Source organism: Haematobia irritans, chromosome 4 (assembly GCF_050003625.1).
Source record: "Haematobia irritans isolate KBUSLIRL chromosome 4, ASM5000362v1, whole genome shotgun sequence".
NCBI lineage: Eukaryota > Metazoa > Arthropoda > Insecta > Diptera > Muscidae > Haematobia > Haematobia irritans.
In genome coordinates, this window is record NC_134400.1 from 214,119,893 (window position 1) to 214,264,071 (window position 144,179).

At 31.0% G+C, this 144,179-nt stretch overlaps 6 protein-coding genes, 2 long non-coding RNA genes and 1 other non-coding gene across 13 annotated transcripts in view; 8 read left to right on the plus strand and 1 right to left on the minus strand.

The window, feature by feature from the left end:
* The window catches only part of Eip74EF (Ecdysone-induced protein E74), a 303,766-nt gene extending 268,262 nt beyond the window's left edge, over positions 1-35,504 (plus strand). For 2 of the 4 annotated variants that reach the window (XM_075304889.1, XM_075304890.1), the window contains exons 6-9: positions 19,055-19,510; positions 19,646-19,852; positions 27,882-28,895; positions 34,506-35,502. In XM_075304889.1, the coding sequence (XP_075161004.1) occupies positions 19,055-19,510; positions 19,646-19,852; positions 27,882-28,645 (1,427 nt within the window). In that variant the 3' untranslated portion in view covers positions 28,646-28,895; positions 34,506-35,502. Of the gene's footprint in view, positions 1-19,054; positions 19,511-19,645; positions 19,853-27,881; positions 28,896-34,505 lie in introns of all 4 variants that reach the window. The other 2 variants (XM_075304888.1, XM_075304887.1) reach the window with 2 other exon arrangements.
* A 10,819-nt stretch (positions 35,505-46,323) lies between these two features.
* Positions 46,324-46,821, plus strand: LOC142236446 (uncharacterized). The gene is made up of 2 exons (XR_012722037.1): positions 46,324-46,550; positions 46,608-46,821. It is a non-coding gene; the product is annotated as an uncharacterized LOC142236446 (long non-coding RNA).
* An 8,202-nt stretch (positions 46,822-55,023) lies between these two features.
* Positions 55,024-55,522, plus strand: LOC142236803 (uncharacterized). The gene is made up of 2 exons (XR_012722205.1): positions 55,024-55,252; positions 55,320-55,522. It is a non-coding gene; the product is annotated as an uncharacterized LOC142236803 (long non-coding RNA).
* A 1,702-nt stretch (positions 55,523-57,224) lies between these two features.
* On the plus strand, positions 57,225-72,135 carry CycT (Cyclin T). Of its 2 annotated transcripts, none has more exons than XM_075308235.1 (6): positions 57,225-58,268; positions 58,363-58,691; positions 60,060-60,196; positions 60,280-60,820; positions 60,885-63,400; positions 71,222-72,135. In XM_075308235.1, exons 1-6 carry the CDS (start codon positions 58,075-58,077, stop codon positions 71,225-71,227), a joined length of 3,723 nt encoding a protein of 1,240 aa, XP_075164350.1. In that variant the 5' UTR covers positions 57,225-58,074; the 3' UTR covers positions 71,228-72,135. The 2 variants fall into 2 exon arrangements, with proteins under 2 accessions (XP_075164350.1, XP_075164349.1); XM_075308234.1 differs by lacking the exon at positions 71,222-72,135 and adding an exon at positions 64,500-65,874.
* Positions 72,136-93,026: 20,891 nt separating this feature from the next.
* LOC142233887 (organic cation transporter protein-like) lies at positions 93,027-118,320 on the plus strand. Its single transcript, XM_075304948.1, has 4 exons — positions 93,027-93,734; positions 113,216-113,661; positions 116,050-116,242; positions 116,360-118,320. The coding sequence occupies exons 1-4, from the start codon at positions 93,346-93,348 to the stop codon at positions 117,294-117,296; spliced, it is 1,965 nt and encodes a 654-aa protein (XP_075161063.1). The 5' UTR covers positions 93,027-93,345; the 3' UTR covers positions 117,297-118,320.
* A 6,333-nt stretch (positions 118,321-124,653) lies between these two features.
* Positions 124,654-132,830, plus strand: QC (Glutaminyl cyclase). Its single transcript, XM_075308515.1, has 6 exons — positions 124,654-124,943; positions 125,046-125,152; positions 130,356-130,641; positions 130,791-130,922; positions 132,115-132,322; positions 132,419-132,830. Exons 1-6 carry the CDS (start codon positions 124,857-124,859, stop codon positions 132,592-132,594), a joined length of 996 nt encoding a protein of 331 aa, XP_075164630.1. The 5' UTR covers positions 124,654-124,856; the 3' UTR covers positions 132,595-132,830.
* A 1,941-nt stretch (positions 132,831-134,771) lies between these two features.
* On the minus strand, positions 134,772-136,207 carry LOC142237156 (ribosome biogenesis regulatory protein homolog). The gene is made up of 4 exons (XM_075308514.1): positions 135,979-136,207; positions 135,658-135,910; positions 135,099-135,592; positions 134,772-135,024 (listed from the first exon to the last, which is right to left on the minus strand). Exons 1-4 carry the CDS (start codon positions 136,125-136,127, stop codon positions 134,880-134,882), a joined length of 1,041 nt encoding a protein of 346 aa, XP_075164629.1. The 5' UTR covers positions 136,128-136,207; the 3' UTR covers positions 134,772-134,879.
* A 3,070-nt stretch (positions 136,208-139,277) lies between these two features.
* Positions 139,278-140,723, plus strand: RpL28 (ribosomal protein L28). The gene is made up of 4 exons (XM_075308516.1): positions 139,278-139,410; positions 139,808-139,907; positions 140,136-140,378; positions 140,583-140,723. Exons 2-4 carry the CDS (start codon positions 139,815-139,817, stop codon positions 140,658-140,660), a joined length of 414 nt encoding a protein of 137 aa, XP_075164631.1. The 5' UTR covers positions 139,278-139,410; positions 139,808-139,814; the 3' UTR covers positions 140,661-140,723.
* Positions 139,650-139,724, plus strand: LOC142237336 (small nucleolar RNA CD11). Its single transcript, XR_012722470.1, has one exon. It is a non-coding gene; the product is annotated as a small nucleolar RNA CD11 (small nucleolar RNA).
* Positions 140,724-144,179: the final 3,456 nt, after the last annotated feature.

The window sequence follows — 144,179 nt, forward strand, 5'->3', positions numbered from 1 at the left end:
AAGAACAATTAGTACTATAGTCAAGGTGCCAAATTTTATTGAAATCGGTTCAGATTTAGATATAGCTCCCATATATATCTTTCGCCCGATATGGACTAATACGGTCCCAGAAGCCAGAGTTTTACCCCAATTTGGTTGAAATTTTGCACTAGGAGTTCAAGTAGTAGTGTAGTCAAGTGTGCCAAATTTTTCTGAAATCGGTTCAGATTTAGATATATCTCCCATATATATCGTTCGCCCGATTTACACTCATATGACCACAGTGGCCAATCTTTTACTCCGATTTAGTTGAAATTTTGCACAGGGAGTAGAATCAGCATTGTAGCTATGCGTGCCAAATTTGGTTGAAGTCGGTTCAGATTTAGATATAGCTCCCATATATAGCTTTCGCCCGATTTACACTCATATGACCACAGAGGCCAATTTTTTGCTCCGATTTAGTTGAAATTTTGCACAGGGAATAGAATTAGCAGTGTAGCTATGCGTGCCAAATTTGGTTGAAATCGGTTCAGATTTAGATATATCTCCCATATATATCTTTCGCCCGATTTACACTCATATGACCACAGAGGCCAATTTTTAACTCCGATTTAGTTGAAATTTTGCACAGAGAATAGAATTAGTATTGTAGCTATGCGTGCCAAATTTGGTTGAAATCGGCTCAGATTTAGAAATAGCTCCCATATATATGTTTTTCTGATTTCGACAAAAATGGTCAAAATACCAACATTTTCCTTGTAAAATCGCCACTGCTTAGTCGAAAAGTTATAAAAATGACTCTAATTTTCCTAAACTTCTAATATATATATATATATATATATATATATATATATATATATATATATATATATATATATATATATATATATATATATATATATATATATATATATATATATATATATATATATATATATATATATATATATATATATATCGAGCGATAAATCATAAATAAACTTTTGCGAAGTTTCCTTAAAATTGCTTCAGATTTAAATGTTTCCCAAATTTTTTTACTAACATTGTGTTCCACCCTAGTGCATTAGCCGACTTACATTTTGAGTCTATAGATTTTGTAGAAGTCTATCAAATTCTGTCCAGATCGAGTGATATTTAAATGTATGTATTTGGGACAAACCTTTATATATAGCTCCCAACATATTTGACGGATGTGATATGATATCGAAAATTTAGATCTACAAAGTGGTGCAGGGTATAATATAGTCGGCCCCGCCCGACTTTAGACTTTCCTTACTTGTTTTTTAATAGTAGTTGTGTGCGCATTAGACTAAGGCTATGGTTACAAACATTTTTCCAGAACCATTTTCCAAATATCTGAATACCATTTTTGGAAAATAATCCTACCATGATGTTATATATCCAATATGAGATTAAAATGTTAGCTGGTTTGGCTGTGGCAACGGATTCTTTTTTGATTTCTGTCAAATATTTGCCCAGTGTGACCATAACATAAGTCTTTATGTACAAATAAACAATTTGATTTTAGTAGAGAATAGGGATATTTTTACATTACACGGTTTTTGATTGAAATCATTAGGAATAAAAACAGTGTTGCCATGTCTTTCATATAATATCAAAAAAAAAACGTCCAATTATCTTTTTATTCAACGATTTAATATCTCAGCTAATTAATTTTAATAATTAATAATTTTTTTGTTTGATATTTGATCTCATGCCAACCATTTAACCCACTGTGCACCAGTTACCTCGTAGATCACTTTAGATTTATGGTATGGTCTACTACTTACCAATCATGTATTGCCATATAATTGCATAATCGTCATACTATGGCCAATTTCAGGTAAACAATAACAAACTAACAGATGGATGGGTCAGACAAACAATAAGACATAGTCATCAAAAGGTTTGCAAAAACTCAAAAAGAAACAAACAGAATCCCAGCCACAGTAATATAATAAAAGTCATCTCAAAGAAGAAGAAGAAAAGACAACGGATTTTGAAGAAGTGCGATGATTTAAAAGAGCTGTTGATTTACACACACATAATTTCTTTTCTCATATCATAACTTGTCTTTTACTAAAGCATAATCAGGCATACGCAAACAAACGCAATGATATACTCATTGAGCGATAAACACAATGGCCCCAAGCAAGCCCCAAATATGTGGCCACTGAACTATAAAACATTTTACGCATTCGCAATGTGCTAACACATTCACACACACACACACACACACCTTGCCATACAAAACCCATAGCTTGTAGGCTAGAGTAGTTTTTGATTGCATTTTGGGTAGACAGTTAAATTTACTCTCTTAAATCTCTGTTTTTATTTTAGAACAGGAGGTTAGGGGGGGATAGGAGGAGATTTGGTCTCTCATAAATTTGTTTTTAATTTATTGTTTTATTATCATTAAACACCATGGAAAACCTGATACCCTAGCATGAATCTCTCTACAACCCTCCCCTCCATCATATTTCTTTAGATCATGCTGCGATCTTTCTCCATTGGCTTTATTTAGTTTAGTTTGTCTGAGAGAGTATAGTTAACCCGTTAAAATTGCGCCATTGACGTCAAAAACTTTTGCGCATACTCTCTTACTCTTATAAACCCTAAATAGCCAACAACAACAACAACAACAACCAATTGGTCACAAAAACAACAACCATCCACCAAAAATATGAAAAAGACACATGGGCAAGTAGTTTATTCATTGACCTACTATCCAAAAAAAAAAGAAACAAACGAAAAAACTTGGTATATGGGGATAGATGGATGAATGGTGGATATGATGTAACCGGCTTAACCGCAAAAGTATACATAACCGTTTGTTTTTTTATTACTATTTTTTATTTTATTCGAGCCGTGTTTTTACAAATTTCAAGTCCAAGCAAAAATTCATTTTATTCCGTTCGTTTTTATTATTTATTTGTTTTTGTTTTTGTTTTTTTTTTTTTTGTTGTACTGTCGAGTGAGTATTTTTGTTGTTTTAGGGGGGCTATGGAGGAGTTAGCAAGTAGTGATAGTGTTGGTGGTATTGATGTTGCGGATATCTGCAATAAATAATAAAACACCGTTGTTTTCTGAAGGGTGCATGATAATGACAACTGCTATGGTGAGATGATGACCCATCTTAGTGATGTTGTTTGTTTTTTTTTTGTTTTTGTTTCTTTTAAGATACACTCGAATTTTATTAGTCCGTCATTTATGCATTCGGACATCCGTTTCGAATTAGGGTAAAATAAAATCTACATAAATGCACCATAAAATTCTGAGGCCAAGAAAATTTATTTTGTTTTACTTTAGTTTTATAAATATTAAAATTAAAAACTATGTTTATTGTTTATATTTTGAAATTTGTTTCCAAAAAGATTGATGGGCTTGTTGAAATGTTAAGAGGTTTCTTAATCATAAAGGAAATTAATCAAAATTCATATGTTGATGACCCAAAAATTAATTATAAATTCAAATCAAAAGCCTCAAATTTCAAATCTCAAAAAATATAAATTTACATAAACTATATTTTCTTTAGAGTAGAATTTTCCGAAATAAAACACGAGAATTACCAACTTAAATACTATAAAAATTAGATAAATATAAATAATTGAATACAATTTTTTAACCTGTGTGAACATACTTTTTTCGAGATTCGTAAAACAGGCCTCCGTGTACAGATATAAAGACGAACAGTTTTTTTTTATTAAAAAAAAAAAAAAACAAAAATTAAAAATATCAATAAAAAGTCCACTTGGGCTTTTTTAATCTTCAAGTGACAGTTGATATTTCTTTGAAGTTGAGTCAAATTTACTTTAAACCATTGATAAAAATCGCATTTTAATAATCAAAGTCCAACGAAAAAATAGAAAAACAAAATTCTTTATAGGCAAATAAACTCGAATTTATGACTTTCTATATTTCCCGGACCAAACTCGTATCATTTCGCTAAACCTATTATCGTGCTTAACGATTATAGGGTTTAGGTTTATGAGAATTAAATAAATAGTAAATCAACTTTTCGGCTATTTTAAATTTTAAAAAAGTTGGCTTTTCGTTTTTCGCTAGAGCCGATTTTTTTTTTTTAATTTCCGAAATGAGTTGATTTTTACTCTTTCGACTTTTAAAAAGTCAACTTATGGAAACCCGATATTCCTCTTTATATAAATTTTCAGCATAAAAACAATTTCGATTTTTTTAATTAATTTTTAATCGATTACTCGATTTTTCATAAAATTCAAAAACAAATTAAGTAATAGGTTTTGATGATTATAAAAAGGGACTTGCATTTGGTTTACCAAAGATTCGAGAAAAAATCACCACCGATGATATTACCATGAACTTTATAGCCAGAATGTGTGTATAAGTGCAGGAGCCCTAGAGAGAAATTCACCACCTACGATATCACCATGAACTTGACAGCCAGACTGTTTTTTAAGAGCAAGTAGTCACCATACCTAATGTAATATTCACTGTATAGTGAGAGAACTTGGATAAGTTCCTTAGTCAAATTAAGCTTTCTTCTTCCAAAAGTAGACGCTCAAACTTTTTTAAATCGATTTCTTTAATTTGAAGATTTTTTGTTTCAAATTTAATATTCCAAAGAGGTGTGATGGAGAAAGCGCCCTTCATGGAGAATATCTGGCACGTACTCGCTCTCTCATTCTTTTCCTCTCTCTGGTAATTTTAACAGTGACTATTGGCATTTTTTTTGACGAAAAGTCGAACAGTTTATTTTTTAATTTTGAATCCCTAAAAAATAGTTCACCACCTACGATATCACAAGCCACCATACGTTTGTAAAAGTAGTTAGTCATAGAGAGATATTCACCACCTGTGATAACCAGTGCTGCCAACTGTTTTGGACTAAAAATCGTAAATTTTTAAAATATTTTTCATCAAAATCGTCAATGTCCCAAAAACTTCGTCAAAAAATCGTCACCCATAAAACAGCTGAAAAAAGGTTTAGGAGCAAATTAAAAGTTTTATTCAAACAAAATCATAAGAAAAGGCTTTAATTCATTTTAGTTACATGAATAATGCCGTTTATCTCTCTAATTAAGTCATCTAGTGTCGCGTTTTTTTTTAACGAAGATTAATTAAATTAAATTTTTAATTAATTAACCCCCATTTTCATGAAGCTCCGTTAATGCTACGTTAGCTAACGAACTTTTAAACCGCTCTATGAACATATCTGTCATCTTCCCTGTATATTCCATATGCCACATAGGAACTTAAGTGTTGACAATTTTTCAGTTAAAGTTTCCCGGAAAGAAGATATTTGCAATTTACTTTCTGTTAACTGGCAGTTAAAGCCTAACGGAGCTACCTGAAAATGGCCGTAAAAGTAATATTTCCGATTGTGACTACATGAACTACATTGTTTAATAAAATTTTCTTGACAGAAAAATTTCCTATTCTCCAAGCGAATTTAAATCCTTTTTACTGGGTCGTGTATAATTTTTATTCTAATTTTTATTATCGGTAATGAATAAAGTGAATTTAACTAAACCAAAACAAAAGAATACCTTGCAATGTTTAAGTTTCATAGAAATTCCGCATTTTAGGTTTATTTATATTGATTGCTTTGAAATTTCTTTCTACATTGGACACGGTTGGGAGCAAGCTACATATAAATTGTCATATTTTGAGATTAAAAAGGCTTGTGTACATTACACCTTTTGAAAATCATCAACTTACTTGACTTTGAAAAATCGTCATAAAAAACGTTAAAAAGAAACACTTGTGTCGAGCATTTAAAAAAATCGTCAACTCATAAATACATTGTTTAAAATCGTCGTCAAATCGTCAGAGGCCAATTTTACCATAAAAAATCGTCAAAATGACGAAAAATCGTCCGAGTTGGCACCGCTGGTGATAACACCATGAACTTAACCCCCAGAGTGTGTGTTTCCTCTTCTCTCTTGGAATAACACTATCACTCTTCTCTTTAGAGTGACACTATCGTTTGGGTGAAAATACAATGAGGGCAAAAATAGCGTAACACCAAGGCAAGATATTTTTGGTCAAACGAAATCGCCCTAAAACAAATTAAAGTCATATTTGTAGTTCCCTATTTTCAAAAGTAAACGTTCAAAAGTGTTTTAAATAGATTTTTTAATTGGGAAATTTAAATTTAATGTTACAAAATGCCTTTATTGTAGAATATCGGCGAAACTCAGCAAACATTCTCTCTCTCTCTCTCTCTGGTCAACTAACTGTAACTGTTAGTTAGCATAAGTACTACATAAACATTGACTGTGAAACACTAGTAATGAAGACAAAGAGAGCCCAACGTAGCCTTAAGCTGTTACAACATTACATTACAAATATTTTTATTTTAAAAACATTGTGATGATTATAATTATCTTCTTCTCGGAATTATTTCCTCAGTCGATCTAGCCATAACTGAAAGAAATACTAAACTTAATAAGAAAGATATATAAACTAAATTTTGTGATACAAAATGTACTCAATATTTAATATAAATTTCTTTGATATATGCATATGTTAAAGTTAATAATCTTTGTTTTAGTTAAATTTCATTAAATGTTGGAAGTGACTTTTCTGAGTGTTAAAATTCCAGAGGATTCACTGTACTCCACTCCAGCCGAATTTAACTCTATCTGAGTTATTAACAACAAAACAACTATTTAACACCTATTAAATATCCCTCTATGTTGTTTGGCAACATTCTCTATGGCCGATTAATGCTAAATATGTAGTTTACGTATGCTGCACACGTTTTGCATTTGTTTATAACAGAGGTGATTATTGTGCTGTTGTTGTTGTTTCAATTAAATTTCATAATAAAACTAAAAAGCGTATGAACCTACGACAATTTTACCACAATTGCCATTTATGTGTGTGCGTGTGTTTGCCTAGATGTAAGATAACACAATAGTTTGGATTTTTTTGCAAAATTTATTATTATTTTTTCTACTATGGTTTGCATATACAAATAACAACAACAATAATATAAATACTGTCACGTGTTAGTCATGATTTCTTAGAAATTATATTGAATTCGAATGTCTTTTTTAATACCCTTGAAATTGTTTGTAAACAATTAACCTTAAAGATATACCATCGACAAATTACAGTAACGGCCATAATAAAAATGGTTAACAATATTGCAAAAAAACTAAAAAAAAAAATATTTTAAAAAATTTTTACTAGCAAAAATGGAGTTACACCGTTATAGACTTCGATCCACTAGAGTACACCCAGAGAAAAATCTATCAAAATATTGATAATTTTTTTCATATACCTTAGAGGGCATCCCTAATGTTATTTATATCTCAATGATAGTGGGGAATATTCTTACAACAGAATCTGTCCTCACTAACAAATTATAATCTCAAGAAAATTCTGGTATCCCGATTCCATTTTTATCTCAATGATTGCAGAAAACCGATTTTATAATGAGATTGAAACAGCCGAGTTTTCGTCTTTTCAAAATTTGGAAATGTAGACTTTCAGCTTTGGATTTTTCAAAATTGGATGTAAAAAAATGGTGACTTTTTCATAATTTGGAAACGTGGACTTTTCGACCATTTCAAAAAATTTAAAAGTAAGACGATCCCCATACTTTTTTAATTTGAGTCGATTCTTTGACTTTTCAACCTTTTCAAAATATTTTCCCTTTTTTTAAAAATAAGTCGACTTTTACGATTATGAAAAAATTCGAATTTCAGAATAAAAAGCTACCTCACATAACCCTTTTAATATAAATTCGACTCTTCGGCTATTTCGTTCGATTAGTTGATTTCGATCAGTGTAAAAAATCGATCAGTCGATTTTCATCCATATCGATTAGTCGTTGTAAAACGATTTAAAAAAAAATAATAGTCGATTGACGGATTTTTAACATACCAAAAATATGAAAAATCGAAAAACGATTCTTCATTTCTTGGACTTTTTTGTTAAAGATCAATTAGTGAATTTTATTCACAGTAAAATATCGTTATCGTCGATTTAACCCTCATCAAAAGTCGGTTAGTCGCATTAACTCGATTTTCAAAAAAAATCGGTTAGAGGATATTTGAAGGTTGCGAATTTTGTGGACAACAAGTCGCTTAGTCGAAAATTTAACCACATCAAAAGTCGGTTAGTCGCAATAACTCGATTTTCAAAAAACAAAATTCGGTTAGCGGATATTTGAAGGTTGCGAATTTTTTGGACAACAAGTCGTTTAGTCGAAAAATCGATCTTCAAGGTATACTAAGGCCTTATCCGACGAATTTCCAAATTAGACCAACATCAAATATTAGATAGTTATATTGAAAATAATAAAATACCGATTAGACGAATTTTAGTTGACCTAGATTCGAAGTTCATCTCGAGGACGATGTGCTAGAACGTCCTAGGTATACTAATCATTGTACCGCTTTATCCTGTTTGTGCATAAATATCAATTTTTTGTTTTGTTAATTTCAGTCGATCGATTATTCGAATTTTAGTTGACCCCGATTTTAAGTTCTTCTGTGGGACTACTCTATGAGTAAGGCAAACATTTATATCATTGCAAAAGTCGATTACTTAGTTACTTTCCAAAGGACTTGCATCATACCTTCAACAAATTCGTATGTCTGCCAGTAAAGACTTACCACTGCCACTATAGTGAAAATTTTGCCACTTTTTAGATGTGTCATAAACAGGTTTGGCCTGTCGCAAACTGTAACTTTTGCTACATACGTTTACGACGGTATAATACGTATGTCGCAAAAGTCGTAAACCTAGTGTAGAAAACCTAATTTGGAATAAAAGAAATTGTGAATATTTTTTAATTTAATTTAGTTAAGCTCCCCGATAAAAGGTATGCAAAAAAGTTTTATATTGTATTTATTCAAAACTCTACTAGATTTACATCTCTCATTCACAACTTCAAACTATTCTTGGTTTTCGTGGTCCAAGCTTTAGCTGCATCAACGAATGACTAGCTACAATTTTGAAAATTTTTAATTTGTATGGAAATTGACTCTAGTAAGCCAAAAAGTGATTTTATAAAATTTTCCCTAAACAGCAATTCACTTATATAAGACTTAAGTAGTTTTCCTTCCTTCCAGTTTCTGCAGTAATTTGTGAAAGGTTAACTTTGAGCGAGTACCGACCGTCACGTTTACTGCACCATCGAGTAGTTTATAGTAATTTTGGCTTCGAGTTTCCAATTGAAATAACTATATTCTCATGTTTTTTTTTTTTTAAATTCGTTAATAATTTTATGAACATTCCTGAGAATTGAAACTTCTTCGCATATATCATCATCTTGGATATCATTCGCTGCCTATCTGAAGGGTCTGAAGTATTTGGAGTTTGCGACGTTTGCTACTTTTTCTACATTTACAACGTGTATATGACGTTTACAACTTTGCGACAGTCGCAAACCTTAAAATGTTTGATACAGACCATCTCTGGTCATAAAATGTACTTACCTTTTTGTCCTACTGTAATATTTATTTTTTGTACATTTCCCCTGATTTATCATATTGTTTTCAGTGGACAACGCCTAAAAGTATGCAAATAAAATTGTCTGTATTCACAATAGATAAACCTAGTTGATCTCGGATAGTGTGCCATCTTTTATGATACTTTTTGCGACACTTTTTAGAAATTCACAACGGTAACACTGGTAGTTCCCTTATAGCAATTCTTGTATTTTATATTTTTGTACCGATTAATCTAAAACATATAGACAATTCAGGTGGGAAATGTAGTATTTATATCCATTGTGTCAATTATTTCGCCCAATGTATTCATGGATGATTAACAAGTTCCGTTTTTTTTTTACTGAAAGTCTGACTGTCACTTGCTTTGATGAGATTCGATTCGATAAAAAACGGAACAAATGCCAAATGAGGTAAAGTGAGAGGTTGTAGGTGGTTGTATTTGTTGTTGTTAGTTATGTTTGAAGTTTGGTAATTTCCATTACAAACTGGTTAGTAATTCATGTTTCCCTTTGGACCATAACATTTTCGTTTTCATTTCGAAAATCACCGGAAAGAAATTTCAAATGTAATTCCCTTAACATAAGCTAACAAGAGTAATTCTATACGTCTGTATATGTGTGTGTGTGTGTGAGTGTGTTTGTTGGTATAGCTGCATCTCAAAAGTTAATTTGCATTAGATGAGGTACATATTGTATATGTTGTTGCTTTTGATGTTTTCTAAGCAAATTCTTTTTTTTTTTTGTGATTGTCTCGGCCCCTAGAAAACACATAGTGGTCTATAGAGCAATTGGTGAATATATGCAATGAACTAAGTAGCACAGACACTGCCACCAACTCCCCCGCCCAGACAAAACACCCAATTCAAATAGGCAAAGCTTTGGCTCTCAACAACAAACCCAGTGACAGCAATAGAAAAACAACAACGCGAAGAACACCATAGCCACAGTATAACGAACGACATGCAATAATGCAACCAACGAACAAAGCATAAATTGTAAACGACTTTACACTGTACAATAACAGGCAGCAACAGCAACAACAAACGGCAACGACGACAACGACATCACTACCACACTATGCCGACAACGAGCCTTGACCTGATTTCTCTTCCTCTCTCGCGGCCAATCGTTTGTTGTTGTTGTTGTTTTTTTATAAGCACACAAATTATACACAGTGTGGTTGCTGCTGTTGTTGTTATTATTCGGAAAAATGGGGATCGTTAGTGCTCGCAGTGCCAGGGAGGCTCGTTATAAACAGTCACTTACATAGCGCCCCCCTCTTTACACCATCCACATTACCACCTTTATAAAATCACTTACATTCATATACAATCACATAAACGTGAGACTGTCAGCCTGCATTGAATTGTTTTGTTTTCGTATGGGATATTAGTTGCTTGGTTGATGCCTTTTTGTAAAGGGTGATTCTTTTGAGGTTAGGATTTTCATGCATTAGTATTTGACAGATCACGTGGGATTTCAGACATGGTGTCAAAGAGAAAGATGCTCAGTATACTTTGACATTTCATCATGAATAGACTTACTAACGAGCAACGCTTGCAAATCATTGAATTTTATTACCAAAATCAGTGTTCGGTTCGAAATGTGTTTATCGACAAATTTTGTTCAGCGATGAGGCTCATTTCTGGTTGAATGGCTACGTAAATAAGCAAAATTGCCGCATTTGGAGTGAAGAGCAACCAGAAGCCGTTCAAGAACTGCCCATGCATCCCGAAAAATGCACTGTTTGGTGTGGTTTGTACGCTGGTGGAATCATTGGACCGTATTTTTTCAAAGATGCTGTTGGACGCAACGTTACGGTGAATGGCGATCGCTATCGTTCGATGCTAACAAACTTTTTGTTGCCAAAAATGGAAGAACTGAACTTGGTTGACATGTGGTTTCAACAAGATGGCGCTACATGCCACACAGCTCGCGATTCTATGGCCATTTTGAGGGAAAACTTCGGAGAACAATTCATCTCAAGAAATGGACCGGTAAGTTGGCCACCAAGATCATGCGATTTGACGCCTTTAGACTATTTTTTGTGGGGCTACGTCAAGTCTAAAGTCTACAGAAATAAGCCAGCAACTATTCCAGCTTTGGAAGACAACATTTCCGAAGAAATTCGGGCTATTCCGGCCGAAATGCTCGAAAAAGTTGCCCAAAATTGGACTTTCCGAATGGACCACCTAAGACGCAGCCGCGGTCAACATTTAAATGAAATTATCTTCAAAAAGTAAATGTCATGGACCAATCTAACGTTTCAAATAAAGAACCGATGAGATTTTGCAAATTTTATGCGTTTTTTTTTAAAAAAAGTTATCAAGCTCTTAACAAATCACCCTTTATTATCGCTGCAATCGTAAGCATCCGCTATATGCCCCTACGAACACGCATACATACACACATGTAAATTCATACATATATTTTCGCAATTTATTGCTTTATAGGTTATTGATAGGAAGAAGTTAGTGAAGGGTTGAAGTACATGCAGATGAGGAATATGATTGCCTCCTAGAGCAAAATGTTAGTTTTGAATGGGGAACATAGAACATTATTGGCGCACAAATGTTGTTTACTCTCTAAACATAAAATGATTATCTAAATCAAATATACATGTTATTTACAGAATATAAAATTGGAATAGAATTAAACAGAATAAAATGAAGAAAGCCGTAAAGATAGGCCACTCCTAATAATTGGGGCCTTCTTGTTTAAAAGGCTTTCAAAATCCATCAAGAAATCATAGGCCCAAATGATAAATATCCATAAAATGTACCCATCATGAAAGAAAATGTAGGATTACATTTAATTAAAATATTTTTCTAATTGCAACATGATACAAATAAGTTAAGACTTTATTTTGAATATTTTTTTTAATATTTAATTTAAATAATCGATCTCAAGCTCGACAAAAATAGATTTTTTTTTTTCAAAATAAAGATAAAAAAAACACCAAAAAACATAGAACTATTTATTTTGTTTTTATTTTGTCTACTTGTTTTAGAATAAAATAAAATTTACTTATTTTAGATAGGTATGATGTTTTTTGTACCAATATCAAATTAAAACAAGTAAGGAAAGTCTAAAGTCGGACGAGCCCGACCATATTATACCCTGCACCACTTTGTAGATCTAAATTTTCGATACCATATCACATCCGTCAAATGTGTTGGGTGCTATATATAAATGTTTGTCCCAAATACATACATTTAAATATCACTCGATCTGGACAGAATTTGATAGACTTCTACAAAATTTATAGACTCAAAATTTAAGTCTGCTAATGCACTAGGATGGAACACAATGTTAGTAAAAAAAAATATGGGAAACATATAAATCTGAAGCAATTTTAAGGAAACTTCGCAAAAATTTATTTATGATTTATCACTCGATATATATGTATTAGAAGTTTAGGAAAATTAGAGTCATTTTTACAACTTTTCGACTAAGAAGTGGCGATTTTACAAGGAAAATATTGGTATTTTGACCATTTTTGTCGAAATCAGAAAAACATATATATGGGAGCTATATCTAAATCTGAACCGATTTCAACCAAATTTGGCACGCATAGCAACAATGCTAATTCTACTCCCTGTGCAAAATTTCAAACAAAATCGGAGTTAAAAATTGGCCTCTGTGGTCATATGAGTGTAAATCGGGCGAAAGCTATATATGGGAGCTATATCTAAATCTGAACCGATTTCAACCAAATATGGCACGCATAGCAACAATCCTAATTCTACTCCCTGTGCAAAATTTCAACTAAATCGGAGTTAAAAATTGGCCTCTGTGGTCATATGAGTGTAAATCGGGCGAAAACTATATATGGGAGCTATATCTAAATCTGAACCGATTTCAACCAAATTTGGCACGCATAACTACAATGCTAATTCTACTCCCTGTGCAAAATGTCAACTAAATCGGAGCAAAAAATTGGCCTCTGTGGTCATATGAGTGTAAATCGGGCGAAAGCTATATATGGGAGCTATATCTAAATCTTAACCGATTTCAACCAAATTTGGCACGCATAGTAACAATGCTAATTCTACTCCCTGTGCAAAATTTCAACCAAATTGGAGTAAAACTCTGGCTTCTGGGACCGTATTAGTCCATATCGGGCGAAAGATATATATGGGAGCTATATCTAAATCTGAACCGATTTCAATAAAATTTTGCACATTTGACTATACTACCAATTGTACTACTAGTGCAAAATGTCAACCAAATTGGGGTAATACTCAGGCTTCTAGGGCCGTATAAGTGCATATCGGGCGAAAGATATATATGGGAGCTATATCTAAATCTCAACCGATTTCTTCCAAAATCAATAGGGGTCTACGTTGACCCAAAACACATACTTGTGCCAAATTCGAAGTCGATTGGGCTTAAATTACTACCTAATCCCTTGGTTACAAAAATGTGTTCACGGACAGACGGACATGGCTATATCGACTCAGGAGCCCACCCTAAGCATTTTTGTCAAAGACACGATGTGTCTATCTCGTCTCCTTCTGGGTGTTGCAAACATATGCACTAACTTATAATACCCTGTTCCACAGTGTGGCGCAGGGTATAACAAGTAAGGAAAGTCTAAAGTCGGGCGGTGCCGACTATATTATACCCTGCACCACTTTGTAGATCTAAATTTTCGATACCATATCACATCCGTCAAATGTGTTGGGTGCTATATATAAATGTTTGTCCCAAATACATACATTTAAATATCACTCGATCTGGACAGAATTTGATAGACTTCTACAAAATTTATAGACTCAAAATTTAAGTCTGCTAATGCACTAGGATGGAACACAATGTTATTAAAAAAAATATGGGAAACATATAAATCTGAAGCAATTTTAAGGAAACTTCGCAAAAATTTATTTATGATTTATCACTCGATATATATGTATTATAAGTTTAGGAAAATTAGAGTCATTTTTATAACTTTTCGACTAAGAAGTGGCAATTTTACAAGGAAAATATTGGTATTTTGACCATTTTTGTCGAAATCAGAAAAACATATATATGGGAGCTATATCTAAATCTGAACCGATTTCAACCAAATTTGGCACGCATAGCAACAATGCTAATTCTACTCCCTGTGCAAAATTTCAAACAAAATCGGAGTTAAAAATTGGCCTCTGTGGTCATATGAGTGTAAATCGGGCGAAAGCTATATATGGGAGCTATATCTAAATCTGAACCGATTTCAACCAAATATGGCACGCATAGCAACAATCCTAATTCTACTCCCTGTGCAAAATTTCAACTAAATCGGAGTTAAAAATTGGCCTCTGTGGTCATATGAGTGTAAATCGGGCGAAAACTATATATGGGAGCTATATCTAAATCTGAACCGATTTCAACCAAATTTGGCACGCATAACTACAATGCTAATTCTACTCCCTGTGCAAAATGTCAACTAAATCGGAGCAAAAAATTGGCCTCTGTGGTCATATGAGTGTAAATCGGGCGAAAGCTATATATGGGAGCTATATCTAAATCTTAACCGATTTCAACCAAATTTGGCACGCATAGTAACAATGCTAATTCTACTCCCTGTGCAAAATTTCAACCAAATTGGAGTAAAACTCTGGCTTCTGGGACCGTATTAGTCCATATCGGGCGAAAGATATATATGGGAGCTATATCTAAATCTGAACCGATTTCAATAAAATTTTGCACATTTGACTATACTACCAATTGTACTCCTAGTGCAAAATGTCAACCAAATTGGGGTAATACTCAGGCTTCTAGGGCCGTATAAGTGCATATCGGGCGAAAGATATATATGGGAGCTATATCTAAATCTCAACCGATTTCTTCCAAAATCAATAGGGGTCTACGTTGACCCAAAACACATACTTGTGCCAAATTCGAAGTCGATTGGGCTTAAATTACTACCTAATCCCTTGGTTACAAAAATGTGTTCACGGACAGACGGACATGGCTATATCGACTCAGGAGCCCACCCTAAGCATTTTTGTCAAAGACACGATGTGTCTATCTCGTCTCCTTCTGGGTGTTGCAAACATATGCACTAACTTATAATACCCTGTTCCACAGTGTGGCGCAGGGTATAACAAGTAAGGAAAGTCTAAAGTCGGGCGGTGCCGACTATATTATACCCTGCACCACTTTGTAGATCTAAATTTTCGATACCATATCACATCCGTCAAATGTGTTGGGTGCTATATATAAATGTTTGTCCCAAATACATACATTTAAATATCACTCGATCTGGACAGAATTTGATAGACTTCTACAAAATTTATAGACTCAAAATTTAAGTCTGCTAATGCACTAGGATGGAACACAATGTTATTAAAAAAAATATGGGAAACATATAAATCTGAAGCAATTTTAAGGAAACTTCGCAAAAATTTATTTATGATTTATCACTCGATATATATGTATTATAAGTTTAGGAAAATTAGAGTCATTTTTATAACTTTTCGACTAAGAAGTGGCAATTTTACAAGGAAAATATTGGTATTTTGACCATTTTTGTCGAAATCATAAAAACATATATATGGGAGCTATATCTAAATCTGAACCGATTTCAACCAAATTTGGCACGCATAGCTACAATGCTAATTCTACTCCCTGTGCAAAATTTTAACTAAATCGGAGCAAAAAATTGGCCTCTGTGGTCATATGAGTGTAAATCGGAAGCTATATATTGGAGCTATATCTAAATCTGAACTGATTTCAACCAAATTTGGCACGCATAGCTACAATGCTAATTCTACTCCCTGTGTAAAATTTCAACCAAATTGGGGTAAAACTCTGGCTTCTGGGACCGTATTAGTCCATATCGGGCGAAAGATATATATGGGAGCTATATCTAAATCTGAACCGATTTCAATAAAATTTGGCACACTTGACTATAGTACTAATTGTTCTTCTTGTGCAAAATTTTAAGCAAATTAGGGTAAAACTCTGGCTCCTGGGGCCATATAAGTCCATATCGGGCGAAATATATATATATGGGAGCTATATCTAAATCTGAACCGATTTTTTCCAAAATCAATAGGGATCTATTCTGAGCCAAAACACATACTTGTGCCAAATTTGAAGTCGATTGGACTAAAACTGCGACCTCGATTGGACTAAAACTGCGACCAAACTACTACTGTCCGACGATTAAGAATAAACGAGAAAAATAAGAACACGCTTAGAATCTCTTTCGTTTTCCTTTTTGTAGTTTGCCAATTTTACACAAAACAGAGGATTTATAAATAAATTAATATATTAAAAGTTCATATTTGAACAAAAATTGTGACCAAAACCGCGAAAATACGAAATTTAATTTTGAGCAGCATTGCTCTTTACGAACAACACAAAAGCAAATGCGCGAAAATTAATGTTTGGGACTGATTCTTTACGAAAAAATCAAAACGAAATGTCAGAAAATTAATTTTTGGAACGACACATTTTTTTTTAAGAGAATAGTGGATCATTTATGTATTATAAGGTTTATGACTGAGCCTGTTCGAGTTCTTAAAGAGATCGAACTCTATAGATATACAGTGAAACCTCTCAAACTTAAACACTCTTAAAACCGGATAACTCCCCAATGTGGACAGTTATCTGGAGACGTTTGCTATATTAATACATTAAAATTTACCTCTCATAACAAATATTCACAGAAAAAAAATTCACAAAAATATTTCCAATTAAAGATTTAGTTGAATTTTCAAATATGTTCAATTAAACATTTAAATGATTCAACAAACTTTTTAATTAAAAAAAAATAAATCACAAAAATGAACAGTATCAATTAATTGGATCAATTAATTTTTCAATTGACTTCGGTGATTGATACTATCATTTCTGTAATTGAATTAAATTAATTGGATCAATTAATTTCGTGATTGAATCCAAAAATTATTTTTTTTGTGTATTACTATTATTATTTGTGCGAATTTCGAATTTATTATAATTGTATAAAACACTTGTTCTCATATTTATTTCATGTCATTGGAATAACCAAAAAATAATTAAAATAAGACAATTTCCTCACATTTGGCTAAATTGAACTATAATCAACTAATTTTCATGAACTAAAATAACGTTAAATCGGTTATCTAATTTTTCATTACCCTTTTCTGAGGGTATAATGGTTTATATGTGAATACAAATGAATTATCATTCATCTCATTGAGAGAAAGAGAGGACTGAGAATTTTCGAATGGAGATATACTATTACCCTTACTAATAGAAATCTTTGCTCTATATAGGGACCTTCTCAATTTTAATACACATAAAATCTTCCCTATTATTTATTAATTTTTTAGAAATTCTTTAAATGTTTCACTCTCTCATAATATGTATTAAGATATCCTTACTTATTTGAAATGACAGTAGATGTTAATTACTTTTATTTTCCATCAAATGTTATAGTATGACATTTTATACATACATATCTGCTATTCTATGTGAGTGTGTATGTACACTCATCCAGAAACATGAGCTTGTGGATGGGCCAACGTCATCAACGAAAACTTTAAGATTTATGTGTAAAAGTATTGCACAAATGCCTATAAATGTGAATGTGCAACCTGGCTGACAGTTTTTGATGAGTTGTTTGGCTGGTTGCATTGCCTATAATCATCATTCGAGCCTGTGTGTCTGTCCAACCATCTCTTATTCATCTGCCAAAGAAATCAGTGAAAATGCACTTTTACTTTTTATATTAACGCTCGCTCGCTTGCTTGAGCCCAACAATTTTCCCTCGTCTTATAATTTTGCACTTCGCCACGCCAGCCGTGCATGTTGCATGCGGTGAAAAGCAAAAGTAAAATCCTAACGTTGGTTTTTCTGTTGTTGTTATTTTTCTAACAAAAAACAAAAATACACACACAGAATTCGCAACATAAAATAAAAGAAACAAAAAAGAAATTCTCCAAGTGAAATGAAAACGAAATCGAAATTAGTCATGTCGAGTTAGCTTGAAAACGTTTTATGTTTCTCAATTGCATTGTAACCAGCAACAAATGCTGCTGTTGTTGTCGTTGTGTTTGTTGGTTGGGCCATAAAGGAAAACCACAAAAATAAATTACAATGTGGTGCGAGCTATGGTCATGTTAAACATGCAAAATAAAACAAGAAATTTGTTAAGCCAATTTTTTTTTCTTTCTCAAGATTGCAACAAAGAAATCTCAAAAAAAAAAAACAGTAAATGCTTTCATCTTTCCTTTCAACCATATGAGATGTAGGTGGATTTTCAAAGAAATGAAAATAGAGGATCCATTAAAATATGAAGAAAATGCCAACATTTTTGGTTGTGGGAATTTGTTGCTTTACTAAAGTATGCTTGTGTTACATTCAATTGAAGGACTTAGTCTAACACCTACAATTTTTTTCAGCTTCGTAATATTTATGAAATTGTGATCCATAGTGGGATCTAGAACCAATATGGGTAACTTGGTACAATGAGCAGCTTCTTACTAAAGAGATTTACTCGACGTCTCATAAATATGTATCATATAAAAAAGCGTGTAGTTAAGCTTGCTTTGTATTTTATTTATTTCATATTTTTTATTATTATTATTATGTTTTTTTTTCTTCAATTTTATGACTACTTTCACTTATATCTCCATATTCTTTGTTTGTTTTCAGATACTGAAATTCCTATTATCAAACAATCAACAAGTCCGGGACCTCATCTACACAATCACCTGCCACCACATCATCATGCGCAACAAACCGCTCATCAACAACACCAACAGCAGTCACATCAGCAACAACAACAGCAGCAGCAACAGTCACCATTAACGCCACAACATTCGAATGGAAATCAATCAACGTTTACAGGATCACCCACTATCATCAATATTAAGACAGAACAAAATGTTTTAACATCACCCACACAACATCAACAACAACAACAGCACCAGCTTGGTGGAGGTGGCGGTGGTAATGTTAATTTACAACAACATGGCGGCAATCTAACAGGACCTACCAGCAATAATTTACAGTCATTGAATATACCACACCGGCCACTGTTACACAATCTGTTAAGTGGTGGTTCACTGCATAATACACATCACAGAAGTTATGGTGCAGGAACAACAGGTAATATGATGGGACATTTTAATGCGATAAGGATAAACGTTTACTAGGATAATGATCATGGGTTTTTGCTATTCATTAATGAAAATATTTTGTTTTCGGGTTTCTTTTTTTCTTAATATTTTTATTATATACTAGGGTCATTTCCTCCAAGTCCGGCCGATAGTGGAGTCTCCGATGTGGATAGTTCAAGCTCCGGTGGTCAACCGTGTAGTGATGAACTTAAGGCCCGCCTTGGTTTACCTCCCCATTGTTCGACACATCCATCACATTTGGCTAATGGTACATTTCTGCATCCGAATCTATATCAGAATTCTCAAATACGAAATATTTGGAATCGTGGAAGTAAGTACATACATGCATACATATGTATATTTTAATTCAAATAAGATTTGGTTAAATGTTCATTTGATCGCACGCAGAGAAGAAACATGATTGCCACAATCATATTCGAAGAGCAAAATAATATGATAGCAGCTATTTTTGCGGCGACCATGTAACATTTTAACCTGCAACCATGTTGGCTCAGTGAACATGGTTCTAAGAAAAATACAATTGTCCTCATCTAAAATGTTATTATATTGATAAAAAGAATTTTGTTTCCATTAAAAGACAATGGTCACGATCTAAAATGTTATGTTATTCGTCAAAAATGTTTTTCTTCTAGTTAAAAGAACATGGTCACAACCTAAAATGTTTTGATTTTTATGAAAAAACTTTTTTTCGTCGTCGAAAAAAGGACGCCACTTGAGAAAAGAAAACACAAAATCAACTTTATTTATTTGTTTTTATTTATTTATAAACTAATTCATTGTTTATTTGTATTTATAATGTCGTGCAAGCAAACTTCACATATTTTTACACACTCTAGTTTGGTTCTATTTCAACAATAAGTAATCATTCCATATTTACTTCGTGACCATCAAATGTACAAACGCAGACATCATGTAACTGCAAATAAAAATAAATTATACCATATATCAAAATGCAGAACAAAAACCAGGTATATTTTTTTCAATTACACTTTCCTTGTTTGTATTCACATAAAACCACGTTCCATTTCTGAATAAATAAATTAACACAAAACACAATAATTCCGTATTCTCCGTCCATTCCAAGAAACAATCAACACACGACTGACGCGCAAAATGAAAATCGTGTGTACCTGCTCAATGTTTTTATAAAATTCTTGTCGCTGCAAAAAAATTAAAAAATTAAATGGTCACGAAAACAATGTACATGGTCTTTATGGCCATGTAATGGTTGTAGACATGTCTATACGTAAACTATAAAAATATTTTTTCTCTGCAAAAAAGTAAAAAAATTGAATGGTCAGATACATGATTTTCCTGACCATATAATGGTCTCAAATTCTATCATTTAAATAATAGAACATGTTTGCGGCATTTGAGAACCATTTAAATGCTTATTGCTAACATATATTTTTCTCCGCTCGAAAATTATTTTTACAAAGACAAAATACATGGTTTTCGCGATAATTACATACTCTAAATAAGCATTAAATGGATGCGGCAACCATGTCCAAACATGTTTTTTCTGTGCGTGCGGGATCATGAAAATTTACAATTAACTATAAAAATAAAATGTAAATTAAATCGAATAGAAAGAAGAGAAAATGTAAATGAAATCAAGTAAAGAGAAGAGATCAAGAGAAATCAAATCGACTCAATGTTATCTCTCAACAGCTTCATTTATTGCGAAATTTTCTAAACAAGAATCAGAGAGTAAATAGTTTTTACAAGAAATATCTCCACAAAATGTATTAAAGTTATGATAACGGAAAGAGAAAATGTAAATGTCATTGAGTAAAAAGAAAGAGAAAATTTAAATGAAATCGGAGGGAAAGAAGGGAAAGTGCAAATAACATTTAGCAAATGTTTGCTCTCAACAGCTTTATCTAGAGAGAGAGAGACTTTTTGTGAAGTTATGATATTAAATAAACCAACATTGTTTCTGTGCTAAATTTAAAAAGTGGTGAGATTTTGTATAATGTATAGAGATATTCATTAAACCTAATATTAAAGAGATAATGTTAAATGTATATTGCTTATTATAGGATCTTTTAAGGAAAACAGAGTGCTTAGAGAAGTAGAGATGAATGGAGATATTCATTTATACCCAATATTAAAGTGATAATGTCCAATTTTTGTTGATGTATTTATTATAGGAACTCTTAGGGGAAAATGAGTGCTTAAAGAAATAAGGACTTACTTAGAAATTTTACCAGTTTTAGTTGAGTTGACCGGCCGCGAAATCACAACCAAATGTGTTGTTGAGAAAAATTAATTCACTCACCACTATTTTGCTCATTTTAATATGTGGTAGAATTTTTTGATTTTATATAGACATTACAACTCAACATGGATAATGGTAAATTAGGTTAGATTAAGTGACAGCCCTATGATTTACAGATCAGAGGATCCCGAAAACTGGAAAACTAAATTGTTATTTAACAGAGATATGGATCGAGTCCATGGTAACATTTAGCCTTCTTCCCTGGGATCTAATAAGAATTGTTTTGGATTTTATATTTTATTAAACAATTTAATTTACTTCCATTTAATATGCATATATATATATCAATGAATCTCAGAATCCCAAGTCATCATGAGACAGAATCAAGTAAGCCAGCCAGTCAGTCAATCAATCACTCATGTACATACCTTAAACTCTGTCAAACAAAACCAACAACAAGCAATTCTAAACATTATTAATGTCTCAACAAAACTAATGCGATTATAATAAGAAAGCAAATTACTAATGAACGAGAAGACGACCTAAACAGACTGACCATACAACTCAAACCTATCAGTACATGGATTTTTTTTGCATATGCAAAACTAACAAAAGGCAAGCAAGAAAAAACTAAAACAAGAATTGAATGCAGAAAATTTATTTGCTTTTCTTTTCCTTTTTTTCTTGGCTATTTGTTGGTGTTGTTGTTGTTCGTATTGCTGTTCATAATCGCAGAACATTTGTACAGAATTCTAAAGATACACCATAAGTCAGTGAGTCCATTTGTGTGTGAGTGTCTACTCTTCTAGCAAATGACTTTACTTGCTACTGCACTCAATCTCATCGAAGCATTCGTCCATTTGCCTGCTTGTTGTGGGGTTGGTGCTGCCTCTGCTACTGCTATTGCTGCACTGCTGTTGTTTGCGTTTGGTTTTCTTTTTTTTCATTTCGATTTTATTTTCTTTCAAAGAAACATATGTACGTTGAGTTGTTGTTGTATGTACGTCGTTTATTTATATGTATAAATGTATGAATCTGTGGTCATCGACACATTGCCTTTGCACAAATTCTGAAGGTCACAACCACATGCAACTCTCTTCAATTTCATACACAGCCAACAGGCAAAGCGAAACGATAGTCAGTAGCTGGTTGTGCCTTCATTCCCGCATTTTTTTTTTTTGTTTTTTGCTATGGAGCATTTCAACACCGCAGTTGGTTATTGAGTATTCCCCCCAACAATCCACAAACACACTCGCTTACTCATTCACATGTACACAAACGCATTAGGTGAGAGTCTGAGAGAGTATCGAATGGGGAGAATGCAAGGCAAATAATGAAAATGCATTTGTATTGTGGTGCTTAGGAACTGGTAAGGTGATAAAGGGGGGCTTGATTCCCCTATAAATACTCCCAAATTAAATTGTTGTCAAACGAAATGCCAACATTATCTTTAAAATAAACCCGTACTTGTGACAAACGTATCAATGATTGTCTGTTATTCATTTCATTTGTTGTTATGCTAAAAAAAATAAATTCAATTAATTTTAAAATAAAGTAATTTGGTTTTCTTTCAATGGAAATAAGTTTATGCAGTAAACATCATAATTAGGCGATTTACCTATCTTAAAATATGTTGTATGGCAAACAAAATACATTTTCCCATGTTGTTGAAAATATTTGTCATTTCGAGAGATCGCAAATATTCACACATACTAACATACATAATTTGTGCTCACTACTTCTTTGTGTGAAACTCTTTAGCTCTTATGACTTCAAGCCCCATAGACCTCCAATCTTTTGAATCTCTCTCCTTCTCATACTCAACCCATATTACACTGCCCCCCACCCACAGACCACCACAAACATTAAATTTCTCTCCTCATGATTTTCGTTCGGAGTGCAATACTATACTCTGGTATTAAATTGAATCCGTGAGTAGTGCATTCTGGTTTTGGTTTAAGAGCGAGAGTGTAGATAACAACAAAAACAACATTCTGTTGATGTGACCGAAGAGTAGGATTATTATTGCTGTTGTTGTTGTTGTTTTTGTTGCTGTTCGAATGCGCGAGAATTGCAAAAACACTTTTATTTTTATTGCAGTATATTTTGTAACATTCCTCGTTAATTTTGACGCCGGATGTAAACCAACAAAACGAGAAATCCACATATGTACATTTGTATTCATAAACATCTATACAAATAGACATATGTATGTATGTATGTTTGCACTAGCATGTTATAATGACTATATATGTATATAAACGTACATATATAAATATAATGTTCCTACAAATGTATAAAGCAAACAAAATATCGTCAACAACAACAACAAAACAGTAATCTTTATTATTATAAACCACACCACATACCGATATATGCATCGTTGCAGTCGACAATATTGCTTATTGCTTGTATTCCTTCTACATAGTATATGAAATTTTATAAGCAGAATTTTTGTGCACGATGTCTTCGTATTCGCATACATGACATATTGCTGTTATTTTACATTTGATATGTACGTCATGTGCGGGAGGGTAGGGGATGGGGTGCAAGTGAGGTGTATTTTGACGAAAGAAATATATATGACTATGATGGACAACAAGGGAAGTTCTTGTCATACAAATTGTATTACAAACAAAGAACCACTTGATTTCGTTTCCTGTAGATTGTTGGTGAGAAGTGATTTTGGCAAAGTGAAGTTATCCATGCCTTATGGTATTGACAGGGTGGTGGATAATATTTGCTATATAAACTAATAGGATGATATCTATTACATAAATGTAGAAACGATTATGTAGATATAATAGGCATGTTTTGTTTTAGAAATCAATAAAGTATAACGAATAAACACATATTTATTTAGTTCAAGCATACAAATACCAAATCTAGAAATTATTTTGTTGCAACAACATCACGATGAGCAAATGAAATATATATTTTTTTTACCCTAAAGAAAATTGGGGTCAGTGTATAATATTAATGACCTTTATGAACATATGTTTACCGAAAATACTAATTCTATAAACTATTGGTTTTAATATTAAAAAACAAAATGTGCAATTTTGTCATTTTCATCAAGAGTAATATAATTTTTTATTTTAATATTAATTGCAAAAAATTCTATTGTACACAGAAAAAATATGTTCAGTCTTCAAATGCGAAATATTGATCCAATTAATATTTAATTAAAATGTCTTCACTCACCAAAATGATAGTATCAACCACCAAAATCATTTAAAAAAAATTAATTGATATAATTAATTATTGTTATTGATTTTTGTTTCACAAAAAAAAAATTGGAACCAATTAAATTTTTAATTGAATATTTTTTTTTTCTTCAATATTCACATTTTTTCAACAACAATTAATAACAATAATTGTTTGTAACAAAATAAAAAATAATAATTCAAATTAAACTCGACCAAAATTCTAAAATTGAAAATTATGGAATTAATTAATATTTAATTAAAATGTCTTCAATGACCAAAATGATAATATCAACCACCAAAATCAACTAAAAAATTAATTGATTTAATTAATTGTTGTTATTGATTTTTGTTTCAATTGAAAACATTTTTTGAAGCAATTAAATTTTTTATTTAATATTTTTTAATTTAATATTTACATTTCTTCAACAACAATTAATAAAAATAATTTTAAAACAGAATAAAAAATTATAATTCAAAATTAAATTCGACCAAAATTCTAGCTTCCTGTACAATTGAAAATTATGGAATTGTACAAAGAGTACCATGACGTATGATGAATATTAATAAGTAAATACCCCCTATTAACGCAGTACTCATACGTCAAGCGAGATGTTATCAATCAATAATACGGAAAATAACTTAAGATTTTAACGTTTTAAGTTCGATTTTGAAAATCACGATTTATCGAAATGCCTTCGGATACCGATTTTATTATGTTTTAAAATTACAAGAAAAATAAAATGTTCAATTCTGTAACATTTTTTAAAACTGATTAAAAATTAATTTTATATACCCGATATTATAAAAAAAAGTTCACTAAAAACTTAATACAATAATATATGCAAAAAAGAACAAAGAATATTTTTTTCTTAAACAAAAAAAAAATATTTAAAAAAATGTTAAACACGACCAAAATTTTACCTTCTATAAACTGACAGAGTATTATGGAAGTGTACAAAGAGCCCCGGGGCGTATGACGAACATTAATAAATCCATACCCTCTATTTATACAATACTCATACGTCAGTGGAGATATAATTAATAAATAATTTAGAAAAAAAAACTGCAGAATTTAACTCATATAGTTATATTCATACAAAATATTACATTTCCTAATTATGTATGTAAATGCCTGTCAAGAATATCGTTTTTTTTGTTGGTTCTACAATGACACAACAAAAATAATTTTGGAACTTTTATTGAAAATAATTTAATTTTCCATTTTTATATTAATTGTAACAAATCTTTTTGTAACAAGTATTAATTTCATACACATAATTTCATATTACAAAATCAAAGCCCAAAAACTAAATTCATAATATTTAAAAAATATTAAAAAATTAATTCATAATATTTAATTTTTTTCAACAAAAATAATTAAAAATATATTTTTTAAATAAATTTGACCAAAATTCTATCTTGATGAATTCGAAGTCGTATTTGTACAATATTTTAAAATTAAAAAAAAAAAACGTTAACTCAAAAATTAATTTATTAATATTTAAATTTTTTAAACAGAAATAAATACAAAAAAAAATAATCAAACTAAAAAATAATAATTAAAAAATTAATTTAAACAAAAATCTACTTTATTATAAAATTGAGAGAAAATCATGGAATTATACCAAGAATATAATGACGTATGATTAATATTAATAACTACATCCCCCCTATTAACGCAATACTCATACGTCAACGGCGATATCATCAATCAATTATTTAGAAAAATAAAAAAAAAACTATAACATAAAATTTAACTAATTAAGTTCTGTTATGAAAAGTATCGATTTATCAATATATATCTTCCATAAACTGTCTAAATAAATCATCAACCAATAATTTAGAAAAAATTATAGAATTTAACTTATTAAATTCTATTTAAAAAAACATCGTTTTTTCTCATTCATATATAGAAATACCTTCGACAAAAAAAATTAAAATGATCAATTTTGGAATTTTCCTTACAACTAATTCAATTTGCATTTTAATATTAATTGCGCTGTAACAAATTTTAATTTTATATACTTAATATTGTAAGAAAATTTTAAATAAAAAATAAAAAAAAATTATAATTAAAAAATAAAAAATAAAATCGAACAAAATTCTAGCTTCCCATAAAATTGAGAGAAAATGATGTGATTGTACCAAGAGTTAACATACATGACGTATGACGAATATTAATAACTACATACCCCTTATTAACGCAATACTCATACGTCCAGGGAGATATCGTCAATCAATTTCAGGAAAAAACGATCAAATATAACTTATTAAATTCTGTTGTGAAAAGCATCGATTTATCGATATTTCTTCGATACACTGTCCAGATATATAATCAACCAATAATTTAGAAAAAATTATAAAATCTTGTATAAAAATGATTTCGATAAACTGTCCAGATACATATATAATCAACCAATAATTTAGAAAAAATTATAAAATCTTGTATAAAAATGATTTCGACAAAAAAAAAATAAAATGTTCAATTTTGGAATTTTCTTTAAAAATAATTTTACTTGCAAAAAGTTCCACTGTATCAAATATTAATTTTATATATTTGATATTAAAAAAGCAAAGTGAGAAAAAATATTTTAACTCAAAAATTACTTCATTAATATTGAAAAATTGTTTAAACAAAAATAAATTAAATTATTTGCGTTTTTTAACTAAATAAAAAAGTACTTTTTAAAAATTGAACTCGACAAAAATTCTATCACCTGACTGACAGAAAATTATGAAATTGCACAAAGAGTCCCAGGGCGTATGACGAATATTAATAAATACAGAGCCCCCATTAGCACAGTACTCATACGTTAAGGGAATCAGTAATTTAGAAAAAAATAAATATTTATAGAATTTCACTTATCTAGATCAATTCATAAAAAACATCGTTTGTTTTCTCTTTATAGTGGCCGAAAACTATTATTTGCCCTTGACAACTAATGGCGGTGGGGGCGGCGGCGGTAATCCATCCAACAATGGTCCAATTGGTAATAGCAATGTCTCCTGCAGCTCAACGGCGCCCAATGGTTCTTACGGTGGTGCGCCATACTTTACAACGCCCTCTCCGCCTCGTGCCACAGTTGGTGGTTTGGCTTCACATCATTCCCTACATCCACATCAGCAGCATGCTTTGCATACGCATCAGCAGCATTCCTCCGTGTCAAATCCCACTGTTGGCTCAACCAGCAATGGCGTCCTCTCGTCCAATGGCGTATTAACGCATCAGCAGAGCGTCATACAACCGGCCACCTCAAGTGTGAATTATGATCTCTCCTATATGCTAGAATTGGGTGGTTTCCAGCAACGCAAAGTGAAAAAGCCCCGCAAGCCTAAAATTGAAATGGGTGTGAAGCGTCGCAGTCGCGAAGGATCCACCACATATCTCTGGGAATTCCTATTGAAGCTATTGCAAGATCGCGAATACTGTCCACGTTTCATTAAATGGACGAATCGTGAGAAGGGTGTCTTTAAATTGGTCGATTCCAAGGCTGTCTCACGTCTCTGGGGCATGCATAAGAACAAGCCGGACATGAACTATGAGACCATGGGTCGAGCATTGCGTTACTACTATCAAAGAGGCATACTGGCTAAGGTCGATGGTCAGCGTTTGGTTTATCAATTTGTTGATGTGCCCAAGGATATTGTAGAGATCGATTGCAATGGTGTTTAGAGAGACCAAACGATGGTGTTGCATCATACGGGGGCGCACACCCAAAGATCCATGTCAAATGTCACCATCCCAAACCATAGTCAAAAGGAGAAATCAAGCGTGATTAAAATTAAGCGGAAAAGAATAAATCAAAAAAGCAAACAAAACAAAACACTGTTCCAATTGGTTTCCAGTCATCTTTAGACAATATTAAATTTTTATTTTCTTTGGAAAATATTTTTTGGCCGCTATTTCAACGATCCCAAAATTGGTAAGTGCAGGGAATTTTAACATGGAATTATTTTGGTGTATCACAAAATACTTTTTGCTGAGGTTTACAAACTTTTATCTATAGTAGTAAAATTCAGCTTGGATTACTAAAAACAATTGTTCAAAAATATGTTCAATTTGGTTGTCTAAAATACTTAAACTATTTTTGGCTGGCTGTTTGGTGGCCTTTAAAGAGAATACTTTATAGCCATGGACAATTTAGTTTGTCTAATAAAACTTCGTTCCGGAGAAAGGAATTTTTTTGTGTGAATCTATTAACGAAAACTTTAAATTTTTAGTTTGAAAACTAAATTCAGCTTGGCTGAATAAGAAATTATTACAAAAATAATAATTTTTTATTAAAAAAATAAATTAGTAAAAAAAACAAATTTCTATTAAAAAACTAAATTTTTTCTATTAAAAACAAAGAACTTAAACTCATTTTGACTGGCTGTTTATTTTATAACGAAGAACTTCGTTTTTCTAAATGTTCGTTCTTGCGGAAATCCTTTTTTGGTATAGGTTCTATAAACGAAAAGTTTTTAGTAGTCAATTTAAATTCAGCTAGGCTGAATAAGAAGTTCTTCCAAAATGTTTTCAATTTCTTTGTCTCAATATTGTGTTTAATAAAAAGAACTTAAGCTCTTCTTGGCTGAATTCAAGCTTCTGTAAGGTATCCGAAATTCTTTAAAGTTAACGAAATCTCAATTCAGGACTCTTAAGTTCAGCTGACTTTATTTTTTCTTTAGTTCACCTCGTAAAATAATTTTTATAGAAGCTTTTTTTTTGGTTTAGGTTCTATAATGAAATTTTTTGTAGGAGCATAAAATTAGGCATGGCTGAAAAAGAAATTATTAAAAAATAGATATTTTTTCTATAAAAAAATTTAACTCTTCTTAGCTGTTTATTTTATTTTAAAGGCAGGCTACGTTTGTCTAAATTTTCGTATGTATTTTTTTGTAGGTTCTATAAATGAAAACTTTAAATTTTTAGTAGTCAATTCATTAAGTTCAGCTTTGCTGAATAAGAAATATTTCAAAAATGTGGAAATCATTTTTTGGTATAGGTTCTTATAAACGAAAAGTTGTTAATCAATCAATTTAAATTCAGCTTGGCTGAGTAAGAAGTTCTTCCAAAATGTTTTCAATATCATTGTCTCAATATTGTGTTTAATAAAAATAACTAAAACTCTTCTTGGCTTAATTCAGGCTTCTGTAAGGTATCTGAAATTCTTTGAAGTAAACGACATCTCAATTAAGCTGTTCACCTCGCAAAATAATTTTAAATTTTTATGGAAGGTATAGGTTGTGTATATTCTAAACCGAAATTTTGTGTAGGTTCTAAACCGAAATTTTAATTATGAGTATTAAATTCAGCATGGCTGAATAAGAAATTATTTAAAAACAAGTATATACGGCCGTAAGTTCGGCCAGACCGAAGCTTATGTACCCTCCACCATGGATTGCGTAGAAACTTCTTCTAAACACTGCCATCCACAATCGAATTACTTAAGTTGCGGTAACGCTTGCCGATGGCAAGGTATCTTAAAACCTCCTAACACCGTCTTCTAAATTGTATGTAAGTCCATACGTGGTATATATTAAATCAAAAAGATCGATCAAATACGTATATAATTCAGTTTGACAAAATTTTCTATAGAAATAAAATTTTCAAAAAATGTTTTATAGAAATAAAATTTTGACAACATTTTCTTTAGAAATAAAAATTTGACAGCATTTTCTACAGAAATAAAATTTTAACAAAATTTTCTATATAAATAAAATTTTGACAAAATTTTCTATATAAATAAAATTTTGACAAAATTTTCTACAGAAATAAAATTTTGACAAAATTTTCTACAGAAATAAAATTTTGACAAAATTTTCTATAGAAATAAAATTTTGACAAAATTTTCTATACAAATAAAATTGAGGCAAAAATTTTCTATTCTATCTGATCGTATCACTTTTAATGAAATTGTGAGCATAATTTCTGGCCTTAAAGCGTCTAAATCTCCTGAATTTGATGACATATCAAATGTATTGATAAAGCAGTTGCCTGAAAAAGCACTAAAACTTTTGGTATTGCTCTTCAACAGTTGTCTTTCGCTAAATTATTTTCCTGCGTGTTTTAAAAAAGCTAAGGTTATTGCCATTCATAAGCCAAATAAATCGAAAACTGACCCGAGAAATTATAGGCCCATCAGCTTACTGAGTAATCTTTCCAAAGTATACGAAAAAACTATCCATTCACGGCTTTTCAGTTTTGCGGAGGACAATTCGATATTATGTAATGAGCAGTTTGGGTTCAGAAGCGGTCATAGTTGTGTGCATCAAATCACTAGAATTGGAAATATTATTGGTAACAACAGACGCAATAGACAATCTACAGGACTTGTCCTCCTTGATATAGAAAAAGCTTTTGACACTGTATTGCATAAGGGTCTTATTTATAAATTAATTCGAGGAAACGTGCCAAATTATCTCAGCAGAACTATCTCTGATTTTCTTGATGGGAGATCTTTTATCGTCGCTGTCAACAACATCAACTCGGACGAAAAAGTTCTTTCTACTGGTTTGCCACAAGGTTCCGTTCTCTCGCCTTTGCTTTACTCAATATACACATCGGATTTCTCTCCTCCATCGTACATGCAAGTTGCTTATTATGCAGATAATACTGCGCTTATTACTACTAGTAAGGTAACTAAAGCGCTTTTGAAGAAAATGGAAAAAGGACTGGCGTCTTGCAATAGGTATTTTTCGAAATGGAAGATTAAAATAAATCCCAGTAAAACGCAGGCGATTATTTTTCCTTATAATAAATCCCCTAAAAGGAAGCCGAATCGAAGGCTTATGTTTGGAGATGAAACGATTGCGGTTGCTGATAGTATCAAGTATCTGGGGGTCACGTTAGATAAAAAATTAACTTATGGGAAACATTTAGAAGAGATCCGTAACAAATCGTTAAAATCGTTAAGGGCGTTGTGGCCGCTTTTGTGTAGAAAGTCTCTGCTGAATCATAAAAATAAGAATCTTCTGTTCAAAGGTATCATAAGACCTATTTTAACATATGCATGTCCAGTTTGGTACAAAGCTGCAAAGACCCATTTGGAGAAGTTACAGATTGTACAAAATAAATGTTTAAAAATTATCAATGGAAAGAATTGGAGATACTCTACTTCATTACTTCATAATGAAACTGGATATGAGAAAATTTGTGATTTCATCAAAAGGCTAAATTTAAATTATTTTTCCAAAATTGAAACTTCCCCTTATTGTTTGATAAGGTCTTGTGTAGAGCAAGTATATTAAAATATTTATTTTTTTACTATTAAATTATCAAATTGAAAATATATGTTTGTTTTAGGTTACTGAATTAGATAATCTTCTGCATGGTTTCTGAATTAGATAATCTTCTGTATGTTAATTTTCAACAATATTTGACTTTTGTTTAATTTCATATAAAGGTCTTTAGCCTGTTTTTGCCTTTAATAATATGTATCTTAAATGACATAGCTTATATTGCCAGCCAGAGTCTCATTTGTTGTAATATCTACTGTGATAAAATCTCATTAAATGAATTGTATTAAAAAATAAAATTAATAAAGAAGAATTTGAAAAATGAAAAATTTTCTATACAAATAAAATTTTGACAAAATTTTCTATACAAATAAAATTTTGGTAGATTATTTTTGGCTCGAGTGGCAACGATGATTATGAACTGAATAAAATTTTAACAAACTTTTCAATAGAAATAAAATTTTCACAAAATTTTCTATAGAAATAAAATTTTGGTAGATTATTTTTGGTTCGAGTGGCAACCATGATTATGAACCGATATGAACTACTTTTTGTGTGATTGGAGATCGTCTATATATGACTATAGACCGATACGGACCAATTTTTGCATAGTTATTAGAGACCATATACCAACATCATGTACCAAATTTCAACCGGATCGGATGAAATTTGCGTCTTTTTGAGGCTCCGCAAGCCAAATCTGGGGATCGGTTTATATGGGGGCTATATATAATTATGGTTCGATGTGAACCAATTTTTGCATGGTTATTAGAGACCATATGCCAACATCATGTACCAAATTTCAGCCGGATCGGATGAAATTTGCTTCTTTTTGACGCTCCGCAAGCCAAATCTGGGGATCGGTTTATATGGGCTATATATAATTATGGACCGATGTGGACAAATTTTTGCATGGTTGTTAGAGACCATATACCAACACCATGTACTAAATTTCAGCCGGATCAGATGAAATATGCTTCTGTTAGAGGCTCCACAAACCAAATGTGAGGGTCCCTTTATATGGGGGCTATACGTAAAAGTGGACCGATATGGCCCATTTGCAATACCATCCGACCTACATCAATAACAACTACTTGTGCCAAGTTTCAAGTCGATAGCTTGTTTCGTTCAGAAGTTAGCGTAATTTCAACAGACGGACGGACGGACGGACATGCTTAGATCGACTCAAAATTTCACCACGACCCAGAATATATGTACTTTATGGGGTCTTAGAGCAATATTTCGATGTGTTACAAACGAAATGACAAAGTTAATATACCCCCCATCCTATGGTGGAGGGTATAAAAAATAATTTTGGTTGTCTAAATATGTTTTTTATTAAAAAATTAAACTCTTCTTGGCTGGCTGTTTGTTTTATAACCAAGAACTTCGTTTGTAAAATTTTCGGATTTATTTATTTATTTATTTTTTTTTTTTTTTTTTGGTAGGTTCTATACATGAAAAGTTTCTATTAGTCAATTTAAATTCAGCTTTGCGGAATAAGAAATACTTCGTTGTCTTAATATTTTTTTATTATGAAAGCACTTTAACTCTTCTTGGCTGAATTCGAGGTTCTATAAGGCATTTGAAATTCTTTCTTTGAACTAAATCTCAATTCAGGGCTTAAGTTCAAAGTAACTTAGATTTTTTTTAGTCTACCTCACAAGGTTATCTATAATTCAGCTTAGCTAACTTAGCTTAACCAACCCAAATTTATAACAGATCCTGTTTTAATATACACAGAAAAAGATATCACCACAATTTTTTCAATTTAAAATTTTAATTGAATTTAAAATTAAAAATATGTTTAATTAAAAATTTTTTAAATAAAATAATAAAAATTTAATTGAGCCAATTATTTTTTTCAAACTTAACAAATACCAGTCACACAAGTTAAATGTGTCAATTTCACTAAGATAATTTGTCAATATATTTGGATTTTTTTTAATTAGATAAATTAATTGTTTATTAAAAAAATAATTTTTTAATTGAAATTGGTGATTGATCGATTGATTGATCATTTCCGTGAAGCAACTTGAATTAATTTCGTGACTGAAGACAAAAAATATTTTTTCTTCTGTATAGCTTTAATATTTCTTATATTTAATCTTATTATTATTTTTTATTTCTATATGTTTAATAAATAAAAATAAAAATCATGCAAGTTATCCAAAATTGATGATAACCATGAATTAAATCAGATTAAATTATATATAAATAATATTATATACATACATATATTCATAGGTATTTTTTTATGTTTTGTTTTTATTAACTTAAAATAATTATTTTTCCCCTCTCTCTTTTTACAGCAGATTTCCTCCATTTGGATATACATATTCTTGCACCTGGAAGATGATGCACAGCTCTAAGGGAAATATATGTGCTTTTGTGACCCCAAAGGCATATTGGTGAAATTATTTCCCAACCAAAAATTCCTCTCGAATCCCAAGTGCAACATGTCCTTTGCTATATGAAATGGACTTGTATTGAGATTATAATTGGATCACATTAGCTAAGGAATCTTTAAGACTTATGTCCAAAAAAAAGGGGTGGAAATTAGAAAAGGAAAATGCAGCAGGAAGTCAATATATGTTTTGCCTAGATTGGTAATTGGCTAGGCAAACACAAAGAGCATGAGTAGCTTAGAAATAAATGCTTGTAAACCCAGCAAACATTTTGCCGTGTTTGTATATTGTTTCTTGGTTGTCTTGAAAAGTTGAAGCCAAGCTTTAAATTTTTTCATTTTTCAACTTAGAAATGGTATGATAAGTAAAGGTAAGAGATTCTTGTTTATGGGTCTTTAAACGGAAAGGAGTAGCTAATGATAGAGAACAAATACAACAATCAAACAACAACAACAGTAACAACAAAATGTGTTAACTTTATAAAAGTAAAATGTAAACAAATACACATAGCTCTAATTTTTATTGTAAATTTCTTGTTTTTTTTTTTAATTTTGTTATTTCCCTTTTTTTATTTCTCACAAGCTGTGCTATGTAAAAAAAACTAAATTTAACAAAAAAAATATTATTAAACAAAAATATTTGTTTTAGTTTTTTTATGAAAAGAAAACCAATAAATTGTTCTGTCTTCATTATCAACCAGAAAACCCCAGGACCAGAAAGTCTTGAAAAACAAATTGTTTTTGGATACGTATGTAAATTAATTGTTTTATAAATATCATTAAACACAAAACAGAAAAAAACAATAATAATATAATTATTAAATAAATTTATATAGATAAAAGAAAAACAAAAAAAAAAATATCTAAGATATGCTTAGTAGTTTCATAAGGGATATGTTGGATATGTTAGTGTTGTAATTAAAAAAAAAATAAAGTTTTCTATTATCATTATTATGGATTAATTATATTGATTAATTAATATATATATATATACACATATACATACTTGTTAATAATGTTTAAGATTTATTCTATTACCACTATTATTATTATTACCATTATCATAGAATTATTATTAATAGTATAAATATTTGTAGTTGTTTAGCATAATTTTCTTCAATCTACTTTGTATTTTATTTCTCATAAAACAACGTTCAATTTTTTTTTATTTTTTGTTTTACTGAGTGTAAAGATAACAATTAATTTTAATTATTAAGAAACAATTAAAATTGTATCATATTTTTTGTTTTTGTTGCTTATTTTTTAATTTGAGAAGAATTTTAAAATGTTGATTTTTTTTTTTTAAATAATTTTTTAATAATACATATAATGTTAAACTAAATAATTGAAATATTTTCATTGTTTTCTTTTAAAAAGAAAATACAAAATAATCTAAAATTTTTCAAATTGGCAATATTATTATTAATTACAAAACACTAAAACTTTTTTTCTTTTATCAATTTCACATATTGTCTTCGAAATATTGAGTGAGTGTTTGAGTATTTTTTTTTTTTGTTTTTTATTACTAAGATAATTGTATAAAAAAATATAACCAGACCCAGAAAAGTCTTCCAAAAATATCTAAGTATCTTCATTTACAAATCAAATCTAAATTTATTGAATATTAAATTATGTTGTAACGATTTTTTATTGTTGTAATATATATATTTTTTTAATTTTACCTGATCTCTTATAAAAATTTAGACACAATATTGTCATGCAAAAAAAAACTTTCTAAAAATTGGTAAAACAAATCCCTTGACACAAAAACAAAAGAAATACATGCAAATTAAGGACTATTTACTCAGATTTCAAGCTACTAAATATACGAAAAATCCAGCTTCAGATTCCCCAAACACACAAATTTTAAAATACGGTTTTTGACCTGAAAAAAAATGAAATGCATGCAAAAAAGCAAATTTCTTTGACTTGAAGGTACTTCGTATAGAAAAGTCAAACTTCAGTTTTAGATTCCAAATTCTAAAAGATTCTTCATACTAAATGGACTGAAAAAAAATTAAAAATGGATTGGAAATATTAAAAAAAACATATATTATTATTATTTTTTTTTTAATTTAAATTTAGAGACAGTCTGAAAAAATTGTCAATGCAGAAAAATACAAACTGTCCTTGACTTCAAGGTACTTCATATAGAACAAACAAACTTCAGTTTTAAATTCCAAATTCTAAAGGTTCTTCATACTAAATGGGCTAAAAAAATTAAATGGGCTAAAACAAATTGGTTTAAAATTATAAAAAAAAATATCTTATTATTGTTTTAATTAAAATTTAGAAAAATCTGATTTAAAAAAATCAATTTAAGGAATTTTTTTCACATACAAAATTGAAATGCATGCAAAAAAAGGCAAATTTCATTGACTTCAAGGTACTACGTCAAACTTCAGATTCTAAATTCTAAAAAAAATTTTCATACTAGATGCACTGAAAAAAATATTAAATATTAAAAATATATTTAAAAATATATATATATATATATATTATTATTATTTTTTTTTAATTTAAATTTAGAAAAAATCTGATGTTTTTAGAAGTTTTTTAAAGTTGAGAATATTTTTTTTTTTGCACATACTGAAATGCATGCAAAATATACAAAATGTCTTTGATAAACAAACTTCAGTTTGAAATGGACTGAAAAATGTTAAAAAGAAATTAATTTTTTTATTGAAATTTAGAAAAACTTGTTTAAAAAAAATCTACTTAAAAATTTATTATTTATTTCATATAATTTTTTTTTTTACTTAAAAAATTTGAAAAGACAAATTTCTTTGATGTCCATGTACTTCGAATAGAAAGACAAACTTCAGTTTTACATTCCAAATTCTAAAAGAGTCGTCTTTAGAAATCGGTTTCAAAATTTTACAAAAACATTTTAATATTTTTTTTTGGCAAATTCCAAATTTAGAAAAAAAACTGATTTTTCAAAAAAAATTTCAATTGGAAGAAGTTTAATTTTTTTATTCATACAAAATTTTAAAAACCCCGTAGACTTGAAAAAAATGAAATGCATGCAAAGCAAAGACAATTTTTTTTCAGTACAGACAAACTTCCATTTTAGATTCTAAATTCTAAAAAACTCTTCATTATAAATAGGTTTCAAAATATAACAAAAAAAAACTTTGCTCTTTTAAAAAAATTTAAATTTACAAAAATTTGATAGTTTTTTTTTAATAAAAAAAAATTTTAATTTTTATAAATTTAAGGAAATTAAATTTTTTACATTTACAAAAATTTAGAAATTCCGATTTCAATTTGGAAAAATAATTAAATGCATATCAAAAGTAATGATGAGAAGATAGCTATTTCCAATCCCATCATTGTTAGACAAACTACTGACTCCCAGTTTTTTTTTTTAATTTTTAATTTCTGAAAATTTAGCCCTATAAAGTAATGACATTATTTACAAAAACCATCGATTTTCCTGGTCTACACCCCAGGAACGAATTTTTAAGCAAACGAAATTTTACTTTCTTATAAAGTATTTCTTTCAAGAAAAACTAAAAAAATAAACCCTTATTTAACACAAACGATGAAATGATTGTCTCAAACCTTTTTTATTTGTTTTTAAAGTATTTTTTGTTTATGTTTTTTTAAAGCATTTTAAATTCTGTAATAAAAATTTTTCAGTCTATACGAAACGAAGTTTCATTGAGGCATTTTCTTTAAAAGAAAAAAAAACTCATTGTATAAAATATTGATAGTAGTTACTATAAATTTTGGTTTATTGGATCCTTAGAAAAATTCCCTTCGTAAAAAGTTTTTTTCCTCTATAGAAGGCACCATGTCTATAATGTTATTGGGATAAATAATTGTTTTTTTTTTCTATGAAAATACCTCAAACACTAGCTCATTTTTTTTTCAATTTAAATTATCTATCACCGAAGGCAATAAAAATATATTCGATATACAATAAATCTAAATACCCTCAATTATTCTCTGTTATTTAATGTTTACAAATCACAAAGTTAAGTTAGTTCCACTACGAAAAGGAAATGGCAACAAAAAATCAAAACTGTGCAACAAAAAAAATTTAATTTTTTCTATCAATATCCTATATTTTATGTTTCCTACAAACAAAAAAACTATTTACATCTACTATAGTTATTCAATACATACATTCTCTGTTTTTTTTTTTTAATAATAATTAATAAAATATAATACAATAGACTTTTGGGAATTCTCTTTTTGGAAATTCTAATCAACTGTAACACTGCCCTAATCTAACTGAAAATAGTTTCAATAGTTTTTGTTTATTTGTCCAAGCTTTTATCAATATTGAAAATTTAAAAAAAAATATTTTTTCGAATATTAAACTTAAAAAAAATAGAGTTTTTTGTTTTTCCTTTTTTTTTGTTCTTCGCGTGTGTATGTTATGCCGTAAATTTATTTAATTTCTTTTCTACATTTATTTAATAGTAAATTGTTTTTTTTTTTAACATATAATTAATATACAATAATAATAATAATAATAATAATAATAATAGTAGCATACATTTGTACATTTTGCCCTTATGTCCTTAATACTGGTCTCATGCCTCAAATAATCATGATGCCGAGAAATTAAGGTACATCAAGGATATGAGAGAAACAACTGCCCTACACTGCCTGTAATTTACACTCGATTCAATACAAAATAAACAAAAACACAAGAAAACAATGTTAAAAGTTAAAGTAATAATAATTTAGAGAAGAGTTAACAAAAAAAAAACATAAAAAATACAAAAATAACAACAACCATGTAAAGTGCAATCTGTTAAGAATCTTAAGTCTTGTTTTAATTTAATTTTCTTTTTTGTAATGTATTATGTTCAAAATTGAAACACTTCTTTTTTCTTTGTTTGTTTATCTAGTACATAGTACTCGTATAATACATACATATATATCTATATACATATAGTTTTGTGATTCCATGTGTTTTGGTTTAATATACATATATATATATATATTTAGTTGTATTTTTTTTTTTTTGTTTTTATTATTATTATTATCATTTGTGTAATATTTAACAAAGCCTACAAAATGAGAAAAATGTTTATATATTTTTAATTGTGTAATAAAAGAAAAGTACTTTATATTATTTAAAAATAAATTTATTTTTATTTTACCAACTTTTTTTAGTGTTTTTTTATTTTATTTGCCAATTTTTTCAACATAGTCTACATTGAACGCTACACCGTTTGGTGTGTGAACACAACCGACTGTCGGGTAATCTTTTCAGCAAAAATGTCCTCAGAGAGTAGGAAATACAAGAGAGATAAAAAATGGCTCTTCTGCAAAGAGAACAAATGTCAACCCTATAGATGTCGCACAATGGACTCAGCGTTTTGGTATCACCGCATTGCGGTCGAAGCGCTGCTTTGATAAATTGGTTATAGAAGCATCGGTAATTAAAATTGTCTGCTAAAACGTTAATAGAATGACAACATTTATAAAAAAAGAACATTGGTTATTAAAAAGGTGATTCTAAATCCTATTTTCTCATGCGCTTTACAGACTATCAGTTATTCCGGACGACAGTGCTCGTGTCGAACATATCCCATATATTGTGCACATGTGCATATAAGTTAAGTCCGAAGGCATAATCGATACTGCTGAATGTTTATGGGGTCTATAACACATTTACCGATTATTTAGTCATCGCCGACAAGTCGTATCGATCCGACACACTGTAAGATTCTTTACAAACACCGACATTCCGTCCGGAATAACTGATAGACTGTAAAGCGCATTAAGTTTGCGTAAAGCCGGCAGAGAACAAAATTGGGTGACGCCGACGCAAACTGCATGACATTCTTTCCTCATTACTGCCACCTACTGACGCAGTTTAACTTCACAGTTTCGTTCTCTTGTATTTCCTAATCTCTGGTGTCCTCTTTTAAATGTTGCCGGATATTTTTGATTTCGATATTGTCTTGCCATGTATCTTATTATTTGTTGATTTATTTAAACATACTCTAATTTCCACGGGGACAGGCAGCAACAAAAATTTGCCAAACTACGCCCTTTACCGCCCCGAACAGAGAAGGAGGCCGACCCCTTTTTGTCGGCGGCGGCTGAGACTAAATTTTTGCCTACAGCGGTGGCGGCTTGACGGCTAAGCCGGTATAAAATTGCTATTCGGCAGCGCACAATTATTAGTTGTACAACCAATCTTGCAATCAAATTTACATTTCATTCAAATTTTCTGACCTAAATTTTTGTTTTCTCAAATTAATTGTATTCCAACCGCTGTTAGAGTAATTGTACAACCAATTTTGCAATCAAAAATTTCATTTTATTTATCACTAAGTTGTTATGGAAACGAAGTATTGAATTAGTTTGAGAAAAAACTTCAGTTTTATGTTAGAAAATTCAGTTATACTGCGCGAACGATTTTTATATGGAGTATAACAATTTTTCGTGGCTACGTCAATGTCATTAATTAAAGATATTTTTAAAATATTACCAAAACTGACAATCAAAATTCTGCCAGCAAAAAAAAATGCAATCAGGTCTATAAATTTGAATATTCTCAGATATTTGGTGTCGTCTAACCTCAAGTGAAAAGCGTTCACATTTATGACGTTTAAATGACTTTTCATGAAACACATCGCATCGTTCGTCTCGAGGCGAACGAAAATTCCACGAACTGGCAGTAAAACACGCAAAACTGGATGCATTTAGATTTACACCGGCCAGCCAAAAAATAATGAAATTCAAGATAAAATTTTCTACTCTTTTATGGAGAGGCAATTGTCCATTTTATATTTTAGGTAATTTTTTTGCATAAGGCTGGTATGCACCTCTAGCGAAAAATTTCATTCCCATAAGAAATGCATTGTTATTTATGCTAACGAAATTTTCGGTAGCGTTCAATTTCGTAAGCTGGTACGCACCTCTAATGAAAATAACAGGGTTGTCAAAAGCCTATTTTGGCAGCAAACATGTAATTTATTACAATCATTGTGTGCGTAAAAGTTTTAAAAGGTCTGTAAATAATAAACAATTTATTTGAGGAATATTTGGAACATATATTAACAATTTTTAAAAGCGATTAGCTGGTTTAAAATTTGTGTACACAGCCCTGTTTTTTTGTTGTAGACTTAAATAAATGTTTGCTACCGAAAATTTCGCTAGAGGTGCATACCGGCCTATAGTCTTTATACTCAACCGGGCAGTTTAGGTAAACACTTATCACATGAGAATTATTTTATTTTATTTTTTTATTATTTTCATATTATAAGTTTTTCTTAAATAAGTTCTTGTTATAGTAGCACAGTATTACTATGTTAACTACTAAAAGCTAAATAAATTCTTTAGAAAATAATATGTACATTTGGAAAGTGGAAAAATAAAATGGAAACAATACTGTTTCATGACGTCTCAGAGAGAGGTTTCGGTTAGTTAAATTAACAAAGTTCTTATTCTATAAAAATAAAATAAAAGGCCGGTTATAAAATCGTTCCACTGGAATAAATTTCACAAATACAATTATTTCATAAATTTAAATTTTGTCAAATAAATCAACACTTACAAATCCCAGATATTGGCCACATTATAAGTTATGTTCGAAGACATAATCGATATTGCAGCTTGTTAATGTGATCGATATCGATTTTTTTCTTATCGCCGACAATTCTTAACGTTTAGCGGCACTGTCGGATTCTTTAGAAAGTCAGACATTTTGCCCGGATAAACTTATATACATATATCAGCACATTAGCCGATTTTGGGCAAAAGCTAAGAAAAGTCTAATGGTGTTTTCTTTTCTAGTAAAAAAATGCGCACTTTTTTGTATTTTGGACGGAAAAATAACTTTATAGGTTCTTTTCTAAAAAAAACAGGCAAAAGTGCAAAAAGGCTTCGAATTGTGTAGTGAAAATTGTGCAACTCATAGAGGCAGATTGCGGGCATTTTCAGCACTGCCAATAAAAAAGAGTGCTGTGATTGCCCTGTTTGCTCCTTTGAATTCTTTTCTGCCCGTTGAAATGGTAGCATATTTTTAGGTTGCTGGCAACATTTAAAAAATGCGCATTCTGCACAGACAAAATTAAGGCAAAGCACTTATTTCAGAAAAGAAAACACCATAATAATAAACCTCAAAGTCGGCTTTAAAAATTTTACGGTTCTAAAACATGATGAGTGGAATTGTAAATTTCGGTCAGCACGAAAAGTTGCTTATGCACCGTTCATACGTTTATCCGTACGATAATGTTCGTGTCCAACTTTAATGCACCGTCCAGAGTATAAGTTTATCCGGACGGAATGTCTGTGTTTGTAAAAAATCGCCAATCGCTAGGAATTATCGGCAATGGCTAAATAATCGATATGTCTTCGAACATAACTTATAGATTGACCAATATTTGGGATATATGCGACACGAACACTGTCGTCCGGATAAACTTATAGTCTGGACGGCGCATTAGAGACATATCCCAGGTGTTGGCCACACCATAAGTTATGATCGACGTATTAATGTGATCGATAACACATTTATAGATTTTTTAATTATCGCCGACAACTCTTATCGTTTTGCCACACTGTAAAGGTATGGTCAAACTAGGCAAATATTTGCCCAAAATGAGTGTCAAACTTTTTTTCTGGAGTACTTTCGAAATATCTGGATACTGTTCTTGTAAAATACTCATATTTTGATGAAATATTTCCAATATAAGCTAAAAGTGTTTGCTGGTTTGACTGTGGCGACCAATACTTTTCTGATTTGTGTCAAATATTTCCCTGTGTGACCATACCGTAAGACTCGTTACAAACACAGACATTTCGTCCGGATCATGTGATTTCAATTGTTGATACCCTAGGAATTCCGTCGTTTGCTACAACTCTCCCAAAAAAACTCAATATTTGTACCAAAAGTCGTTTTTCGATTTTTCTATCGCAATAATTTGTTTTTACATGATTTACATTGCTAATAACAAAGCAGTTGTTTTATATTAATTTTACAACTTTTCCATTAGTTGATTGTGGCCAAAAAAGAAAATCTATTAGAAAAAAACTTAAAAGCCGATAAATCAATTGTGAAAAATACAAATAATTGAATTTTCCATATATTAACCAAAGATTCAAACAAAATCGTTTCGGCCATTTTACATTAAATACCTAAAAATGTGTTTAATAAATTAAGTTATGTATTTTCATGTGATTTTAATTTCACGTACATAAGAGAAGCCAACGTTTGATAATAACCCCTCCAAAAGGTGTAAAACTGTAGTTAATATTTATTTATCAATAAACTTTTAGTGCATCAAGTGCATCAAAAATCCATCGATTTCCGATTTAGGTACCGGCCTTAATATAACATAAACACACGCAAACAATTGTCTACATTAAAAAATCTTATATTTATATTCATATAAACCAAGAGTCATATGGAATTCCACCATTGCATAAACTCCTCACTTCCCTAACAAATGACAAAAATATGAAAACTTTAAAATGAAAATATATGTACAACCTTGGAAATTTAGCTAAGTAAAAAACACAAATTTAAGTACAACGAAAATATTATCCCAAATATAATTATAAAGATAATTTATATATACATAACTAAAAAAAAACAAAAACAATATATTAATATAAGGTTTACATTCGAAGAAGAAGATGACGAAAAACAAAATTCATATTATTTATTTATATGTCACAAGAGACGATATAATCGATATACATGCGTACATTAAATAAAATCAAACCTTATGACTTTAACCTTAAATAAAAATAAAGAATAAATATTAAAGAAAACAAAACATTCTCTTACATACAAAATAAAATCTTTAAATCTTTATTTCGATAAATATACTTCATATTTCCGTCAATTATTTGTAAGAATGCACATGAAAATAACAATGAAATTTATAAGAAAACCATACATATGGATAAAATTATTACTAAATAAATACAAAAACAAAACAACCGTATATATATACCACAACATTTGGACCTCATACTTTTAAAGCGGAAAATATAAAATTATTAAAAAAAGGAAATATTATGAAAATTTAAAATTGTCATAAAACCAAAAAAATCATTTGTATTATATTAAAATTTTTCTAAGAAAACCTTTAAAAATTGTCACAATACCTTAAAACAACAACTCTAGAATAATTCAACTTCCATCTATCTGGTCAATATTAAAATTCGACCAACCCATCCTCTCCCTCATATGGCGATAACTTTATGTTCAAATATTTGTTTGATTATAAAATAAACAATTAATAAAAAAATATATTGTATGTACATATTTTTACATGTACATTTTTTATATAATATATACAATACATAAATGCGTCGGATTACTGTCATTTTCTATGGTAGCATGAATTTGTTTATTCCTCTGATAGTTTTTACATGGTTTCAAAATGGAATGAAGAACAATGATGTATGACCCCAATAACCTCATTAGTCTAAAATCTCAATATATATATTTAGTAAAGGCGAGTATGTACTATTTCGAAAGTAACCCAATAAAAGAGACATATTGAAAAGCATTGCATTAGGTTAATAAATATTCTAATATTATTATTATTATTATTTAATAAGAGTTTAGTAAATTATATTAATAAGTTTTGTTATATGTCTATAATAATAAGCATCAAATTAACCAAATGAAAAAAACAACAACATAACAAATATAATTTGAATAAAATAAAACATATGTATATTAAAATTAAAACAGACAAAAAAACATTGTTTTCATTTAATACATGGGTTTTCTTGAAGATGGTAAGTACCATCTTCAAGAAAAGTGAGTTTACTGGTAGAGATAACGAACGTCAATTTGTCAAACATATTTCGGTAATGCGATTTACAGACTATCAGTTATTCCGGACGGAATGTCGGTGTTTGTAAAGAATCTTACAGTGTGTCCAGTCGATAAGAATTGTCGGCGATGACTAAATAATCGGTAAATGTGTTATCGATCCCATAAACATGCAGCAGTATCGATTATGCCTTCGGACTTAACTTAATAATGTGGCCAATATATGAGATATGTCGTCCGGATAAACTTATAATCTACACGGCGCATAAGGGTTGCCCACAGTGGCATTTTAATAGACAAATTTATCACAACCCAATCTTTACAGATATGATATTTGCGAGTACTTTGAACAGCTGATTGCTGAAATTCGCGTCAAACCACGGCATCCCTATTGAAATCATTAGTGAATTTATAAAGGAAAAACAGCTGTTTTTGGCATTTCAGTCGAACGAAAACGTTCGTTTCGGATATGAGAAATTGACTGTAAGTACTCTGTATACAAACAAGCAAACTAAGCAATAAAGGTGGAATTACATACCATGCGGTCATGCGTGCGTACGTTATATGCTATTGTCAAGAAAAGTTAAAATGTGGGAACTACTATTGTTTCGAGTTACAAGACAAATGTAAAGTATGCATATGACGCATAAAGTTGACGAACTTTTAACTTTTCAATGCGTCGGGTGCGTTGACAACATTAATCAACATGTAAACAAATCAAGAAACTGGAAAACAATCTAAAATATAGACGAGGAATTATTGATTGAAGTTAAAATACATAAAGTCCTACCCCAATATTCGTAAAAGTTTTAGTGAACTTTAAACCTACTATTACCATACACATTCCTACAATAAACCGTAAGCAAATTATTATGAATATAGGCACTACACTTTAAAAAGTGCGTGGAATACAAAAACATAAAAAAAGCGGAGAGGCAAGGACCCTGCCAGCATTTCAAAGTTCCATTTCAACCTCATCGTTACCACAGACTCGTAAATGTCACTTCAACCATCATGAAAAGGTACATCAAAAAGTACATGCAAGTAATTTGCCATCCCTACTGTTAAAAAAGCCATTTTTTGTGAAACGCCAAGCGCAACCAGCTTGTTATATTTTAATTAAATAAAAATGAAAATAAAGTTCTGAAAACATAGATTATACGCTTAAAATTGTGAAAGGTATATTGGTGAACAATTTGGTGATTTTCCAAATGGAATAAAGTGATTGTTTTTCAGATATTTTACAGACACGCTGCCTCCATGGAATAAAAACACTGGTTGATAGACGCAGCAACATGTAACTCGCTACTTGTAACTCAACATCATCATTAATGCCAAAAATTATGTTAAATGTAATGTGATAGTGGTATAAATGTTATATTTTTAAGAATTTGTAAATGTTTAATCAAATTAATAAATATCTAAACAAACGTGTTTTACTCGACCACAATGATTCTTTTACAACTATCTTAAAATGCACTTTTTCTGATTGTTTGGAGGGTCCCTTATTGGCGTCGTTCTAAATTGATCTATAAAGGCACCTAATAATTGCACTCATGCGAAACATTTTTGTAGTAACTTGGCGTGGTACAACTTCTCAATAGTGACGGCGCTTTTCCGACGAGTTTTTGATGTCGTATATGATTGTTTTCGACGTAGTGGGGATTCTCAAAAGAGTCCCCAAATTCAAAAAATGTTGGCAGGGGAGTGTAATCAGCAAATTCATTGGTGTTCCGACGCATGCTGTGTATCTTAATTGGAGAATCGTATTCATCAACGCATTCGAATACAACGTACGCTCGCATGAGCGCATGGTATGTAATTCCATCTTAAAGGTGAGTACTATGTTCGGGTTTTCACCAAAACACTAAACTAAAAGTACAAAAATATGTATGAAGACGATTATATTTTGATCAAGTCTTACCAAATAATGGAAGGAAAAGATCCAAGGAATTGATTGCAAATAATTTTATATTTCTATATTAACTAATTAAAAAAGTAACCGTGAAAACAAGCTGGTTTTCAGCTTGAAAACTGAACATAGTACTCAGCTTAAGGCCGGTACTATGTTCATTCTTGCGAAAAAATTTTATAGAAACCATTATTTTGCACATAGAAAGCGGTGTTTATTTAGGTAACAGGGAGCGCTATATAACAGGGAATGATATTGAATTAAGTTGGTGCTTGCTATTTCAAAATTAACATTTTATTTTTCCTTGGGCAATTGATCTGCTACTCCTTTGATCCTTTGTATATTTTCGGAACAAAAATATGATCCGTGTTTGCGTTATAAACCCACACAAATAGTTTTAATAAATAAATTATTTCTTAATTCACATTGCAAATGTCGTCATGTTATAAACGTCAGTTTTTCAACAAAGTCCCTGCCAGCATTTCAAAGTTCCATTTCATCCTCATCGCTACCACAGACTCGAAAATGTCACCACAACCATCGCGAACTGTGATGGGGGAAGCATATCAAAAAGTACAAAATGTACATGAAAGTATTTTGCCATCATACTGTTTGAAGAGCCATTTTATTTTTTGCGAAACGCCAAGCGCAACCAGCTTGTTATATTTTATTTAAATAAAAACGAAAATAATGTTCTGAAAACATAGATATTACGCTTAAAATCGTGAAAGGTATATGGTGAACAATTTTCGACTTTCCAAATAGAATAAAGTGATCGTTTTTCAAATATTTTTCCAGGCACGCGTCTCCGTCGAAAATAAACAAACTGGCTGATAGACGCTGCAATATGTAACTTGCTACTTAAAACTGAACATCATTCTTTTATTAATGCAAAATATTATGTTAAATGTGATGAGATAAACCGAAAAATGTTATATTTATAAGAAATTATAAATGTTTAATCAAATCAATAAACATCTACACAATCGTGTTTTACTTGACCACAATGATTCTTCTACAATTACCTTAAAATGCACTTTTTCTGATAGTTTGCAGGGGTTCTTATTGGCGTCCTTCGAAATTGATCTAAATAGGCACCTAATAATTGCACTGATGAAAAACTTTTTCGTAGTAACTTGGCGTGGTACAACTTCTCAATAGTGACGGCGCTTTTCCGACGAGTTTTTGATGTCGTATATGATTGTTTTCGACGTAGTGGGGATTCTCAGAAGCGCCCCCAAATTCAAAAAATGTTGGCAGGGGTACTACAAATGGAAAAAAATCGCTAGTTTTTCGCATTTTTTGGTTTTGTAAGGAGTTTCAAGGCGAAAACCGAACAGAGTACAGGCCTTTAAAAGCATGGTAAAATAATTCCCATGTAGTTGCAGTATTACAAGAAAACAAAAAAATAATTCGTTAAATTGGCCCTGTAAAGGCTTTGAATTGCTTAAATAAATGGAAATAAATAAATAAAATTCAAAATGTAACCAATGGTAACAAAACATGTTTTTGACTAAATTTGAGAGGTAGAAGAGAAAATTGTTTTCTGTATTATTTCTACCATAAGGTGAGTATTAAGGTGAGTATTAAGTTCGAGTTTAGCCGCTAAAATCGCTAAAGTGAAAACTAAATCAGTAAGAAAAATGCATGAAATGATACATATTTGTTGCAAATTTTGTTATAACTTGATGGGGAAAAGCCCAAAGCAAATGTTCACAGAGTTTGTATTCCTTAAAATGGATTATTACAGAAAAGTAATCGTGAAAAAATGACGTTTTTAGCGGCTAAACTCGAACTTAATACCCACCTTTAAGTTCGAGTTTAAGGTGAGTACTATGTTTGTTTTTTTCACCAAAGCACTAAATTAAAAGTACAAAAATCTGTGTGAAGACGATTATATTTTTATAAGGTCTTGTGAAATAATGAATGGAGAAGATCTAAGGAATTGATTGTGAACCTTTTTATATATATAATTTAATTAATTTAAAAAAGTAACCGTGAAAACAAGCTGGTTTTCAGCTTGAAAACTGAACATAGTACTCAGCTTTAAGGTGGGTACTATGTTTGTTGGCACGAAAAAAACTTCACTTAACCATTCTTTCGCGTTGAAAAATGAGAGTGTTGACAATACATTTCGAACGAAGAAAACAGCTATTTTGGAGCTATTCCACGTTTATTTATCCGCAATTTAATTGACAACATCGCCAAATGTCATACTATTTTTACTTATACATACGCAGCAGCTGATTGTTTACATACACGCATTCATGATAATTGTTTTGAAAAGTGTTTTTCTACCAGTTTTTGGATTGTTTTGCAAAAAAATCCCATACAGCACTGGACACTAATAATTGTTAAGAATAAAGCTCCAGCCGCTCTACCCCTGGTGTTTTACCACATTCTGCAACAGCTTTTACAACATGTGGTACATTGTCTTCTTCAGCTTTTCCAAATGGATACCGTCAATTTGTAACGCACATCAAAAAAACATATAATTCCGGTGTTATGCTAACTTTTTCATCATGAGCAGCAATGGACTCATTCATCAACAAACTTAATTCGTTGGTGTCCACAATATCTACACAATCGCATTGCAGTACCATGCTGTTGCCGCCTCACTAGCAATTTCAAATCCAGTGGTCACCACCACGGTTCCCACAAAGGATAATAACGCCATTTCATTTGCCAATGTTGTTACATCGGGGGGAACAACCAACTTAAGCCCATAACTCAAGTTCAAGGGTAGTTCCTAAGCCAAAGTCACTGTTCCCGACTTATATTTCGTCACAAAGGGATGTTAGTGTTCTATACCAGACTCTTCGTTGACTGAAATTAATACATTGAGAAGCAATTGGCTGGTTTACAGAAGGATGTTATACTCTCCCAATGTATAAGTTCCAATAACTATTTCAGTCACGTTATGAAATTCAACCAGTGTTTTGAATTGATAAAATGCAAGAATGCCGCTAACTGAAATTTAAAAGCCACAACGAAATTAAATCGTTTCATTCCAGCCTATCGCAATCATTTTGGACAAATGATGAATACAAGAAAATTATTTTGCTATTTAAATAAAAATTATTTAATTATTTGCTATAAACATTTATTTTGGATATAACTTTATTCAGAAAAATTTACTAATTTTATATTAAAAATTATAAAACGTATAAGACCAACCAATTACTTATACCCCGGTATATACAAATAAAACAAGTTCGATTATAATTTTATTATGATTTTTTATTAATTTGTACATTTATACACTAATTAATGACCCTAGAACACAATGTTTTCTTTTCTGGATTATCAGCTTTCTTTCATTAATATTGTTATATTTAAAAATTTTTAATTATCATTTCTCATATTTAGCTTTCATGTTGTTTCCATTAAAAATTAAAATTGCATTAACATTTCTTTTGTTCAGTTCTCATTGATTTACGCCTCTTACACACAAAAAACGAGCTCGCTTAACAAATAGAAAAGGGAGCAATTACGAGGAGCGGTAAAATAATAAAAAAAATACAATTCATTTCTTTGTAAAAAAATGGGTGTTGAATGTAGAAGCACTGGGTTTACAGAGATAAGGTGGGTACTATGTTTGTTGGCACGAAAAAAACTTCACTTAACCATTCTTTCGCGTTGAAAAATGAGAGTGTTGACAATACATTTCGAACGAAGAAAACAGCTATTTTGGAGCTATTCCGCGTTTATTTCTCCGCAATTTAATTGACAACATCGCAAAATGTCATACTATTTTTACTTATACTACGCAGCAGCTGATTGTTTACATACACGCATTCATGATAATTGTTTTGAAAAGTGTTTTTCTACCAGTTTTTGGATTGTTTTGCAAAAAAATCGCATACAGCACTGGACACTAATAATTGTTAAGAATAAAGCTCCAGCCGCTCTACTCCTGGTGTCTTACCACATTCTGCAACAGCTTTTACAACATGTGGTACATTGTCGTCTTCAGCTTTTCCAAATGGATACCGTCAATTTGTAACGCACATCAAAAAAACATATAATTCCGGTGTTATGCAATCTTTTACATCATCCGCAGCAATGGGTTCATAATTCGTTCAGCAACAAACTTAATTCGTTGGTGTCCACAATATCTACATAATCGCATTGCATTAACAGTGGCCAAGAGTGTACTTATGCACATGCTGTTGCCGCCTCACTAGCAATTTCAACTCCAGTGGTCACCACCACAGTTCCCACAAAGGATAATAACGCCATTTCATTTGCCAATGTTGTTACATCGGGGGGAACAACCAACTTAAGCCCATAACTCAAGTTCAAGGGTAGTTCCTAAGCCAAAGTCACTGTTCCCGACTTATATTTCGTCACAAAGGGATGTTAGTGTTCTATACCACACTCTTCGTTGACTGAAATTAATACATTGAGAAGCAATTGGCTGGTTTACTGAAGGATGTTATACTCTCCCAATGTATAAGTTCCAATAACTATTTCAGTCACGTTATGAAATTCAACCAGTGTTTTGAATTGATAAAATGCAAGAATGCCGCTAACTGAAATTTAAAAGCCACAACGAAATTAAATCGTTTCATTCCAGCCTATCGCAATCATTTTGAACAAATGATGAATACAAGAAAATTATTTTGCTACTAAAATAAAAATTATTTAATTATTTGCTATAAACATTTATTTTGGATATAACTTTGTTCAGAAAAATTTACTAATTTTAATTTAAAAAGTATAAAACGTATAAGTCCACCCAATTACTTATACCCCGGTATATAAAAATAAGACAAGTTCGATTATAATTTTATTATGATTTTTTTATTAATTTGTACATTTATACACTAATTAAAGACCCTAGAACACAATGTTTTCTTTTCTGGATTATCAGCTTTCTTTCATTAATATTGTTATATTTAAAAATTTTTAATTATCATTTCTCATATTTAGCTTTCATGTTGTTTCCATTAAAAATTAAAATTGCATTAACATTTCTTTTGTTCAGTTCTCATTCATTTACGCCTCTTACACACAAAAAACGAGCTCGCTTAACAAGCAATTAGGGAGCAATTACGAGGAGCGGTAAAATAATAAAAAAAAATACAATTCATTTCTTTGTAAAAAATGGGTGTTGAATGTAGAAGCACTGGGTTTACAGAGATAAGACGAAATCGTTTTTAAGCATATTTTAAAAAAGAAATCTTCATCGATTACATCTGCAGTATTATGACAATTAGCTTCTTCTACTTCTTCGTGTTCTGTGCAAACATTATGTTGCATAACATTAGTCAATTCTAAATTATCAGGGGATGATGATAAATGGTGGCCTGGTTTTATCTCTACAATATGACGCTGATGGAATGCTATTGTTGCTGATGGCTGAAGCGATGATGGTACTGTTGTAATAGGCGGAGTTTCCAACGGGCACCGGTCGCCGATTGGAAACTCCTAGAAGACATTCCTTAGGGGTAAAATTTCACCCAACCACTTCTTCGCCAGCAAAATCCAATTTAACAACATCACCTGGTAAACATTCCTCCACATCAACTTCATTCTCTGCCGTATTTATACGGTTCAATGTCATTGTAATATCTGGACCAGACTTAAGTCCCACGGTAGCTCCTGCTAAAGCCATTGTAGTGGTGGGAACAACAACATTCGATCCAGCTGCTGGTGATACTATTGTGGATGATTGTGAAACCACCATTGCATTAGTATTGCATTTGTATTACTAACGGCAGCAACAGTCGATATTGCATTTGAAGAATTAGTAATAGTGGCTAATGTTGGAGTATTTGCTGCCACCCCAGTGGGACCACTCACTACTTGGGCGGCCGTTGTATTTGGTTGTTGCAATACAATATTTGCGGTCACAGCCACTGTGGTCGTGGCAGGTGTTGAGGATGCTATGTTGGAGTTGTTCACTGTAGCTGATGTAGTGGCTGCAATTGTGGGTGTCAGGGATGTGAGGGCAGATGCTACTGTGGCAGAAACGGCTACAGAACCAGATGCTGTTATATATGTTATATACATATAGCACTCCGTTATTTTTATTTCGTCAATCGAATTGCATTTTTAAATAACAACGCGAACCACTTTTGTATTCTAATTTAACACAAATCATTTGAATAAATCAATTATTTCTTAATTCACATTACAAATGGCGCCATGTTTTGAAACTAACTAATCTCAACATATGGAAGGATTTAAAGCCGACCTAATTAGGGACTATGCACTTTATGTCAGTTTTTCAACTCGAAACAAACAAAGTACCACAAATGAAAAAATATTTCGGTAGTTTTTCGCATTTTTGGTTTTGTATGGGATTTCGCTTCGGAAACCGAACATAGTACCTACCTATAAGACGAAATCGTTTTTAAGCATATTTTAAAAAAGAAATCTTCATCGATTACATCTGCAGTATTATGACAATTAGCTTCTTCTACTTCTTCGTGTTCTGTGCAAACATTATGTTATGTAAACATTCCTCCACATCAACTTCATTCTCTGCCGTATTTATTTGGTTGTTGCAATACAATATTTGCGGTCACAGCCACTGTGGTCGTGGCAGGTGTTGAGGGTGCTATGTTGGAGTTGTTCACTGTAGCTGATGTAGTGGCTGCAATTGTGGTTGTCAGGGATGTGAGGGCAGATGCTACTGTGGCAGAAACGGCTACAGAACCAGATGCTGTTATATATGTTATATACATATAGCACTCCGTTATTTTTATTTCGTCAATCTAATTGCATTTTTAAATAACAACGCGAACCACTTTTGTATTCTAATTTAACACAAATCATTTGAATAAATCAATTATTTCTTAATTCACATTACAAATGGCGCCATGTTTTGAAACTAACTAATCTCAACATATGGAAGGATTTAAAGCCGACCTAATTAGGGACTATGCACTTTATGTCAGTTTTTCAACTCGAAAAAAACAAAGTACCACAAATGAAAAAATATTTCGGTAGTTTTTCGCATTTTTGGTTTTGTATGGGATTTTGCTTCGGAAACCGAACATAGTACCTACCTTTAGCCGCTAAAATTGCCATTTTTTCACGATTACTTTTCTTTAATAATACTTTTTAAGGAATACAAAGAGCAATGCTGCTCAAAATTAAATTTCGTATTTTCTCGGTTTTGGTCACAATTTTTTTCTTCAAATATGAACTTTTAATATATTAATTTATTTATAAATCCTCTGGTGCATCATAAACGGTCTAATTTTGTGTAAAATTGGCAAACTACAAAAAGGAAAACGAAAGAGAATGTAAGCGTGCTCTTATTTTTCTCGTTTATTCTTAATCTTTGGAACTGTCAAACATAGTTTGACACCCATGGCTTATCTATGTATTATAAGGTCTATGATTTCTACCTTATAAATGTACCCTGATGTCAACTTATTACTTACTGGCAAAATAGAGAAATGTAGAAAAATAAACACAAGACACGTTTATTACGTTGGCCACACTATAAGTTAAGTCCGACGGCATAATCGATACAGCTGCTTGTTAATGTTATCGATAACACATTTATCGAATATTTAGTCATCACCGATTGGCCACACTGTAAGATTATTTTCAAACACAGACATTCCGTCCAGATAAACTTATAACCTGGACGGCGCATTAGTTGCATAGATCAATAAAAACGTATCATTTATTGACTATCGTATTCTCGATGGCCTTAAGGCCTGGTTATGTATCTAAAAATGAACCCTGCCAGCATTTCAAAGTTCCATTTCATCTTCATCGCTACCACAGACTCGTAAATGTCACTACAACCATCCTACTGTGATGGGGGGCAGCATATCATAAAGTACAAAATGTACTTCATACATGTATTTTGCCATCACTACTTTTACAAAAGCCATTTTATTTTTTGTTAAACGCCAAGCGCAACCAGCTTGTTATATTTTATTTAAATAAAAACGAAAATAAAGTTCTGAAAACATAGATTTTACGATTAAAATTGTGAAAGGTATATTGGTGAACAATTTTTGATTTTCCAAATGGAATAAAGTGTTTGTTTTTCAAATATTTTACAGACACGCTGCCTCCATCGAATAAAAACACTGGCTGATAGACGCTGTAACATGTAACTCGCTACTTGTAACTCTACATCATCATTAATGCAAAAAATTATGTTAAATGTGATGTGATAGTGGTATAAATGTTATATTTTTAAGAATTTGTAAATGATTAATCAAATTAATAAATATCTAAACAAACGTGTTTTACTCGACCACAATGATTCTTTTACCACTATCTTAAAATGTGCTTTTTCTGATTGTTTGGAGGGTCTCTTATTGGCGTCGTTCTAAATTGATCTATAAAGGCACCTAATAATTGCACTCATGCGAAACCTTTTTGTAGTAACTTGGCGTGGTACAACTTCTCAATAGTGACGGCGCTTTTCCGACGAGTTTTTGATATCGTATATGATTGTTTTCGACGTACTGGGAAATCTCAGAAGCGCCCCCAAATTCAAAAAATGTTGGCAGGGAAATGGCGATTAGCCTAATTGAAAAAACGTACCAACAAACTATCAAGAACATGCAGAAAGAGGTTGATTTTTACACTTGAATTTAACGAATAATATTAATTTCTCATTGTCCATTTTAACCGTAAACAACGCAATAGTACAATTTTAATGAAATATATTTGGACGCTAATCGCAGTTGCATGTTTTTTGATCAGCCGATACGAAAACGGGACGTAAATTTTTATTTTGTTTTTCTGAATCTTACGAATCATTTACGTTTTGTTAACGTTAAATAATCCAGGAAATTCGAAAAATTAGTCACAATAAATAGCTATTGTGAATCGAAAAACGTCATATTTCCAAAATACAATCCGGCAACACTCGAATTTCACTGTTGAGATGTCCTGGATAGAACACCAGTGCAACGATGTTCTGGACAGCTCATGCAAATGTACATTTAGCATTTTGTTAAAGAAATGAGTACAGAAATTTAGCAATTTTTTATCACAATAGTAAATTGATATCTCATCAGTAAAAGTTTCGGTTTCAAATAAGTCCTGAGAAAAAAATGGGTCCTTAAGACTGTACAAAGTTACGTGGATACAATGGCACTAATCGAACTTTTACGTTACGTCAACATATTACATCGTTTTATTTAATATATCACTAATTAGACCAAAACACACTTTTAATTAGTGTTGTAAATTTTGATTACTTTTGACTACTCGTTACTATTTGTTACTTTTGAATTGAGTACTCGTTACTTTTATAAAAAAAATTAAAAAAATACATTGTGGGCAATTTTTAATATTTTCTTCTTTTTGAAATTTAAAAACAGTATTGAAAATCAGATTACATTATCCAGTTTTATTCCAGTGTTATAAAATGTGGTGGTATATGGGTCTCGGTAAAAAAAGATTTTCACCAATCATTAAAATTTTTAGAGCCAACTTCGTATTCACTATTCGGTATTTTTTCGTCAGGGTATATCTAGATGGCATTGTGTATTACTGATGCTTGCAATTTGCAAACTTTTTAAATCCACCATTGACAGTGGATGCAAATATTTAGCGATCATTTTTATCGTGAGACCCAATGTTGAAATCTTCCATGGGTTTTTTAATAAGCGTGGGCCCTTCTCTGAAAACAATTGGATTGAACCAGCTGAAGTCAACGACGACCTACACCTAATGCAATTTTTTTCAAATGCAAACGTTTTTAAGAAATCAGAAAATTTTTCACTTTCTTCAAAGATGAAGCCATATATCCTTTTCGTGTCATTTTAACTGATAAACGATTTTCGAAAACTTCAATTAATATTTTCCAAGAAGTCGAGAAAAAACTGGCATTGAAGATATTGAGTACTCATTTACTAGTAACGAGTATTCAAAAAATTAGTCAGTAACGAGTACTTGTAATCAAATACTCATTACTTTCCCAACACTACTTTTAACGCCGTTTCAAAGTTTCGGTGGGCTTCATTGTCTGCGTCGGTCTGATACATTTTTTCTGGTGTTAATTTCTATAAATTTTTTGGAAAAATATTGCATTTGTGCATTAATTTGCACATTAAAATCACAATAAATGTGTAACCAAACTTTTGAGAGCAACAACGCCAATTTTTGAACCTCCGATTGCATAATTTCGAGGAGTTTTCGTGGCGATAGTGAAAAGTGATTTTTTTACGAATAAAGAAATATTCCTACATTTTTCGTTGAATCGACGACGTACAAAGTGAGCGTGTGTTTGTGTGCGTGTGTACGTTTCGAAATACCATACTCGTGGTTCTCACATGAAAAAATAAAAAAATCAGGATTTTCCCACTTTTAAAACACCAATATAGCACTAATTTGTGTCGAAAAACTCCGTCAAATTGGTTAAAAGTAATTTGTCATCTATTTTGACAAAGAAAACAAAAACCACATTTCGACTGGCTTTGGACATAATAAAAGTGTATTGAACAAGCAGCGAAGCGTCGACGCCATTCCGATCATTAGCAGAGGCTGAGAGCGACAACAACAACAAACATTAATACCATTGCCATACACCATCATTGACGCCGTCGTCAACGTTTTAGAAAACGACGACCGCCAGCATATCTGTACTTTTCTCCTCTCCCTCCAAACAAAATATTATTACAGAAAAAAGCAACACAAACAAATAAGCTGTAGTGAGAAAAAAAATTGGAAAGTGATGCTCAGTGTTTTAATGCTGACTTTGATTTGTCCCGTGTTTTGTTTGTAGTTCCCCTTCAACACTACTTCATTATTCTCCACACCCACAATACCCCTCTCGCAATAGCTTGGTTGTGATAAATCATGAGTGGAATGCCAAGTCCATCGCCAGTACGTAGCAATCATGGTGACAGGGACAAAGATTCTATGTGGTATTTTACAACGGAGGAGTTGCAGAATTCACCAAGCAGGCGTAATGGCATATCTCCAGATCTGGAATTGTCCTATCGCCAGATGACGGCATATCTCATACAGGAAATGGGCCAAAGGTTGCAAGTGTAAGTTGTCTGCTTCACTTTTTTTTGTTTTCCTTTGTTAACTTCTATTTACTCCCTCACTCTCTACGCCATTTCTTTGTCTAATGGGTCACAGGTCTCAACTTTGCATTAACACTGCCATTGTTTATATGCATCGATTTTATGCATTTCATTCATTCACACATTTTCATCGTAATGGCATAGCTACCGCTAGTCTGTTTCTTGCAGCAAAGGTTGAGGAACAACCACGGAAGTTGGAACATGTCATTAAAGCGGCCAATAAGTGCCTAAATCAGCCGAATACCTCTACGACGGACGCCTATTACATCGAACAAGCTCAAGATTTGGTTTTCAACGAAAATGTTCTCCTCCAGACATTGGGTTTCGATGTGGCCATCGATCATCCACATACACATGTTGTAAAAACTTGTCATTTAGTTAAGGGTAAGTAAATGCATTTACACGAGTAATACAAATGCATGCGTTTGTTGTGTGATTAGCTGAGGCAACATCATGGCTGTGAATTAAATATTCTACAGATGGGAATGTTTTACTGTTTTTTTAATTGGAATTTAAATTGTGATATATCAAAGCAGTTTTGCAAATATTTTCATTTTGCGTTGAAAATATTTGCTATACTTCGGCATCTGATGCTAAAACATCCAAGGGGAATTGCTTCGAGGACATATACTTATAGTGTCGCGCTATAGAGATCTTCTTAACAGCTCTGAAGATGACATTGTGATATCTACAGTGAAGTACTCAAAAGAATAATACGAACGCAGATCCATTGTAATTAACATATGACATTTATAGTACTGTTTCCTCATGTATCCTGGTCATTACTTTCGCATACGGTACCCTATCTATATATTATCTCTTCCTAAATCGATTTGGATATCTAATGAAAACTCATTCAAAGAATATTGCTTTAAAGGCATAGTCACAATTCTGAAGATCTACATATTCAGTGAAATACGCAGTAAAATAATGAGTGCGAACTAATATTCTATAAGAATATATCAAACTCCCCTCGAAATCAATGCTACTATAATGGCCGCTTGAGCCAAAATGTTATGAGCATGCACACCACATTAGGGACATTTTGAATTTGTATGTATATCAATTTATAAAAATTGTGGAGTCTGCTCAAGTTTGAGCTCCAATACCGTTGAGTGCAAATTAAGTCAGATCATGATGTCTAGGAGCTTCAGGTGTGAGTCAATGAATAGCTCCTTGCAGTGAAGTGCAGAAACCTTATTCACGTCATAGACTAACGATTTCAACCTGGCGCTTGACACCTACATTCGCAGCCCAAGACACCGGAACAGCGACTGTAGCTTCGGTGATCTCGTTGAAGTAGCTATAGACGCTGGGCCTTCGGAGGGGCCAAAATAATGAGTTCCTACTTTAAAAGTGGCTACGAATTGCAGTGCATCATTGTACTAGAAGATGAGACACAACTGCTTCGAGTAAAGACATGTTTACTATCACAGCCTCAGAGTTTTTAAATACCTGAATAGTACGATTCCTCTTCTCACGATTATACGATTCCTCTTCTCACTCGATCTGTTGGCGGACCTGGCACAATGTTCAGAGTCACCACACAATGTTTAATATATCCTTAATATGTCTTTCTTTTCAATGATGATACATCCAAGGAACTACGGCAACATATTCGCATTGGAAAAGCGTTCACAACTTTCAATACCCACACTAAGCAAACACCACCAAATTATACTCTTTTTGCAACTTTAAAAAATACTTTACTCTTTTCATACTAATGTTTCTCATGGTATATAATATTTTCAGCTTGCAAGGATTTGGCCCAAACTTCCTATTTTTTGGCATCAAACAGCTTACATTTGACTTCGATGTGCCTGCAATACAAACCGACAGTGGTAGCCTGCTTTTGCATTTATTTGGCTTGCAAATGGTCTCGATGGGAGGTAAATATCAATAAAAAACAACAAAAACCTGGGGACAATTACTAGTAATTGGTCTATGTCCCATTCATCTCTTTATAAACTAGATACCTCAATCAACAGAGGGAAAGCATTGGTTCCATTATGTTGATGAGACGGTGACGATGGATTTGCTGAAAAAACTAACCGATGAGTTTATAGCCATCTACGAGAAAAGTCCTGCTCGTCTTAAGGCCAAATTGAATTCAATTAAAGCTTTGGCTCAAGGAGCTACCAATCGTCAAGGGCAAGTTAAGGAGAAGAAAGCTGATCAGGATTGGCAAGTGGCTGATATGATGAAAATGTATCAGCCAGCAGATTCGTCTGGTTCAGTAACTGGTGGAAGTGGTGGTGGCGGTGGTAGCAGTTCGCAGTCTTCGTCTTCCCAATATGGAGGTCAAGGACCATCTGCAAACGACCAGCAGCAACAAAATGTACCGCCTACAATGTTGCCTCCACCATCGCATCAGCCACCGCAACAAGTGCGAAAATCCGAGATGCACTCATCCTCAAGTCAACATCGCTCCCATCATAGTTCATCATCATCGTCCACGTCATCGTCGTCACACCATCCTCCCAAAATCGGATATTCTTCAGGAGAAGTTTCTGGTAATAATTCAAATCTTTTTATTTTTATCTTGAACAGATTTTAATGTTGCTTCTGCACTTAAAGACCACAAGCTTGGCGGAAATCATAAACAACAACAGCAGCCTCCTTACGGTACTAATATGGTAAATCGGCAGAGGGAACATTCGTCCTCATCCAGCCATAGCCAGTCGATGATGGCTCCATCCTCAAAATCTTCAAGTTCGAGTTCATCATCAAGATCATCAATGGCCAATAATATGCCCAGCCAATCACTGTCGCGGCCCTCTTCACAGGGCCACTCCATGGATGTTAACTATCATAAGTCCAGAGATCGTAGCCTACAAGGCCCTCCCGGTTCCCATAATATGCCTCCACATGGTATGCCCCACAAATTGCCTCAAAAGCAGCAGGATTCTGGACGATCTTTATCTAAAGACCACTCGGGTCGCATGTATTCCGAACAACAAAATAAGCAAAGTAGTAGCAGTGGCAATAAGGCATTTTCTGCTTCATCTTCGTCGTCCTCATCTTCAACACAGTATGGTGGCAATAATCCGCAATTGCCGCCAGTTAGTGGATCCAATCAATCTTCAAATAAGGCAGATGCCATTCATGAAATTCCACGGAATATGATGCATTCATCCAGAGGTTACAATCAACCTCCACCAACGGCACCAACAAACGGTCCTCCAAACAATTTACTCAATTTCCATCAACAACAACAGCAGCAGGGATCACGTCATAGCAGTAGCACTAACACTAACCTTAGCAATAATGGCAGTCTTAAGCATGAACAATCTAAACAGCAACAACAAATTTCCGTCCATATGCAACAACCCAGTCAACCTTCAACTCACAATCACAAACCATTGATGGCACAAGCAGACGCTGGATATCCTGGTTTGACAGCTTCACAGCACGACTTACAACAACAACAGCAGCAGCAGCAGCAGCAATCGCATGCGGCATCCTTGCTAGGCAACAACTATTGTAAAATTGAACCTCTACAGCATTCCGACGACAACTCTTTGTCTCAATTCAATTCAGCTCATAATCAAAATACAGTTACTAAAACGGTTAGTTCTATGTTCAGTCCTGACTGGAATGACAAACTCATGGGTCACCATGAACCGCAACCTTCACAGGCACAACAACAAACATCGAAGCAGCAACATCAATTGCCTTCAAATCTTAATTATAGCAACAATGGTGGTATGACGAATAGCATAAACACCTCGGAAGCCTATAGTGGCTTTAAGTTAACGGGCCTTAAAGAGAGTCCACCTAAAATTAAAACTGAAAGAGACACCCCCTCAAAGAAGGATAAAAGCAGGACACAACAGGATCCTTCCCTTATCACTGGGCGCAGCGGATCTTCTTCATCGACATCGAATCCAAATCAGCCATTGCTTAAGACTTCGCTATCAAATAAACTTGATGGTCATGTGGCGGGCTTTAATGAACTTGCTGGTACAAGTAATGTTGGTAATGCGGCAGGAGGTGGTGGTGTTAAGAGACCCAACGATCAAGTGACAATCAAGTCGGAGGATGATCTAATTTCACGTGATAGTAAAATTCGAAAATTAGATAGTATAGGTGACACAGGCAAACATAATCAGGTGGTTAATGGTATCGAAACCAATCCAGATTTGGTTCGAAATCTCCTAAAGGAAAGTCTTTGTCCACCAAGTGCTTTGCTTAAATCTGAGAGCTCTATTATTACACCAAGTTTACAACCGCCGGCAGAACTATTTGAACCATCCGCCACTACCTCAACTCAAAATCCTTTACATAATACCTCCGCCATTTCAGCCTCGGCCACGAATACTCTCTCGGGTAATTCTGATGTAAGTGCCATGGAAACCGAAGAGCAAGGCACTTCAACAAGTGGAAGCAAATCCGAGAAGAAGAAAAAGAAAGACAAACATAAGCATAAGGAAAAGGACAAAGATAAGTCCAAAGACCGGGAAGAACGAAAGAAGCACAAAAAGGATAAAGATCGCCATAGGGACAAGGACAGGGAACGTGAATCCGAAACGGCGGAGCATGTTAAGATTAAAATATCGAAAGAAAAACTCGAATCCTCCGGAGAACCGATTGGCTTCAAAATTAAAATACCCAAAGACCGAATTATGGGCGATATTAGTGGCCCAGCAGCCACTAGCCATTCATCGATGGAGACAACACATGCCCCACCGGTTCTTAAGATCAAGATATCGAAAGATAAACTTGAAAGCTATAGCAGCGGTTCGGCATCAGATATTTTGGCTGGTCCACCAACACAGGGATACGGTCACAGCAGTAGCCAATCTTCGTATGCACCTTATGTCTCGTCCCACTCAAGTTCAGCGACAACGCACTCCAGTAGTAGTAGTAGTAGCAGTAAGAAAAAAGATCGCGACAAGGATAGGGAACGTGATAAGGATAAAAAACGGCAGCATGAATCATCCTCAAAATCGAATGGAGGTGGCGGAAGCAGTAGTCTGAGTATGACAGCGGTAGGGGTTACCACAAATGGTTCCATTACTGGGGGTACTCATAGCTCGAGTAATAGTGCTGCTGGTGGAACTACAACACAGAAAAGTCATTATCCCAGCAAGGTACAGTAAAATCTGATTATTTTGAATGTTGTTGTCGATGTTCATAATTCGCATCCATACACACACACACGCAATTCTCACACATGTACACACTGGGAATGGTGGGTTGGTGGCAAGGGATCGGTTATTTTTTTATCAATCCTTGACTTCAACAAGAAACATAAAGGTTTTCCCCCCAGTGTGCTGGTGTGTAAAGACGTTTTATTATTATGGCTAAATCAAATACATATGAAATCATTGTTATATTCCATAATTCATATTCATATGCACATCCATACGGCTCATGCAACATACACACACATACAGACCTTATGTACTCCTAATAACAACTATACGCAATTTAGTTTATTTAATTATCATTTATTGTTAGAAAATAATTTCTCCTAAGTTAGAAATGCTATAAACACACACACACACACAACGCATATATTATATAACGAAAATATTTTAAATGTTTCAAACACACACACATATACATATATGCCCAATCCATATACTCATAACTTTAATCAATCATATTTGTTAAGACACGAACATAAGGAAAAAATCAACATGAAATGCAAGCATATTCAAACAAGTTAATCATGAAAATTGAAAAAAAAAAATGAAAATCATAACAATGCATAATCATTTTCATTATCTTTAATTTTAGTTATTCTTGTTTTTTTTTTTTTATTTTTTACATAATAAAGGTGTATATAGTACCCATACTCTTATTACAATATATTGAAAACAAAAAAAAAAAATAACTATGTTATACATTTTGGTGGTTATGGTCTCGGTCTCGGGGTTTCCTGGTTTTGGTCTCTTTAAAAAAACAAAAAAAGCAAAACAAAAATTAATTTTTTGTATAATTAAATGTGCCAGTATCGCATAGTCCTATTTAGCAAAATATCTACCACACAGGACAAATTGTACATAACTCTTCTCTACTTTTTCTTGTTATTAGTAAGCCTATTATCTCTTTAACTTCATATTAGTTATCGTTGTGGTAACATTACAAAAACAAACACTAAAACAATCAATCGAACCTAGTTTCTCATAGATTTTCTGGTATTTTCTCTCCATTCTACGTTGCCCTCAACATATTTTTTTGCAGATGCATCATCAAAGTAGTATGAGCCTTCTATTTGGGGAATCCAATGATGACGATGATGATGACTATTGATGAGATAATTGTTAAGAAACTATTACTTCCTGTTTTAGCTGTTACGTTTACATATATATCCAGAAACATTTTTGTACGCATACATCCTTTATATACAAAAAAAAAAACAATCGTTTCATTTGTTTTTACCTACATACATATAAAGAAAAAAAAATTATCACATAAATTCTGAAGGTGACCATAAACAAAACTACACTTTATTTTGTTCAATGTATGTTTTTTTTTTAATTTTCGAATGGAATATCGATCGAAAAACCTATCATCTTTTTTTACTTTCATATTTTTTTTTTAATTTGAAAAGGCGTTATGTTTGTTTTTATTAAATTAAGACACACAATATTTTACGTCTTGTAATTTAGTGAAATTTGTTTTTTTAATTGCAGCAGATATATATTTTATTAATATTTATTTAGTAATTGAATGAAAAACAAAAATAAAAAATTGATTTGTTTTCTCCGGAACATTTTAAATGTTAATGAAACAAACATATTAAACTAAAACCTATTTGCGTAATTTATTATCTTTGTTTAAGTAGGAAAAATAAAACCGTTTATTGGAAAAATAGAGTGATCAAAACCGGTAGATCGGTGGTTTATCTTTTTACACAAATTGTGTGAATTTTGTCCACTTTTTCGGTGGCCCGGTGTTTTAAGGCCTCGAAAGCCTAGTTTCGAGTTTTGAGATTTCAAAATAAAATTGTCAATTTAATACCAAATGTTATAAAAAGACACTTCCAAATAAATTGAACGTACATATGAATTAATAAACTCGGTTTCTATATTTTCATAAATTATTACATTATTGCTTTTTAGGCTGATTTTTATTACGATATATTCACTTTGTTTCCCCAATTAAACGTTTTTATGATTTTGGGGAAAACGCAGAAAACACTAGCCAACCATAACGTGCGGGTTTTTAAAACGGCGAAAAAACTGACTTTCAAAAAATATGTTTTTGATTACTCTAGTCGCCATTATAAGTGGTCCCTTAACCCTTAAATGCGAACTGTATCTTTTAAGATACAACTAGAAAAAAAATCTTATGATTTTGACCGAATTCTATTAAATCAAGTTTGTTGCACTAACATCATAATGATATTTAAAAAAAAGTTTTTCGGAAACATTTTTTAGTATTTCTGTGTAATCTACAGTCAAAATTGAAAATCAAATGTTGACCAAAAATTAAAAAAAAAAAAACTACAAATTGGAAGTTAAATAATATTTATCAGAGATGAAAGTAATGTAAAAAATTTGTAAAAAAAGCTATATTTGTTTGTAAATAAAAACTTAGTTAAATGTGCACTGTATTTTTTTAAGATTCAACCATTATTTTTTCAAAAAAATAAGTTATTTATTTTTTTTTTTTTTGAAAAAATATGTGATATGCAAATTTTCTTTTTTTACCATTTTGCATATTATATATATATTTTTTGAGAAATCGATGATCCTGTGCATTTAAGGGTTAAACTAATACACAAATTATGTAATGTCCACATTATCAATTAGGGCTTAAGACTTATGACGTACATAAATTGTTGATGATTGAGTTGAAGTTGAAGCGATTAAAAAATAATCCTCTTATTTCGTAACAGTCAACTTAGCCACCTTTTAAAATGTTTTGAAAAATCGATTTTTCCACTTTTGCGATTTCTGAAAATTGGACATAACTTGGTGATGAGTTAGGCCTTCAAGTTGAAATAAATAAAAGATAATCCTCTCCATATTTCACAGAATAAACTTATTTTTGTTTTCAATCACAAAACAATTGATCCAATCAATTTTTCATTGAAATGTCTTCAAACACAGAAATTATAGTATCAATAATCAACGTCCAATTAAAAGCTTAATTGATAAAAATAATTTTTGTTTTGATTGAAAAAATTTTTGGATCATTTAAATTTTTTTCCCAATTCAATTAAATTTTTTATTGGAAACATTTTGATCATATTATTTCTGTGTTCGTAGCTTTGAGTTCATAAACGGGGAATAATCCAATTCCATTTTAGGCTATTTTCAGAAATATCAAAAGTAGAGTAGTTAAAATTCGAAGATTACAACACTACAAGACGTCAACAATTCCAATCGATGAAAAGTCAATTTTCGATTTTGTTTTTTCCCTAACCTCTTCTTGCCCAAGGACTGCAACATCCTCTTTGGAATATGTCTTTTTTTTATACACGGAGTTTAACTCATTGTGAAATAAACCAGAAATTGTGAAACAGTCGAAAAGTCTTATTTGTCTTTGAATTTGTGTACATGTATGTATCGTACTATGGGAGTCATCGTGGTGCAATGGTTAGTAAGCCCGCATTGAAGACAAAGGGTCCTGTGTTCAATCCCAGTTTCGATCGAATACCAAAAAATTCTTCATCTCTCAGTATGCTGGGTGGTGCAATGGTTAGCATGCCCGGGCAGCACTCAGTGATAAGAGAGAAGTTCACCAATGTGGTATCACAATGGACTGAATAGTCTAAGTGAGCCTGATACATCAGGCTACCACTTAACCTAATGTTGGGGGCTAATCACGGCATTCGATATCGAGAACTTTTGATCGAAATCTAAATTTTTCGGATCACGGGAGTCGATATCGAGTTTTTTGATCGACAATTTTTTCGATTGGTAAATTGTAATCGTAAAACATTTTTCATTTGTTTTTTACATTGTTTTCGCCATATAAATATACTAGTTTTAGTTCGAAATGTTGCTAATTTGTAGTAAATTTACATATAATGAACATATTTTGAATATTTAGGACTAATGCAACTCCAATAACAGTTAAACAAAAATTGGTCCTAGCTTGGCAAAGAACCATATATAAAGTGCACATGCTAGATCGATATCCAAGACCGTACCATTCCGTGGCAACATAACGCTTCTGGACCACATTGTAAGAATAGTGGATGAAGGCTTCCACTGGCAAAAAGTTTTAAGACGGCAGACAATTGTAAAGCGATAGAATTGACGTTGACATACCATCAAAAATTATTTTCCATTTGAACGCCTCCTTCGTCAACCGAAATCGTCCATTGAGCTTGCACAAAGGTGACTTTCTAACAGTGCACACCATTTCAAACCCACACTCATAGAAAAAAGTCTGCAAATAACAGCAGTCGATGTCTGCTTTTATATTTTTGTACTTCAGGGCCTAAAGAACAACAAATTATAAAATTTTTAGGTTATAAATTTTTCCCCAAAGCATATTTAAGAACCAAAAGTAATTTTTGGTATATTTTTGCACTGCAATAAACTAACAAGCTCATAAATACGATCAGCAAACATTTTGTTTGCTGTTATGCCTCAATTCGATAAATATTAAGATTTTTAATCAATTGCTATAGAAGTTCATAAAATATTGTTTTAATTATGTTAGGATAGCTCGTAAGTTGATATTTTTATTTGTTTCAGCCAAAATAAAACATGATTTATTGTAGTCGAGCTTAAAAAATACCAGGAAATGTTTGGTATTTCAGCAAACAGTAACTGCTGTCCCTTTTTCAGCAGACTTTCTGCTGTTTTAGCAGACTTTTCTGCTGTCCCTACTAACAAATTTCTTTGGGTGCATGTACTTACACCAATAACAATGTGCACTTTTATTCCTTATTTGTCGCCGAATTATTTTATATTCATCTCATCCTCCAATTAGGAAGGAATTCGGAGAAATGTAAAAAGAGATATAGGTCCATAAGATATAGTGCAATACAATTTACTTTTTACTTTGAAATCTTCAAAAACATAAATATGTATTTCTATATTCTATTTTGTGCCGCTAACTTAATTTTGTTATTTCATTTTGTTCTGCTTCGTTTCTTTTTGCTGTTGGCAATGCTAGAGAAATTGCATAAAATTTCGATTGAATGCCGTGATCCAAACTTTTAATCGTATCTACAATTTCTCCGATACAATTATGAATTCGATATCGAATACCGTGATTAGCCCCCTGGTAGCATTTCAGAGTGATTTCACGGTAATGTGAACTGTTGGAACATGGCTATAAAAAGCTGGTCCCTCGCGGTTCTTTTGTGATAAGAGAGAAGTTCACCACAATGGTGGTTTGAATAGCCTAAGTGAGTGTGAAATAACGGATTGCCACTATGCCACGCTTTTTATAGAAAACTATACAAAAAAAAAACTATTGTATCCGTCCACCATACCAGATTTGAATTTTATATTAAAGACTCGGAACATATGGGATAATAACTAATATATTCTTCCTATCAACACATCTTCATGTTGTACACATTATGTTCAGATGGTTTATATGTCCTTAATGTCTTTGCGGCTATTGGAACCAACACCTGAAGTATGTAATGTAGATCCATCCTTGCCTTGCTAACTCATCCGCTTTGCCGTTCCCTGACATGTTCCTGGGAACGGGCGGCCATATTAAGTGAATAGTAAACTATTCACTCATCTCCTTTTATGATGTCGTGGCAATAGTGTATTTTAATTCGTAGAATAGGAGAACTTTTCGAATTAAGTACATATTCTCAGCTTAAAAGTCGACTAGTACATTTTTGTCATCATCAACAAACGTAAATCGTTTAGGTTTAAATTTTTTCTATATTCCACCCCTCTAATAAAATTTGCCAATATTTAGATTTGCTGTTAATTTGAGAAAATGTGAAATTTATTAAACTCATAAAAAAAAGTCTGCTAAAAACAGCAGTCGATGTCTGCTGTAATATTTTTGTACTTCAGGGCCTAGTGAACAACAATTTATAAAATTTTTTGGTTATAAATTTTTCCCCAAAGCATATTTAAGAACCAAAAATAGTTTTTGGTATGTTTTTGCACTGTAATATACCTACAAGCTCCTAAATACGATCAGCAAACATTTTATTTGCTGTTATGTCTCAATTCGATAAATATTCAGATTTTTGGTCAAATACTATAGATATTCATAAAATATTGTTTTAATTATGTTAGAATAGCTCCTAAGTTGACATGTTTATTTGTTTTAGCCAAAATAAAACATATTAAAAATGCTTAAAAAATAGCAGGAAATGTTTGCTATTTCAGCAAACAGTGACTGCTGTCCCTTTTTCAGCAGACTTTCTGCTGTTTTAGCAGACTTTTCTGCTGTCCCTACTAACAAATTTCTTTGGGTGTAGAAAAGGGAATCAATCACAGTCTGCTAATTTTCCATCTCGATTACACAAAAACATGTTTTAGTTTGGCAGCAAACTAACTGAACTACACCCAAAGAAATTTGTTAGTAGAAAGAGCAGAAAAGTCTGATAAAACAGCAAAAAGTCTGCCGAAAGCGAAAAGGGAAAGCAGTCACTATTTGCTGGAATAGCAAATATTGTCTGCTATTTCTTTAAGCTCGATTACACTTACCAAACTAAAAGTTTGGCTGAAATAAAAATGTCAACTTAGGGCCTATCATGACACAATTAAAACAATATTTTATGAATATCTAAAGTATTTGCCCAAAACATCTGAATATTTATCAAATTGAGGCATAACAGCAAACAAAATGTTTGCTAATCGCATTTAGGAGCTTGTAAGTATTATTGCAGTGCAAAAATATATCAAAAAATACTTTTGGTTTTTAAATATGCTTTGGGGCGAAATTTCTAACCTACAAATTTTATAATTTGTTGTTCGTTAGACCCTGAAGTACAAAAATATAACAGCAGACATCGACTAATGTTTTTAGCAGACATTTTTCTATGAGTGTAGGACTTATTGTAACACAATTTTACATAAAAACAGGATGTGATGAATGTCTTAACACTTCTTAAATTAAAGCATATTATCTTAAAATGTTTGCTGAAAGAAAATTAAAAAAAAAAACCTTTTGTGTTTTTGATTATTTAAAATGCTTTGGGTAACAATTTAAAACCTAAAAATTTTAGGAATTGTTTTTCGCTAGGCTAGAAGCACAAAAATATCATATCAGACACCCGCTGCGGACTTTTTTGCTAATCGCATTTAGGAGCTTGTAAGTATATTACAATGCAAAAATATACCAAAAACTACTTTTGGTTCTTAAATATGCTTTGGGGGGAAAATTTCTAACCTAAAAATTTTATAATTTGTTGTTCGTTAGACCCTGAAGTACAAAAATATAACAGCAGACATCGACTGCTGTTTTAGCAGACATTTTTCTATGAGTGTAGGAGCTATTGTAACAAAATTTTACATAAAAACAGGATGTGATGAATGTCTTAACATTTCTTAAATTAAAGCATATTATCTTAAAATGTTTGCTGAAAGAAAATTAAAAAAACCTTTTGTTTTCTTTTTTTTTGATTATTTAAAATGCTTTGGGTAACAATTTGAAACCTAAAAATTTTAGGAATTGTTTTTCGCTAGGCTAGAAGCACAAAAATATCATAGCAGACACCCGCTGCGGAACTTGTTCAATCGAGTTTACAAACAAATTCTGCCATTTTAGCAAACAGTTTTACTGATTTTTCTTCTGCGGATCGTTTAGTATTATTTTCGAATTTTAATAATTATCAAGAGCACGCAATGTGCTGTGGCCCCTTTTATACTATTTTGTTATACAATTTGTTTTTATTGTATTTATAAAAATCCATGTGCTATACTGTAATTTTTATGAAGTCCAAGTTCAGTAAATTTATTAAAACCAAGCCACTACTTTTTTTATATCTAACTGTTTTTTCTCACTTAATGTATTTGCAGTTTTGAAAGGATTTAAACTTTAGAGTACTTTCGAAACACTAAAGCACCGATGAACCAAATAAATTGCCAGAGATATGCATAAGCGACGATTTATATTTTGTATTTCTATAAGCTACAAAATCGTGTTGAAAACAAAACTAAAATGAAAAACAAAAGCTACACAACAACCGTATTTTAAATAAATTTCTACATGCTACTACTACTAAATTGTTAAACATTAAAAATTACAATAACAAACATATATGCTTACACATTAATAAGAAATTGAAGAAAAAAAAAGAACAAAATTCTAAAGACAACAAAAAATAAAAACAAAACAATGTTGATGAATGTATTCTATTTGTTGAAAAAAGCAAAAACAGTTAATGTTATTACAAAAAAAAGATTTTTTTTTATTCAAACAAACACACTTAATCTAATGATTATAAAACATATACAACGTATAAATATAGAATTGAATATGATGCAAATATTTCTCCAATGTCACATTGCAAAATGTAATTACTAAGAAAAGGAAACAAAATAAAATTCCATTCTCAAAGAAAGTAAAAACAAACAAAAAAACAAAAACAGAAATCATAATTTTAATGCTTAGTATGCATATGCAAAATTAAAAGAAACCCCAACAATTTTGTAATATTCTTCAATATAAATCATCAAGCAAGCAAATAAGAGCTGTCCTAAATGACAGTCTAAATTCAAGAGTTGGTATAACTTAATCCAATCCAAGGAAATCCTCCCATATAAACAGATCCTTCAGATCTTTATTATCCATGAACAAAAATGGATAAACTAAATAGAAAAGGAAAACTATAGAAGGTCTCACCTTCATTTTCATAATGAATAAAGCCAACAACATTGAAATAAAATGTTTAAACATTTAATAAATCATAAAAAGTATGTAATGCATTAAATCTTAAGTTAAATTTAATTTAAACAACACTATTGAATTAGAACAAAAATTTTCATAAACCACATCTGTGGTCTTGTAATTATAGGGCAATACCAAAATTTATATAAAAACAAAAAAAAAAAAACAATTTTATATTTAAACCTAAAGAATGTGGGAATATAAATACATACATTTTTATTTACCATTGAATTTTTTTTGGTTTGTGATGGAATTTTATTTCCAGATCCAGCGTGAGCGACATTAAAATTCTGTCTTACCATTCGCACAAACACTAAAGATTAATTTATTTCTGCAATGTATAAGCGTCTGTTAAAGGACATCTAAGCAGAAGCAATTTTACAAATCTGCAGTAGGTAAGATGTCTCTTTTTCAGGTAAGATGTCCTGATTTATTGCGTTCTTACATTATTCAGATTTACCAAACAAGAAACAGCCTATCCAACTGATGATCTTGGGCAAAGGCACAACTTCAAAAGCACTTCCAGAAGATGCACTCCCAATGATGTTCCTTATTTTAACTTCCCAGGACGTTCTTTTAATTCAATTTTTTTTAACATGTTTTTTTTTCATACTTTTAATGTGTAATTTGTACTTTTTTGTTTCAAATAGGTTGCAAACTGAGCAAGAATTCATAAAATGGTACAAATCATTTAAATTTTGTCGAAAAAATGCTAAATCCAATCTGAAAAATTGTGAATTTTTGACAATATTTGAGGTCAAACGTTTCCGAGAAGCGTTAGATTCCATTAAAAATTATAAAAAATTACAAAAATTATTTATTTGACAAAATATCACAGAATTTTTTAATTATCCAAATTTTTTTTAACAATATAAACATCCAAAACATTGAATTCGGATCACAACTAAAGAAGCGATGCAAATTCAGTGCAACGGCTGTTGAAACGGAGGACTTCCGTCCTATGACAAACCCATGTTAAATTCATCGCTTCTGGGCCAATTTTGCACCACTTCCGGATCCAAAAAGAACATTTTCACTACTTCTTTGGCAACGCTTTTTTTTTTTGCTGGGCTAGTAACAAAAAAATGTAGGCTCTCGTTTAATGGTAGATTTTTTACTGTTTGGTAGATTGGTAGAATTCTTGATGTTTTGGTAGATTTTGCAAAATATTCCTCCCCAACTAAGAGGAACTTCAATTTTCCATAGAAATAAAATTTTGACAAAATTTTCTATAGAAATAAAATTTTCTATGGAAAAATTTTGACTTTTTTATTGTAATAAAATTTTGACAACATTTTCTATAGAAATAATATTTTTACAATTTTTTTATAGAAATAAAATGTTGACGAAATTTTCTATAGGAATAACATTTTGACTAAATTTTCTATAGGAATAAAATTTTGATAAAAATTTCTATAGAAATAAAATCTGGACAAAATTTTCTATAGAAATAAAATGTTGACAAAATTTTCTATAGAAATAAAATTTTGACAAAAATGTCAATAGAAATAAAATGTTGACAAAATTTTCTATAGAAAGAAAATTTTGACAAAATTTTCTATGGAAATAAAATTTTGACAAAATTTTCTTTCTATAGAAAATTTTGTGAAAATTTTCTATGGAAATAAAATTTTGAGTAAGAATTCATAAAATGGTACAAATCAATTAAATTTTGTCGAAAAAATGCGTTTCCGAGAATCGTTAGATTCCATTAAAAATTATAAAAAATTACAAAAATTATTTATTTTACAAAATATCACAGAATTTTTTAATTATCCAAATTTTTTAACAATATAAACATCCAAAATATTGAATTCGGATCACAACTAAAGAAGCGATGCAAATTCAGTGCAACGGCTGTTGAAATGGAGGACTTCCGTCCTATGACAAACCCATGTTAAATTCATTCACTTCCGGATCCAAAAAAACATTTTCACTACTTTTTTGGCAACGCTTCTTTTGCTGGGCTAGTAACAAAAAAATTTAGGCTCTCGTTTAATGGTAGATTTTTTACTGTTTGGTGAGGAATATTTTGTAAAATTTTCCTAAACATCAAGAATTCTACCAATCTACCAACACTGAAAAAAATATTATCGTGAGGTCAAAGATTTCATGTCTTTAAAATACGAATTTTGCTTAGCATAGAAGACGCATTTCTCTAATATAAAGTTTTTTTTCCTTGTCCAAAAACCGATAAACTTTTCAATGAAGTCGTATTGTCCTTATAATTAAGTGATTTGACTTAAAAATGCGTATCATAGTATGAAAGAAAAAATGTTTGGAACAAGGTCAACTTGACTTTAATAATTCAGAAAAATTCTTTAAATTGGTAGAATTCTTGATGTTTTGGTAGATTTTGCAAAATATTCCTCCCCAACTAAGAGGAACTTCAATATTCCATAGAAATAAAATTTTGGCATAATTTTCTATAGAAATAAAATTTTCTATGGAAAAAAATTTGACTTTTTTATTGTAATACAATTTTGACAACATTTTCTATAGAAATAATATTTTTACAATTTTTTTTATAGAAATAAAATGTTGACGAAATTTTCTATAGGAATAAAATATTGACTAAATTTTCTATAGGAATAAAATTTTGACAAAAAATTCTATAGAAATAAAATCTGGACAAAATTTTCTATAGAAATAAAATATGGACAAAAATTTCTAAAGAAATAAAATTTTGATAAAATTTTTGTTTTTGTGATAAAATTGACAAAAATGTCTATAAAAATAAAATGTTGACAAAATTTTCTATGGAAAAAAATCTGGACAACATTTTTTTTGGGTGTAAAATTTTGGCAAAATGTTCTATAGAAATAAAATTTTGACAAAATTTTATATGGAAAAAAAATTTGACAAAATTTTCTATAGTAAAAAAATTTTGACAAAATTTTCTATAGAAGTAAAATTTTGACAAAAATTTCAACAGAAATTCTGACAAAATTTTCTATGGAAATAAAATTTTGACAAAATTTTCTATAGAAATAAAATTTTGACAAAATTTTCTATAGAAATAAAATTTTGACAAAATTTTCTATAGAAATAAAATGTTGACAAAATTTTCTATAGAAATAAAATTTTGACAAAATTTTCTATAGAAATAAAATTTTGACAAAATTTTTTTATAGAAATAAAATTTTGACGAAATTTTCTATAGGAATAAAATGTTGACTAAAGTTTCTATAGGAATAAAATTTTGACAAACTTTTCTATGGAAAAAAATTTTACATTTTTTTGTGTCAAAATTTTGACAAAATTTTCTATAGAAATAAAATGTTGACAAAATTTTCTATAGAAAAAAATTTTGACAAAATTTTCTACAGAAATAAAATTTTGACAAAATTTTCTATGGAAAAAAAATTTTACAAAATTTTCTATAGAAATAAAATTTTGACAAAATTTTCTATGAAAAAAAATTTTAACAACAGTTTTGTTTTTGTGATAAAATTTTGACAAAATTTTCTATAGAAAGAAAACTTTGACAAAATTTTCTATGGAAATAAAATTTTGACAAAATTTTCTATAGAAATAAAATTTTGACAAAAATTTCAATAGAAATAAAATGTTGACAAAATTTTCTATAGAATGAAAGTTTTGAAAAAATTTTCTATGGAAATAAAATTTTGAAAACATTTGTTAAGCTACACTTGTAGTTTAGTCAATGCATGGCTTTAAGCTGAGATCAAAAACAACAATAACGATTGAAGAGAAGCCAACAATAACAAACAAAACGAAATAAAATTTTGACAAAATTTTCTATAGAAATAAAATTTTGACAAAATTTTCTATAGAAATAAAATTTTGACAAAATTTTCTATGGAAAAAAAATTTTGAAAAAATTTTCTATAGAAATAAAATTTTGACAAAATTTTCTATAGAAAAAAAATTTTGACAAAAATTTCTATAGAAATAAAATTTTGACGAAATTTTCTATAGGAATAAAATTTTGACTAAATTTTCTATAGGAATAAAATTTTGACAAAATTTTCTATAGAAATATGATGTTGACAAAATTTTCTATGGAAATAAAATTTTAACAAAAATTCCTATAGGAATAAAATTTTGACAAAAATTTCAATAGAAATAGAATGTTGACAAAAATTTCAATAGAAAGAAAATTTTGACATTTTCTATGGAAATAAAATTTTGACAAAATTTTCTTTAGAAATAAAATTTTGACAAAAATTTCAATATAAATAAAATGTTGACAAAATGTTCTATAGAAAAAAAAATTGACAAAATTTTCTACAGAAATAAAATTTTGACAAAATTTTCTATAGAAATAAAATTTTGACAAAATTTTCTATAGAAATAAAATTTAGACAAAATTTTCTTCAGAAATAAAATTTTGACAAAATTTTCTATGAAAATAAAATTTTGACAAAATTTTCTATAGAAATAAAATTTTGACAAAATTTTCTATAGAAATAAAATTTTGACAAAATTTTCTATAGAAATAAAATTTTGACACAATTTTCTATAGAAATAAAATGTTGACAAAATTTTCTATAGAATTTAAATTTTGACAAAATTTTCTATAGAAATAAAATTTTGACAAAATTTTCTATGGAAATAAAATTTTGACAAAATTTTCTATAGAAATAAAATGTTAACAAAATTTTCTATAGAATTTAAATTTTGACAAAATTTTCTATAGAAAATAAAATTGTGAGGAATAATAAAATCTTTATATTTGTTATATTTAGTATTAAACCAGTATCCTCTGTGTGCACTTTGGGCTTAGAAGACTATACTATTTTTTTTTTAGATTAAATTCAATATTTTTATATTCCCACATTCTTATGGTACGTTCACACTGGACAAATATTTGATAGAAATAAAACAAATAATCAATATCACAGTCACAGTCAAGCCAACCAAATTGTATTAATTCATAATAAATATATATGATCTTAAAAATTAGAATATTTTCCAAAAGGATTGGCATTTCTCCTGGAAAAAACTTGATATTTATTTTAATCAAATATTTGCCCAGTGTGGGGTGCTATACCCTTAGGCTTAACAAAAATTATCATCAACTACACAAACCATCCACTGCAAAATACAGTAAAAAAATCGTTAAAACTCCTAGAGAATGTTGGTCATGTTTTAATCCAAAAAATGGCCGAAACCCATTACCATCTGAGAATATTCAAGAAAATCTTAAATATGACTGCTTCTTAGTAAACGTTCTGTTAAGTTTATTTAATTGGTTGCAATTTTTTTTTCATAAAAGAATATGATATATTTATTTTTTATCTATAATAACTATATGAATGCCTTATTAAATGGATTTGGGATATGATTATGCTAAATACCTTCCAAATTCGTTTAATGTTAATAGAACAACGCATGTCGTTAAACAAATAAAAGTATGAATTTAGTTTTATGTTCATATCTTTAATCGAAGCTTTTAATTTTAATTGTTAATCTTTTATATATGCTGTTTATAATTTTTTTTTGTACAATTTAAAACAAAAACTAATGTTAAATAAAAACGATAACTATTTTGTGGCAATGAAAATAAATGAAAATCCAAAGTAATATTTTTTTTTGTATATACCATCTATCTGAACATTAATTTAAAGAATACAACAAAAATATATATGGAGAAATACATATTTCACCGAATTATTCCTAAACGATTGAATTAAAAGTAATTATCTTACGTACGATATGAAAAACAAAATAATACAATTGGAAGCAACAACAAAAGAACTAAATAATAATAATAAAAATACTAGATGTAAGAAATCAATAAATGAAAAATAAAACAAACTGAAAAGAAAATACTTGTGTTTTTATTTCCTTAATATCAAATTTGAAGTGAGGTTTAAGCAAGTGCGATGCTGATGGTGTTGGCCGACGGTGTTCGTGTACGGGGTAGCGATGGTGTCGGTCCAACTGGTGTTCGTGATGGTGTCGTGTCGGTTTCTGTAAAGAGAAGAGGGACAGGAAAGGGTTCAGCTATACTAGCACTTGAGTGGTGCGAACGAATCGCGTTAGGTGGATGCTAGTATAGCCTGGGGGAGAAAGATGGGATGGGAGGAGGTGGTGGGGAGTGGTGATTAATTACAAAGATAGGATGCTAACGAATCACGTAATCTATAGTCGGGATGCGAACGAATCGCGTTAAGATGAATCGGGTGCTGCTGTCGGAATTTCGGCTGCGGTCGGTGCCACTCGCTTTACTACTCGTCAAGCTTCGTTGATTCATGACATCGTCCCCCCAAACCCACATTCTTAAGTCGGTAGTGACCGCAACCAACTGGGAATTCTCAACAAATAAGTTATTAAAGTTGAGCGGTGGAAGTAACATCCCTTCAGTATCACTCGTACCTTATCCAAGTAATGATAGCAATACGTATACATACAGTAACACAGAGCACGTAAGTAGGTACAGTGCATTATGGGGCAAATGATCAGATTCTGCGGCAAAATGTCAGTTTTTGGTAGTTTAAATTGGAAAAACTGATAACGTCATTCTGGTTCAGACATTCTAGTAGCTCAAAATAGAAAATATTAGAAACATATGGCAACTCATTGCTTTTCAAACAAGCTAGCAAAGTTGGCTGTTTTTAGATAGTTTACATTTTGAATCGCTAGTCAAAAAACATATTGTAGAAAATTGGCTGTAAAAAATAAACTAATAAGCGAATCTACATTGTGTAAAACGAAAATAGTACTACAGGTACGTAAAATAATATAAAAATATTAATAATTCGTTTGTGTTTTTGTGCGAAAAGAAATGTGTTGGGTTAAAGTTGTAAGTTTTTATTTTATAATTTTCATATAATGTTTGTGTTTCGTGGAAAGGTACTATCTGTATTCACGTGTATTCACCGACATTTTGGTATGGGAAAAAAGGTTATTGTGTGTACTTTCATGTGGTTTTAAGTTTAATTCCGGCAGCATGCGGCTTATAATGAAAAAATTCAAAAGATTCAAAAAAAATTCAGTGTTTCTAAAAATAAACAAATAACATTTCGACTGCAAAAAGGTCGGAATTCCTTTGGTGTCGTAAAGGGTGATACGGTCAAAATTTGGTCAAGGGGAAACGCGTGTAAATCGGTGAAATCGTTTATTTAAAAAATCAAATTAAATTTCTTTTTCAAGTTCAATTAGTATAAAATTCAGGAAAAATATTCAGTTAGGCTTTCGCTTTTCCAAATCCGAATTGCCGGGCCTCACGCTTGACACCTGCCATCAGATTTTGTACAGCCACCTTGTCCACCTTCTTCGCCGCAGAAAGCCAGTTTGCCTTGAACTGCTGCTCGTCCTTAGCAGTTTTTTTGGTCTTCTTTAGGTTCCGCTTGACAATAGCCCAGTATTTCTCAATTGGGCGGAGCTCTGGCGTGTTGGGAGGGTTCTTGTCCTTGGGAACCACCTGCACGTTGTTGGCGGCGTACCACTCCATGGCCTTTTTACCGTAATGGCAAGATGCCAAATCCGGCCAAAACAGTACGGAACAACCGTGTTTCTTCAAGAAAGGCAGCAGACGTTTATTCAAACACTCTTTCACGTAAATTTCTTGGTTGACAGTCCCGGAAGCTATGAAAATGCTGCTTTTCAAGCCACAGGTAGAGATGGCTTGCCAAACCAGATATTTCTTTGCGAACTTTGACAGTTTTATGTGCTTGAAAATATCAGCTACCTTTCCCCTTCCTTTTGCCGTATAAAACTCCTGTCCCGGAAGCTGCTTGTAGTCGGCTTTGACGTAGGTTTCGTCGTCCATTACCACGCAGTCAAACTTCGTCAGCATCGTCGTGTACAGCCTCCGGGATCGCGCTTTGGCCGTCGTATTTTGTTTATCATCGCGATTTGGAGTCACTACCTTCTTGTAAGTCGATAGTCTGGCTCGTTTTTTGGCTCGATGCACGGTTGTAGACGATACACCCAGCTTATTTGCGGCATCTCGGAGAGAGGTTAGGGTTTCGCTTGAAACTACCGGCAACTCTCTTTGTCGTCTCAGCGGCTTCCGGTTTTCGATTTCCCCCCGATCCAGATTTCCTGGCTGTCGACAAACGTTCCCCAAACACTTTAATTACATTTGTAACGGTTGATTTGGCAACTTTTAGCGATTTTGCCAGCTTTGCGTCCGAGTAGCTCGAATTTTCGCGATGCGCGAGCAATATTTTGATACGCTGCTCTTCTTGCTTGGACGGCATTTTGACAACTGAAGAGTGAATTCCAAAATCAAAATAGGAGCAACATTCTACACACACACACACCTTCAAAATGAGGGGTGTTCAGGTTTTTTAAATGCAAAATAGAAAGAAATACGTCAAGTTTATATTGACCAAATTTTGACCGTATCATCCTTTATTCCAAATTTTCAAGGAATGCAAAGTAAGCTTGCATGGTATCAATAATTAAGAAAACATGAAATATTTTCGCTAGAGCCAAATAAAAATGACACAAATTAAGGTGAAACTCTGGCCTCTGGGACGAATAAAGTGCATATAAGGTGAACGATTTATATGAAAGCTATATATAAATCTGAATCGATTTCCAAATTTGGTATGTATTGTTAGAATGTTAATTCCTGTGCAAAATTTTACGCAAATCGGAGTAAAACTTTGGTCTCTGTGGTCACATTTGTGTAAATCGAACGAAGTATATATATGGGAGATATATCTAAATCTGAACCGATATCAACCAAATTTAGCACACTTGCAAATACTATCAATTTTACCCTTTGTGCAAAATTTGAAGAAAATTGGGGAGAAACTATAGCTTCTTGGGTCTTATATATAACCTCAGTAATGCTGGTGACATTTCTGAGGGTTTCAAAGCTTCTCTAAGTGGTTTCACTGCAATGTGGAACGCCATTCGGACTCGGCTATAAAAAGGAGGTCCCTTGTCATTGAGCTTAACATGGAATCGGGCAGCACTCAGTGATAAGAGAGAAGTTCACCAATGTGGTATCACAATGGACTGAATAATCTAAGTGAGCCTGATACATCCGGATGCCACCTAACTTAGGTCATATATGTACGTATCGGGCGTAAGATATATATGGGAGCTATATCTAAATCTTAACTGATTTCCACCAAAAGCAATAGGGCTCTATCCTGACCCAATACACAAACGTGTGCAAAATTTAAAGTCAATTGGTCTAAAATTGCGACCTAGACATTGAATACAAAACCACAGTCTAGTGCAGTGTATAAATATTTAAGGTTTCAGTGGGCGGATCGATCTGAAAATTTCTATGAGCTCTTCTGATGTTATGCACAACATGTGTGCCAAATTTTAAACCGATAAGTGCATTTTTGTAGTTTTTGCCTCAAAACTCGGTCCCATAGTGCAGTGGTATGAAGGTAAACAAGGGGGGTAATCAAATTAAATTAAAACAATATGTAAGAGCAATTGGCTCGTTACCATATTTTGGGTAATATTTTATAATCGAAACATTTTACAAGCCCCTTTTTTAGATATGACCACCACGGAGATCATAATTTACACTTTAGTTTAAATATTTTTTTAATTAAACGGACCAGCGGTATTTGTTAGCTATTTGTTTGTTGTTTCAATTAACGTATGGTTGTTGATGCAATTAATATTGACTGATTTCCCTTTTTCAGCAGACAAGACTTAGCGTTTTAACAAAAATTTCGCCGTAAAAAATATTCACAATCACAATATTTTGCTTTCTGAGTGTAATATTCATATCGCAAAAATACACTTGGCGACGAATTTAACGTTATATACAAAATGACGTAGAAATGTACAAATAAAATAGCCGCCTTACACCATGGCATAACACCATGACATCTTATAATTGTTGACTTTGTGAATCTGTATTATGAATGGGATATCCCCACTTAAACGTAATTATGAATGGTGGTCCCACCACCAACTGGTGTTTTTTTGTATTTTCACTTGACATTTTTTCACATGGTGATTTAAGAAGAATTTAGCATCTGATTCATTACAAATTTACATATATTTTTTTCACAGTACTTATAAAGGAAAACATTAAATGTGAAGTACATTGGCGTGAGGCTAAATTTAAATGAAAGAAATAATCACTACACAACACAACCATTGTCAATATTCAAAGGTATTCAAAGGTAGAAACCGCCAATACCAGATGTTTGTTTCCAATACCACCTTTCATAAATGTTAACAAGCGTAGTGAGATATGTAGATAAATTTATAACAAAAGTATGATCGTTATTTAGCTTGAAAAGAAAAAAAAAACAACAAAGTGGTGTAAAACAAGTTGGTCAATCATTGCACATTCCGGATGTGAAAAGTGAAATGCGTAAAGTTTATTCGCATGCGTGTGTGTGTATGGGTATCGCTATGTTTTTTAATTGATATTGACTTTGTGGGTTTTAGAATGAAATGTGAATTGTACATTATTAATTGAAATGTAAAAACATAAAAACGCAATACACAATTTAGTTGGAAATAATATGAGTATAAGATTTCTGGCGGGACAGATACGGAGTCCCTTAGAGCTATGTTGGATGTATTGCTTTTAGACATATTGGCCAAACAACTTTAATATAAGGTTTAATTATAAGATTTATATGTTAGGTTATGGTATGTTATGTTAGTCTATAATAATAGAAAACTATTTTAGTCAAAATTTTCTAAAATATAGCTATATTTTCTTTCATGGTGGGTTCACTTTTTTGTGGGTGTGGCGTAAATCGAGAGCACTTTTGATTTAAAGCATTCACGGAGCCTTTATTTTAGAGGCAATACACATACGATTAGGTCTTATAAAATAATCCCTTTTTTTAAGACAACTTCCTTCTTTATAAAAAAAACAAGTGAGGAAAGTCTAAAGTCGGGCGGGGCCGACTATATTATACCCTGCACCACTTTGTAGATCTAAATTTTTGATACAATATCACATCCGTTAAAAGTGTTGGGGGCTATATGTACACTGAAAAAAAAGCATACTCGGTTCCAAAGATTTTGTCTTTACTTTAAAAAAGTTGGTATTGATTCCGAGCCAAAGAAGCGGAGAATACAAGTAAGGATACTTTTAAGACACAATCCTCTTTTAAATTTAGGTTTTGTGTACTTGCTTCTAGGAAGCCAATTTTAATTTTTCGCTTTCTCAGCTTTTTTTCTTCATATGCTATCAAAGTCCTTCAAAAACGAGTTAACGGCAACTTTTTTTTCCAAATTAGGACTCGACTTCCAGTAGAAATTATGCTATGTTTGAAGTAAAAAACTTCTTTAAAATAAAGTTTTGAAAAACATGTCCTATATTTGAACGATTTTTTGCTTTGTAGTCAAGATGCAAAAAGACAACAAATTTAAAGACAATTTCATTAAATTTAAAGAATTTTTCTGAATTATTAAAGTCAAGTTGACCTTAGCCTATAATTTTTTTCTTTCATGTTAAGATACCCATTTTTAAGTCAAATCACTTAATTATAAGGACAATACGACTTCATTGAAAAGTTTATCGACTTTTGGACAAGGAAAATAACTTTATTTTAGAGAAATGCGTCTTTTATGCTAAGCAAAATTTGTATTCGTATTTTAAAGACATGAAATCTTTGACCTCACGACAATATTTTTTTCAGTGTAAAGGTTTGTCCCAAGTACATACATTTAAATATCACTTGATCTGGACACAATTTGATAGACTTCTACAAAATCTATAGACTCAAAATTTACGTCGGCTAGAAGTAAAATCTGAAAATTTTACATTGAGTTCAAGCAATTTTCATGATCAGTGCGCCTTCTATACCCTAAAGAAGTGAAGTCGGTCTATATGGAGGCATTACCAAATGGACCGATAAAAACTTAATCCGATACACGTTTTTGTGAGCCTAAAATACAATAATATTTACAATTTCAGGGAAATCGGATAAAAACTACGGTTTCTAGAAACCCAAGGAGTTAAATCGGGAGATCGTTCTTATGAGGGCTATACTAAAATATGGACCGATGCTCACCGTTTTCGGCAAACCTCTTTATGGCCCGAAAATACCTCTAGATTTCCAATTTCAGGCAAATTGGATAAAAACTTCGGATTCTAGAAGCCCAAGAAGTAAAATCGGGATATCGGTCTATATGGGGGCTATACAAAAACATGGATCAATACTCACCGTTTGTGGCACACCTCTTTATGGTCCTAAAATACCTATAAATTTCCAATTTCATGCACATTGTATATAATCTACGGATTCTATAAACCCAAGATGTAAAATCGGGAGATCGGTCTATATGGGGGCTATACCAAAACATGGAACGATACGAACCATTTTCTGCACACCTTTTGATGGTCATAAAATACCTCTAGATTTCAAATTTCAGGCAAATTGGATAAAAACTACGATTTCCATAAGCCCAAGACCCCAAATCGGGAGGTCGGTTTATATGGGGACTATATCAAAACCTGGACCGATATAGCCCAACTTCGAACTTGACCTGCCTGCAGACAAAAGACGAGTTTATGCACAATTTCAGCACGATTGCTTCATTATTGAAGACTGTAGCGTGATTACAACAGACAGACAGCCAGACAGACGGACATCGTTATATCGTCTTAGAATTTCTCCATGATCAAGAATATATATACTTTATATAGTCGGAAATCGATATTTCGATGTGTTACAAACGGAATGACAAACTTATTATACCCCCGTCACCATTCTATGGTGGTGGGTATAAATATGGGAAACATTTAAATCTGAAGCAATTTTAAGGAAACTTCGCAAAAGTTTATTTATGATTTATCGCTCGATATATATGTATTAGAAGTTTAGGAAAATTAGAGTCATTTTTACAACTTTTCGACTAAGCAGTATCGATTTTACAAGGAAAATGTTGGTATTTTGACCATTTTTGTCGAAATCAGAAAAATATATATATGGGAGCTATATCTTAACCGATTTGAACCAAATTTGGCACGCATAGCAACAATACTAATTCTACTCCCTGTGCAAAATTTCAACTAAATCGGAGTTGAAAATTGGCCTCTGTGGTCATATGAGTGTAAATCGGGCGAAAGCTATATATGGGAGATATATCTAAATCTGAACCGATTTCAACCAAATTTGGCACGCATAGCTACAATGCTAATTCTACTCCCAATGCAAAATTTAAACTAAATCGGAGGGAAAAATTGGCCTCTGTGGTCATATGAGTGTAAATCGGCCGAAAGCTATATATTGGAGCTATATCTAATTCTGAACCGATTTCAACCAAATTTAGCACACATAGCTATAATGCTAATTCTACTCCCTGTGCAAAATTTCAACCAAATTGGGGTAAAACTCTGGCTTCTGGGACCGTATTAGTCCATATCGGGCGAAAGATATATATGGGAGCTATATTTAAATCTGAACCGATTTCAACAAAATTTGGCACACTTGACTATAGTACTAATTGTTCTTCGTGTGCAAAATTTTAAGTAAATTAGAGTAAAACTCTGGCTTCTGGGGCCATATAAATCCATATCGGGCGAAATATATATGGGAGCTATATTTAAATCTGAACCGATTTCTTCCAAAATCAATAGGGATCTGTTCTGAGCCAAAACACATACTTGTGCCAAATTTGAAGTCGATTGGACTAAAACTGCGACCTAGACTTTGATTACAAAAATGTGTTCACGGACAGACGGACATGGCTATATCGACTCAAGCCACCCAGAGCATTTTTGGCAAAGACACCATGTGTCTATCTCGTCTCCTTCTGGGTGTTGCAAACATATGCACTAACTTATAATACCCTGTTCCACAGTGTGGCGCAGGGTGTAAATATGGGAAACATTTTAATCTAAATCAATTTTGAGGCAACTTCGCAAAAGTGTATTTTTGATTTATCGGTCGATAGATATATATTAGAAATAAAGGAAAATTTGAGTCACTTTTACAAGTTTTGGACTTAGTAGTGGCGACTTTATAAGGAAAATGTGGGTATTTTGGCCATTTGGAAAAACATATATATGGAAGCTACATAGAAATCTGAACCGATTTCCACCAAATTTGACATGCACAACTACATAGTATTTTAATTCTACTCCCTGTGCAAAATTTCACGTAAATCGGACTACAACTTTGACCTCTGTGATCATATGACGGAAAATCGGGCGAAAGATATATATGGGAGCTATACCTAAATGTGAACTGATTTCAATCAAATTTGGCACACCTGACTGCAGTACTTATTGTTCTCCTGGTGCAAAATTTCAACCAAATTGGGCTAAAACTCTGACTTCTGGGCCATATAAGATTATATAGGGAGAAAGATATATATGAGAGCTATATCTCAATCTGAACCGATTTCAATCAAATTTGGCTCACCTGACTGCAGTACTTATTGTTCTCCTGGTCCAAAATTTCAAGCAAATCAGAGTAAAACTCTGGCTTCTGGGTCCATATCGGGCGAAAGATATATATGGGAGCTATATCTAAATATGAACCGATTTCTTCCAAAATCAATAGGGTTCTATTTTGACCCAAAACAGGAACTTGTGCCAAATTTTAAGGCGATTGGACTTAAACTGCGACCTAGACTTTGATCACAAAAATGTGTTTACAGACAGACAGACGGACGGACAGACGGACATGGCTAGATCGACTCAGGGACCCACCCTGAGCATTATTGCCAAAGACACTATGTGTCTATCTCGTCTCCTTCTGGGTGTTGCAGACATATGTACTAACTTATAATACCCTGTTCCACAGTGTGGCGCAGGGTATAAATATGGGAGCTATATCTAAATCTGAACCGATTTTAACCAAATTGGGCACGCATAACTGCAATGCTAAGAGCTTAAGACCTTAGTTGTCATAGCCATTATGCCATTTAAGTTATCAATTTAAATTGTAACTTAATAATGAATAAATAAATAAAAAATAAAGTTATCAAAAACTTCGAAATGGATTTCAAATGTATGAGGGAAAATTACCCCACCCGGAACATATAGAAAAACAACCGGTCCTACCAATTTAGAAAGAAACGTTTAGTCTCAAACAAAATAAATTGTTAACTTGTAGACTTTGGGTTGGCCGAACATGATGTCTGTAAGTTTTCGATACAATAAACGTGTATGGTGTTTATTTACTATATTGAACATGTGTACTCTACCTTCTAACGTAATTGATGATGACGTTAATAAAAAACCTATCGTGACAAACGAAAAATAATTGAAAAAATATTTTGAATATTTTAACAATTTAGAAAATTCGGAACGAGAAATTTTTGATTTGATAAAAATTTATTTGACTTTTGGTCAAGACATTAACAATACCATAAAGCTTAATATCGTAAATATTATACAAAAATGCTAAATTGAATTTTTCGTTTTTCAAATTTTCAATTGAGGACTTGGAAATTTTTACGAAATCAAATTCGTAACATTTACTTTATTTTAGGAATACATTACACATTCAAAATCTACTTTAACTAGATTTCAACTGTCAGTTGCCTTATAAAAATGGGATTTCAAATCCACTTTTAGTAGATTTCGAGCCTAATGTGAATGAGCTATTAGATTTGTTTTAATGTACGTAGTTTCCAAAAGTCCAACAATTTAAAGAGGAATGTCTTGTTTGAGGCAAATTTCAAATACCCGATTTCAATAAACAATTTCTTTAAACCAAAGATAATAATGATCACATATATGTAATTGAAACATAATTAAATTAAAAAAATTTACCATCAAAATGGTATATATTTGGTAACCCAAAATACAATTTATAAACAAGGGTTATGTATCTAGACAATATATGAGTTATGTTATGAGAAAAAAGTAAAAAATTTGTATATATTGCATCAATTGTTAATTCCAAATTTTCCCATAGCTGGCAAATGCATGAATGTGCAAAAATTATTAAAAATTCCACACTAAAAAAAAACATGAATAGGTTTAAAATATATTCGCCGAGGAATCCCCCTTCATACATAAAGACTACCGTTCCGATTTACTGCTATAAGTGCTTATTCTAAAACAAAATAGCTTGTTTAGCGGTAGACTTTGGGTTATGACGCTCACAATGCTACTATTGTTTTGGCACATGGTGCCGGTCTGTTTCCGTTTCTCTATAAACGTGATAGGTGTTTCTTTAGTTGATTGAAAATTTGTACGTATTCGATAATGCTGATGATTTACGTTAATAAAAAAATATCGTGACAAAAGGAAAATAATTGAAAAAAAATTTCTATAATCTTTATATTTAAAAAATGTAAAAAATTCCTAAACCACCACCAATCAATGAAATGATAACAATTTGAATAACTTTTGACAAGACGTCAGAGAACAATCCCAAATTACATTCAAACAAAGTTGACTTGGATCCAAAGATTTCGACCTTAATTTGGAAGACATCATGATCAAACGATTAAGATGTCCACCTTCACCCAGAAAAGGAATATGATCACCTCAAACATGTTTCAAATGTTATTTTTGGAGGGCAACATATAACTTGTTTGTCGAAACCATGTTATTTTCTACAAGCAAAAAAAAGTTTACTGGGATCCAAAAATGTTGACCTTCCCTTAAGTAGTTTTGTATTGATTCCAACACTGAAAAAAATATTGATATTAAAGATTACGCAACCTAAATTTTAGAATGCGCAATTTACAAAATATCAAGGATAAATTTCTTTAAAATAACGAAATTTTAAATAAAGTTATAATTTTTGCTTCAAAATTTTTTTTTTATTTAATTTAGGACACAAATTTTGTAAATTGGCATCCCTCCGTTAAAGTCGCATGTCTTTGAACTAAGGCTAATTTTTTTAAAGTAAAGAAACACATTTTTGATTTAAAGAAATTGTCCTTAAATCAAATGAAATATTGAAACTAAAGATTTAAGATAAAAACGCTTCAAATATTGGTTAAGACTTATTTGAAGTATCCGTTATAATTTGGATTTTTAAACTGGCATTTGTTTGTTAATAAACCTCGAAAAGAGAAAATTTCGAGGTTTATTAAATTTGATAAATGAGATCTGTATCCTAATGTTCGCTAAAAAATTTCTTTATTTTAAAGAAGCCGCATCAAGCGGAATCAATACCAAAATCCTTAAGTGAAGGTCAAAATATTTGGATTCAAGTAAACTTTTTTTCGAGTGAAGCCAAAGATGAGACTACTTTAAAATGAAGTCATTTTTGGGACCTATTTTACATATACACTGAAAAAATATTTACGTGATATTAAAGATTACGCAACCTAAATTTTAGAAGGCTCAGTTTACAAAATATTAAGGATAAATTTCTTTAAAATAACAAAATTTTAATTAAAATAAAGTTGTAATCTTTGCTTCAAATTTTTTTCAATAAATTTATGTCTTAAATTTTGGAAATTTGCGTTCCTCCCTTAAAGTCGCTTGTCTTTGAACAAAGGCAAAATTTCCTTAAAATAAAGAAACACATTTTTGATTTAAAGAAATTGTTCTTAAATTAACTGATATTCAATATCTTTAGATTTAAGATAAAAACGCTTCAAATATAGGCAAAGATTTATTTTGAGGATTTAGAATCTTTGGTTAACATTTTTTTGGAACTAAACAAAACACTTTTTACTTTGAAGTATCCGTTATAATTTGGATTTGTATGCCCATGAATAGCTTAATTAAAAAAAGCTATTCAGAATGAAAATTTGATAAATGAAATCTGTATCCTAATTTTAATTTTATTGATCCTAGATTTAAAGCCAGATAGGTCGCTAAAAAATGTCTTTATTTTAAAGAAGCCGCATCTTTGGCTCGTAATCAATACCAATATCCCCAGCAAGAAACGGTTCGCCAAAAAAGTAGTGAAAATGTTCTTTTTGGATTCGGAAGTGTTGCAAAATTGACGTAGAAGTGATGAATTTAACATGGGCTTGAATTAAAAATTTTATTATTTTTAATGCATTCTAAAGCTTGTCTTCGCATTTTTTCTGAATGGATTTAGCCTTTTTTTCGACAAAATCTGAATAATTTGTACAACTTTATTCATTCTTGCGCTGTTTTTAACCTATTTGAAACAAAAACATTTTTTAATTATCATTTAAAAAAGGGGAAAAACGAGTTATAAAGAAGTAAGAAAAGTCTAAAGTCGGGCGGGGCCGACTATATTACACCCTGCACCACTTTGTAGATCTAAATTTTCGATACCATATCACATCCGTCAAAAGTGTTGGGGGCTATATGTAAAGGTTTGTCCCAAATACATACATTTAAATATCACTCGATCTGGACAGAATTTGATAGACTTCTACAAAATCTATAGACTCAACATTTAAGTCGGCTAATGCACTAGGGTGGAACACAATGTTAGTAAAAAAATATGGGAAACATTTAAATCTGAAGCAATTTTAAGGAAACTTCGCAAAAGTTTATTCATGATTTATCGCTCGATATATATGTATTAGAAGTTTAGGAAAATGAGAGTCATTTTTAAAACTTTTCGACTAAGCAGTGGCGATTTTACAAGAAAAATATTGGTATTTTGACCATTTTTGTCGAAATCAGAAAAACATATTTATGGGAGCTATATCTAAATCTGAACCGATTTCAACCAAATTTGGCACGCATAGCTACAATGCTAATTCTACTGCCTGTGCAAAATTTCAACTAAATCGGAGTTAAAAATTGGCCTCTGTGGTCATATGAGTGTAAATCGGGCGAAAGCTATATATGGGAGATATATCTGAATCTGGACCGATTTCAACTAAATTTGGCACGCATAGCTACAATGCTAATTCTACTCCCTGTGCAAAATTTCAGCTAAATCGGAGTAAAAAATTGGCCTCTGTGGTCATATGAGTGTAAATCGGGCGAAAGCTATATATGGGAACTATATCTAAATCTGAACCGATTTCAATAAAATTTGGTACACTTGACAACACTACTAATTGTACTCCTAGTGCAAAAATTCAACCAAATTGGGGTAAAACTCTGGCTTCTGGGACCGTATTAGTCCATATCGGGCGAAAGATATATATGCGAAAGATATATCTAAATCTGAACCGATTTCAATAAAATTTGGCACACTTGACTATAGTACTAATTGTGCTTCGTGTGCAAAATTTTAAGAAAATTAGGGAAAAACTCTGGCTTCTGGGGCCATATAAGTCCATATCGGGCGAAATATATATATGGGAGCTATATCTAAATCTGAACCGATTTCTTCCAAAATCAATAGGGTTCTATTCTGAGCAAAAACACATACTTGTGCCACATTTGAAGTCGATTGGACTAAAACTGCGACCTAGACTTTGATTACGAAAATGTGTTCACGGACAGACGGGCATGGCTATATCGACTCAGGAGCCCACCCTGAGCATTTTTGCCAAAGACACTATGTGTCTATCTCGTCTCCTTCTGGGTGTTCCAAACATATGCACTAACTTATATACCCTGTTCCACAGTGTGGCGCAGGGTATAAAAATTGAATTAATAGAACTTCCTGAGCAGTTAAAATAAAGAACGTCTCTGGGAGGACATTTTTGGAAGTGATTTTAAAGTTGTGCCTTAAGAACTATTTCCAAATTTTTTTGCTGGGAAGGTCAAAATCTTTCTACATTTTTTTTGAGTTTAGGATCAATTAAATTAAATGTAGGGTACAGATCTCATTTTCGTTTTCTTTTTGCGCTATATTATGTCAAACACAAATTTGAAATGCGAGTATTGTAAAGTATATAATCAAAAAATAATTTATTTAAAAAATTGTTTGCTTTATTTAATTTAAATAATTTAGAGTTTTATGCCGTTTTTTTTTGTGTTTGTGGGGTGCGTTTTTAACATAAATAATGAATCAGCTCCTTAATCATTATTTCGTAATCAGCAATATAATATTAAAAAAAAACAACAAAATTCCCACGTTATTAATTCCATCTGTATACTGGTTCATTGCTCCATATATTAAAAGCCTGATTTATGCAAAGGAATATAAAATTTTTGGGTCAGTATAAAACACGGATTTATATGCTAAACTGATGAAACTCAGTTATGGAAATGAGATATACGTACAGCGCAAAAGACAAAAGTCAGGTTTCCATAACTGAAAGATGTAATCAACCCTTGCTAAAGTCGAAATTATTATTTTTTTTTTCAAAAATTTCACTTACACTAACTCTTACAGTCAGATGGTTTAAGTACATTTTATTAAACACAAAAGAAATTGCTAAATTGCTTCCATCTAAAATTTGGTTTGCGAACAAAAATTTTTCCATGAGGAGGTTTTCATATGTAGCCAACAATTCTCTTTTTTTCATTTTTTCATATAAAAATAAAAATGACTAATTGAAACGAAAGTTTTAAATCAAGTATGACTTAAATTTCTGTATTTAATTAAATCACCCGCCAATAAAATCGACCGATTAACAGGTGCCATACAAGTCATTGCAGTGTAAAAGTAACAATGTATTAAAATGTACCTCAAAGGTAAAAATAGACAGCCTAAAAATATTACAAAAGAGGGTGGGTGTGGGTACTTGAACTCAAACAAGATTTAAAATATTCTAAAAGATTTTAATTGTAATGTTTGTCATTTAATTTTTTTTTATAATATTTACAACAATTACAACGATAAGATATATGGTATATTCCAAAATAAACAGCAGCCTTCAAAGAATCCAGTTTAGTTTGGATCTCTATTTTTTTAATTTGCAAAATTAGATTACTAGTTAGTATTGATACAAATATCTGGACTAGTACTAATAATTATGTACGAATAACTGGTTTTTTTCTCTCTCTCTCTCTCTTCATTTTACATTGACTCTGAAACTGTTGACATGTTGCATTGATCCTCATAAATTACAGAGTACATCGTCATTTTGGCTTGAAACAGAATGTTCTTAGCCCGATTGAGTTTGAAATGCAATCGTCGTTCGATGCTCACCACTGAATTGGTTTGAAGCACATTTCGTGCTTTGGGGGTTGGTTTGGCTCAAGCTAACAATCTTAACGTGCTCTAAGAAAGAACAACTATAAAACACATTGTCGTCTCAACCAACAATTCAGTCTAATTTGCCTTCGTACGGTGTCGAGACCAAAGTATATGGGGGTTCTCGTCCGTTAAATTTGAAACATTAGTTTGACGGTTACAATTTCGAAAAAGTTTCTAAGAGCATAAAACGAATATAAAAACTATATATTTGCTCAAACAAAATACATATATATTAATAACCACATAAAACAATAAAATATAACAGTGGCAATTTTATAGAAAACAAAAACCAGAAATATTACAAAAAACACACAAAGAAAAAATTACAAATAATTATCATTGTTCTAACGAAACAACAAAAAAAAACTAATAATTTTCTAATAATAATGACTCTCAATAATCAAGGTAATAATACGAAGGATGATAAAAATGCATTTGTTAATATTGCCTTTACTCACGATGAAAGTGGTACTGAGACAGTGATACGTCGTAAAAGTGGTAACTCAAATGCCTTACAATTGGATGGAACAATACCTGGTACAAACAATGGATCCGCCGCTGTTGCTCCATCCTCCAATCCAGTTCCCATAGATTTTGATGATATTTTACCTATGTTGGGCGAATTTGGAAAATATCAAAAAATTCTATTCCTTTGTATGATACCGTTCACCTTCTTCGTGGCCTTTATATATTTTTCACAAATATTTCTTACATTAATTCCGGATCAGCATTGGTGTAGTGTACCTGAATTGGATAGTTTGCCATTGGAAGAAAGGTGAGTCAATTGAAGATATTAATAAGTAAATCTACACAGAAAAAATATAACCAAAATATTGCCAATTAAAAAGTTGATTGAAGTTGAAAAAATTTTCAACTAATAAATTCATTGATACAATTAACTAAGATAGAAACATTAAGTTAATTAAGTCAATTATTGAACATTAAAAAAAATAATTTTTAATCGAACTCGGTAGACTAACCCCCATTTTCATAAAGCTCCGTTAGTGTTCCGTTAACTAACCAACTTTTGAACCGTACAATGGACGAAGCTGCCATCTTGCATATATATTCCATATGCCAGTTAGGAACTTAACTGACGAACATTTTTCAGTTAAAGTTAACTGGAGAGAAGATATTTGCAATTTACTTTCTGTTAACTGGCAGTTAAAGCCTAACGGAGCTACATGAAAATGGCCGTAAGTCAGTTAAAAAGTGATGGATTTTTTTTTTTTAATTTTTAAATAAAAATTTATTTCAAACAATCAATTTTTAATCAAACTGAATAGATAAGAAAGTAATTAAATTAGTTGAGTTTTGCAATCATTAGCATTAAATTAAAACTAATTGAATCAATTAAAAAATTAATTAAAATTTCAAATCAAATCAATTATTTTTTTTTATTATATAAATTAAGTTTTAACAAATTAAATTAAAAACTGAGATTGATACTGCCATTTTTGGGGATTGAAGACATTTCAATTAAAAATTAGTTGGATCAATTAACTTCGTGATTGAATCAAAAAATGTTTGTGTTGATATTTGTCGACATTACAATGAAAAGGAATTAATTCAGCATAGACAAAAAGAAACATCAGAGACATTTACAATTGTATTTAAATTCAAACACATTTTATTCATAATTTAATAAATTTTTCATATTAAATCAATCAATAAAATTTTTAGTAGGATCATTTTTTTAATTAAAATTAACTCAATAAATAAATTTGTTATTTAATTGAAATTATTAAAATAATTGGCATTAAATACAAAAAAATAAACCCTCTTTTTTTATTTTTAACCCTTAAATGCTCAATATTATCGATTCCTTAAAAAAATAAATAATATGCAAAATGTTAAAAAAAAGAAAATTTTCCAAAAAAAATTATGAATTTTTTTTAACAGTGGCTGTATCCTAAAAAATGCAATGCGCATTAAACTAAAGGCGTTTTCGTTTCGCAAAAAATATGTTGCCCTGGTGTTACACTACTTTTTCCCTCATTGTATTTTCGCTCAAATAATAGTGTCATTCCAAAGTTATTGTTAATTCATAATATTGCGAGGGATACAGAATCCAAAATCTATGACAGTGTCCTTTATATTTGGCAATCAATTTCGAGAATGTTGCACATTTTTTCCCAATCGAAATCGCCATAAGTTTTCATTTACAAATAAACAATTTTATTTTAGTAGAGAATAGAGATATTTTTACATTACACAATTGTTCTTACCAACATTACTTTCATTTCTGGTGAATATTATTTAACTTCCAATTTGTAGTTGTAATGAATTTTATTTTTTTTTTCAAAATTTGATATTCAATTTTGACTGCAGATTACTCAGAAGTATTACAAACAAACATATTTTTAGAAATAGCGTTATGATAGTTTAAATGCATCAAGCTTGATTTCATAGAATTCGGTCAAAATTTTAAGACGTAAGAATTGTTTTCTGGTTGTATCTTAAAAGATACAGTGAGTATTTAAGGGTTAATCAAAAGATTTAATATCTCAATTAATTTAAAAATTATTTCGTTAAATCAATAAATCATTTTGCTTTAATTCAAGGAAAGCCCTTGCAGACATACTACGTAAATTTCAAAGCTTTGTGTCCTAAATTTATTTAAAAAAAAAATTTTTTAAAGCAACTATTATGAACATTCATTTAATTATTTAGTTTTATTTTAAAGAAAATTGTCTTTGATTTTATGTAATGTGGTGGCATATTCTTTCTTATTAGGTCTATATTTTGTCAGTGTATTTGGGCTTTTAAAGCCAAGTATTTTTCAATGTGAATAAAATATGAACTAAGAGCCATTAAAGAAATTCTTTGCATTCGAAACTCAAGAGATATTAAGTGCAAACGCAATGTTTTTTTTTTCGGTGTAACCTTTGCTCAGAAATTTTTCTATGGAAAACTATTTTTCCATTTTAAACTGAAACGAAATCGTCACACTATCAAAGTGGTACATAGTCTTGGACTAATTGTCATAATTCACTGCAAAATTATTTGTCAGAAATTGGAAATCCCCGATAAAGCTCCTTAAAAGATACATTGGCTGGTATACAAAACAAACTAAGCGTGGTACATTAGTAGGCAGGTGGGATTTCCCAGAAAACTGGAAATACAAAAAAAAACTGTTTGTGGTGACGTTGGAAACATAAGCACATATATGACATGTGTATCCTATTTTTTCATCTTGGCTGCAAGTGGTGTATCTAGTTTTCATCTACATCGATTGGAAACGTAACATACAATAAGGCCCATTCATTTATTGTAGCCATGTTAATTATTTGTTAAAAGACTTTTGCTAAAGTCTATTGACTTATAATAAGAGTTTTTTTTGCTCCCGCTTTCCTGGGATTTAAGTGCGGGAATTTCCGGGTATTTTTCTTCACAACATTTTATTTAAAATTTAGTATCATTTAGTCTAAATAGAGAGGAATATATAAAATAATTTATTTGTTTTTTGGTTGAGATAAAAGAAATTATAAAAAATAATTTAAGTTTTCAATTGTATAATTTCAAAATATTTTCATAATTATTGCAAGGATTTTTTTTTTTTGTATGAAATATGATAATGTCATCCTTTAAGATGACAGCTATTATTCAATTTAATTTTATTTATTTATTGATTACTTTGATTTTGTAGTTTATTAAGATAAAATGAAAATAAAGCATTGGCTGCTAAGGCCATCCGCTAAAAAGTTTGATATACCAAGGCATAAGATGAGATAATTTAAATTTAGTTGATTTTATAGTCCTTTGGTGAATATTAATAGAACACGTCTAATTTAATAAAAATAACTTAATTTCAAAACAATTCTATTACTGATGAAGCATGAAATCCAATGTATTCTTTTAAAAGTTATATCGGAAAAGACTTCCCTAACCATTGTAAATTTTTTTTGTAATTTTGTATTAGAAAAAAAATGTTTTTGGTATTACTTTTTGGCTGATGTAAGATATTACAATAAAAAAAAAAAGCATTGTTATGTTTCGATATATGTAGCGCCCTAGAATCATTTCCTTGGGCTACTTCTGATTTGTTCTAATATCTCAAAATGCATGGCATATTAAAGGTAGTTTTCTTTCAAGTGGGATCCCAGGAAATTCGAAAAAATTCCCGTTTTCCGGGGAACGAAAAAAGTCCGAGAAAAAATCTCTACTTATATTCCATAAGATGCACAGATAAAAAATGCTAAAATGAACTAATATTTATTGCAAAATTTTATGTTTTAAAAATTTTCCCAGCCCAACGAATTTTCTTTATTTCAAATATGTTTCAAAAATGCCATTTATGAACTAAATTTCAATTATATACAAATTACTTCAATTCTAACTAAAGGTAGGTACTATGTTCTGTTTTCACGTTGAAATTTTCGCGGTTACTTTATTAAAACAGTTCAATATGAAGCAGAAAAATTAACTCACTTGACGCTCAGTTTCTTTTTCCTAAAGATTTCGACGCGACTTTACAGGAATATGTTTATTTTCATTTATAATTTTGATTATATAAGGAAAAGTAATCGCGAAAATAAAGTGATTTTCAACTCGAAAACCGAACATAGTACCCACCTTAAAATAGAAAAAGTTTGTCGTACACTTCTCAAAAATAGTAAGAATGATATACAGTGTGATTAAAATGGGATTGATCTGCCGCTTAAGATTTTTTCTTTATTTTTAGTTCATTTTTTTCTTTTGGCGAAAGATGCATTTCGTGAATGGTAATTATAAAACCAAAAATATCGTTAATTTAATTAATCTCAAAATTTGAAATACAATTTAGTGCAATTTTCGCACGACATAGTTTATTTTTCCCATAATGTAATTTACTTTTTTTCCAGTGGGTAGAAGTTTATAATAAGAGAGTTTTTGTTGTATGTTTTTTTTTCATTTTCTAGGGATCCAAAAACCTGGATCAATTACACTAAAAAAATATTTAGGTTTTTATAAAGATTAGTTATTGACAAATTATCGTAGACTTTATACGGTTTATTTCAAATATTTATGAGCTTATATTATTAATAAATATATTTATATTTATTTATTTTTTTATTTTTAATTTGTAAAAATTTATATATTTAAATTGTAATTCAGTAGACTTTCGAGACAACAAAAAAATGTGTTATTAAATTTTATATTTCACACAAGCCTATATAAACACTCTCATTGACTATTATATTTTAATAGTAGTATTTATGTCAAATTAACTGACAGGTATTAATTTGCCAATAAAAAATTAGAAATCCAAGTAGTTGCATATTATTTTTTATATAAAAAAAATCTTAAATAACCTACTCTTATCATTTTCATTTATTTTTAACCATAAAATTCCGATTTTGAACCATCCCTAAAACATGTCACATTAAAATGAAAAATGTGTGTCATAAAATTCCACTGGCGTTATATTTACTATGTATATATATTATTATAAGATTGCTTTTAATTATCTGGTAGACAATTAATTTTTATTGTTCATTCAGATAACAGATGAAATGTAGCATTCATTTTATTATTTATGAACAATTTTGTAGTGATTTGAACATCATTTCCAATATAGTGTTTTTTTATCATTGCCGACTGATATTGAATTGAAGACGTTAATTACACTAGACGGCTTATTATAATAGCTAATGTCTGAATATTAGTATTTGATTTTTTTTAATTTTAAACTTTGTACAAAATTTATTATCTTTTTTTAAATTATCTGATTGCTATTACATAGAAAAAAAATGCACGACAATTTTTCCAATTAAAGTATTAATTGAGTTTTAAACATATACAATGAAAAATTTAATTGATTCAACAATTTTTTTTAATTGAAATAAAAATCAATCACAAAAATCAATAGTATCAATTATTTTTTTAATTTGATCAATAAATGTTTTGTTGACCTTCAATTAATTTTTTAATTAATACAATCATTTCTGTGATGACATTTAATAAAAAAAAAAAAATAAATTGGATAAATTAATTTCTTGATTGTTTTTGTGTACTACATTTTTTTGTGTAAAAAATATTTACAAAATATTTTTCATAATTTTTTTAGTATATTTCCCATTGCAGTTGACAGTTGTTGTAGTGTCACTTAAGAGTCTAAGAGTTTATTTTCATTAAAATTAGATGCTTGTTTTTCAAATATAACTAATTAATAATGAGGTGTGTATTAAGAAAATGATTCAGGTGTTTTGTTATTTTTTTATAAATTTTATTTGAATGCAATTATCTACTCGATAAAATGTAGAGCATTTAAAAATTATAATTTCAATATTGTTAGACAAAAAGGGCTACTAACTGTTTTACCTGTCTTAGTAGCAAATATCAATTCACCTGGTTAAATCTGCAAAAAAGCGGCGAGTTTCTATAACCGATAGGAACTAATATAATGTTTTTTATATTTAATTTACAGAATATAAATATATATTTTAGTATCAGATTATAAAAAAAATGATAAGCTGAGAACAAACGTATAAATTTGTTTGGTATTGGCACTTGTCTTTTTATTACAACTAGCTGGTTTAGTAGTGATCGAATGCGATTATTAGAAAGTTGAATTTTTTAAATTGAGTTATGGTAAATGACATGACCATATATAGTAACTGGTTAGGTAAATTGAAAAAGAGACTAAGCGAAAATAGTTTTTTAATGGTATTATACACTCGAGGAAAAGTATTCTGCTAATAACGAAAGGTATTGTTATTTTAGCCGATATATTTCAGGATTTCCGTTGCGAATTTGTTGTATTTTAAAAACTTTTTTTGTCTTTATGAGTGTTTCGCTAAAAACGTCCCGTTTTAATGAAGACAACCTAAAGGCGAGCATGGGACTTAGAGATTTAAGTGGATTTGTACGTTTTTTGTTTGTTTTTTTTAATATATCTAAGTCAACCCAGGAATTATTTTACCATTTCATAGAAGATAAATCGTTGCAATTATCAGGAGCAGAGAATGAAGCCGCCAAGTCACGCCGCCGACCATTTTTTTGCCAGAACATGTCGACTCATATTTAGCTGCCAATTAATCAAAAATATCGGGTTAGTTAAATCAGAAAAATGTATTAATAATTGTCGTATATTTTGCCAAATTTTTGAACCTTTCATCCACAATCAATCAATTTCAAGCTGCTATAACAATTTTGCAAAAATTTAGCTCAGAAAATTTGAATGAAATGTAAATTTGATTGTAAGATTTGTTGTACCACTAATCTCATTAACATTCGAATAACTTAAAATTGATTTTATAAAGGATAAATTTCCGCCGCCGACGAGACATATTCATTTCGGCTTAGCCGTTAAGCCGACAAAAATGGGTCGGCTTCATTCTCTGTTCAGGAGAGGACCCAGTTTTCCGAAAAAAAATGAATGGCATATTTTTAGGCGTCGCAATTGTTGCTTTATGAACCTATCCCTCACATTCTAGTTTACAAATTCGCAAAATGCAAAATTTTCATCTCGCCAGCAAAAAAGGTTTCGTCAAAGAAAATGTTCCTTTGTTATATGGAAGTGGTGCAATTGTCTCACAGAAAAAATTTTCACAAAATTTTTTCCAATTAAAATTTTAATTGAGTTTTAAAAAATATTCAATTAAAAATTTAATTGATTCAACAAATTTTTTAATTGAAACAAAAGTCAATCACAAAAATTAATAGTATCAATTAATTTTTTAATTGATAATATAATTTCTGTGAAAAACTTAATTGGATCAATTAATTAACAACGAATATTGAATCAGAAAAAAATTTTTTTTGTGCTGCTTTATGATCAAAAGCAATGCATTTTTCTTGGGTAATGAATTTTACACGCACACACACTGAAAAAAATATTTACGTAACGTTAAAGATTAAACAACCTAAATTTTAGGATGCACAATTTACAAATGTCATTAAGGACAAATTTATTTAAAATAATGAAATTTTAATTAAGATAAAGTTATAATATTTGCTTAAGTTTATTTATTTTTGTTAAATTTAGGACACAAATTTTGGAAATTTGCGTCGCTCCGTTAAAATCGTATATCTTTGAACTAAGGCCAATTTTCCTTAAAGTAAAGAAACACACATTTTTTAAGTAAAGAAATCGTCCTTAAATTAAGTGAAATACTGAATCTTTAAATTTAAGATAAAAACGCTTCAAATATAGGCTAGGACTTATTTTGAGGATTTAGCAGCATTGGCTTAAAGTTTTTTTTTTTGGAATTAAGAAAATATTTTTTACGTTGATGTATACGTTATGATTTAGCTTTTTAAGCTGGTATTTGTTTGTACTTAAATAGGTTTATTAATATACCACGAAAAGAGAAAGAAAATTCGATAAATGGAATCTCTATCTTAATTTAAATTTTACTGGTCCTAGATTTAAAGCCAGATAGGTCGCTAAAAAATGTAACATAAGTCACTAAAAAATGTTGTTAAATTTAGTACACAAATTTTGGAAATGTGCGTCGCTCCGTTAAAATCGTATATCTTTGAACTAAGTCCAGTTTTCCTTAAAGTAAAGAAACACACATTTTTTAAGTAAAGAAATCGTCCTTAAATTAACTGAAATATTGAGTCTTCAAAATTAAGATAAAATCGCTTCAAATATAGGCTAGGTTAAAGTGGCAGCCCGATTAAGATTCAGGCTCACTTAGACTATTCAGTCCATTGTGATACCACATTAAAAATAAAATATAGGCTAAGACTTATTTGGAGGATTTAGCAGCATTGGTTTAAAGTTTTTTTTTTTGGAATTAAGAAAATATTTTTTACGTTGATGTATGCGTTATAATTTGGATTTTTAAACTGTCATTTGTTTGTACGTGAATAGCTTTATTAATATACCACGAAAAGAGAAAGAAAATTCGATAAATGGAAGCTCTATCTTAATTTTAATTTCATTGATCCCAGATTTAAAGCCAGATAGGTAGCTAAAAAATGTCTATTTATTTTAAAGAAGCCGCATCTTTGGATCGGAATTAATACCAAAATCCTTAAGGGAAGGTTAAAATCTTTGGATCCAAGTAAACTTTTTTCTTTTTGAGTTTGACTAAATTTGACTAAATTGTACTCTACTTTTTACAAATGCGTTGTAAAAACTTTTCAACTACAATTTCCGAAATTGCACTTTGGCATAGAAGATAAAATGAACTAAAAATAAAGAAAAAAATTATTGGCGCCAAATCATGATCATTTTGACCATATAGTTCATTCTTACTATTCTTGGGAATCGTACGAAACTTTTCTTCTGTTTTAGTTCACATTGGACTTATGTGTACAGCTATTGATTTTTATACCGACGTTTAGTTCATAATTTTTTTATTTTTATTTATTTTGTTATTAAATTTAGGACACAAATATTGACCATATACACGGATGAAAAAGACTGTTTTTCATATGTTTGGCTATAAACATTATATGTTTGAACACAAATTTTTAAACACAATATTTTTGAGTGCAAGCATATAATGTTCATAAACTAGCATAACATGTTTGGGACATATATGTTAATATGTTAGAACATATTATGTTTGGGACATAAAATGTTTGTAAATATAATATGCTTGGATGCAAACATATATTAATTTAGAAATACCCTATAAACATATATGTGTTTAGTAGCTTGGAGCGCTATTTAACAGGGAGCGATATTGAATTAAGTTGGTGGTTGTTGCTTGTTATTACAAAATTAACATTTTATTTTTCCTTGGGCAATTGATCAGCTACTTCTTTGATCCTTACAAACTGTGTGGTCCGCTGTTCGAATCCCCGTCCGGCAAAAGGTAAAATTAAAATAAAAAAATCATACAATTGAATAATTTCTTCTACAATGTTTGTATTACAGAAAAAGGTGCTAAGAACTAAAAAATCTCGTGGAAGTGAGAAAGATGTGGGGGAATATACAATTGGGCAGAAACAAAATTTTGAGCATTCAGGTCGAAAACCTATGTTGTTAGCACCTATATTACCTGTTTATTTTCATAATTCATTATGATTGTAAATATATAAATAAATAAATAAAATTTTGAGCACAATATTGTTTGGGAGAATTTTTTTTAAGCATATAATATTTTTGGGTGCAAAATGCTTCCAAACATATTATATGTTCACATAATAACATATTGTTTTTTGGAAGACAACATTATTGAATTTGGATGCAAAAATACAAACTGTTTGGAGCTTAGACTACCCAAACATATATTGTTTAGACCAATATGCTTTCAAACATATTATATATTGGAAGAGATCAAACATATAAATGTTTGGGCAATATCCAAAAATATATATGCTTGAAGCAAAATATGTTTGGGAGTATATGTTACAGAAGCGATTTTTTGTGAGCGTGTAGTCACATTGGACTTATGTGTACAGCTATTAATTTTTATACCGACGTTTAGTTCATATTTTTTTATTTTTTTTTTTTGTTTTTATTAAATTTAGGATACAAATATTGACCATATAGTAACATTGGACTTATGTGTACAGCTATTGATTTTTATACCGACGTTTAGTTCATAATTTTTTTATTTTTATTTATTTTGTTATCAAATTTAGGACACAAATATTGACCATATAGTCACATTGGACTTATGTGTACAGCTATTGATTTTTATACCGACGTTTAGTTCATATTTTTTTATTTTTTGTTTTTATTAAATTTAGGATACAAATATTGACCATATAGTAACATTGGACTTATGTGTACAGTTATTGATTTTTATACCGACGTTTAGTTCATATTTTTTGTTTTTTTGTTTTTATTAAATTTAGGATATAAAAATTGACCATATAGTATTCTTACTATTTTTGGGTATCGTACGAAACTTTTCTTCTGCTTTAGTTCACATTGAACTTATGTGTAGGGCTATTGAACGTGATACCGACGTTTGGTTCATAAAATTTTATATTTAGGATAAGGAAAATTTCATTTGATATAAGGAAAATGTCATTGGACAATTTCTAATAAAAATTATACAATTTAATACAAACAATATTTTTTGCAATAAAAATAACTTAAATTTAGCATTGTTTAACTACGGACTTTTTGAATTTTATAACCACGTTTTATATTTGATATAAGGAAAATTTCGGAAAAAATAATACAATCTAGTTACAATATTTCTTTTAATAAAAATAACTTAAATTTAGCATTAGTTTAATTACGGCCTTTTTTTCTGTGTGGAAGTAATCTTTTTAAGCATCCATGGCATTGATTTCAAATCAGTTCTTCAGTATAATTTTGTAAATTAACTCACTGTCACTCACTTCAACTAATACGAATTTCAATAGTAGATAACATTTAATTAACATAGCTACAATTTTGAGCAAAGTAATTTAAAGAATGATACACCTGGTCTATTGTAATAAAATTAAGAATTTATAATGGTCAAGTATTCAAGCAACTACTTTGTATAATTATTATTACTATTGTTTTTGTTTATGGCTTAAAATTGACCGTTTCTTGAGATGACCTTGATTAATGGCATAACATATACAAGTTAAACCCCATCCATGATGGATTTAAATTTTTTTTGTATATATTAAAGAACAAAACGAGAACTTAATTTAAGTAAATTGTTTTAGTACAATGTTGAATTGTAAACAATTCTTTTAGGCTAGAGTCTAGAATTTAGAGAGGTATCTCTACATATGTTTTCACATTTGTAAACTTGGTTTGGAATGAAATGAACACGTCAATTTGCTATTGTTAAGCTAATTTTGATTTTTTTGCGATTGACCTTTGATGTTGTCAAAAGTAATTCCTTTTGGTTTATAAAACAAACAAAAAAAGGTATGTACATGCAAAGTTTCATTTTGTTGCTATTCAACCAAGCCGTAATGTTTGTGAGACATTGTATAAGTGACACTATATTTGTGGACATAATTCTATGCGGAAATATATATAGTTTTTAATTACTTTCAAATTTTATAAAATAATAAACCAAAAAAAAAAAAAAACAAATGGAAAGGTAAAATTGTGACTAATCTTTCAATGTTTCAATTACTTAGGGGTACATACACATACCCACACTATTGAAAATTATTTCAAACATTTATTTTATCTTTGAAATGATACTTTCGCAATATTATTTTTCAAGTGACGATTGGATTGTGTATTAAATAATTCTTTTGTGTGGTCGCAATTGCTAACCGGCTAATTATAATGACTCGTATTAAGTTTTATGAGGACTATGTCCGTCTGTCTGTTTCTGTTTCACACTCAAAAAAGTCTTCTTGGATACAAAGATTTTGGCCTTGATATTGACACCGAGCCAAAGCTTTAAATCTAGGCTCAAAAAATAAGTTTAGAAAATAATAGTATAATTTTAATTCCCATTTTGCAATATTTTTTTAACAAAGCCATTCGCGTAACAATAAATGCTAATTTAAAAATACAAATTAACAAATATTTCAATGTAATAAATGTTATCTTCATTTCACAAATGGACTGAATAGTCTAAATGAGCCCGGAAAAAAATTGGACAGCCACTTTAACCTAATTTGTATCACAATGGACTGAATAGTCTAAGTGAGCCTGAATCTTAATCGGGCTGCCACTTTAACCTAACCTTAACCTAATTTAAAAAAAAACAAAAAAAAAAAAACAAGTAAGGAAAGTCTAAACTCGGGCGGTGCCGACTATATTATATCCTGCACCACTTTGTAGATCTAAATTTTCGATATCATATCACATCCGTCAAATGTGTTGGGGGCTATATATAATGGTTTGACCCAAATACATACATTTAAATATCACTCGATCTGGACAGAATTTGATAGACTTCTACAAAATCTGTAGACTCAAAATTTAAGTCGGCTAATGCACTAGGGTGGAACACAATGTTAGTAAAAAATATGGGAAACATTTAAATCTGAAGCAATTTTAAGGAAACTTTGCATAAGTTTATTTATGATTTATTGCTCGATATATATGTATTAGAAATTTAGGAAAATAAGAGTCATTTTTACAACTTTTCGACTAAGCAGTGGCGATTTAACAAGGAAAATGTTTGTATTTTAACCATTTTTGTCGAAATCTGAAAAACATATATATATATATATATATATATATATATATATATATATATATATATATATATATATATATATATATATATATATATATATATATATATATATATATATATATATATATATATATATATATATATATATATATATATATATATATATATATGTTACATAGCTACAATGCTAATTCTACTCCCTGTGCAAAATTTTAACTAAATCGGAGTTAAAAATTGGCCTCTGTGGTCATATGAGTGTAAATCGGACGAAAGCTATATATGGGAGAAATATCCAAATCTGAACCGATTTCAACCAAATTTGGCACACATAGGTACAATGCTAATTCTACTCCCTATGCACAATTTCAACTAAATCGGAGCAAAAAATTGGCCTCTGTGGGCAAATGAGTGTAAATCGGGCGAAAGCTATATATGGGAGCTATATCTAAATCTGAACCGATTTGGCTGATATTTTGCAAGTTTTTCGAGACTCATAAAATATTTGGATGTACGGAATTTGAGGAAGATCGGTCGATATACACGCCAATTATTACCAGATCGGTGAAAAATATATATGACAGCTATATCTAAATCTGAACCGATCAATAGGGATCGTCTTTGAGCCGAAACAGGACCCTATACCAAATTTTATGACAATCGGACTAAAACTGCGAGCTGTACTTTGCACACAAAAATACACCAACAGACAGACGGACAGACGGACATCGCTAAATCGACTCAGAATTTAATTCTAAGCCGATCCGTATATATATAAAAGGTTGGTCTATGATTACTCTTTCTTGGCGTTACATACAAATGCACAAACTTATTATACCCTGTACCACAGTAGTGGTGAAGGGTATAAAAATTATCAAAGATGCAAAATCCTCAAAATAAGTCGGAGACTATACACCGAAAAAAAGTGAACTGTTTTATAGGAAGAATGAACTACCTCGCACGAAAATTGAACTAAATTTTGCTCCACATTTTGAGATTTCCACAAAACGTTGTTAAAACCCTGTTGTACTTTTTAACTGCAGTTCACGAAATTACATCCTCTCATAGAAGAAAAAATTAACTAAAAATAAAGAAGAAAATCATTGGCGCCAAATCAACACCATTTTAACCATACAGTACTATTTTTGGGAATCGTACGAAAATCTTCGTTTGCTTTAGTTCATATTGAACTTATGTGTACGGTTAGTGAACTTTATACCAACGTTTAGTTCATAAAATTTTTTAAACATACTTAAAAAAAGTAAGATTTCATTAAGCTGTAGAAAATTTCGAAAAAATAATAAAATTTAACTACTAGCAATTAATTTTTTTCCAATAGAAATAAGTTAAATTTAGCGTTAGTTTAACTACGAAAATTTTTTTCTGTGTATTTGAAGCATTTTTATCCTTAATCCAAAGATTCTATATCTCAGTTAATACACTAAAAAATATTGACCCAAAATTATATTGAGATCTAAATTTGACGACACTCTATGTCCACAATATTAAGTATAAATTTCTTTAAAATAAAGAAATTTTAATAATGATATTCTTTGTTTAAAACATTTGTTTCTTTCAACTTAGGATACGAATCTTTGAAATTTGTGTCGCTCCATTAAAAACGTATGTCTTTCAAGTAAGGCAATTTTTCCTTAAAACAATGGAAAACATATTTTATTTAAAGAATTAATATTTAAATAAACTAATATATTGAGATTTCAAATTAAAAAGATTCAAAAAAAGGCTGTTACTTAATTTGGAGATTTTGCATCGTTGGTTCTATTTTTTTTTTTTTTTGGAATTAGAAAGATTGACCACCAGAACTCCAACATCGCCGATGGCAATTGTGTAGACCGCCATATGGGCTGATTGTAGTTCCCATCAGCAAGTGTCAATTAAGAGTAAAAAATACAAAATTTTGAAAAAATTTTCTATAGAAATAAAATTTTCACAAAATTTTCTATAGAAATCGGGTATGTTCAGGATTTCCTTTCAAATAGATATCACCTTCCACTTTGATTTCCCACCAAACATTTTTGGTTGTTCTTGGTTTCCCATGAAACAAGATTTTTCGAAAATATATTTTTCACACTGAAAAAAATATTGTCGTGAGGTCAAAGATTTCATGTCTTTAAAATACGAATGCAAATTTTGCTTAGCATAGAAGACGCATTTCTCTAATATAAAGTTTTTTTCCTTGTCCAAAAGTCGACAAACTTTTCAATGAAGTCGTATTGTCCTTATAATTAAGTGATTTCACTTAAAAATGGGTATCATAACATGAAAGAAAAAAATTTTGGGCTAAGGTCAAGTTGACTTTAATAATTCAGAAAAATTATTTAAAATTAATGAAATTGTCTTTAAATGTGTTGTCTTTTTGCCTCTTGATTACAAAGCAAAAAATCGTTCAAATATAGGACATGTTTTTCAACACTTTATTTTAAAGATGTTTTTTACTTGAAACATAGCATAATTTCTACTGGAAGTCGAGCCTGAATTTGGAAAATAAAGTTGTCGTTAACTCGTTTTTAAAGGACTTTGATAGCATATGAAGAAAAAAAGCTGAAAAAGCGAAAAATTAAAATTTGCTTTCTAGAAGCAAGTACACAAAACCCAAATTTAAAAGAGAATTGTGTCTTAAAAGTATCCTTACTTGTATTCTCCGCTTCTTTGGCTCGGAATCAATACCAAAATTGTTAAAGTAAAGACAAAATCTTTGGAACCGGGCATGCTTTTTTCAGAAAAGTAGCTTATAGAACAACCCCTACGGGAACAATTCCCCATAAGTCTTTCATGTGAAACCCAGAACATACCCGAATAACATTTTTAGAAAATTTTCTATAGAAATAAAATTTTCACAAAATTTTCTATAGAAATAAAATTTTCTATGGAAATAAAATTTTGACAAAATTTTCTATGGAAATAAAATTGTCACAAAATTTTCTATAAAAAAAATTGTTTAAAAAATTTTCTATAGAAATAAAATGTTTAGAAAATTTTCTATAGGAATAACATTTTTAGAAAATTTTCTGTAGAAATAAAATTTTGACAAAATTTTCTACAGAAATAAATTTTTTAGAAAATTTTTTATACAAATAAAATTTTTAGAAAATTTTCTATAGAAATAAAATGTTTAGAAAATTTTCTATAGAAATAAAATTTTTAGAAAACTTTCTGTAGAAATAAAATTTTGACAAAATTTTCTACAGAAATAATTTTTTTAGAAATTTTTTTATAGAAATAAAATTTTTAGAAAATTTTCTATAGAAATAAAATGTTGATAAAATTTTCTATGGAAATAAAATTTTGACAAAATTTTCTATGGAAATAAAATTGTCACAAAATTTTCTATAAAAATAAATTGTTTAAAAAATTTTCTATAGAAATAAAATGTTTAGAAAATTTTCTATAGAAATAACATTTTTAGAAAATTTTCTGTAGAAATAAAATTTTGACAAAATTTTGTACATAAATAATTTTTTTTAGAAAATTTTTTTATAGAAATAAAATTTTTAGAAAATTTTTTTATAGAAATAAAATTTTTAGAAAATTTTCTATAGAAATAAAATTTTTAGAAAATTTTCTATAGAAAACTTTGTTACTTTGAAGCTTCATCTTTGGTTCGGAATCAATATAAAAACCCCTAAGTGAAGGGCAAAATCTTTGAATTCAAGTGAACTTTTTTTAGTATATAAAAAATATTTCTTTAAATCAAAAATGTTTTTCTTTACTTTAAAGAAAAACATTTCTTTAAAATTTCTGAAGCATAAATTTCAATTTTCTTTCAATTAAAATGCTATTATTTTAAAGAAATTTGTCCTTAATATTGTGTAAATTGTGGATCTTAAAATTTAGGTTGTATAATCTTTCATATTAGTTGTTTTAGTGTAGATTTAAAATTAGGTAGCATCGGTCTAATTAATTTGTCATGCTGTATAAAATTAAAATGTCTATCAATGTTTGGTCTAATCTCAATATTTTTTTTTCATTTTGATGCAAATACTTGTTTTCGATGTCTAAACTGCAGATAGCAATTAAATTGTATATATAATTTAGTTTAATAAAAATTATTTCAAAGATCATATATTTAATTTCTATAATAACCCACTGCCTATATTACATGATGTAAAGATGAATGAGAGTCACTCGAAACCATAATAAAGAATCGGCATCATCATCATCATCATCATCATCAGACCTTGTCTAGAAATCTTTGACAAAGAACTTCAAATCTTCAAACGAAAGAGTACTTTTTGTTTGAAATTAACCATTGAAAAGTAGTTTTAAAATAATTAAATATTGGGTTCTCTTTATGGTTCTAAAGCTTTGTTACTTCATTCATTTATTGGGGGGAGAATCTATACAAGTCTTTTGAATAGAGCCAGTTAGACGTCTTTGTGGTTTGTTAGCTATTCGAAATGTTTAGTGATTGTGTTCTGACTAAAGCACATACGAACAATTGTTCTAGCCGTTTTTAAAATCAAGGACATGTTATTGACCGAAACTAATTATTTTGAGAAAACTACATGTACATTCATATGTCTAGTATATGTATACCACACATATACTTACGTATATTGTAACAATTGAATAATTAATGTATGTATGTATTTTATATAACTGTGAAAATTAGAGATTGTTTAAAATACGATGTATCTCAATTTCCGATCTTTAGATTTAACATTACAATGTATTCCCTTAAGGCCGGTACTCTGTTCGGTTTTCGCGTTGAAACTCCATGCAAAACCAAAAAATGCGAAAAATTTGCGAAATTTTTTCCATTTGTGATACTTTGTTTTTTTCGTGTTGAAAAACTGACGTTTATAGCACGGCGCCATTTGCAATGTGAATTAAGAAATAATTTATTTATTAAAAACTATTTGTGCGGGTTTATAAATCAAACACGGACCATATTTTTGTTCCGAAACTATACAAAGGATCAAAGGAATAGCAGATCAATTGCCCAAGGAAAAATAAAATGTTATATTGTAAAAACAAGCAACAACCACCAACTTAATCCAATATCGCTCCCTGTAAAATAACGCTCCAAGCTACCTAAAAAAAGCCGCTTTCTATGTGCGAAATAATGGTTTCCATAAAAATTTTTCGCAAGAATGAACATAGTACCGGCCTTTAGGTAAGTACTATGTTCGCTTTTCGCGTTGAAATTTTCGTGGTTACTTTATTAAAACAGTTCAATATAAATCAGACAAATTAATTCAATTGTTGCGTAGTTTCTTGTTCCTCTAGATTTCGGCAAGACTTTACAGGAATAAGTTTGTTTTCATTTATAATTTTGATTATTTAAGGAAAAGTAATCGCGAAAATAAAGTGGTTTTCAACTCGAAAACCGAACATAGTACCTACCCTTTACCGGTAAAAAAAGTTTTTTTTTCATATGTGCTCATAGTGTGTAAATACAATCACAGCGATTGTCGGTAGACGAACACTTGTGTAAAAAACTTGAGAATTAAAACAGCTGATTAAAATTTGTTCACACAAAAGTACTCTTCAAAAACCATATTGACAGCTTATTACTGTAAAATTACGATTAATAGTTTAAATTTGTGATGTTAACTGTAAGTTTTACAAGTGGCTAATCTAAAATAATTCTTCTAAGTTTTTATGACATAGTGTTGCCACTGATTCTTAATATTCTAACCACTACTAGCTTTGTTACACGCTCACAAAAAATCGCTTCTGTAACATATACTCCCAAACATATTTTGCTTCAAGCATATATATTTTAGGGTATTGCCCAAACATTTATATGTTTGACCTCTTCCAATATATAATATGTTTGAAAGCATATTGGTCTAAACAATATATGTTGGGTAGTCTAAGTTCCAAACATTTTGTATTTTTGCATCCAAATTCAATAATGTTGTCTGCCAAAAAACAATATGTTATTATGTGAACATATAATATGTTTGGAAGCATTTTGCACCCAAAAATATTATATGCTTAAAAAAAATTCTCCCAAACAATATTGTGCTCAAAATTTTATTTATTTATTTATATATTTACAATCATAACGAATTATGAAAATAAACAGATAATATAGGTGCTAACAACATAGGTTTTCGACCTGAATGCTCAAAATTTTGTTTCTGCCCAATTGTATATTCCCCCACATCTTTCTCACTTCCACGAGATTTTTTAGTTCTTAGCACCTTTTTCTGTAATACGGGGATTCGAACAGCGGACCACACAGTTTGTAAGGATCAAAGAAGTAGCTGATCAAAGCTAGCTAGCCAAAGGAAAAATAAAATGTTAATTTTGTAATAACAAGCAACAACCACCAACTTAATTCAATATCGCTCCCTGTTAAATAGCGCTCCAAGCTACTAAACACATATATGTTTATAGGCTATTTCTAAATTAATATATGTTTGCATCCAAGCATATTATATTTACAAACATTTTATGTCCCAAACATAATATGTTCTAACATATTAACATATATGTCCCAAACATGTTATGCTAGTTTATGAACATTATATGCTTGCACTCAAAAATATTGTGTTTAAAAATTTGTGTTCCACACATACAATGTTTATAGCCAAACATATGAAAAACAGTCTTTTTCATCCGTGTATTACATTGTCGCATAACAATTATTTTATTTTCATAGAAAAATTAGCAACAAAATTTTGCAATTAAAATTTTAATTGAATTTGAAAAGAAAAACAATTAAAAGATTTCAAATGAAATTCAATCACATGCATCAATTAAATAAATTTTTATTTTTTTATGCTATTGTTAATACCGTGATTGAAGTAATTTCAATTAAAATTAATTGGATCAAATAATTGAAAAGAAAAACAATTAAAATATTTCAAATGAAATTCAATCACATGCATCAATTAAATATTTTTTTTTATGCTATTGTTAATTCCGTGATTGAAGTAATTTCAATTAAAATTAATTGGATCAAATAATTTTGTTTCTTTGATTGAAACCAAAAAATATTTTTTTCTGAATTTAAATAATATGAAGTTTTTGTATTGACCTCAAAAACACGCAAAATAAAGAAAAGAGAACATAAGATATATTAAAAGTAGATATCATCAAGGATATTGTATACGATCGTATCTAATATATTATAGATACGATTGTATACAATCATAAACTTATTTTAAAGAGGAATCCCTGATTGTAAGACTTTTCTCATTACTTTTTTAAGATGACACTTTAAATTTACAACTAAATCCCCTATTATAAATATTTTTTCTTTTTATATTCTTCCTTTTTCCAGACTGGCTCTTTCTATACCTCGCATGGATAATGGTGACTATCATAACTGTTTCATGTACAATGTCAACTATACTGAGATCTTGGCCAAGGGTATTCGCCAAGCAGATCCAACTTGGCCTAGAACAGCCTGTAGAAATGGTTGGTCCTATAATTTCACTGAAATTCCCTACACTACTGTGGCCACAGAGGAGAATTGGGTGTGTGAAAATGCTGCCCTGCCCACTTATGCTCAATCGATATTCTTTCTTGGTGCCATTGTTGGAGGTCTCTTATTTGGTTGGATTGCGGATAAATTTGGACGAGTTCCATCATTGATTGGATGTAACCTGGTTGGATTTGCTGCTGGCATTGGTACAGCTTTTGTTTCGAGCTTCTGGCAATTTGCCTTAATGCGATTTTTTGTGGGCTTTGCATTCGATAATTGTTTTACCATGATGTACATATTAGGTAAGGACACCAACAACAATAACTATAAACATTATTACCAATAATAAGTTTAAACTTCAATGACCATGCATTCTATGGCATTGACATCACCTGGGTATTGAGATCAATTAATCATATGACAACATTTTATAATACGATCCTCAAAATGAATTAGACATTTATCTCGCAACTGGTGTTGAAAGTAATGACCAGCATTTTTTTTTTATATTTTTATTTGAAACAATCGTTAAACGTAGTAATTAACCGAAGAACAATGACTATAGGAATGTGAATGTTGGCATATGGCAGTCTTTAAAAATTTTCATGGCGAATTGTTTCGTAAAAATATTAATAGCTTAAAGGTTAGAAAATTAAAGGAATATCTGATTGACATGAGATGACATTCAAAGTTGGTCTAGTCATATTTCAAAATCACCTTATACTTTAAGCTGTTTGTAAAAACGTTCAATGTTAATGTCAATTTTGTAACAGAGAGAATAAAAACACAAGAGGACGAAAATTTCTCTTCTACGAAAACAACAAATGTCAACAGTATAGATGTCGCACAATGCCTGTAGCTTTGGTATTACCGACGTTGCGGTCGAAGCGCTGTTTTGATAAATTATTTATAAAGGCATCGGCTGTTATAATTTCAAATTGTCTGCCAAAAAAATTAATAGAATGAAAAGATTTATATAAAAGAATATATTTTACTACACAGTAGCAAGGTATATTTAGGAAGGTAGTTTCAAGCTATCAGATTATTACAATTTTTTCATTTGAGCAGAACTTTGATTGTCGGTATCTGGTTAATGGCATAGGCGTAGCTAAAGGGGTTTTATGGGGTTTTCATCTCCCCCTACCAAATACCATTCAGTATTTCTTCAAATCATGATTATATATCATTGAATTAAATATTATGGTTTCTTCCCATCTATAAGAATTTATTTTTTCTCTTTTTGAGGTATCTTCACAATGAGCACACATCGTAGCATTTACCCCCTACGAAAATGTTGCTAGCTACGCCAATGTTTAATAGACAATTGTGACAAATAAAAATAAAAATTCAAAATAAAATTATTTTATAACAAACATTTTGAATTTTCAATTTGCTTTAAATTTATGACAGAAAAGTATCGAAATAAATTATCCTCATAATTGATGGTAAGAATTACTTCAATTATTCTTGTAGACCGTATCATATTTCGAAGCATACATACATCTATCATTTCCAGATTTTCTCTATTTTAAATTTCCAACTTGTTGAACATATTGTTCAACAAGTGAGAAATTTAATTCAATTTGACTGACAATCAAAGTTTCAATATGGCGACTGACATTTTTGTTTTTGTAATACTAAAACTACCTTACTAAATCTGCCTTGCACAGTAGGTTCTAAAGGTGGAATTACATACCATGCGGTCATGCGTGCGTACGTTATATGATTTTGTCAAAAAAAGTTAAAACGTTATAAATACAATTGTTTGAGTTACACGACAAAAGTAACGTATACATATGACGCATAAAGTTGACGAATTTTTAACTTTTCAATGCGTCGGGTGCGTTGACAACATTAAACAACATGTAAACAAATCAAGAAACGAAAAACAATTTAAAATATTGACGAGAAATTATTGATTGAATTTAAAATACTTAAAGTCCTATACTTTAAAAAGTGCGTGGAATACAAAAACATAACAAAAAGCGCAGAGGCAATGAATGCAATCAGCAAATTCATTGGTATTCCGACGCATGCTGTGTAACTCAATTGAAGAATCGTATTCGTCAACGCATTCGAATCCAACGTACGCACGCATGATCGCATGGTATGTAATTCCACCTTAAATCCTATTTTCATTACGTTTCTTAAAGCTGGCATTTATAGAAATAACATTTGGACAAAATTTTTAAAAAAAAATTTTCTATAGAAATAGAATTTTAACAAAATTTTCTATAAAAAAAGAATTTTGACAAAATTTTCTATAGAAATAAAATTTTGACAAAACTTCCAAAGAAATAAATTTTTGACAAAAGTTTTTATAGAAATAAAATTTTGATCAAATTTTCTATAGAAATAAAATTTTCACAAAATTTCCAAGGAAATAAAATGTTGACGATGATTTTTTTGTATGGTAGTTTTTTGGTAGAATTTTCACAAATTTTCGTTAGATTATTTGTGGCTCGAGTGGCAACCGTGGACACTAGCCATTGATAGTTGTACAACCAAATTGGTACATGCCTTCGAACCGGATAGAAAAGATATAAAAATGTCTGCATTTAGTTAGAGAAGGATTATATGTTGGCCTAATTTGACTGAAATTTGAAACATGAATATTAAAATATAAAATTCATTATTTGCATTATTCACAAAAAAAAGGTTAATTGAAATCAAATAAATTTTCATTGCAGTTCTGGAATATGTTGGACCTCGCTATCGGACATTTGTGGCTAATATGTCTATAGCTATTTTTTTCACCATGGCTGCTTGTATATTGCCTTGGATTGCCTACTACTTGGCCAATTGGAAACTTTTAGCTATAGTTACCTCTGCACCCCTTGCACTGGCCATATTTACTCCATTGTTAGTTCCAGAATCAGCAAGGTATGTTTGGAAATCTTTCTTATATACTGAGATATATTCTAAAATATTCCAATGTTTCTGAATATTTTATTTTTAAGCTTTTTTATAATTAATTGCTATATATTTTGAATTTTTCAGATGGCTAGTTTCGCAAGGTAAAGTGGACAAAGCTATAAGCATTATGAAAAAATTGGAAAAGTCAAATGGAAAATATATCCCTGCGGAAACTTATCAAAACTTTAAGGAAAGTTGTATGAGAATGAATCAGGAGGAAAGCCAAAATCAATCATACTCTGTATTGGATTTGTTCAAGACCCCACGCCTTAGACGCATCACAATTTTATTGATTGTCATTTGGATGGCCATTTCGTTGGTCTTTGATGGTCATGTGCGTAATGTGGGCTCATTGGGTCTTGATCTATTTCTAACATTTACGATAGCCTGTTTCACTGAATTCCCAGCCGATACATTGCTAACTTTGACCTTGGATCGTTTTGGACGTAGATGGTTGGCTTGCGGTAGCATGGTATTAAGTGGTCTCTTCAGTCTTATCGCTACGGTGGCTCCTGTTGGTATCTACTCCGCTAGTTTTGCCATAATGGGACGATTCTTTGTGAATGTATCCTATAATATTGGTTTACAATATGCTGCTGAAATTCTACCCACAGTGGTGAGAGCCCAAGGTGTTGCCTTTATTCATATCATGGGTTATGTTGCTCAAATCATAGCACCATTCGTTGTCTATCTCACGTATATATCACCCATGTTACCTTTGATCATATTGGGAATATTGGGTATAGCAGGTGGTTTGTTATCTCTACTGCTACCTGAAACATTGGATCATGATCTTCCACAAACTTTGAACGATGGCGAAGAATTTGGTAGAGGTCAAAGTATATGGGATTTCCCTTGTTTGGCAAAGAAAATTGACGATCTAAGTGATTTGGAAGTTAGAAATCCCAATTTTGTACGTTCCACACAAAGTGGAGCCTCATTGAGAGCATCTACAAGAGGTGAATTAAGATCCAGTATATTACAAAGATCGGTGCGTTCTCGATACTCATCGAAACTCTAAGAGAGAGGGAGAGAGAGAGAGATTGAAATCAACAGGCAAAACTATCAAGGTTCTAACAAAATGAACAACATCCGCAAAAAGAAGCACAACACCCCATGTCCCTCCCACCACATAGACACAAAAGAATTTGCAAAACACACCAGCTGGGCGTTATGAAACTTGTAAAACCTAACAAATGACCAGATGGTTAAATGGATTGATAATCAGCCATTAATATGAGAGTCAATTTAATTGCAGTTCTACCCCCACTAGATTAAGCCAGTCACAATACTCACACATATATCATGGACCAAGCTATGTTGGCTAGCACGCGCTACTTTCATGCATAATTAATTATTAATTAATATGTAGTTAAATATTTTTCGTTGCATACTCTGTTCCACACATACACTGGACGATGTGTTAGGCATCTTAGTAATCTCATAAAAAAATGAAATTCATAAAAAATAACTATTGTAAATTACCTAGCCTAATCATAAGCCATTCTCGAAAGCATTTACAAACGATATATGTTCATTGTTTTGTACAAAGAAAAAAACAGAAACATAAAATATAATTTTGTATAGGTTTCACAATAAGTATATGAGAATTATCTCAGCTCATGTTTAGTATGTAGAAAGCTTAGACTACCATTAGTTTTATATGAAAATACAGATATTTTTTAATTGTACCTGTCTATCGATTACATCGCCCCTTTAGGGGAGTGATGATATACGATTTGAATGAATGGAGTGACCAGTGCGAATATCGAGAGATTGTGCATTCATTGGTAAACTCTGTACAATTGTGATATTAGTTTTAATTTACTATTATTTATTCGAATTAAAAAAATCTCATTACAGTTTCGAAAATTACGAAGCTAATTCTATTTTGATCTGAATTAGTTTTAACGAATTATCATTTTGTTAATTTATTAATAAATTATCATTTTCTGGAAAAAATTGTATATTCTAATTTTTATAATAAATAATTTTTTGTTTTGGTATTTTAATGTATCAAAAATATGTATTATTCAATCTTGAAATTGATTTTATTTTCTTTTATTTCTATTGATTTATTTTGTTTTTGTTTTTCAATATTTCGCAGTTATGCAGATTTGTTTAATCGAAAAGCGATCTACACGCAAAGAAAAAAAACGTTTGGAAAACGTGCACCGAAAACGTTTTTCTTTTGTGAGAGTTTTTTGAATTGCTTCGAAAATTTTAAACTTTTTTCACCAAAAAAAATCGTTTGTTACAAAATTTTTATTTTTTTCAATAAAAAAAGTTATTTTTGAAACAACAACACAGTCCATTTCGTTTATATCAAACACTGTTCTTTTCTGACTTTAGGTCTTTAATAAGACACATTTTACAGTTCAAAATTTAATATACTACAATGTAATGTTGAACATTTTTTCGGAATCTTCCGAACATATCTGGAATATATGTAAAAAAAAAAAACAAAAATAAACTTTGGTCGAAGCAGGGATCGAACCCACGACCCTTGGCATGCAAGTCTGACGTAGCAACCACTGCTCCACGGTGCCAAACTAAATGTTTGTTTCTGTTAAATAAACTTTGTTTATTCGGTTCGTGGGCGCCGCAAGCTATGCTATATAAATATAACTTATATGAATAATTATCTATTGATGACCATAACAGGTACATAGCTCAGTGGTTAGTGTGTTGGCTTACAAAGTGCATGGTCCGCGGTTCGATTCTCCGTCCAGGCGGAAGGTAAAAAAATTTTAAAAATTTATAAAATCGTATAATTTCTTCTACATTGTTGGTATTACAGGAAAAGATGTTAAATACTAAAAAACCTCGTGGATGTGAGAAAGATGTGAGGGAAAATGCAATTGGCAAGAAAACAATGTTTTTTTGTCTTTATGAAATTGTTTTTACATCCTGGAAAAGAATAAACGTTTAACACAAAAAGTATATACTTTTCTTCCAAATACACTTCCTTACAGCGAAAAGCAAATGAGAAACGAACTTTATTTGTCTAAAATTTCGTTTGGGAGGAAAGAATTATTTTTTTGCGTGTACATTAACAACTTATGAATATTTGAATTTTTAGAGGCTTGTTTTTTAATTTAGTATTTAGCTGATAACGGAAGATCTTAAAGTTTGTAATCTTTTTTCTTCAAATATCCAGAACAAAATGTTGCGTTTGCGTATTTAAAGAAGTTTATGCGTTAACATAACGGCAATGATGTTAATAAGAGAGTATAAACAAAAGCCACTGATGTTGTTGTAAAAACTAAATGAGAGCTTCCAAATTGAGTACTGTTTCTTCTACTAGTAAGTAATAATTGTGTTCCGTTACAATGCAATGAGTGATTAACAGAGAGAGCAAGGTAGAGAGAGAATTAGTGATAAACTAGTACGACAACACTGATGATAAATTATTTACGTCCATATAATACGAAACGAAAGTGAATAACTAATTATAATAATTTGTTATATTTTTTATATGAATGTAAAATAATATATGTAGATCTGGTCGGTAAGCGCTCTCGTTACAAATTTTATTGGTATAAAATACCTATTGAGGATTCATTATAACTACTACAGTAAACAAACAGTCCCACAAATTAGATCAATAACATTTTTAATTGACGTTGGTGATTTATATTAGACATGTTCACGAGCCGTGGCGGACTAAAAGAAAATAGAGTACTTGTTACATCAGGCCAAGTCCAAAAACGAGCAAAACTGGTATCAGCAGGTTAAAAACAATCATTAAAAACCACCCAGCAAAAACTAGGTAACCACATCTCATTACAATTGGCATTACCAGGAGTACAGCTGTCATTACACTTTGCATTACATTGTGGTGAATTATAATGACTAACTTGTAATGACAAAAATAAATACTTCTCGGTAATTTTCGAATTGTTATTCTCAAATTTTTATGCAGTTGGCTGTAATGTAATGTAACGGTAATTCTGAACATTTTTCCGTTAAGAAATTTTTATCACAAATATTTCATAATAATTGTGCTTTAAATTAATGCCATTAACATATTATGTCTTAAATAAATGCTTCAAAAATATATTTCAAATGCCAATTGCCTTATAAAAAAGGGACTTACCCCCATTTTCATGAAGCTCCGTTAGTGCTACGTTAGCTAACTAATTTTTAAACCGATCTATGGACATATCTGTCATCTTGTCTATACATTCTATGTGCCAGTTAGGAGCTTAACTGCTAGAAATTTTTAAGTTTAAGTTAACTGGAGAAAATATATTTTCAATTTACTTTCTGTTAACTGACAGTTAAAGCCTAACGGAGCTACATGAAAATGGCCGTTAAAATCCATTTTTAGTAGATTTCGAACCTAATGTGAATTGACTATTGGATATATTATAACGTAATTCACGAATCCAACTCCCTTAAACAACCTACATTTATTTCTATTTTAAGTGTGAAATTAATTTGCGTGTAATTTTATTTAAATGATTTATTAGATTTTTTGTTAATTTATACAATATTCATTTCTATTCAAATAGTGCTGCTATTACAGGATTACTCGCCATATTTTGATCCATTGTAATCGGCGATAGAAAACAATATTTTAGAGATTTGGTTGCCTGAGACAATAAGTGGCTATTTTGCGAATTTTGGTGTATCTACGAATAAGTGATTACATATTAGGTGATTATATTCTCTAAAAACACTACTTATTTCATGGCCGAAAGTATGCCTGGGGAGAAGTACTTTCCTCCTAGGACATGTGTATGTAAATATAATCCGGAGCGATGACAATTTATAAGTGGTTATTAATTTTTAAATAGACTTACATGCAAGATTACCGGGTAATGAGAGTTTTTGCTGGGCAGTGAAACCTTAAATTTTTAATGTATGAAGTGCTCATATAGGAGTAAATACTTACTGCTGGGATTATTTGATGACACTTTACCACTTTTAATTTCATGTTATTCGACTAACTAATCACAATAAATTGCTATGGTGAATGGACTTTACCAAAATGCAATCGAGAAACACCGACTCGATTTACACAGATGAGATATACTGGGTAGAACACCAGTGACACGATGTTCTGAATAGCTCTTACAAATATTGCATCGAGTACTAAACGAAAACAGGCCTATTACCCTGCCAACATTTTTTGAATTTGGGGGCGCTTCAGAGAATCCCCACTACGTCGAAAACAGTCGTATACGATATCCAAAACTCCTCGGAAAAGCGCCGTCACTATTGAGAAGTTGTACCACGCCAAGTTACTACAAAAAAGTATCGCATGAGTGCAATTATTAGGTGCCCTTCTGGATAAATTTAGAAGGACGCCAATAAGAGCCCCTTCAAACAATCAGAGAAAGTGCATTTTAAGATAGTTGTAAAAGAATCATTGTGGTCAAGTAAAACACGATTGTGTAGATGTTTATTGATTTGATTGAACATTTAAAATTTCTTATAAATATAACATTTTTCGGTTTATCTTATCACATTTAACATAATTTTTTGCATTAATAAAATAATGATGTTGAGTTTTAAGTAGCAAGTTACATATTGCAGCGTCTATTAGCCAGTTTGTTTATTTTCGATGCAGACAGCGTGCCTGGAAAAATATTTGAAAAACGATCACTTTATTCTATTTGGAAAGTCGAAAATTGTTCACCATATACCTTTCACAATTTTAAGCGTAATATCTATGTTTTCAGAACTTTATTTTCGTTTTTATTTAAATAAAATATAACAAGCTGGTTACGCTTGGCGTTTCACAAAAAATAAAATGGCTCTTCTAACAGTAGTGATGGCAAAATACTTTCATGTACATTTTGTACTTTTTGATATTCTTCCCCCATCACAGTTCGCGATGGTTGTGGTGACATTTACGAGTCTGTGGTAGCGATGAGGATGAATTGGAACTTTGAAATGCTGGCAGGGTATATGTAAGTGAAGTAATTTCAATTATACACTCCAAATAAACTCAACGAGAATTTCAACAACCGATTTAACTTTAGTTTAGAGCTTGCAAATTGTTAGGTTATAGTTAAATTTTACCTAATGTGTTACATTTTCCTAATATTAATTATTTTTTCTATTCTTACTCTTACAACAAGAACTCAATTTAATTTTTTTTTTCGATATACGAAATATTCCTAAACATAAGAAAATGATTTCTAATGTTTAATCATTTTTCCTAAGCTGGACTGAAATTATTAAAACATTTGAATCAAGTCGCCACTGCTGTAACAAAAATTTTCTAAAATATACCTACATACATTTTTTTTTCATGGTGGGTTCAGTGTTACCGTCAAGAATATCCAGAAAGTGCACAAAAAGTGTCACTCGCAATAAAACGAGAAAAGTGACACACTTTCATAAAGACAGGTACGAATAAAATTAATTTTCATAACTTTTTTGCACGATTCGTAAAAAATATTTTTCTAAATGTACCCAACAATCATTGTATTATCTGCATTTCATAAAAAATGCTCCTCGTCATAGACAGTTTGGGCAAATAATCCGGTTAACCTTCTATAGAAAAATGGCTCGGCATACTTTCAGACGTTACACACGGCATATTATGATATGAGAAGCGAGTAGTGCTTCCTAATTTAATATTTGGCGTTCCAATTATTGACTTAATTAACTTAATGTTTCTATCTTGATTAAAATGTTAATTGTATCAACTAATTTATTAATTGAAAAAAAAATCAACTTCAATCAAATTTTTAATTGAAAATATTTTGGTGATATTTTTTCTGTTTACAGTAGTTCTTACTATTCTTACTATTTTTGTAGGAACATTTTCTTTAGATTTAGTTCATATTGAACTTATGTGTGCGGTCATTGAACTTCATACCCATGTTTAGTTCATAAAATGTTTGAGACTTACTTAAAAATTGTAAAATTTCATCAAGCTGTGGAAATTTTTGAAAAATAAAATAAAATTTAACTACACACAAATAATTTTTTTGCAAAAAATAAGTTAAATTTAGCGGATTTTTTTCTGTGAATAAATTAAAGAGAAACTATTAAAAATTTTACTTAGATGAGCAAAGTTACACTGAAAAAAAGCATGTCCCGTTCCAAAGATTTTGTCTTTAATCTAATGATTTTGGTATTATAGTAAGAACAAATCTAAGAAACAATTCTCTTTTAATTTTGAGTTTTGCGTACTTGATTCTAGGAAGCAAATTTTAATTTTTCGTTTTTTCGAGTTTTTTTCTTCATACGCTATCAAAGTCCTTTACAAACTTGTTAACGACGACATAAATTTTAAAATTTCGACCCGAGGAAAAAATGACTTCATTGAAAAGTTTATCGACTTTTGAACAAGGAAAAAAACTTTATATCTGAGAAATATGTCTTCTTTGCTAAGAAAAATTCGTATTCGTATTGTAAGAACATGAAATCTTTGGCCACACGACAATATTTTTTTAGTGTAAGATCCTTTATGAAACTATGGCTTACTTTAGCTAAAAAACAGCTGTTGGTGTCTGCTGTTATATTTTTGTACTCCAGAATCTAGTGAACAACAAATCGTAAAATTGTTATGCTTTAAAATGTTAAAATTTGGGCACTCTAAATCCTTAAAAACTATCACAATACATTTTGGTTGCTATAATGCGTTAATTTGAGAAATATTCAGAATTTTGGGCTAATATTTACAAAGAAATATTCTTAATATATTGTATTTATTGTGTTACGATTTTGTATTTGTTTCAGTCAAACTAAAAACATATTTTAGTGTAATCGAGCATAAACATAGCAGACAATCTTTGCTATTTCAGCAAACAGTAATGGCTTTCCCCTTTTCAGCAGACTCTGCTGTTTTAGCAGACTTTCTGCTATGTATACTAACAAATTTCTTTGGGTGTATGAGAGTACCAAAGTCCTCGCATGATCCCCATCTATATTATCTACAATAATATATATCTTTATTTCATTTCAAACCGGTGCTGCTAAAGACTAGGATACCATGATTTGTTCTAATGTTTCATCCAATTTTGTTGGATATATCCGATATCTTCATATAAACCAAGGCCTTTTACTTTGTTTTCTTCGCTTTTACACCTGTACGTTAGCAATATAGCTTTTATACTCCTCTCAATGCTTTGTCGTAAACTACCAATACGTGACTCAACTCTCAAAATCAATACATAGAAGAGAATCGAATCGAATCTAATACCAAAGCTTGAATTGGGCCATATGATTGGAATAAGAGAACTATAAACATACGCTCACTATATATTATGCTCTGATGACAACGATATTCGTGTTGTTTTTTGTTTGTTTATATTTCGATTGAGAAAGCCCTTGAAAAGCTTTGGTTTTGTTACACACGACTAACTCAAATAATTGCTTTACGCGGCGGATGCTTAGTGGGGGTTTTTTGTACGTCTTTTAGTTTAATCAGTTCAGTGTTCCGTGAGTCTTTTGCACAACATATCTCTTCCTACGGTAGATAGTGAAGCAAAACTATTTTGCCGTGTCGGTTAAAGCGTTGTCAATATATACGCTAACACAAATCTATCAATTTCACTTAGAACGACAATAGCGATTTGTTCGATTGGTCTTTGTTTACGGTTTTGTTCTATACCAAATGGCCATTTTAACACAAAGACAATCGCTTTTGTTGATTGTGATTTTGATGTTACATTCAAGTAAATGCCAATTGCAAGTGCAACAGGTAGGTTTCTTAATTCTATGTACTATATATCCCTAATGTGTGATCTATGACTCTGGCTACAAATGACTTTGACTTGCTTCTCTTTTATTTTCACTCTAACAGATATGGCCCGACGATAACAGCCATTTCAATAAAACGTTGACAAATATTTTGCAACCGCGCGTAGTGGGTTCACCAGGGCATATGAATGTTCAAAACTTCATAGTAAGGTAAATATGCATATGTTTTTGTTACAAATAAATATAAGAGAACCTGTTTTACGCTTAAATGCAAGAAATCGAAAATGAAATACAATGCATAACATGGCATTCCCTTTTTTAAAATTAGCATCCGTATACGCAGCTTAGTTGTATTGTAAAACAGAGCACATAATGAATCAACTCTCAATATATGTATATTAATAATACTAATGAATTTTACCACCAACCATTGAACAATTAAGTTTTATGGTTATATGATACACTATATTAAGAATTATTTTCAGGAATTTATTTTATGTACTCACTGCCTACCACATGAATACATAATGTAAATTCAAAATTAAATTTAAAAACAATATGATCCCCAAATAAAGTACAATATTAATCGTACACTTATAAAAACATGCTGCTGTTTTTCAGCAGACAAAAACGGGAAGTTTTAGAAGTTTTTTTGCTAAAATCGCAAACAATCTGCTATTTTGTAGCAGCAGGTATTCTGTTGAAAAGTCAGAGGTTAGTTAAAATGTTTATGCTGATCCGAATATAATTATAAATTCATTCCGGTCTATCTGATAAGTGAATTACTGTGGCAATAAACTCTACAAAATTGCATATACAGTGGGGAGCAAAACCGAGTGCATGTTTTCACTTTTTGCAATATTTATTAATTAGAAAGGTTAGGTCGTTGATGACTGGAAGACGGCAATCCCAAGTATAGGTGTGCGCGTGACTGAAATTTCACTCACACTCACGCACGTTCACGAAACTAAATGTTTATTCACGCACGATACGTGCGGTAACCAATCCCACTCACGCACATTCACGAAATGAAAACCAGTACTCACGCACGCTCACGCACGAACTACTTTTGAAGACTCACGCTCACGCACGATTCACGACAATTCACGTGATTCACGATAAATTCACGAGACTCGCGACATTTTCCAAACGGAAATCTGCAAAGTTAACAAAATTCAAAAATATAATATAGTTCGAGAGCCAAACTAATTTCAGTTAACATACGAGCGTGAATTAAATCTTGATTTTTTTCGTGAGCGTGATTTTGCAGAAATTGTATTCACGCACATTCACGAACCTATTTTATTTCTCACGCACGACATATTTATTTTAGTCCCATTCACGCACATTCACGAGAGTTGCTTTGGATTTTGTTCACGACTCACGTGATTCACGCGTGTCACGAGAATTTCGTGACACGCGCACACCTCTAATCCCAAGCATACTTACAAAATAGTAAGGAAGTGGTTGTCGGAGCACAGTTCTCAAATGCTCAAAAGGCTACCTCAAAGCCCCGATTTCAATCCCATTAAGGTCTCTGGTTAAAAAAGTGCTTGAGATTACACCAAAGAGCACCAAAACATAGCGATGAGATCTAGAGCCAAGTTCAGCACAATTAGTCGGATATTCCAAAAGAAATAATAGACCTTTATTGGCTTCCTTTGTATTGATGACTGAATAAATAAATAATAAAATACAAACTTAGAAATAAAGGACTATGGGCTAAATACTTCTTCGGTAGTCGCTTTTATTGATCTACAAAAGTGTGATTTTGTTTCATATTCATTTACATTGTGGCAAAGGACTATGTTTTAAAGGGACTATGTTTTTGTAAAGGCTTTTCCAATAAAAGGTGATATTTTCACACACTGAGAGAAAATGTCTGCTAAAAACCAGGGCTGTGGAGCCGGTGTCGGACTCTTGGAGTCGGAGTCTGAAGATTTTGCTGGAGTCGGAGTCGTAAAAATTTTGCTCGACTCCGGCTAAACCAAATTTTTTAAAACACTTCACATTTTTGTAACTAAGCATGTTTTTACGCAAATTAGTTTCCATTGCGTTATTCATTCGATCAATGTACAGCATGATTGTAAATGAAAATCAACTTCCAATTACGGCTATCTTTTGATGTTTCCTAGAATGTTAGACTATCAGATGGGCTGCATCGATCCATTTTAATACCCGAAATTATTTTTTTTTTTTTAATTTTATTTTAAGGCCATATACATATGTGGAATATTGACGGAAAATTTTTTCAAAGTTGTTTTTTAGTCAAAATTTTGTTTGTTACACAATTTTTTTTTTAATTTTATTTCTATTGATATTTTATTTCTATAAAAATTTAAGTCAAAATTTTATTTCTATAGAAAATTTTGCCAAAATTTTATAGTAATAGATTTTTTATTAGAAAATTTGGTCAAAATTTTATTTCTATAGAAAATTTTGCCAAAATTTAATAGTAATAAATTTTTTTATTAGAAAATTTTGTCAAAATTTAATTTCTATAGAAAATTTAGTCAAAATGTTGTTTCTGTAGAATATTTTGCAGAATTTTATTTACTACACAAAAATTTTTCTAAAATTGTATATTTATTGATAATTTTTTCAAAATTTTTTTTCTATAAGAAAAAAATGTCAAATTTTCTATAGCAAATTTTCTCAAATTTTTTTCTTACTGATGCTCACTGCTATAAAAAATGTATTCGAAATTTTATTACTATAGAAATATTTTTTTTTTCTATATAAAATTTAGTCAAAATTTTATTTCTATAGAAAATTTGGTCAAAATTTTGTTTCTATAGAATGTTATTTTGCAAAATTTTATTTCTATAGAAAATTTTGCAAAATTTTGTTTGCTACACATTTTTTTAATTGTATTTCTATTGATAACTTTTTACAAACTTTTATTTCTATAACAATTTTTGCCAAATTTTATTTCTATAAAAATTTTATTCAAAATTTTATTTCTATATATTTGGTCAAAATTTGATTTCTATAAAAAATTTTGACAAAATTTTATTTCTATAGAAAATTCAGTCAAAATTTTGTTTCTGTAGAAAATTTTGCAAAATTTTATTTACTAGACAAAATTTTTTCCAAAATTGTATGCTCACTGCTAAGTCGAAAACTTGTGGAAATGACTCAAATTTTCAAATTTTTCAATGAATATTGCCCGAGATTTTGTAGATGTCTGATTTGAGATTTTATCAAAATGTAGATCTAAATACAAAGTTGTGCAGAGTATATTATAATTGGCCCGCCCGACTTTAGACTTTCCTTCCATTTTTATTTTTTGTTAAAATTGTGTTACGTCCCATAACGTTAGATTTAAATTTAAAGTACATACACGCAGAGAAGGAATATGATCACCTCAAACATGTTTCAAGAGCAAAATGTTATTTTTGTATGGTGACCATGTAACATGTTTGTCACTAAAATGTTATTTTTTCGTCAAATATAACCTGCTTGCCGAAATCAGATACATGATTTCCGAGGAAATAACATGGTTGCGAAAACCATGTTACATGGTCACCATCCAAAAATAACATTTTGCTCTTAAAACATGTTTGAGGTGATCATATTCCTTCTCTGGGTGTAGATTTTGTAGAAGTATATACAATTTTGTCTAAATCGATTCAGATTCAAATTCATGCATATGGGAATATAAACCTTTATATAGCTCGCAACAAATTTAAAGAATTTGAGATAATATCAATAATTTTGGTCCACAAATACATATACTGTTGGTATCTTCTCATATTATGATGGGTATCTATAGCATTATTTTATTTATTAAACATTGCCCTAAATTTGAAACATAGAGTTTAATTGCATCTAATGTGAAATTGAGACCTTTTTTGCACACATAAATAAATACGATACTTTATATCGATCCACTTACGGTACCCCCACAATAGAACTACAAATTAGTGGTATTAAAATGAGATTTAGTTATATTACCCGGAGTCGACTCCGGAGTCGGAGTCGGAGTCGAGCTGATGAAAAATGCTGGAGTCGGAGTCGAGCAAAATTGGCTCGACTCCACAGCCCTGCTAAAAACAGCAGTATGTGTCTGATCTTATATTTTTGAACTTCAAGGTCTAGCGAAAACCAAATTGTAAAATTTTTAGGTCTTAAAATGCTACTCCTCGATGTATATTTAGGAACCAAAAAAGTTTTTTTATAACTCTGGTATCCACAAAGCTCCTAAATGCGATCAGATCATAGCTCCCATACATAGGAGATATATCTAAATCTGAACCGATCTCAACCAAATTTGGCACGCATACCAACAATGCTAATTCTACTCCCTGTGCAAAATTTCAACTAAATCGGAGCAAACCATTGTCCTCTGTGGTCATATGAGTGTAGATCGGGCGAAAGCTATATATTGGAGATATACCTAAATCTGAACCGATTTCAATAAAATTTGGCACACTTGACGACACTACTAATTGTACTCCTAGTGCAAAATTTCAACCAAATTGGGGTAAAACTCTGGCTTCTGGGACCGTATTAGTCCATATCGGGCGAAAGATATATATGGGAGCTATATCTAAATCTGAACCGATTTCTTCCAAAATCAATAGGGTTCTATTCTGAGCCAAAACACATAGTTGTGCCAAATTTGAGGTCGATTGGACTAAAACTGCGACCTAGACTTTGATTACAAAAATGTGTTCACGGACAGACGGACATGGCTATATCGAGCATTTTTGCCAAAGACACCATGTATCTATCTCGTATCATTCTGGGTGTTGCAAACATATGCACTAACTTATAATACCCTGTTCCACAAAGCTCCTAAATGCGATCAGATCAGACGATATATTTGATAATTTGATCTTAATTTGATAAATATTCATTTCAGCAAACGATAAGTGTTTAACCTTTTTCAACAGACTTTTTGCTATTTGAGCAGATTTTTCTGGGTGTATTCAAAGATCAGGCGATCTGATAATTTGATCTTAATTTGATAAATATTCAAATTTTTGGACAAATAAAGGATATTTTTTAGATAAATCAAACTTAAAAATAGCAGACAATGTTTGCTATTTCAACAAACTATAAGTGTTTTACCTTTTTCAACAGACTGTTTGCCAATTTAGCAGATTTTTCTGGGTGTATTCAAAGAAAGATGTAAATTTTAAGCAAATCAAATAAAAGTTTTTGCTTCTATGTTCTATGTTTGGCTTAATGAAGCTCATATACTCATAGTTTTAAAATTACAATCGAAGGATCATAAGTTTATATAAGAAGAAGCATAAAATAAAATAATAGATATTGTTGTTCTGTCTAATAATAATTTTCTTTATGTGTAAATATAAAAACAATATGCATATCTGTTATGTTTTAGTACTAGCATCTCCAGTAATGATCAACAATAATATATGAGTATTTTACCTTCTACTTATAGCGAATTGAATTCATTGGGTTTTAACACAGAAATCGATTCATTCACTCAAAACGTACCCATCCTTGGTAGAGTAACATTTTCCAATATAGTGGGTGTTATTAATCCAGACGCCGAAGATTTTTTGGCCCTCTCTTGTCATTATGATAGCAAATATTTCCCGAATGATCCCAATTTCGTGGGTGCTACAGATTCAGCAGTTCCTTGTGCTATTCTCTTAAATACAGCCAAGACGCTGAAAACATACCTGGAGCAAGATTTTAAAAATCGCAATGATTTGGGATTGATGGTAAGTGTACGAGCCATTGATGACGTTATCGAAAATAGTTGGTATGCATTCGAGAAACGCTATGCCAAGAACATCGAATGCATATTAATTTTATTGTATATTGATTTATTCAAATTACTCTTATTATTTATTTATTTATTTTTTTGTAGCTTATTTTCTTTGATGGTGAAGAAGCATTCCGTGAATGGAACAATGATGATTCGGTTTATGGCTCCAGACATTTGGCTAAAAAATATTCTGATAAAAAACTTAAATCGAATATAAGACACATTGATCGTATTGTAAGTAAAAATTCTAAATATCAAGTTTTCTATTCCATTGCACAGTGGAATGAAAAGATAAAATGTAAAAATTTACAATAAAGTTAAAACTAATTTTTTGAAATTGTGAAAAGTTAGAGCTGATATGATAAACAGTTCATCATAGCATTTACAAATAAGATCTCTTCACAAAACAAACGATAAAATGTAAGGCATTCATACAATTTATTTTTCCAATAAGGTGGGTATTAAGTTCGAGTTTTTTCACTAAAGTGAAAACTAAATCAGTAAAAAAAATGAATAAAATTATACATATTTGTTGCAGATTTTATTATAACTTGATGGGGAATAGCCCAAAGCAAGTTTTCACAAAGTTTGTATTCCTTAAAAAGTATTATTAACCTTTAACCGGTGAGGTGAAATTTTTTTGCGTAATTTGCGACGTGTGGTAAATTTTACCCCCTCTTTTACATTAATATTTTTTCTGTAAAAAAATGGTTTTTTGTATCATTATTATATTTGTTGATTAGTAAACATTGTATTTAACGAAAATAAAACAATATTTCGAAATATTATATGTTCTTTCAATGATTAACATATACTTTATTTCACACGTCTTTTTTAAAATATATGTAAACGAGTGTTCGAGGTGGTAAATTTTACCACCACGTACCCAGTTAAAGGTTAAAGAAAAGTAATCGTGAAAAAATGGCGATTTTAGCGGCTAAACTCGAACTTAATACTCACCTATAAGCAAACATTAATGGTTTTTGAGTGCTTTAATAAAAAAGGGATACAATTAATTTTACAGACCTAACTCATTTATGGTACGAATTTCGTATTTCACAGTCAAAAAAAAAAAAACATCTATACCATTATCGCTGTGAAAAACGGACTTTGTACTCACCAAAAGTGGCGTTTTGAAAACAGTGACTATTCAATTAAATAAAAAAAAATGTTGCCCTATATAATCAATTTCTAGTCAAATAAATAATTATAATTTTCATTTTGCCAATGTGTTGTAGCGCTTTCTAAAATGTCTGATAGTTTGATGTTCTTGGACTTATTTTTGTTATAGTGCAACAACGCTTGTGTAGTTTTTTCTTGGTTGCTTATATCAGACTTATGTCTAAGTATTTGTTATATTTCTTAAATATTCAGTAAATATTTTTCACGATAATTTTTTGTGCTAAACTATTTCCTTATGTTACAGGAGGTTTTAGTTCTATTGGATTTAATTGGTGCTGCTAATCCCAAATTCTACAGCTTTTATGCCAATACAGATGGATTACATAAAAGTATGCATGACATCGAAAGAAATTTGGCAAAACAAAACCAATTGGAGGGAAATAATTTGATGTTCATTAACCGCCCAGCCCAAGGATTTGTCGACGATGATCATCGACCATTTTTACAAGAAAGTAAGTATGAATTAGGGCGACCCTTTTTGAATCAGTGTCTCCAATAGGCAACTAATAATTGTATACTAACTGAAAGTCTTTTTTTATTCTGTTTAGATGTTCCCATCCTGCATGTGATACCAACTCCATTTCCAAAGGTATGGCATAAACCCAATGACAATGCTGCCAATCTCCATTGGCCAACTATACGCAATTTTAATAAAATTTTCCGTTCGTTTGTTCATGAATATATGAAACGCCATAGAGAAACCATTAATTTAAGATATGCATAAAATATTTCACCATACTGGATTTGCACAAGTATTAAAATTTAATAAATAACTTACTTTTTTGTAAAGAAAATATATATTGTGAATATAGAAGATCGAACTTATTTAAATCATTTAAAGAATAATATACGCTTATGCTTGAGCAAATTAATGAAAACGCTACTTTTTGTGGATTAAAATTGTATAGTAATACTCAACAACAATTAGTCAAAATATAATCAAAAAATAAATTTGACAAACATTCTTTTCCTCTGTAGAAATCAAAAACAACAAAATGATTGAATAATAAACCAACAAAAAAATAACGAATGAAGTAAGAGGAAGCACGCTCAAAATAAACCCACCCAACTGCACTCAAATCGATGATTTGACAGTGGCAAAGGAATATGTTTATATAAATTTATTTCGGCAAAGGCCGGTTATCATAAACCTTTTTTCGGAGGTTCATGTGCGGTTCACTTTGGGTTTAGTGAACTGCCTGAATTTATTCTGATAATTGGTTGATAGTTTTGCTGCAAGTAGAGGATGCTAGTGGAGAATGTGGTAATTCCGAAACGTGTGTCCATCCAACCATCTTGCAGTCTATAGGGTTTTGCCCAAATAAATTTGACAAACATTCTTTTCCTCTGTTGGTTAAGCTACACTTGTAGTTTAGTCAATGCATGGTTTTAAGCTGAAATCAAAAACAACAAAATGAATAAACCAACAATAAGAAAACAAAACGAATAATCAAAAAATATTAAACAAATTAGTCCTTGTGATTGGCACATATTTATTCAACATGAATGCCGAAGTGTAGACATTCGCTTCACATCACAAGCAGGGTTGCTATTTTGGCCCGATCGGACAAAAATTGGCCCAAAAAACGATTAATTTTTAAATTTGGTCCGATAGTCGGACCAAATGGAATTTAGTTGATTTTGGTTCATTTTCGTCAAATCATTAATTTTTTTTCCAAAATTTTACATAGAAAAAAAAATGTTGGCAACATTTAGTGTATAAATAAAATTTTGCCAACATTTTTTACAGAAATAAGCATTAAACAAATTGTGTAGATATAAAATTATGCAAAAATTTTGCATAGGAAGAAAATTTTGTAAAAATTTTATATAGAAATAAATGTTTGACAAATTTTCTATCAAAATGAAATGTTGACAAAACTTTCTATAGATATGAAATTTTTGGAAAAATTTTCTATAGAAATAAAATTTAGACAAAATTTTCTAATGAACTAAAATTTTATCCAAAATTTCTACAGAAATAAAATTTTGTCAAAATTTTCTATAGAAATAAAATTTTGACGACATTTTCTATAGAAGTAAAATTGTGACAAAATTTTCTATAGAAAAAAAATTTTCACAAAATTTTCTATAGAAATAAAATTTTGACAAAAATTTCTTCACAAGTAAAATTTTCTATAGAAATAAAATTTTCACATAATTTGACAAAATTTTCTATTGAAATAAAATTTTGCTAAAATTTTCTAAAGAAATAAATAGAAATACAAATGTTGTATAGAAATAACATTTTGCACAATTTTCTATCGAAGTAAAATTTTGGAAAAATGTTAACTTTTAAATGACATTAATTTAATTTGGAAAATGGTCCGCTAGTACGAATTTTGATCCAATTTTGGAAAAATTTTGGGCCAAATTAAAAAATGATTGTAGCAACGCTGATCACAAAACATTTGCGTTTCCTGCGAACACAACATACCTTATAGCTACTTCACTCTAGACTCATCCAGTAGAAGCAGCACGCTTCCCCCAACTGAATACAGACGATTAAAATGTCATACCTAATATAAATGTTTTGCCTTATGCTATTTTCCATTATTTGTGCATACGTAAATATCCTAGGGGCTACAACAACAATTCACTAGATGTTTCTGAAAAACGCACATTAGAATTAACGTAATAAAGGTAAGAAAACTTGTTAGGGTTGAATACTTACATATTTCCCTCAAACATCACACTTTTTGGTTGATATCTATTGAAAGCAAAATCAAAATCATAATGAAGTTCAAGTTCAGATTCAATCGTAAATGTTGCCCTTTCTTGTCATAACTGCATATCGGGTAACAGATATAGAGAGAAGCTAGGTCTTATGTAGCATAGAATAATTACAACAAGATGTTCATTTGTTTGTCAAATATCAATCTAAATTTATAACAAAATAGATTCGGTGAATTTCTAATTTTTATTTTTTGTTTTAATTATAACTACTGATATCAAAACAGAATAGTGTTTTCTTAGCTTACAAGTTTTTTTATATTCCTACGATTGGCTTTATCTTCGTTTGCGTCCAATAGCAGCCTTTTTGCCTGGCGCTCTTTGACCTTTGCCTCCTTTAGGTTTTTTGCCACCCTTTCCCTTGCCTTTCTTACCACCCTTTTTACCCTTCGATTTACCTTGATCTGGATTGGCTTCTCGTCTGCAAGAAAAACAAAAACACATTTCATTATTAAAAATACTGAGGTGGAAATTTTGCGTAATTATCCATCTTACTCTAGACGATCATCCTGCTTTTGTAATGAAATAGCTTTTTCAATATCAATTTTAGGCTTCTTATTTAGGACACTCTTAATAAGATCTAAGTTAGCTTCTTTCTCTGGTGTATCACCGACGTGTGATGCCTTGCGTTTTGAACCTGGAATCAGTTCCTTTACACCAATACCACGAGCTTCTTTCTCCTTAGGTAATTTATTTTGGAATTTGCCTACTGATGCTGTGGAAGCTTTAGCCACTGTTACTGCTGTTAGTAGTTGATTGGATGTTGCTGCCTCAACCCCTAGGTAACCACTACGAGGAACTTCTTCCTTTCTGGCTCTTACAATATTCCTCATTCGCTGGATTTCATTCTTAGCCACCTTCTCATTACGCAAGTCAAGTTTCTTTTTGAACATATCTTCCATTGGATCAACATTTTGGGGCACTTCCAATACCCATTCTTTTTGTTTTTCTGCCTCAGCTCGTTTGTAGCCATAAGTAGGTACCCATTTCTACACAAATACAAATATACCACAATAAGTAACATCACCTCACATACAAACTACAATGTTCTTACATCAAGTGTTTGGTCATAGACCTTCTTCTCCTTGTTTTTCTTGGTAATTCCCTTCTCCTTAGCGAATTTCTCCCACTTGGTCATGGGTTTAGGTCCTGGAACCTTGCGTAAGCGTGGCAATGTAGTTGTTGGTGCCGGTAATTTAGCAACAATACATTCATCCACACGTTCAGTCGGCAGTTCCCAGATACTGTTTATAAGTAATTGTGTATTGTCGCGGGTCAAGTTAAGCAAATAGTTTTCCCTATTTTCTCTGGAATGCAAATTATGTTCACAGGTGGTGTTTACAATATAAATATAATAAATTTAGTTCAAACATACTTCATTTCACTGTCATCCAGGTCATTTATATCTGATAGAAGCATCATTCCAACATCCAATTCACATTCCAAATGTTTCTCTACTGTGATGGGTTTGTACTTCTCCAACTCCCTCTGTTGTTTCTCTAATACTTCCTTGACAATATCCATTTTATTGGATATTAATAATTAATAAAAATGCACGTGTTCTCCGAATGTTGATGTTTATTTCAGCTCAAATTTATCGATAACTTGTGATTGCTATCGATTAAATTAATTATTATCGAAGAAGAAAAAAGCCGGATTAAAAAAACTCACGGCGTCGAAAAAATGGCGTACGGAATAAAGCCGGGTTAGAAAAACTAACGGCGTTGAAAAAAAGCAAAAAACGGGGAAAATTGTGCTTTCAAATCACAATAACGATTTTTTGTGAATAACACGTATAATAAGAGTAAAAACGTATAAAGGCCGGTAATAGGAGCGCATTATAGCGTCAGTATGGTTTTAACGGCAATTTTTCTTAAGTAATTAATTTTAAAGAAAATAAATTATTCAGTTTTTGCTTTGGATTATTTGCCCAAAAAATTATAAAATGTGACGGTTGTAATATAACGTAACTTATCGATTCAGAAACATTTCTTTCCCTAAAATTACTTAAAAATAGACAAATAACCATTTGGTTTTTGAAATGAATTTTTAAATTGATGACACTCCTTAGAATTCCCACCACGTCAAAAACAGCAGTATACGATATCTAACTCTCAACGGAAAAACACACAGGATGAAATGGAACTTTGAAATGCTGGCAGGGAAATTATGAAAGGTACATTGGTGAACAATTTTTGACTTCCCAAATGGAATAAAGTGATTGTGTTTCAGATATTTTACAGACACGCTGCCTCCTACGTGAATAAAAATACTGGCTGATAGATGCTGCAACATGTAACTTGTCTCTTGTAAATCAACATCTTTCTATTATTAATGAAAACAAGTAAGGAAAGTCTAAAGTCGGGCGGGGCCAACTATATTATACCCTGCACCACTTTGTAGATCTAAATTTTCGATACCATATCACATCCTTCAAATGTATTGAGGGCTATATATAAAGGTTTGTCCCAAATACATATATTAAAATATCACTCGATCTGGACAGAATTTGATAGACTTCTACAAAATGTATAGACTCAAAATTTAAGTCGGCTAATGCACTAGGGTGGAACACAATGTTAGTAAAATAATATGGGAAAATATTTAAATCTGAAGCAATTTTAAGGAAACTTCGCAAAAGTTTATTTATGATTTATCGCTAGATATATATGTATTAGAAGCTTGGGAAAATTAGAGTCAGTTTTACAACTTTTTGACGATTTTACAAGGAAAATGTTGGTATTTTGACCATTTTTGTCGAAAAACATATATATGGGAGCTATATCTACATCTGAACCGATTTCAACCAAATTTGGCACGCATAGCTACAATGCTAATTCTAATCCCTGTGCAAAATTTCAACTAAATCGGAGTTAAAAATTGGCCTCTGTGGTCATATGAGTGTAAATCTGAACCGATTTCAGTCAAATTTGGCACGCATAGCTACAATGCTAAATCTACTACCTGTGCAAAATTTCAACCAAATTGGGCCAAAACTCTGCATATTAGAGTCCATATCGGGCGAAAGATATATATGGGAGCTATATCTAAATCTGAACCGATTTCAATCAAATTTTGCACTCTTAACTGCACTATTAATTGTACTCCTAGTGCAAAATTTCAAACAAATTCGGCCAAAAATCTGGCTTCTGGGGCCATATAAGTGCATATCGGGCGAAAGATATATATGGGAGCTATATCTAAATCTGAACCGGTTTCAATCAAATTTTGCACACTTGACTATACGACTAAGTGTTATGTTTGTACGAGCAAGTAAATCGGTATAAAAATCTGGCTGCTGGGTCCATATTAGTGCATATCGGGCGAAAGATATATATGGGAGCTATATCTAAATCTGAACCGATTTCTTCCAAAATCAATAGGGTTCTATTCTGACCCAAATTAGGAACATGTGTCATATTTGAAGGCGATTGGACTTAAATTGCGACCTAGACTTTGATCACAAAAATGTGTTCACAGACAGACGGACGGACGGACATGGTTATATCGACTCAGGGACCCACCCTGAGCATTATTGCCAAAGACACCATGTGTCTATCTCGTCTCCTTCTGGGTGTTACAAACATATGCACTAACTTATAATACCCTGTTCCACAGTGTGGCGCAGGGTATAAAAATTATGTTAAATGTGTTGTGATAGTGGTATAAATGTTGTATTTTTAAGAATTTATAAATGTTTAATCAAATTAATAAATATCGAGTTTTACTTGACCACAATGATTCTTTTACAACTATCTTTTTAAATTCACTTTTTCTGGTTGTTTGAAGGGGCTCTTATTGGCGTTGTTCTAAATTTATTAAAAAAGGCACCTAATATTTGCACTCATACCATACTTTTTTGTAGTAACTTGGTGTTGTACAACTTCTCAATAGTGACGGCGCTTTTGGGAGGAGTTTTGGATATCGTATACGACTGTTTTCGACGTGGTGGGGATTCTCAGAAGCGCCGTCAAATTCAAAAAATGTTGGCAGGGTAGTGAATACTTTCATGTACATTTCGTACTTTTTGAAACGTTTCCCCATCACAGTTTGCGATTGTTGTAGTGTCACTTAGGATTCTGTGGTAGTGATGAGGATGAAATAGAACTTTGATATGCTGACAAGGAAATTATTATTATTAGGAAATTATTTTATTCAAAAAAGTAACTGTGAATACAAGCTGGTTTCCTTTTCTAGATGAATTTGTATTGTACTAAACAAGTATGTCTACCAATCTTGCAAATTTCAACTTCACTTGTGTTGAATTCTCGCCAACGGTAGGAAACTGCTGTGCTCAATAAGTTCTTATTGTACAACTTGGAAACTGAAAATGACTTTGGTCGGTGGAGCGCTTAAATATTATATTGTTGCTGCTCATTACTGTTTGTACTCTTCTCAATTTCATTGGACATTTTTTCCCATTTGAAGAACTTTGACCTATATAATTTAAAAAGCTTTGGTTTCGATTAATCGGACTCTTGACGCCGAAGAGTGATTATCGATTTTTAACCGAATGTCGAAGACGATTCTGTGGTCGAGCTCAATTTTGAATTCCAAGCGTAAAACAATGTTTTAAGCGCTGATTTGTTGATTAATTTAACTACAATGTGTAAAGGGTTTTTTAATGTATATCAAAATATTGGATGCGTTCAACAGAAAATACAACTCTTCGACAAGAAAATCACTCTGAACACTTCCTAACCCATTCTGAAGTTTAATCAACTGCAACCAACTTCATTCAATGGCTTTGTTGCTTCCGCCATGATGTTTCCTTTTTCTTTTCTGTCATCGCAGTCCCCGACAAAAGGTGAGATTTTTATTTACTCCCGTGAATTTGTTGAGTTAACACGTGTAAAATTTTGCTAAGAGGCAACCATATTGAAAATACATGTACATAGTATTTTTCCAAGACCATAATGCCAAGCCATGCAGCCGGAGTACATCAAAAATATAATGGTAAATATCTGCACCATAAATTCTACACGTGCTAACTTCAATGAATAAAGTAAAGAAAATATTTCGTGAAATGAAATATAATGGTTTATTAAATTTCTCCATGATGAATTGAAAGGCAGAAGAGTTCTTGAAGACTATATTCATCACCCAAGACTGACTGGAAATTTAATGAAACAACTGATTGCAATAAAAAATTCGTTAAATTGATATGTATTAATTTCTTTCGTATTTCTGTATTTTTTTTTCAGACTTGAGATGGCCACTTCGTCGCACCTTAACTGGTTGATCATCCGCAATAACAATGCTTTCTTGTTGAAGAAGCGTGATATTAAGAAACCATTCAGCACTGTAAGTACCATTTTAGACGAGATCTAGAAAATGTATTTGGAATTTGGAAGCTTTAATTTGTGTCGATGATGCTTTGAATTCACAATGATAGTTGATTACCACGTGATAAAAACCCTTCTCAAACCTGAGCAAAACAAATAAATGCTTCCAAAGAGTATTGAAAGACTAGCGTTTTAATTCATTACATATGGAATTTTCTCTAAATTTGTTTTTTGTTCTCTCTTCTAGGAAGCCAACAACTTGACCAATGTCAGTTCTTATCGCTACAGTGGTGTCGTGCACAAGAAGACCCTCGGTGTTGTTCCCGCTGCTGACAAAAAGGGCTTCACCGTTGTCATGAAGAAGGGTAAATATGCCCAACGCCCAGCCAAGAGCACCGTCAAAGTTAACATGAAGGCTGGTCCCAGAAGGTCACTGAAGAAATTGAGAAATCTCTTGACCGACAACAAATACCGCAAGGATTTGACCCAAGTAAGTCTTGTTCGAAGAATTCTCCTTTTTTGTTCTAATTATATTACTATTATGATGATTTTCTATTTCAATTACCAACCAAGATCGCTGAATGATATTGTTGAAAACTTTTTACTGATGTCCAACATTCACATTCAGCAACTGTGTTGGTGTCGTCGTAGTGGAAACTGGTATTAACCACAGATATTTTTTGTTTTATTTCAGGCTGCTTTGCGTCGTGCTTCCGCTGTGATGCGTTCCCAAAAGGCTCCTCAAGTCAAAAAAGCCAAGAAACCAGAATAAACAATCATATAGGCTTTAAGAAGAACCTTTTAAATATAGACTACAGAGAAACCAACACCTAAATTTATTTTGTTTTAATTCATGGGAGATTTTAAGAGTGATTTTTTACCTAGCCAATGTAAAGTTAAATTGTGGTGTTGGCCCCCCTGTATGGAATCGAAACATATGAGGGATAATGAATTGGGTAACTTCAATCTTATTTTTTGTGTATTACAGTATTTGTTCATCAACATTTATCTATTAAGCTAAATTATGTAGCTAATTGTAAGCGATGCTAATTGGAATAAGCCTACAAAGAATTCAAGTTTAGATCAAATTCCTTTTCATGGGAATTCGATAATTGTGACAAATGAATGAAACCCCTGGAGGTATTAGAAATCCATTCTATACTAAAACCGATAGGCACGTTATTTATTGGTTACATGTAAATGAGGGTGGCTGTTCTGGGTCTCACTACAAAATGCATTTTTCACACATATCAGTTATCACACGTGATACACTGTTTTTCTGACTTCTAATCGAAAGACAGATGAATTTTTTCTGCAATGGATTATATTTGCGTTGAATGTGCAATAAAAAGAAAAACCCAGAAGAAATGTTCTTAAAATTTAGTGGACACATAGGACTTTTTAGAAAACAGATCGGCTTAGCAATCGGTGCTTTGTCGAATGAGAATTTTTGAAAACAAAATTTTTTCTTTTTGAAAAATTGCTGTTTTTGGGAGGAGAATAATTCATATACTACTTGACCAAAATGACCGATGAAAGCTTAAAACGTATCCTTATATGGTCGCCTATAAGAAAAAAGTAAAAAAAGATTGGGAGAAATCTATAAAAAAAAAATATTGCGACAGAAAGAATATATGTGCTTTTTTCCAAAAAAAATGGTCAAAATTCGATATTTTTTTGAAATTATAATTTGTGGACTTTACAACTTTTTATCTGAAGCACATGGGTGGGTACACATTTTTTTCTTCTAGGATTCGTAGAATTTTGTAAGGAATGCATTTAAGAAGAAGAAAAGAAATTACGAATCCACTTAAAAACACAGCTTCTAGTTTCCAAATACTGACCCCACTTTGTCAACATTTTGCAAAAAAAAAAATAAATTGTAGGGCCCATATCTTGCAAACGGTAAAAGATAATTGCACACGCACGCAAACTTTTCTCTAGAGCTTCACAAGCTATCCAGCAAAAAAAAATCATCGAAATCGGTTCAAAATTGCGGACCGTAATCCTGCGAACACCAAATACATGGACGGAAGGACGGACGGACACCAAGGGCTAGATCGAGGCAGGATGTGATTCAGAGTCAATCGGTATATATTTTATGGTGTCTAAAATCAATATTTCTGGTAGGCACATTTTTTGGCAGATCAAAGTTATTATACCCTGACCACTATGTGCTTGATGGTATAAAAACGTAGAATATCGAATACAAGGGTATATAATCATAGAAAATATATTTTGAATACACAGCGAAACCTCTCAAACAAACTCTTATATAAATGGACACCTCCCAAAATAAAATTGAGTCGATCGTGGCTGTGCCTTTCTGAGAGGTTTCAATGTAAACAAAAATTTTTATTCAAAATTCTGCAATGAAATGAATACACAAGGTCGTGGGTTCGATTCCTGCTTCGACCGAACACCAAAAAGTCTTTCAGCGGTGGATTATCCCACCTCAGTAATGCTGGTGACATTTCTGAGTGTTTCAAAGCTTCTCTAAGTGGTTTCACTGCAATGTGGAACGCCGGTCGGACTCGGCTATAAAAAGGAGGTTCCTTGTCATTGAGCTTAACATGGAATCGGGCAGCACTCAGTGATAAGAGAGAAGTTCACCACTGTGGTATCGCAATGGACTGAATAGTCTAAGTGAGACTGATATATCGGGTTGCCACCTAACCTAACCTAACCTAGTGTCACTTCCGAGTATTACGAAGTGTTAACCTAAAACCATATATAAAATCAATTACTCGTACTAAGACTAATGAGACGCAATTTTGTTTAAAAGAAGACATATACATATTTCTAAAAATATTTTTCTCAATAGCAAGATGTTGTATTAAAGGAATTAATGACGACATTTTCAAGTGAAACCGTCTAGATGATGGCTATTCAAACTCAAACATTAATTCTCAATGCGACTCTGACGTGTTGGAAAATTCCAACTAAGACACAAACCTCATAGGGAAGACAGGGTGTAGCAAATTCCCCCCATATACTTCTATACAACTCTGAATGGCTAAATTAGCGTAGACAAATAATACCGGTTGAATCGAAGACAAATGTTGCAATCTTTGCTATTATGTACTAAATTTATAAAATTCGGTGAAACATAAATGTATATTCGGTGTGTCCCAGTATAAATAAATATAATTTTTTCATGTACATTTGACAAGGTGTGACTTTTCTTATTCATTTTGATATGCAGAATTCGAAAAAATTTAAAATTTTTATCAAGATATCAAGTTATTTTTAGTTTTTCTAAGCTTTTTTTAATAACCAAATTATATCGCGAGTTAGAAATGTCCAATTATATCTGGTATTGAGATGAGGAATAATGAACCTCTTCCACCGGAAAAGACCACTGAAAGAAAAATAGTTTCCTTCATTGTCGTATAGATGTTACTCTAACGTAAGTAATAAGACCAACGAGAAGAAAAACGACCGAAAATGACAAAGTTATCCGATGTCAAATCATGTAAATATGAGCAACTAACCCACACAAAAATGGTCGAGTGGCATTTTTGTGTGGGTGAGTTGCTCATATTTGCATGATTGGACTTGTTCCGTTAGAGTATCATCTAAACGACCATAAAGAGAAACAAATTTTTCTTCAATGGTTTGTACATTTCCGGCGGAAAAGGGCCACTCCAAACTTGCCCTTTTTGCATCGATTTAACTTATCACAGATCCAATTATACACGATTATTTGTCATCTCAATACCTTTCATTTAAGTTCCAACAACGATATAATCGGACATTTCTAACTCGAAATATATTTTGTTTAGTGAAAAAGAGCGAAAAACTAAAAATAACGGGATCTCCAAAACTATTCCATTAAAAAATTAAAATTTTTTCGAATTCAGCAGATAAAACTACAAAGTCACCTCTCATCAAATGTACATTTTCAGTGTAAACTAGTGTTATTAATCAGAAAAATTTAATAATCCCCCCAAATCCTAAAAAAATCCAAATTTTTATATGAAAAACTTATTTTGCTCATATCTCCTAAACTAAGCGTCCTAGAGCCAAAAGGAGGTTAATTCGTGACCACCCCCAAAAAATCAAAAAATCCATCGAAATCCTAAAAAAATCCAAATTTTTATATGAAAAACTTCTTGTGCTCATATCTCCTAAACTAAGCGTCCTAGAGCCAAAAGGAGGTTAATTCGTGACCACCCCCAAAAAATCAAAAAATCCATCGAAATCCTAAAAAAATCCAAATTTTTATATGAAAAACTTCTTTTGCTCATATCTCCTAAACTAAGCGTCCTAGAGCCAAAAGGAGGTTAAT

What these genes read in the sequence shown, in the direction of transcription:
- CycT (XM_075308234.1), top strand. Translation starts at nt 58,075, where the DNA reads ATGAGTGGAATGCCAAGTCCATCGCCAGTACGTAGCAATCATGGTGAC. An exon ending in ATGGGCCAAAGGTTGCAAGT is followed by an intron (nt 58,269 to 58,362) that starts GTAAGTTGTCTG and finishes AATGGGTCACAG; the next exon opens with GTCTCAACTTTGCATTAACA. An exon ending in AACTTGTCATTTAGTTAAGG is followed by an intron (nt 58,692 to 60,059) that starts GTAAGTAAATGC and finishes TAATATTTTCAG; the next exon opens with CTTGCAAGGATTTGGCCCAA.
- LOC142233887 (XM_075304948.1), top strand. Translation starts at nt 93,346, where the DNA reads ATGACTCTCAATAATCAAGGTAATAATACGAAGGATGATAAAAATGCA. An exon ending in TACCATGATGTACATATTAG is followed by an intron (nt 113,662 to 116,049) that starts GTAAGGACACCA and finishes TTTTCATTGCAG; the next exon opens with TTCTGGAATATGTTGGACCT. An exon ending in TTAGTTCCAGAATCAGCAAG is followed by an intron (nt 116,243 to 116,359) that starts GTATGTTTGGAA and finishes TGAATTTTTCAG; the next exon opens with ATGGCTAGTTTCGCAAGGTA.
- QC (XM_075308515.1), top strand. Translation starts at nt 124,857, where the DNA reads ATGGCCATTTTAACACAAAGACAATCGCTTTTGTTGATTGTGATTTTG. An exon ending in GCAATGATTTGGGATTGATG is followed by an intron (nt 130,642 to 130,790) that starts GTAAGTGTACGA and finishes ATTTTTTTGTAG; the next exon opens with CTTATTTTCTTTGATGGTGA. An exon ending in TAAGACACATTGATCGTATT is followed by an intron (nt 130,923 to 132,114) that starts GTAAGTAAAAAT and finishes CTTATGTTACAG; the next exon opens with GAGGTTTTAGTTCTATTGGA.
- LOC142237156 (XM_075308514.1), bottom strand. Translation starts at nt 136,127, where the DNA reads ATGGATATTGTCAAGGAAGTATTAGAGAAACAACAGAGGGAGTTGGAG. An exon ending in CTGGATGACAGTGAAATGAA is followed by an intron (nt 135,911 to 135,978) that starts GTATGTTTGAAC and finishes TTTGCATTCCAG; the next exon opens with AGAAAATAGGGAAAACTATT. An exon ending in TCTATGACCAAACACTTGAT is followed by an intron (nt 135,593 to 135,657) that starts GTAAGAACATTG and finishes GTATTTGTGTAG; the next exon opens with AAATGGGTACCTACTTATGG.
- RpL28 (XM_075308516.1), top strand. Translation starts at nt 139,815, where the DNA reads ATGGCCACTTCGTCGCACCTTAACTGGTTGATCATCCGCAATAACAAT. An exon ending in TTAAGAAACCATTCAGCACT is followed by an intron (nt 139,908 to 140,135) that starts GTAAGTACCATT and finishes TCTCTCTTCTAG; the next exon opens with GAAGCCAACAACTTGACCAA. An exon ending in ACCGCAAGGATTTGACCCAA is followed by an intron (nt 140,379 to 140,582) that starts GTAAGTCTTGTT and finishes GTTTTATTTCAG; the next exon opens with GCTGCTTTGCGTCGTGCTTC.